The sequence below is a fragment of the Oreochromis aureus genome, linkage group 5 (assembly GCF_013358895.1).
Source record: "Oreochromis aureus strain Israel breed Guangdong linkage group 5, ZZ_aureus, whole genome shotgun sequence".
NCBI classification, from domain to species: Eukaryota; Metazoa; Chordata; class Actinopteri; order Cichliformes; family Cichlidae; genus Oreochromis; species Oreochromis aureus.
Genome location: NC_052946.1, coordinates 38,431,207 through 38,564,405, shown reverse-complemented (window position 1 = coordinate 38,564,405; position 133,199 = coordinate 38,431,207). Strand labels below are relative to the sequence as shown.

At 41.5% G+C, this 133,199-nt stretch overlaps 2 protein-coding genes and 2 pseudogenes across 2 annotated transcripts; 2 read left to right on the top strand and 2 right to left on the bottom strand.

The window, feature by feature from the left end:
• Positions 1-32,936: 32,936 nt before the first annotated feature.
• Positions 32,937-59,139, bottom strand: LOC120440286 (annotated as a pseudogene).
• Positions 52,562-94,241, top strand: LOC120440348 (matrilin-2-like). The gene is made up of 11 exons (XM_039612679.1): positions 52,562-52,695; positions 81,936-82,076; positions 84,032-84,207; positions 84,337-84,495; positions 85,313-85,544; positions 86,581-86,703; positions 88,245-88,367; positions 90,211-90,333; positions 92,545-92,667; positions 92,991-93,113; positions 94,084-94,241. The coding sequence occupies exons 2-11, from the start codon at positions 82,004-82,006 to the stop codon at positions 94,239-94,241; spliced, it is 1,413 nt and encodes a 470-aa protein (XP_039468613.1). The 5' UTR covers positions 52,562-52,695; positions 81,936-82,003.
• On the bottom strand, positions 89,070-89,858 carry LOC120440299 (actin-related protein 2/3 complex subunit 3-A-like). Its single transcript, XM_039612624.1, has one exon. The coding sequence runs from the start codon at positions 89,794-89,796 to the stop codon at positions 89,260-89,262; it is 537 nt and encodes a 178-aa protein (XP_039468558.1). The 5' UTR covers positions 89,797-89,858; the 3' UTR covers positions 89,070-89,259.
• Positions 94,242-103,586: 9,345 nt separating the features above from the next.
• LOC120440347 overlaps positions 103,587-133,199 on the top strand; it is an 82,113-nt pseudogene continuing 52,500 nt past the window's right edge.

The window sequence follows — 133,199 nt, the reverse complement described above, 5'->3', positions numbered from 1 at the left end:
AGGAGTAAAATGCAAACTTGTGTTATTACATGTTTACATCACATAATTTCATTTCTGTGTGGACTCCACTGATCTGATGATTAAATGTCAGTGGCTGTTAAAGTTCTGTGTAAATGAAGCTGAGTGAAGTCATTAAGTTCAAATATATGAGGAGTTGTTTTACATTTAGTTGTGGTGCTGACAGAGTCTGAGGTGGGCTGTGCGGTGCTAGATGCCAGGCTATATTTGTACATGGTTTCAAATATTTAAACTAGCTGAGGTCTGATTTCTTGGACACTTCTGAAAAGTAAAATCTAACATTTTTCATTTCTGAATCACTGAAAAGCAGCTTTGTCTTTATAGAAACACACAGCAAACAGATACGGAGACTGAACATGTTACAAGAGGTTTAAGGTGAAAATCTGAAGTTCTATTTGAAGAGATTTACTGTAGATGCTTTATTTTAAAAGAGCTCTTATAAATATTAAACATCCACCAGTAATGAATAAAAGAAAGGAAAATCAAAACTGCTCATGTTAAAGGAAGAACAGTGGTTGGAGATGAAATCACAACCAGAATTATTGTGCAATAAACTTGCAGTTTTGTTGCCTTTGACATGTTTGCTTCAAACACAGGAGCAGGTGTGACTTTGGTCGGCAACAAAGCAATAATAATACTACAACTAATAATAATAACAATATAAATAAGTACATCAGGTATGAATCTGCTACCAATTTGTAACTGAATGGGTCAAGATGACAGTTACATGTAGTCTGTTTGTACTGCTTTGCAGAAATCAGAAATCTACATAGACATGAATTTAACATTAAATACACATTCATACATAAACTACTTACACTAGTCGTGTCAGAACCTCACAGATCTGAAACAGGAAGTCAGACATTCCTCGACATTTAGTGATGTCGTTTTTGCAGGACAAAGTTGCTCGGCAACTTTATTCTTATAAAAAAATAAAACCATCAGTTCTATTTCTGTATAACAACCAGTGGAGTTGAGTCCCTGTTGCAAAGAGACGCGTCGCAGACGAGCTGCACTCACTGACACAGACTCAGACTGATTGCATCATGTTGACATCTGTCTGCATTTATTTTATTAGTTGGTAATTATTTTAACCTTTGTGATTGTTTGTAAACAGGTTGTTTTTCCATGTCAGCAAAGGCAACATATCAAAGGTGGATGTAGACTTCTGAAAAGTGAAGCCAACACAGAAGCGCCCTAAACATGAATTCTCTAGCAGACCAGCAGGGGGCGACTCCTCTAGAGTCTGACTGTCTAGAAGTTGAGAAAATGACCCTACTTGGACTGTGACCTCATTAAACAGCTTCCTGATGTTTACGGTCTCATTCTCAAGTTTGAGTTCTTATTAAAAACAACATGTTATATCCCTGGGAGAGCGCTTAGATCAGCAGGCCAAATGCTCCTGGTGCGACCGAGATCTCGGCTCAAGACCAGAGGTGGCCGTGCATTCGCCGCTGTCGCACCCTACCTCTGGAATAACCTCCCCCTAGCTATTCGGGCGTCTGATTCAATTCAATCTTTTAAATCTCGATTAAAAACTTATTTGTTTAGCCTTGCCTTCCCCAGCTCTTAGAGCCCACATCCTTAGTGTATTGGAACTTATTTTTATTACTTGTTAATGATTATAATGTTTTAACCTTCAGCTTTTCGGGTTGTGCCTACTATGCCTGGTGTATTATTGGTTAGTTATGTCACCTGCCTGTTAGTATATTTTATGTGTATTTTGTATTTTATGTTTTATATTTGTATTATTATTGCTCTTAACTCATTCTGTGAAGCACTTTGGCATGCCTGTGGTTTTTAAATGTGCTATATAAATAAAATTGTATTGTATTGTATGTTGTTCATTTTGTAAATTACGGTCCCATCAGAGTGAAATACAGGACATGCTTCACTGTGGCTTACCTAATTGGCCATATGAGCCTCAGTTTGTCCTTCAGCTCCACCCTGTGATCGTTACATCTGGCTGCAGTGTCAAGAAACCACAAAATCACAATCTTTGGGAAGTATTATAAACAAAAAATTAATAATGCAGTTAGCTTTTTTCATTATCCTTATGCAATTTCTCGTTCTGTCTGACAGACAAATATGACCACAGCAGAAAAGATCCATAAATGTTTGTGTATAAATTCCTTCTCTCACCCTAACCGATGGTGGCAGATGGCCCCGCCCCTCCCTGAGCCTGGTTCTGCTGGAGGTTTCTTCCTGTTAAAAGGGAGTTTTTCCTTCCCACTGTTGCCAAAGTGCTTGCTCATAGGGGGTCATATGATTGTTGGGTTTTTCTCTGTATGTATTATTGTAGGGTCGACCTTACAATATAAAGCGCCTTGAGGTGACTGTTGTTGTGATTTGGCGCTGTATAAATGAAATTGAATGGAACTGAATTAAATAAGCAGCTGATTTCTTACAGTATATTATTATTTGTTATGTTGAGCACTTTTCTCCCTGCTGAAAATAATTGGACAACATCAGACACTGCGGGTTAAAAACGTTCACAAAGCTGCGGCATTATCAGCCTGACATGGGGCCAAACGAGTTCACTTTAATTTCATTCACAAAATACAGCAAAACCACACAGCACAATAAAAACAGCAGCAGTTTTGAATTTAAACCCAGTGAGAGAATCAACAGTCTCAGGTCAGCTGGCTCTGCAGTTACAGCCTGGTATGAGCTCGTACCCTCCACACAGGCGCCTCCTGGCAGCCCTTTCTCAGTCCGAGCCCTCTGCTGGCCTCTGTGCTCCTGCTTTGCTCTGCACTGCCTACTCCTCAACTCCTCTCCGGTCCAACACCCGTCAGCCTCCTGTGCTGCTCCTTATCTTATCACCAGTGAAGTTCCCTCAGTCCTTCATGTCTTCTCATTTGATCCATATGTATGCATGGTTACCAAAACAGTTATCTTCAGCATGCAGCAGGATGATTAATGTAAATACCTGCTGCATATTTTTAAAATGTAAAGCATGCTTCACTTTATTAGATTAAATGAAAACAATTCATATGCAGTAACAAAGAAAGAAAGTCTCACAGTAGTGACTGCTGTCAGTGTCAGTGATGGTCTGTCAGAGCTGAGGAGGAGAGTAAAGGAGACACAGCAACTATGAATATCTCTGTCAAGATAAAAACCAAGGAGCACATCTCCAATGCACTGAATGGAAAAAAACAAACTGTTGGTTTGTTTAGGCTGAGACCACAGTTTGTGTTAAAATAAATAATTTAATAAAGTTAAAGGACTTTATCATTAGAATTACAATAAAAAGCAAATAGTGAATATGAAAATAGTATATATCGTAATAGTTCAAAGAAATGACTTTGACACCGATTTAAAATAGGGAAACAAAGAAAGTTTAAGTTTCTTCTTCTCCAATCTCTCATTTTTGTGGCTAACAAAGACGCCATCACTAAGACACAAATATGTCTTTAAATGACAGATTCAGTTTCCTGTGACCACCAGAGGTCACCTGACAAGTTAACACAGTCTGAACAAAAGAGTTTAAGACACACGAACAGCAGCAGCATGTGTGTGAAGTGACTTTGGCCCTGTGTGTGTGTGTGTGTGTGTGTGTGTGTGTGTGTGTGCATGTGTGTGCGTGTGTGTGTGTGTGTGTGTGTGTGTGATTAACCTTCCCGGGCAGTATCCCTGTGGGTCGATGCTTCCTGACAGGAAACGGGTTCACTTTCAGGATCAACAGTCCTGCTTGAACACATCTATACCTCCACACTGCTGACCTGAAGCCCTGACATACATCCCAGTGTCGACCGCATCCTCATTATAAAAGCAGACCTTCTGCTTAATCCTATCCCCAATGGGCATAAAATTTACTCTCTTAAAAGACACTGATGGTGGGGGATGATTATGATCATTATCAATTCATCTTTTCATTAAGTCACTAAACACCGCTGTAAGAAAATCACTGACTAAATAAAAATGAAATTAAACGGATTCAGAGCATCAGGACCCTGTGTGTGTGTGTGCGTGTGTGTGTGTGCGTGTGTGTTCGAGTTCTTACTATACTGGTGGGAACCAGCAGCCGTCGTTTAGGGTAAGCGGCTGGGGAAAGCATTTTGTCAATAGAATGTTCCCACAAGGATAGTAAACTAGACGTGTGTGTGTGTGTGTGTGTGTGTGTGTGTGTGTGTGTGTGTGTGTGTGTGTGTGTGTGTGTGTGTGTGTGTGTGTGTCTAGGATTAACTCTGCTTTACAGTACCTGTACCTAGGAGGGGGTGTGCCCACCTGTTCCTCGTTACCTGCACTTTGTGTCCCCGGCTCTGCTCGTCGCTGGTCAGTGCAGTCGAACAGTTCAGGCCAGAGTTTCTAAAAACTCGCTGTATTATCAGAACCTGCTGAACGTGTCCAGCTCCGTCCTCCAGTGAGTCTTTTGTACGGTAGTTGTTAGTTTTGTTGTTTTGTTTTGTTTTTGCATCCTGTTGTTGTTTTCAGATTTGACTGATGACGTCTTAATGCAGTTTTAACCAGGCTACAAAATAACTCCACATATAGGTGGAGATGGCTGAGTGGACTTCATTTCACTTTGAGTTCGCTCTGTGAGTTTTTCCCCAGTTATTATTTTTATTCTTTCAGCTTTTTGGTTTTTTGTGTTTTTGCTTCTTTAAAAGTATTTTTTCCAGTATTAGTTTAGATTTTCTCTGGTTTGATTTTGGTTGACCTCAGTAAAATTTGGGGTCATTAAGCAAAACAAGACAAACAAAATATGATGAAAATGTTCTTCCTTACACAGTACTGCTGAGCTTTGTCTTGATCATTCTGTTTATTCATCCAAACGTCTCAGTTTTCCAACTTAGATATAAATGTTCCTGTGACATCTGTTTGCCAGATGACATTTTGCACCTTCTGCACCCGAGAGGCAAACAGACCTGGCACTAACAGGAGTCTCCTCTTGATAGATGTTCATTTTTAAATCTTTCAGTCCTGTTGGCTGTTTGTAAAAGAGCAACTCTGAGAGTTAAAGGTATCAATAAAAAGATGCACATGATCTCAGTGATCAACAGTAACTGTTCATCCAAAGCTTTACATCTGACCCTCCCCCAAACCAGCTGTTATGTAACAATGGCAGAAGTCACTCTCACCATCAGCGAGCTGTTGTATGCTTGGATAACACTCTCAGTGGGTATTTCCACATCCTGGGGATTTTCAGAATCGCAGCAGTTTGAGACTTGTTTGACTGTTTGATGATGATGATGGATTATATTCGTCGTGAGCTCGTAAAGCATTTTTCACAACACGGCACGAGGCGTTTAATGTCTCCAGAGGCTCGTAAATACTTTCAGCTCAGAGTCTCGCTCTGCACACGACCCCAGACAGTCTGGGTACCTGAGGTAACTTCCTCTGATATGCACACAGTTACTCAAACACATAAACACATGCAGTTATACTCTATGTACACATGACAAGGACCAACTTCCAGAGCTGGAAGATTAAGCCAAACCGGAAGTGCACAAAATGACAGGAGCCTAATGGGGATGGCTTCAAAAGCAGGTCAGTCCCCAGACTCCCATTTTAAAAGTTAAAGTTAGGAGGTGAATGCTGTATCCTTAACCTTTGGGGGCATTTTTATGGAGTTAACTGACAAATAATATGGCTTTCTATGAGATACAGGCCATCCAATAAAGTTTGTCCTCCAGTTTTAGTGAGTGAAACTTTATTTGTACATGTACAGACTGCACTATTGTTTCACCTGTTCATGCTGTTGGGAAACTGATCTGCTGAAAAATCAGGGTGGTAGAGGTAGTTTATTTGCTGAAATATAAAAAATTATTATTGTGGTGAAATTAAAATCGTAGGATGCTTTAATAAGGTGTTGAAGGAGCGTACATATATACATACATACTGGTCATTTTAGCCTGTGGCTAGGTGGTTGCTAGATGACATGATGACATCATAAAGCAGGTCACCAACCAGACCTACCTGCCTTGGGTGATATTTAGCATTCCTCTTTGGTTAGCTTCCTCCAGACAGATTCCAAAAGACGGACTAAAGCTGTGTGAAATCTCATTTTGGGGCAAAATCAGACAACTTTTTAACCATTTTAACATTTTTAATGTGACTGCTTATTCTACACATGCAGTTTTGTGTGTCCTGGTGATGATTTAAATTACACATTATTTAGATTATCTTGACACGCTTCAGAATAACTGAATAAAAAAAGTGACTGGAGGCATTACCAATATGGCTGCAAAGTGGAGAGACGTGTCTTTGGAAGGACCTTCCTTCTCTGACACAAACTGACACTGATTCACATCTGTTCACCTTTTCCATGGATATTAAACTACATCCCAAACTGAACTGTTAAACCTAACCTCATCCTCCAACTAAATGATGGATGTGTTTGTCCTCAAAAGGATGTTGAATCTCCACAGAATGACAGATTAATGTTCTGACAACATCAGCTGTACATGTAGACACACGGGAGCGATGTCACCCTCTGATGCTGTTGGACAAACACACATATCACAGCTAAATGGCTCGACTGTCTCTGAAACACCAAATAAAGCTTTTCATTATATAACCGAGACGACACAGAGACATTTCCCCTCGTGGCAGTGAACAGGAGGAATGCACATCTGTATTTGTTCTTGTCAGATCTGCACTGAAGCTTGTTTGTATGTCAGATGTTCAGGCTGACCCACATGAACAGAAACTATGTGGAAAGAAAAGGACAAGACAAATGATCCCCGGTCACCTCTGGTTTGTCCCAAAAGGAATTTTATTACAGCTGAAAAATATTTAAACTGATCAAATACTTACTTAATGACTCTCCAGTCATTCACAGAAAACACAGGTGCTCTGAAAACACACAGCTATCCTATCATCTGTACTAAATCCAGGAAACGATGGACACGCCCCTCACGGGTGTAATCTCTATTAACCATCATTAGCATTCCTCCAATATTTCCCATGCTCTGTTAGCTTCAAGCAATTAGCATTCTGCTCATATTTCTCCAATTGCTGTTCCAGGAGGATTTCTCACTGACAGCTGCTTTCACCAGGAGCAGCTGAACAAATGTGAGGACACACTGATAGGGTCTCTCTTATTCGCTGGACAATGAGCATCATCTGGTATCTTTGCTTGTCTTTTATGTCCTCTTGTATTTTGATATGAGCCTGTCTTCTCTTTCCATATCATCTCTCTGCACGTTTTTTCACCGTGCTGCCTGTCAATCACAGTGATGTGGAGGTGATGACATACAGGAAGAGGAGTGTACTAAAGCAGAGTGAAACTAGACAGTGGCTCCTTTATCCCACTGTAATACACAAACAGGGGATACGGGTCTCTTGGCTACAGCGTGAAGGATATGAATGCTGAAACTGGGAGAAGGTCCAGGAGCCTCTATAATGCTGCTGCTGTAGCCACGTGTTTTCCTGTTGGGGATTCAAACCTTTCCACTAATCCTGTTTCTCTGACCTTTCACCTTTAAATGAATGTGTACATTAAACACTCTGAACTCAGCCATAAAACTTAGTCTAATCCTAACCCCTTTACTTACTGACTTAATGTCTTAAAGCGACTTTGGATCATTTCTTTTTGAGGTTTCTGTTGTGAAGTTCATAAATTTGAATGTTCTTTAGAACCTCAGTTCTCAAACATAAGGAAATCAGTCTGGAAATGCACTGATAAAAACAGTTCAAGTTCTGCACTTGTTCCTCCTGGTCGTCCTCGCCCAGCACGTTGGTCCAGACTGAAACAGCTGAGCTGGGAGATTCGTCACATTGGCTGCTGTGAAGCATCAAGCTGAGTGTTTTCATCTTGGTGTTTTGATTCTACTTCATGCTCATAGGCTGTCAATCAAACCCTGTTTGTCCTCTATGACTGCAATGATTTACAAAACAAACTGCGTGTGTGAGCCCTGTGATTGGTTGGCATATTTAAAGCGTAGCCTACTGCTACCCTGTGATGGCAGGGATGGTCTCCAGCCACCCTTGAACCTGAATTAAATAAGCTAAATAAAATACATGTTGCATTCATTAAGATTTGAAACTAGTGATTGAGCTCCTAGTCTTATTTGCTGGGCTCATGAAAGCAGCTCAGGAACGTTTTCTTGTACATCTTCATGTCTGTGAAGATTCTCAGTCATCCAGGTCATCGTAGTCAAAGGAGTTTGCAAAGAAAAGCGTCTGGACTTCTTTGAGTTGCTTGAAGACGCCACCTCTCATCCGAGAAGCTTCTTCAGTTCTAAGGTCAAATGGCCGAGTCCCAGATTTAAACCCAGTGGGAGTATCCCCCAAAGAGGACAAAGGACCCCCTGGTGATCCTCTAATCACATGCGACAAGGTGTGAAAGCGGGTGTGGTACCTAATCAGCCAGGGTTTGGGTGAGCTCATTGTGAAACCTGGCCCCACCCTATCATGTGATTTCCTGAGGTCAGATGGCCCAGGATGTGAGTGGGCGTTAAGGCGTCTGGGAGGGAACTCAAAACTGGATTATAGATGGCAGACAGTTGGTGTCGTAAACCACCGCCTCTGTTCAAAGATGGACGCTCACAGTGGACATAGATGGCCTCTTTCACTCCTCTTTCAAACCATCTGTCCTCTCTGTCCAAAATGTGAACATTGGCATCCTCGAAAAGAGTGACCTTTATCCTTAAGATGCAGATGGACTGCTGAGTCTTGTCCTGTGGAGGTGGCTCTTCTATGTTGTGCCATGCGCCAGTGAAGTGGCTGTTTGGTCTCTCCAATGTAGAGGTCCGGGCATTCCTCACTGCACTGTACAGCATACACCACGTTGTTCAGTCTGTGTTTTGGAGTTTTGTCTTTCGGGTGAACCAGTTTGTGTCTGAGTGTGTTGCTGGGTCTGAAGTACACTGGGATGTCGTGCTTGGAGAAAACTCTCCTGAGTTTCTCTGATACACCGCTACATAGGGATGACAATGTTGTTGCGTCTGTCTTTCTTATCCTCCCTCGCTGGTGTCTGATCATCTTCAGAAGATTTAGTGACCTCCTTTCTTATCCTCCTCGCTGGTGTCTGATCATCTTCAGAAGATCAGACACCAGCGAGGGAGGATAAGAAAGACAGACGCAACAACATTGTCATCCCCTATGTAGCCGGTGTATCAGAGAAACTCAGGAGAGTTTTCTCCAAGCACGACATCCCAGTGTACTTCAGACCCAGCAACACACTCAGACACAAACTGGTTCACCCGAAAGACAAAACTCCAAAACACAGACTGAACAACGTGGTGTATGCTGTACAGTGCAGTGAGGAATGCCCAGACCTCTACATTGGAGAGACCAAACAGCCACTTCACAAGCGCATGGCACAACATAGAAGAGCCACCTCCACAGGACAAGACTCAGCAGTCCACCTGCATCTTAAGGATAAAGGTCACTCTTTCGAGGATGCCAATGTTCACATTTTGGACAGAGAGGACAGATGGTTTGAAAGAGGAGTGAAAGAGGCCATCTATGTCCACTGTGAGCGTCCATCTTTGAACAGAGGCGGTGGTTTACGACACCAACTGTCTGCCATCTATAATCCAGTTTTGAGTTCCCTCCCAGACGCCTTTAACGCCCACTCACATCCTGGGCCATCTGACCTCAGGAAATCACATGATAGGGTGGGGCCAGGTTTCACAATGAGCTCACCCGAAACCCTGGCTGATTAGGTACCACACCCGCTTTCACACCTTGTCGCATGTGATTAGAGGATCACCAGGGGTCCTTTGTCCCTCTTTGGGGATACTCCCACTGGGTTTAAATCTGGGACTCTCGGCCATTTGACCTTAGAACTGAAGAAGCTTCTCGGATGAGAGGTGAAACGTCTTCAAGCAACTCAAAGAAGTCCAGACGCTTTTCTTTGCAAACTCCTTTGACCTTGTACATCTTCGTGTCTTTCTGTAACCAGAGGAGTTACCTGAGCTGTCTGTGGGCTGTTAGTAATAATAGAAAGAAAGTAACTGTTTAGACCTACAAGTTCTGTCCATCACTGATTTACAGTCTTTGACAGACTGAATTGACAATTGGTTTCTACACTCATGGAGCTCAGATGACAAACTTTTATTTTATGATCAAAAACCTGCAGAACTACAGAAATTCACATCATTTTAGCACTTATGTAAAAATGTTATTATGCACACGTACTACCATGTTAGCATAGGCAAACTGTCAAATATTGAACTATTTTTTTTCAAACATAAATCTCCAAAGTTGCATAGAAAGTGTAATATATCATTAGTAACTTATTTAGAAGTCAGTCCCTGTAACAAAGCTGAAGCCCAGCCCTGCGTGGCTGCGATCTGTGGCCACTGCATTACAAACGGATGTGTTCCTGTGAAATCACACAATGAGCTGAGGAACAAATGATGTCAGTGAACAAAGTTTGTTGTTGAACAAATACAAATGGAAAGACACACAAACACCACTGCCCACTGTGGGTGTGAGCTCATTTAAGGAGGACTTTAAGTGACATTTTTCTACTGACGCTTAAGTGGGAAACTGTTTGTTCTGATCCATCCATCCATTTTCTGACAGTTACCGGGTTTGGGTCACGGGGGCAGAAGTGTGAGCAGAGAAGCCCAGACTTCCCTCACCCCACGGGGACCATGCATCTTGTTATTGGCACACACTGGTAACTTGCATATCTGCCATTGTGTGCCTCTGATAATGAATCAGCCAACAGGGAGCAACATGTACACTACCATCCAGATGACTTCTGTGTCTTATTTCAGCAATGCATTCTGCATGTGTGCCATCAGTATTGACTCAAGTCCAGCTGCTAAAGTGACCGACAGGCTGATCATTCTGTCACTAATTGAAGGAGTTTGACACAAAAACAAAGGCTTTCTTTTCTTTTGTCCTACTGCTTAATTATACTTTAAAAAAGAGCAACGATTTTATTTTATATTATGACAGGCTGTCTTTTTGCTTCATTCAGTGTTAAAGTTTAAGGTCACTGAACTTTATATAACAGAGGAGGTTGAGGCATTGAATGAAGAATAAAGGTGCTCTTGTAGATGGGAACTCATAGAATGGGCTCTTTCATATAGTCTCCAGTTCATCAGGATGGAGGGAAAGTGTGGTGGGCGTCACTGTTTCGGGCACGTGAATCTCTCAGTTTGAAGTTTCTCCCACATGACTGAGACTAGGAGCCAGTGACCATGTGGTCTTGTGTTTCTGCCCGTTTCCTTCCGTCGTTCTCTCACACATATTTGTGTTGTTAATGATGAGGAAGAGGAGGAGAGGAAGGGGAAAAGAGTGCAGGATGAAAGACACGTTCTGTTTCCCTGCAGAACATCAGACACGTGAGGCGTGAAGGTGAAGGCTGCCTGACGCTCGCCTGGCTGGTTGAATTAAAAAATGGCTTCTGTACAATGATGCACATGAATGCTCTTTGAAGGGAGACTCAAAGTGTGCACTGCACATGATGCCCTGTGAAGACAACACAGCCTGTCGGCATGACTAGCAGCAGAACTACAACTACAGCCAGATCAACAATGACTGAACAATGAAAAAAGTATAAAATAGGTTCACATGACAAATGCATATGTCTCGAGCTTGGATTCTGAGGTATTACTGAACATAAAAATGATTTTAAGGCAAAAATATCCAGTTATTAGATAACATGAACTGTGAAAAGCTTCAAATAATGGAGTGATGTTAAAATGAGTCCCAGCATTTTATACACTAGTGTCAAACATAAGGCCCGGGGACCAGAATCAGCCTGGAAAATACTCTGATCTCACTGGACAGCTTTAAATGTGAAGGCATGCATAGATTTTGGTCTTCTTAACTAAACTGAAGTTTTACAGTTTTTCCCACAGATAAAGACCCACACCCACCCACTGCCATCCATACTACACCAAATTCTCTGTGAATATGTGTATATTGTATATATTGTATATTTTAAATTATATTTTATATTTTATTATAAATATATTTATTTATAGTCTGAGCAATGGACTACCAGAATCTTTTGTGTAACTCTACACGTTTGTCTTGTATTTTCACTGGTCCAGCCCACTCCACATCAAAGTGGGCTGTGTGTCCCACCATGTTAATGACTTTAACATCCCTGCAATAAGTTTTTATGATTAGTAAAAGTGTAACTAAGATTATTTCCTATGTGACGTCTTTGATTCCAATTCCAATTGAAATAAATGAGAATATTATGCGATAAAGTTTTGTGAGGTTTGGCATGAAAATCATTCAAAAACAATAAATTAATTTGTTTATTTGTTTTTAATTCCTGCCTGTAGTGCAGGGAGACATTTACAGTGAACTATAAGGGGAACATATAAGGTGATTATTAGTATAACAACAGTTTTTTAAGCGGAATATGATGTAGGAGCAGTCTGCCTTGTGATTGGCCGGTTGGTACTGTCCCTCTCTTCACATCTTGTTTTTGTGGAGCTCTCTCTCTCACACACGTTGTTGCTGAGTTCCTCTCAGGTCATCAGATTAATATCTGCCTGCTGTTCTTCAGAACAGGTGCAGTGAAGTCACATTTTCACTCAGATAAAAAGAAAATGCAGGGAGGGAGAAATCACTGCAGCAATGCAGCTTTAACAAATATGAATAAGCTCCAGCTTATCTCCCTTCCACGCATATTAAATCAGGTGACTTGTGTTTTCTGGATTGTTGCTTGATCTCAGTGAAGAATGAGCTTCCACAGATAACGCCCGAACTCAGGAGAAGTCGCCGTGTTAAGAATGAGAAGTATGCGAAGGCTGAAAAGAATGAACTTTGGGGTTTACAATAGAGCGATACGGCGATACGGGAGGTCCTGCCATGCCTCTGTGATGATCCCCTGCTTCACTTGGTGGGAACAAAAGAGCTTTTGGTTGTTTTTTTCAGCCCACATTTAATTACTTGTAATTTTACTTCCAAGAATCAAACATGCAGCAGGAACAAAGTGTAGAAACAAGTCAAGTGAAATCAGATTTGCTGGTTTGGTGACTTCAGTCGTAACCAGACACCTTGATTAACTCGATTAACAAAATAAGAATGAAGATTAAAGTGTGAGGGAGGCTGTCATAACTGTGCTGCTTACATCCTCTCTAATGTGTGGCGCAACAGAAGATCACACACAGTTCAAACTACAAAAGGGAACACATAAACCCATCTACCCCTGAAAAACAGTCTAATTCCAGTCTGTTTTCTTCTGCTTATCCACGTCAGGGTCGTGGGGGGGCTGGAACCTATACCCGGCTGAGACACTGCAGACAGGCTGTCGCTGGGCCAACACAGACAGACAAACATTCACACTTACAGTCAGTCTGGAGTCACCGGTTAACCTTACCCCATCTGTGTGATTGGAGGTGGAGTACCTGGAGAGTTTACAGAGAAAAGCCCCAGACTGGATCAGAATCAGTAAAACTAAATGATGAGTGTGTGATGAATGTCCACTTAGTGTCTATTATTAACTTTTCTTCTTCTTTTGCTGTTGGGATCACCGCGACAGATCATCTGCCTCCATCTGACCCGACCCTTAGCATGCTCCTCCTTTTCTACCTTCATGAATCTTCTCTCTGTTCTTCCTCTTCTCCTCCTGCCTGGCAGCTCCATCTCCAGCGTGTTTAGTCCAGTGTATCCACCCTCCCTCCTCTGCACATGTCCAAATCATCTCAGCCTGGCCTCTAACTTTGGCTCCAAACTACTCGACCTGAGGTGAAGGACTTCTAATTCTGCTCACTCCCAGTGAACATCTGAACATCTCCAGCTGTTTCACAGCACCGTTAACTCTGGATGTTTCTGATCCAATATGGAAATGTCATATTTAATAATCCACATGTTTGATTTCTCAATGATTTTGCACCTATGCATTACAATATAAGACTACCATTTTTACATTAAGTGATACAATTCATTATTGAAATGCATATTATTCTGTATATGTTACACCACTCCAGGACAACTTGGTGTAGACAGCAAACCGAGTTTATTTGGGTACTCCAGAACCGTGGCTTTCACATACATACAGAACCCAAGAATACTCTCTTCTTCTTTTTTCTTTTTTTAACAGAACATTGTTTTTTTTCCTTTTTGCCGTGACTGCCCTCTACTGGTGGAAAACATGTAGCAGCCAAAACCCAAACATATAGCTGAATAACACAAATACTAACAGATTTATGCAATGTTTTAGACATATTTTAGCTTTACACTTTACCAAGTGCTACATTCCTCCCCTGCTAAATAAATGTTGTCCCAACCAAGGTTATTATCGTTAACGAAAACTAACGAAATAACGAAAACTAGAAGTGAAAAAACATTTTCGTTAACGGAAATAAAAATAAAAAACAAAAAAGGAAAACTAACTAAAACTGTAATGAGTGTTCACAAAACTAACTAAAATTAACTGAATTTATAGCAAAATGCGTTTAGTTTTCGCTGATGTGTGCGTGTCATACAATAGTCAAGGGTGAAAATTAAGTTTAGTTTCCAGGTTTTTTTCTTGCTGTGTCTCATTATGCCAGCAGGTGGCAGTACGTTAGTCAAGTCGCCTGTGTTGGTGCTCCGTCCCACGCCAGAAATCATGTCAGGAAAAGTCTGGAGAAAGCACCAGCTTCCAATTTGGGATTACTTTGAATATGACTGTGTTTTGGATAAAGCAAGTGTCTTGTAGTGGAAAGAGACAAATTATGAGGGACATTTCTAAAAGGAAAAAATCCCACAAACCTTAAAGTGCACTTGAAAAGCTCGCACAAGAAGGCTAACCTAGCTTACCTGGAGAAGGTAAGGGAGCACGCCCAACCCTCATCCCCAGAAACAGAAGCTAACCCCAGGCAAGGCAGCGTGATGCATCCCGAGACAACAGGACTGGGATATCTACATAACTGTGTGAGTCAATTGCCTTAACACCCGGTGCTGCAAGAGTTAATAGTCTCATTGGGGCCAAGATATACATTTTATAGTTGCCTGGTATCAATGGTTGTTCATCTGCCTTTATTTATTTATTTAAAGAACCCATAGGTGGGAACGTGAGTTGTCTGTCTCTGCGTGTTAACCCTGCGACAGACAGGCGACCTGTCCAGGGTGCAGGGTATGGTAGCTGGAATAGCAACATACCCAAGGATAAGCAGAAGAGCATGACTGATATGATGAAACTGGGATTTTGTTACACTTAATTATTGCAAACACAACTAAAACTATAACTGAAACTAATCAAAACTAAACTGAAACTAAGGATTTTCCAAAAAATAAAAACTAAACTAAACTAGCAAACAAATGGTTAAAACTAATTAAAACTAATATAAAATTGAAAATCTGAAGTCAAAACGAAATAAAAATAAAAACTAATGAAAATTGCAAAACTATTAAAATCCTGGTCCCAACATTGACAAAACATGACAATAAGAAACAAAAATAAGCAAATATACTTCTTTTTTTCTTGTGACAATGTGGAGATGGCGTAAGTTGGGATAGGGTATAGCAGTGTTTAAGATCACTTTCACGATGCACTATTGAACCTCAGGTGACAGAATCACATGTTACTCTCTTACCAGATAAGCATAGGCTTATAACAATGCTGAGTGTGTTCCAATAATCCACATAGAAATATTACCCTCTAAGACATTACTATCACTTTATCACGTGCTCCGGAGCTTGTCAACTTAGATAGTAACCATTTAATCACAATTAACCTCATTTAACATAAAACAATCCAATGTCTTACGCTACCATCTCAAAAGCATCAAATACTTGTGTCACCATACTGGTAAGACCTTGTAAGTACTCATACATTTTTGAAAAAAACAACACCATTTAAATTCAGAAAAGCTCTTTCACAGTGTGGAATTACAGGGATTATTTTACATAACCATCATCTTATCATTGCATAAATTATCATTTCATCAAAGTGTTTATTGAAGCTGCTGGCATTATGTTATAATTTATATTATAGGGGTTATCATAATCAAATATTAACATTTTTATTACAGGTGCAGTTATAACTACTTTAAAATGATTGAGTTAAATATATATGTATCATAACTCATATGCTGAGTATATTGGTATAGTGAAATAGTAGCTGAGCAAAGGCCTGAATGTATTCAGCTTCTTGTGGTATTTGAGTTTGCCTAGTTACAGGTGACGGAAGGATGTCCAGTCCAGGGTGACCTCAAAGGCCTTAGGTCATCACCATATTCGGAAGAGTATGCCACAAGGAGGAACCTCTATGTTGCATTTAATTCTTAAAATACATGAATGTTCTGTACATGCAAATTATGTGCTTGTAAACGCAAGAAGGGGCGTTACAATACCCTGATGTTATAAAACCAATCTAGAGTGTATTTTGGGTAGAGATGTACAACTGTTTTGCAGTTTGCACCTCTCCACGCTGCGTGCATTAAAATCAATTGTTTGAACGACCTCTTCTGGACTATCATTGTTTTACTCTCATCCTCAATTTCGAACCCGTAACAACAGTTCAATAATAACTAACTGGTACATAAGCTGGACAGTAAGGCATTTGTAGAGCTGCCCAAGGTACTCCAAACTGTTCATAGAATGGAGATGCTGTTGCACTGGCATACAATGGGTTAACACTGTGACCAATTACTCTTTGAACTGGTTGGCCAAATGCATCATAAGTCAATATTTTCCATGGACATCTCTCCCTTTGAGATGTTCTCGGCTGCGGTTCCAACAGTTCTGGGTTCATTTCACTGGGCTGATCTGGCGAAGCAACAGTGTCTGATGATGCTGAGATGTCATGTTCAGTGTTATCCTGTCCATTCACCATATCTGCTTGAAACTCTTCAGCGTCCACTCTAACCTCCGTGCTCTTTCGCTGAAGGTCCTGGTCAGGGTCAGTAGCAGGTGCAGACACCATTGAATCCCCTGACAGTGGTGGTGCCTCACTCCCTGAGACCAATACTGCTCCTCATCATCTGAACTCTCTATATGGTTCAATGCATCTTGTGGGTCTCTTTGTTTTTGTGTCTGCTTTGTTCAGTTCTTGTTATTTTGGGAAGCGGTAATGCATTACAGGGCATTAACATGTTGCGGTGGAGAATACGACCTCGTCCAGTACCACGCTCCGGCTTGACCTCATAAACAGGGCTATTTTCCCCCTTTTGGGAGATCACTATGTGAACTTGATCCTCCCAATAGGAGCGTAACTTTCCCGGGCCTCCCCTCTATGACATGTTCCTGACAAGTACCCTGTCCCCAGGTGAGAGTACAGCACTTTGTCTCTTCTGGTCATAATGTGATTTTCCTCTCGCCAGAGTCTTTTTAATGTTTCTGGATGCAATGTCATATGCTTCTTTCATCTGTTGTTGCCATTTGTGAGCATAATCCTCATGTGATTTGCATTTGTTTGTCTCACTCAGTCCAAAAATTGCATGGATGTGGATGACGTGGATGTCTACCAAAGAGTAAATAAAAGGGTGAGTAGCCTGTCGAGTCACTAGTTGTGCAATTATAGGCATGCACAACTTTGTTTACATAGTCACTCCAGTTTTCTTTCTTTTCCTCATCCAGGGTCCGCAGCATTGACAGCAAGGTGCGATTAAACCTTTCCACTGGGTTCCCCTGTGGATGGTAGGGTGTAGTCTTTGAATTGGCCATTCCTGTGTACTTCTGCAGCTGTTTGAATAAATGGTTTTCAAATTCTCTGCCTTGATCATGATGTAATTTACCAGGAAAACCAAATTTCAAGGAAAAGTCATTAAAAATTTTATCTGCTGCTGTTTTGCCAGATTTGTTGCGTGTAGGGTAGGCTTGAGCAAACTTGGTGAAGTTGTCCTGTAACACTAAAATATACTCATACCCTCCCCTGCTCTTTTCGAGATGGACATAGTCTATTGAAACCATTTCAAAGGGTGCAGTAGCCGGCACGTGACACATGGGGGCCCCTACGCTGAACTGTAGGTTTTTTCTGAATATTACATTTGCACACCTGTGTGATGAAAACTCAATATCTTTGTACATATTCGCCAATAAAACCTACTCCTTGCCAAATTCATCACACGGTCCACCCCAAGTGGCCCATTTCGCAGTGAAGGTGTTTGTACACCAGTTCTTTGTAAGAGTCTGGAATCACAATCTGAGTATAAGTCACAGTCTTTCGTATCAGCAACCCATCATCTGAAATAAACAGCTTTTTCCACTCATGTAGTAGCTGTTTTACTCTAGGAGTTTTGGTCGCTGATGTGTTGTCAAAGCTTGCACCTGTACTCTTTAAGTTGAGAACATAAGCTATGGCAGAGTCCTGCTTTTGAGCTTGTAATAGCTCCTGTGTTGTGATTCTCACATCTGGCTGATTTTCTGTAAGTATTTTATTTACTTCTGGATTGCACGTTATAGCTGATATCCAATCCAGTTGTTTTTCTTCCTGTGTTTCAATGGCATTCAGTACTGCGCTTAGCACTTCAGGCAAACACAGCTCAGTGCATTCTGACATGTATGAGTCCATACTAGAAGGTGTTCTGGACAAAAAGTCTGCATCCACGTTACTTTTTCCGGGTCGGTATTTCAATGTTATGTTAAAATCAGCCAGCTCGGAAACCCATTTGTGTCCTGTCGCATTCAGTTTAGCTGTGCCTAAAACATAGGTTAAAGGGTTGTTGTCACTGTATACTGTCACTGAGGGAGCATAGAACAAATAGTCTCTAAAGCGCTCAGTCACAGCCCATTTTAGTGCCAAAACTCAAGTTTCCCTGAGTGCCACCTGTAGTTCTTCTCAGCCTGTGTTAATGTTCTTGATCCATATCCAATTACTCTTAATTTACTGTCCTGCCTCTGGTACAAAACTGCACCAAGGCCTTCTTCCGATGCATCGATGTGCAGAATGAAGGGTTCCTCAAACTTAGGATAAGCCATCACGGGTGGATTAGTCAAAACATCCACCAAATAGTCTAGTGCTTTTTGGTGGCTGTCAGTCCATATGATTTTTGGTGGGTGCAGCATGCCCGCCTTGGCTGACCGTGCTGGTGTTTGGGTGTGGTCAACTGAGAGTAAATCATATAGGCACTTTGCATGTCTTGAAAAATCTTGTACATAGCTTCGGTAGTATCCTAAAAATCCCAAAAGCTTTCTCAGCTCTTTGATGTTTGTTGGTGGGTTGTCCTTCAAAGCTCGTACTGCTTGTACCTCTTTTCCATCCATTCTGTAACCGTCAGCTGAAATGATTTTGCCCACATAGCGGACCTCATTTTTAAACAAGTCACATTTATCAGGTCTTAGTTTTACTCCCCAAGCCTGCTGACGTTTGAGAACTGATCTCAAATCTTCAATATGCTGCTCAAATGTTTGACTGTACACTAAAACATCATCTAAATATGGAGTGCATATTTTGTCCCTCAAGCCTTCTAAACTTTCCTCCATGCTACGTTGGAAAGCTGCAGGTGCATTGGTGAGTCCAAATGGAATTCTATTCCATTCATACAGCCCCCATGGTGTTGTGAAGGCGGTATATTTTTTCGAGTCTTCGCTGATTTCACCTTGATAGTACGCTTTGCCACCTAGTCCAAGTCCATCAAGGATTTCCTGTATTCTTGGAATAGGGTGTCTGTCTGGAATGGTCTTTTTATTGAGGCCCCTATAATCGACACACAGTCTCAGGCCTCCATTCCGCCTCCTCACACACAGTATTGGAGAGGCATATGGTGAGGTTGATTTGCGAATAAAGTCTTTTTTTAACAAGTCCTGAATGTGACTTTTTACTTCATCATAGAGAGCACGTGGGACCGCATTATAGGATTTGGCTACAGGAATCTGATCAGTGAGTTTGATATCCATTTTTAGATTTTTTATGTAACCAACTTCCTCTTTGTGTTTAGCAAATGCACCTGACTCCTCCCTTAACATTTCCATGACAGCTGCCTGTTGTTCTGCGTTAAGGTGGCCCAAATTGACAGGTGGTTCCCAAGGCTCTTCTAGTAAGCTAGGTGAGTTCTGATTGTCTTTTTCTACAACCGAACCTATCTGAGCTTCTTTGAGATTCACAGGATAACTGTGTGTTACCCTCTCTATGTTACCTAGAAGGGTTTTACGTGGCAAAACAATGTCATGTTTGGTAACATTAGTAACATAGATATTGACTTTGCGGGTACTGCCTGATACAAACAGCAACTGGCAGTTAGATTTCAGACCCTCATCTAAAGACAGGTTTTCATCTGGCTCAAAAAGCATTTCACTTTTTACCTTTAAGTCTGTTTTGATGGAACAACTAACGCCGTACATTTGTCCACTCGGTACGACAATAGCTTTGCGTCCTGATCTGACAGGATAAGTAACTATCTCGCTACTGGCGGTGTGGATAAGGTTCAACAGTGCTTCTGCTTTGCTTGATCCTACTCTTAGAGAGTTTCTGAGTAAAAACAAGCTTTCACTGGACTGAGTAGTGTCTTTTTTTATCAGTTCCTCAATAGCATTAAACCCTATTATTGGTTTCTGCATCACATCCTGACTTACTAGGATGGGAACCCGAACCTCATTCTGAGCTACAGCTTTTCTTCTCGGATCACAAAGGCTGAGGCTAACTTCTACCCAACCCTGGAAAGGGACTTCAGATCCATTTACGGCTCTCAAGTCTAAAAGTTCATCCTTACTTAGTAAATCACTGATGGGGTGAACTTCTAAGTGAGGTAAGTTGTCTGATTTCCAGCATGCACTCATTATTGAAACTTGGGCTCCCGTGTCCCACAGCGCCTGTGTTTTGCAGTTGTTCATTCTACACCATACTAGACACTTTTTTGCCCACGAGCTGTGCTACTTTTCTTTTTGGTACTCAGATTGAACACGCTTGGGGTTGGTTCCTAATTTTAGGATTTCCTGAGTCAGTTGGTGATGCCTGGGATAAGTTTTGGGCCTTGGGAATGTTATCACATTGGGACATTGGTGCTGAAGCTGTGGCTTGTCCCGCAGTCACAGCCCCACCCAGTTTCCCTGCTTCTGAGCTCCCCTTACTTTACATCCTTTTGCCCAGTGAGAGTCACTGCCACATTTGAAACAATGGTCACAGTCCCTGTTTTCTTGTTGACATGCAGAGCATCGCCTTTTTGGTCTCTGAGCTGACTTTCTGTACACCCTGGCTTGCCTATCACCGTCACCACTTCTATCCCGTTGGAAAGTTTGTACTAGTGAAGCTACCTGTCCTGTAAGTTCCCTGATTGCTGAGTTACTTTCCTCAATTTTTGCAAATAAGGAGTTATCTTTGAGGGGTTTAGCTGGTTTTGTATCAGGCTGGCTTGTGCAGGGATCAGTAAGCGCTACATTCTGCTCAACTACATTTAGTCCTGTTCTAAATGACCTGTGGGCTTTTGCCTTTAACGCCTCTCGCTTTCATTGTACTGGGCTGTTTGCATTTTCATTAATAAGAGTTCATCGCTACAGTTTTCATCCTGCAAATATACTCTCATTTCTGCTCTGACATTGTCATTTAGAAGACCCGTTCTAATGGACTGAAAACATTGACTTTGAACAAGTTCTTTGTTGTACTTTAGGCTAGACTGAGCGCTCAGATGCAAAAAAATTTTTTTGACGCAAATCCAGCACTCTAATCAGGAACTCGAGTGGTGTTTCATTTGCCCCTGTGTAGCCTTGGTTAATTGCTGATACAGTACTGTTGCATCCGTTTCTGCATAATGGGCTTTTAGAACTTGTCTCAGGCTGGTCAATGTGAGATCTTCTTTCCCTTCCAAATAGCTCCTTAGTTTTAAACCAGGACTGATGGCACCAGTGGCGGTCCTAGCCTGTTTGGCGCCCCGGGCGAACACGCCCTCTGGCGGCCCCCCCCCCCACACACACACACACACACACACACACACATACAGTTAAGCCCATAATTATTCATACCCCTGGCAAATTTTGACTTAAAGTTACTTTTACTCAACTAGCAAGTTATTTTTGACTGGAAATGACACAGGCGTCTCACAAAAGATAATAAGATGATGTACAAGACGCATCATTGTGGAAAAAAATATTTCTCAGCTTTTATTTACATTTGAGCAAAAAGTATCATGTCCAGAATGATTCATACCCTTTACAAACTGTCACAGTCTCTGGGAAAATCCACAGTTCCATACCATTCCAAATAGTCAAAGCTGTTCTAAAGCATCCTAATTACCCTGATTAATTGGGAATAGCTGTTTTGATCAACTCAACAGGTGAAAAACAGCAGCTCTCTGCAGGTGGTCTGTGGACATTCATGGCTAAGACAAAGGAACTCAGTGAGGACCTGCAGCTGTGCATTGTGGCTGCTCACAAGTGAGGAATGGGCTACAAGGCCATATCCAAATGTTTTCAAGTTCCAGTGGCTACAGTGCAAAGTATTATTAAAAAATACAAGATGTTCCGCACTGTGGAAAATCTCAGAGGACGTTGTCGGAAGCCAAAAGTGAAACCTGTGTTGGCCAGGAGAATAGTGAGAGAGGTGAAAAAAGAATCCAAGGATCACCACCAAGGCCATTCTGGTGAATCTGGGCTCTGCTGGTGGCAATGTCTCAAGGCAGACAGTCCAACGGACACTGTTGGGTTCCACGGATGCAGACCAAGGAAAACGCCACTTCTCCAGGCACTTCTAAGGCATGCCAAAGCTCATTTGGCCTTTGCAAATGCTCATCTGGACAAAGAAGAAGGTTTCTGGTCTTCAGTGTTATGGTCAGATGAAACAAAATTGAATTATTTGGTCACAATGATGTTGCCTTCATTTGGCATAAAATGGAGAAGCCTTCAACCCAAAGAACACCATCCCCACTGTCAAACATGGTGGTGGGAACCTAATGCTTTGGGGTGTGTTTTTAGCCAACGGACCAGGGAACCTAATCACAGTAAACAGCACCATGAAAAAAAGAGCAATACATGAAGATTCTCAACAACAACATCAGGCAGTCTGCAGAAAAAAACTTGGCCTTGGGAACCAGTGGACATTTTAGCACGACAATGACCCAAAACATACAGCAAACGTGGTGAAGAAATGGTTAGCAGACAACAACATTAACGTTTTGCAGTGGCTCAGCCAGAGTCCTGACTTGAATCCAATTGAGAATCTGTGGAGGGAGCTAAAGATGAGGGTGATGGCAAGAAGACCCTCCAACCTGAAAGATTTGGAGCTCATTGCTAAAGATGAATGGGCAAAATGCCTGTGGAGACATGCAAAAGCTGGTCTGCAATTATAGGAAGCGTTTGATTGCTGTAATAGCCAATAAAGGCTTTTTTCTATTGATTATTGAGAAGGGTATGAATAATTCTGGACATGATACTTTTGCTAAAATATAAATAAAACCTGAGAAATATTTTTTTCCACAATGATGCCTCTTGTACATCGTCTTATTATCTTTGGGGAGACACCTGTGTCATTTCTGCTCAAAAAGAACTTGCTTGTTGAACAAAAGTAACTTTAAGTCAAAATTCGGCAGGGGTATGAATAATTATGGGCTTAACTGTATATGACCCTATATATGAAGAGAGAGAGAGTATGCATAGTATGCAAACGGCTACCAAACAGACATCATAATTAAGTCATATAATGGGAACAGGACAAATCAACAATTGACACTGACTAATTAATATTATATTATTGTATATATTGTTTGGAATTTAGTCTCTTACTGTTACTATTTTTTACCATTTCTTCTTGGAGGAACTGTAACCCACATAATTTCCTTAGGGATTAAGAAAGTATTCTGATTCTTCATGTTTTAGGATACATGACCTGCCATTATCCAATGACACATCTGCTTACCTGTATCTTTTGCTCGTTTCTCCTTGTAGGAGCCATAATTAAATGTATTGAATTTTAATGATCACTGGGTTTTCATTTGTTTGGCTATGGTGATGTGTAACGAGAGTCACGTGGGACATTAAGAGGGCGTTGTCAGTCTGTCTTTCACTGGTTTGATTTTGACAGAGAGCAGGGCTGGGTAGCTGTAGTTTTTGTTGAACGCAGCACAACGAGTTTCCCTTGTTGCATTAGAGCTGTGATGTTTTAAGAGTTTGAATCATGAGCTGATCACATTGCTCTCTAAACTTTTCAAGCACTTTAATAAACAAGCAAGCAATTCCACCTCTCGCATTATTGCGTACAGTTGACAGCGCATCAGGCAAATAGGCAGGCTCAGTCCCCGGCCTCTAGCGACTGTGGAAGTCGCTACACCCTCCTCTTCTTTTCTTTTTTTAAACTTTAAAAACGGGTTGTGTGTGAGACTTTAAATCAACAAAATATAAAATATACATTTTAAATTGTTATTGATCCCTTTACCCCGAGTCCTAAAGTGTATATTTATTTTCTTACTCTTCTTATATTTATTGTTTGTTTACTTGCACTGCTGTAACTGGAGCCTCGTCGTCACGTCTCTCTATATACTGGACTGTATGTAGCGGAGATGACAATAAAGTTTACTTTGACTTCAGCAGCGAGCAGGCGCACCGAGGGCTCTCGCGCTCACTTTTCGCCTATAGAATTTCGAAAAAACATCGGTGCAAATTATAAGTCTGTATCATAATGTCTGCTGTTTTCGTGTTGTTGGTTTGTTTTTATTTTGTTTTGTTTTGCGAGTTGGTTATTAGATGCTGCTCCAGCCAGCCAGAGAATCCCCCGCCGCCCCGACCTCTCCTCCCTGTGCCGCAAGCAGCAGGCGCACCTCGCAAACGGAGGGCGCCCTTACTCCCAGCAAATGGGCGATAGAAAACCGATCGGTGTCTATGCCATTCCCAATATGCGCTGGCATGATGTCGGGGCAGCATGAGTACGAGCAATTTTTTTTTTTTGCCGATGCCCGTGATGCCGCCCCCCACCACGATGCCGCCCCGGGCAACCGCCCGTGTCGCCCGTATCTAAAACCGCTACTGGATGGCACGTATGACAGCCTCCACGATCTCAGCTTCAGAGTAGCCCGTTTTTAAGCCGTTTTCCATCTGGTGCTCTAAGTGTAACATATGTGTTAAATACTTGTGAATTTCACCCAAAACACCTTCTTTTGGATTAAATATGTCATTTTGCATCTCACTCTCCTACCTGTGGGATCTGAGTCTGTGTGCGCTGCGTAGTGACGTAGGCGCGTGCATGTGTGCCCCGGTCACAGCTCCTTTCAGCATGGCCGGAGGTAAGTCACTGCCACGTTGCTCTCTGCTAATTAAAGTTTGTTCAGACCCCAAGCTGCAATGTAAATATAGCCGAACCGCCGCGTTTTTGTTTGCCGTTACGAGACTCGTTCGGGATAAGTTTTGTGGAGGGCGGAGTTTGGTAATATACTTTTTTAATGAGTTTTAGCCTAGAACGCAGCTGAAATGCTAGCATACTAAGTTAGCCTGATCGCTAGCGGCTTGTGAGCGTACTCGCGGCAGTTTTTTTTTAACAGCGTGTACTCTTTTTTTTCCTTCGGCAGGAGAGGTGTACTGGCAGACACATGACACTCACAGATCAGACTATTTCTGTGTTCCAGGTATGGAGATGTTCTTATGTTTTAGAGATGCAGTCTTTCATTCATTGTTTTTATGGTACAGTGTTGTATTGCCTGTTGGATGGCGGTTATTAATATGATTGTACTGAAGTGTAATGTTTGAATTATAAGCATTAGAATATTGGGTCCTGGTTATTGAATTGTATTTATCTGACTGTTTATTTGTTTTTGAATTATTTTGTTTATTGTTCTTTTAAGTTGTTTTTGATGATTTTTCAGTGACATATTATTTATTTTGTGCTTTTTGTTTTTGAGAGCTTACGTTAAGGTTTTAAAATAATTTGTTGTATTTGATTTATTATATTATTGTAGTATTAATGAAGCTGCCCGGTCACAGCTCCTTTCAGCATGGCCGGAGGAGAGGTGTACTGGCAGACACATGACACACACAGATCAGACTATTTCTGTGTTGCAGATGTGCAGTAAAGAGCCAAAGACCCAGTACTGTCTCCTGCCTCTTACTTTCACGCCAGAACACAACGCAACAGCAACAACAGGCGTAACACTTGAAGGGGTTACATAAGCTACTGAAACTCAGCGTGTCTTTAGCTGTTGACTCACCCACATGTCCACTTATCCTGAAGTCTTTTCTGAATCCACCTGATGAAACATTACAGCAGCTGTTGCCAATGCAGTCTCTCCCCCTGCGCTGTGTTTCGCCGTCCTCATGGCCACCTGCCGCTCCGCTGATGTCCCTTGAGCCGCCTGATGCTCCAGCGATGTCATCGTCCCTGTCTGCCGCTCCGGAGGTGCCCGCGTCGCTGCGAGTTGCCCCTCGTGCACAGCCTCCGCCGTCATCCCCGCTCTGTCTGAAGATGAAGACCGGGCCGCCGCTGACCGCGCCTCCACCAGCAAAACCAGCACATCATTTAGCTCCAGAAGCACCGACATGCCTTCATCCTCTCAAGTAAAAATTCTTCTCGCTCACAGAACTGGCTAATAAGCTTAACGAGAGCTCATGCGAGATTTGCTTTGTATTTCTTCGCTGTCCTTTTCGGTAATATTACATAGTTCACATACTCTGAGCAGTTCTTCCACAGAAAGTCCACATAACTTCTGCTCCAACTCCAACAAAAATCTTCACGGTTCTCAGACATGCTTGAGAGATAACTAAGGCGAGTGAAGCTCTCTCAGTGTATCTGACCGGAGGAAACACAGTTTATGTCAGATTAGCTAGACTGTTGCAACCGTTAGCATTAGCCCCTTTGCTCTGTCACGCCCTTTACCGTGTTCCTCTGTGTGAAGTAGTCCCAAAATGATCTCGTGGGACCTCCAAATGTTACACCACCCAGGACAACTTGGTGTAGACAGCAAACCGAGTTTATTTGGGTACTCCAGAACCGTGGCTTTCACATACATACAGAACCCAAGAATACTCTTCTTCTTTTTTCTTTTTTTAACAGAACATTGTTTTTTTTTTTCCTTTTTGCCGTGACTGCCCTCTACTGGTGGAAAACATGTAGCAGCAAAAAACCCAAACATATAGCTGAATAACACAAATACTAACAGATTTATGCAATGTTTTAGACATATTTTAGCTTTACACTTTACCAAGTGCTACATATAACTTTTTCCTCGAGTTATTTGAAATACATTTTAATGCTAAACAACTTGAAATAATACTGGTAATGGTAAATGTACCAAATGATTTCTTGTCTAATATTCTGATTTCCTGTGTGTCTCCACTCTCCTCCACCGTGGTCTTAGTCCCGTTTGTGCTGCTCTATTGGGAATAAAATGCTGGAAATATCACTAGTGTGTGACATGTAACACAGAATAATATTTTCACAAAATTTAATATTTCTAAAACAAACGGGCCTTGTTTGACAACAGGTTTTATTGTTTTGACTTTTCTACATTCAGATATTTCTTGAGTCCATCACTCACCGGAGCAGCGCCTCTGCTGACACTTTGATAACTTGAACTGTAATTCTTCCCGTGGGTTTAATATATTAACATTAACGTTCACACGTCACGGAAGTGACAGGGTAAGGTAAGCGACCCATGTTGTAGGTGACGTCAGACGCCGGAGATTTGGCGGGAAAAAAAACGAATGGTAGCCTAGAATTTAACAAAGTTTCTTTAATCTTCAGTATTGCCAAATAAACTAACCAACTATCATATAACTAACAACATATGTCCTATCATCTCTAACACCCTGGAGGACAACGAGGAGAGTTTAGACGCTCTCCAAGAATACATCGACCGGTGCTTCGAAGATTTAGTAATGAAGAAGGCCCAGAGCATGTCTTCCCCGGCCAAAACTGAGACGCCGTCATCTAAAAGATATCGCCCGGCAGACTCCGCCTGCCGGCAAAGATATAGTCGACATCCTGGAGTCAATCGATAAGCAATTGTCCAGTTTTGATGCGAGGCTGTCCCTGGTAGAGATCTTACACCGGGAATTTCAATCTCTAAAAGAATCCCTGGAGTTCAGCCAGAAGCAGGTGGAAACACTTGCTGCAGAAAACGCAACGCTACGGGACTCGGTCAAATCTCTAACCGAAAATGTGACCCAATTGAACATAGAAAATAAAAAAATAAAAGAGACCGTTATGGATTTACCAGCCCGTAGCATGAGAGATAATCTTGTGTTTTCTGGTATTCCAGAGTCTGCCGGAGACTTCTTCTCCTACACCACTGCAATCTGGAAATATAAAATATTTAGGTATTAATGTCTCTCCTAAGCTTTCAGAATTAACTAAATTAAACCACATCCCGCTTTTAAAGACAGTAGAAAGCGATCTGGCTAGATGGAAATCTTTACCCATATCACTCATGGAAGGGTCGCCACTATAAAAATGATGGTCTTGCCAAAATAAACTATTTGTTTTCAATGATCCCAAATAAGCCATCACAAGATTGGTTCAGATCTCTAGATTCATGTATTTCTAAATTCCTTTGGAAAGACAAACCCCACGTATCAGCTTAAAAACATTACAAAGGACCAAGGATAAAGGAGGATTAGATCTGCCTAACTTGAATCACTATTTTTTAGCCAACAGGCTTCAGTTCATCTCTAGATGGTTTAAACACACCTTAGATGAGCCCTGGCTAGATGTAGAACAGGCACTATGTAATAATCTAGAAATTTCAGACCTACTATTTATCAGCTCAAACATCAAAAGACATGAATGCTTTAAAAGCATCAACATCAGCTCTTCTCTGACAGCATGGTGGGAGTTTCTAAAAATGACAGCGTCCTCATTAATCCCATGCAAACATACACCTATCTCGAATAACCCTGACATATTACAAAACAATAATATGATTAATTTTCCAGATTGGAGTTGTAAAGGAATTAAATACTTAGAACATATATTAGAGGGAACAGAATTTATTCCATTTGACAGACTAGTTACACAATATGGGATCAACAAGAAAAGATTTTTAGAATATCAACAAATTAAATCCATAGTAAAAAAGAAATTTTACCTCAGTCAAGCTGAATTACAAACACCACCAAGTGCGGTACACTTTCTTAATCTTAAATCCCCCAAATTATTATCTAAAATATACAGAACACTTTCTAAAATAGATGAATCAATATCCCTTCCTATTGCAAAGTGGGAAGCAGATTTATCAGTAAGCTTAGACCAAAACTTCTGGTCTCAGATTTGCTTAAAAACCTTTAAATTGATTAAAAATCCCAGTCTGCAATTAATACAATACAAATTACTACATAGAGTGCACTATACTGGTCATCGGATGTTCAAGATGGGCTTTACATCTTCCAACAACTGCTCACACTGTCAAGGCAATACACCAGACAATTACATCCACGCTCTTTGGTTCTGTCCACCAGTGCAGAAGTTTTGGCGTGAGATATGTGAAGACTTATCAAAGTGTCTGAAATGTAACATTCCAGCCTCCCTTTAGTGTGTTTGTTGGGCAGCTTGATGAGGTCACTGCAGAAATAAACACAGCCCACATTGTTTTTACAGCCCCATGCATTGCCAAGAAAATGGTCCTCCTTAACTGGAAAAATAAAAGAATCTTAATTCTAATCAATATAAAAACCATCTAATAGATCACATTAGTCTTGATACAGCCTCTGCCACCACATTTGATCAATCCTTTGGGCTCCTTTGATCGGCTTCATCACCTAGTGGGGTGGGGGTCATGGTTTGGTCCTGCCTTCGCTATTGTGGTTGATGTGGAGGTTGGGACGGGCTTAGGGGCCAGGAGAACCCCTAGAGACGTTATCCCTGGAGGGCTCAACCCGGGGTTGTGGTCATAACCTGGTTAGTGGCTCTGGTCGCTCTTAGAGGGTGTTCTCCTCGTGGCTGCGTGCAGCGGGGCTGGGGATGGTCTGTACTGGCGGACGTGACGTTACTGGCCTGGTAGCCTGGCTGCCCCTGAGTGGATCCGGGGCAGGCGTGGGGCTTGGGGTTCGGGGTGCTTCGCCTCCGTGATGGGGCTCTGGCTGGGCCTTGGGCTTCGGGTCCTCGCCGGTGTGTCGCCGAGGTTGTGGGCGGTGGTGGGCACGGGGCTCAGCCCTGGCGCAGGGGCCTCTGGTGCATCAGCCCAACTGGGGGCTCTTCAACTGGCAGGAGGTTGTTCCATCCTTGCAGAAGTCCACTCTGCAGGTGGGGGAGAGACATAGGAGAGGTGGAGAATAAACCCAACCTTGGTGTCTGTTGTCTTGTGTAGTCTGGAGATGATTGAATGTTGGGGTGGGTACAGTTTCCTCTGCGGTGGGGTAGGGTGGGCTTCCCCAGGTCCTGTGGGGCTTGGCGGTGCTGCTGCCATAGGCCCCGGGTCTGATGGGCCTGGGCCCCTTGCCTTGATGGGTGCCAGAGGACAGGGGTGCCTACTGGGGTCAGCGGGGAGTTGGTTCCCAAGGAGGGCATCTTGCCCTCCCTTCTTTCCCTCCCCATCCCCGGCTGCCTCCCTCTTCCCGCTCCACCACACCCACCCACACAGGTAGGGCCTTGGGGTGGGGTGTGTCACCAGGGTGCAGGGGAGGCATTCCCCCTCTGTCCCCTTCTGGCCACCTGTGCCTCAATTTTATTCCACAACTTAGACATCCACATTATTCACACTCTCATAACACACACATATATATAGGGCCTTGAGGGTGACCACGTTAACGCGCCCAGTGGACGGTCTGTGTATTCAACCCTACCTCTGGCGCCGGTGCCCACCTCTCAAATTTAAATCCATGTAGACATTGAGGGTTCTCGGAGGGGCCGTGCTAACACCTGCTGCTCTCTGGCAGCAGCACCATGCCCTCCTTGTTTTAAATGCACTTTAGAACAACACGCAGCAACACTACACATGAGCGGGAGGAGGGAGGTATGGGGTCTTCACACACCCCGCTCTCTACTAGCCATCGGGCGGGGGACTGGGAGGAGGTGTTGGCTGTCCGATTGGCCTCCCTGCTGCTGCGGAGCCTGGGGCGGTCTGTTTGCCTCCACCCCGGGGAAAAGGTCACATCTCTTGGGTCTCGGTGCCGCTTCCCTCTGGGGGCGAGGGTACCTTGACCCGGGGTATAGAGTATGTTTGGGGAGTATGATTGTGTGTACAGGTCCATGTATGTCTATCCCTCACGCTGGGTGAGTGCTGAGTGTTTGTAGATGTGTGCATGGGGTGGGAAAGCATGTTTGTGTCTGTGTGTGCCTGTTTGTCTGTGTCTATATGTCAGGACGAGTCTTAGACTCCACCTCCCTGGGAACTCCCAGGCCCTCCAAAGTGTGGAGGCCTATCTCCCTCACCACACTTCCTGCCGGTGACTGATGCCTCAGGGGTTGGTGCATTGGTGGTTCTTGGTGTCCGGGCTGGGCGCCAGGTATGCACCAGCTCACTCCCGTGGCTACTTGGCGGGCCTGGTGCCTGTCGCCGGTCAGGCCTCTTCCGGGCAAAGGGGCCCTCGGCCTCGGCCTCGGGCCTGCGACTCGGTTCACTCTGGCACACCTGGCTGCCGGCAGAGCCGGCGGGCACGCCGGTGCAGCCCCTCTGGCTTCTGCTCCGTGGCTACTGGGTGACCCCTCGCCTGGGGATCTCCTCAGCCCTTCCCAGGAGGGTGGCACGGATGCCCCTCCGTGGTACTCCTTGGGCTCTCGCACTCTGGGGCCTCTGGATGTCTGGAGCCTGGATCTCCTCCATGCCTGCTTCATGCCCTGGGGACGGGGCTATGGCCCTCCACACCCTCTAGCAGACCGTTACATGGAGAAACCTTTTGTATACAAGCGTTGATCCACACAGGTGTGCACACGGGTGTTCACTGTTCGTAGACATAAACTACACCTTTCTTAGCTGCTACTTCAAAGCACATTGTGCGCTGTCTGTCCTCGTGCTGCACAACAACATTCAATATTTAGTATTTACTGCTGTTCACACTTAGCTAGATTAACGTGATGGTGTTGTGTTTAGTATGTTGCTTTGTTTTGTTTTTTTGCTTGTTTTCTTCTTTTTCTCTCAACAGGTGATCCAGGAGATTTTTTTTTCTTTGTCTTTGTAAGTGCCCTTTCTCACTGTCCCTTTTCCTTCTGTTTTTCTTTTCCTTCCTCTTTCTTTTCCCTTTCCTATCCCCAGTCATGTCTGTCCCATCTGTAACAACTGAAAATAAAATAAATAATAACAACAAAGTTTGATCAAATGGACCAATACGGCAATGCCATGATGATCCATTTGGCAAAATAAATCCATTTGGTATCCTTGTTGGTCTTCAGACAACAATTCTGACGGCTAAAGAACCAAATGGGACAGACAAAAAAAAAAACAACAACAACAAAAAAAACAAAACAAAACAAAAAAAACATTAACGTTCACACACATCCAGTGAGAGACTGACACCCATACTGTTTGTCACAGAATATTGGGTTCAAAAACTTTCCCTCAGTGGGCAAAATGGGAAGTACATCGTTTTACTTTGCTCTCAACTCACATCCATTAGATAAACACACCCTCCCCTTCACTGTGATCCTTTCTAATGCATTTTTTCTTCTTCTTTTCATTTTTGAATCATATTGAAGGTTTTACTGCCACAGAGACCCTGAACACATCATACAGGACACACAGTGTTTCTCTGGTGGCTGCAAAAATCAGTGATAACTCACAGTGTGTTTGCTCACACTCAGCACTCATTTGTACTTCAAACACTTCGAACACTGAATTTAGAGATTAAATTTTTAAGGAACAAGGATAAAGTGATATTTAATGTTCAGTGTCCTTCGTAAACTCTGTGCTAATAGTCTCTTTATTAGCCTGCCTTCAACGAGGTCAAAGGTTATGGTCAAGCTTCACTAGCACCTGATTTTAGAAAGCAGATGTTTTGTTTAATCCAACAAACCACAAAGTCATCCTACAGTCTCTGTCTGAACCTGCCAGATGTTTGGGCAGCTGCTGCTAATCTTCTTTAAATGATCACATGAAAATATTCAGATGTGATGAAAGCTCAGGTTTTATCTGTTCTTATTTTGCATAGCTGCCTTTATTACCTAAGAAAAATATTTAAAAAACAAATTTTCCTTAAACTCACATATGCAAGGATGTAGTGATTTATTTTTATTAATGCCAACACTTCTTCCTGCCAGTGTGTTTTCATCAAACTGATGATCGACTGAGATCAACACAGCTGTACATCCAAGTCTGTGCTTCGGTTTTGGTGTTGAAAAGTCTCTTTTTTATTAGTCTCTCACTAATTAGCAGGTAAGCAGATTAACAGATGTGATCACATCTGGCTCCAAAATAATAGTGAGGCTGAGGTCGAACTGCTTACGTGGAAGCTTCAACAGAGAGACATCAGTGACATCAGGGGGCGTCAGCCATTCTTTTTTTTCCATTTCATCTCCTGTTTCCTGTTAACACTTGTCTAAAGTTATTAAAGGCTTTTTCATTCGCGTGGACTCGTACCCATGTAAAGATAAGATTTTGCTTTCTTACTGAGCTTGAAGAAAACACTTTAATGTGCAGAGCAGATGGAAGGAAGATAATTATGATGTCACACCTGTCTCCAGTTCAGCTATTTGTACACTTTATGTTTTCTGTGATTCCTGGAAACAAACGAGTTAACTCTGCATGAAGAGGTGAAAATTGGCTCTGGTGAACTCCTGATGGATGGTCTCCAACAGGATGTCATCGTCTTGTCCTCCACCCATCCCTCCTTCTCTTTTCCCTCCTGCTGTCATTCGGGCCGACGGGGGCGGCTGGAGCTCAGGCGTGTAGGTGAAACTGTAGGAGGTGCGATAAATCAGTCCATCCAATCGGACGAGAGACAGAGGGACGGTGATGACGCGCCGCAGACAGCGCCAGCCGTCGCTGAAAACCGAAACATCAGGAACGACGCAGAGCAGAGATTTGGGAGACCTGAGAGGAAAAACAAGGACATGAAAGTCGGAGCTGTGGTCTGGAAAATAAATGAGAAGACAAACTTGGAAAGTTGCCGACTGCTGTAAACATGTAAGGAGCAGGACGTCACTGGAAGCACCAAAAATGAACCAAAACAAATGATCTGATCTTATTCAAATGTAAAAAAAAGATAAAGTGAAGACCTTTAAAGAGTTTTTAAAGACATTAAACTTAAAATGTAACCCATCTGTATAAACTGTGTTATAGAAAGATGCAAAAAGAAAAAAAATACAGTAAAAGGTATAAAAATGTGACACATACAAAGAAAAAGAAAAAAATGCAAATGTGACATTTTTCTATACCTAATACTTCTTCAGTTTCTCCTTTCTGAGAATTTGAAAGAAGCTGTTTAAGTTAATGTGCATAAACTAAACATAAATGTGTGGCTGATACGAGGTCTGAGCACACAGCAGACACTGTGAATGCCCTTTTATAAAATATTTTATTTGAACCTATATTGCGCCTCTGGCTGGCCTGGCAGGGAGGGATCATGTTTCTAATTGACTGCAGCTTCTTGCACAAACAGCACATTGTGAACGGCTGTTATTCAAACACGCCACTGCAGAGCTGCGGGGGTGTTTGCAGAGTCTCGCTTCCTCTCACTGAGACCCTGACTTACGATGCCTCAGCACTTCAGGTGTGGGATCTGAGGTGGATCCTGACGTCAGAGGCCCGTTTTACTTCGGTTTGCGTCACATGAGATTCTGTGAGAGCACGGCTGGATGTCAAGTTTCTGTGGTGCCCGTCTGTAAATTACAGATGCCCACATAAGAGTTAGAGGGAGGATTGTTCCCTGTGAGCCAAGCTGAGTTCCTCCTACTGATGTTTGGTTATAACATAAACCTCTTCATACATCGCTCTGGTCCAGGCTTGGCTCGGACTATCAGAGCGGATGAAGACGGTAAAGTGGAGAGTTTTTTATATCGATGATGCTCATCATATTTTCCCAGACTCCTGAATTTTATTCTTGAAAAAAATATGGAGCATTTTTTTTATTTTCCAACAACAAATAATGAACAAAACAAACTGTGAAAAGTCCCTCCGGCTGTGAGCACAGAAGCTCCGCCCCCTGCAGGGTTTCAGGCTATATAAATTTAACAGGTTAAGTTTTTAGGTAAAAGGCGCCCTGTAACACTATTCTCCAGCTTTATATTTCTATCCTGCTGAAGCAGCTTTCCATGATTCAAAGTCAAAGTCGACTTGTGATTGCTCGCTCACTTGTACATGGTCTCTGCTTCGCCGTTGCCAAACCAGACTTTGAGATGAGGAGTGAAGTTTTCTCCGTGAATTTCCAGCATGGCGACGTGTCCGCCACCGTTCACCTGCAGGAAGAAAAAAGGATCTCTGGATCTCCTTGTTTTGACTGAGTGGTTTGCTCCATTTCTAGCTGACAGCACATTTTTCTCTTTTTTAAATAAAAAAGTAGAAAACACATGAGAACCACACAATGTGAAGGTTTGTCTTGGCACTTCACCTCTAACCCAGTGACAACAGGAAACGGGCTAACTGGTGTCGTGATACAAGCCAGTCCCTGATTGAAGGTGAACTCTACGACTTCCACCCCGATGATGGTCCAACAGGACCCGTCATTCAGCACCACTTTGCTGGGATCTCTGACGCTGAACGGGGCCTGAAGGGAAGAAAAAGATGGAGGAGATGGTTAAAAGGAAGAAACACGCCAACAGGACAAGAATGAAGGTGTCAACTGGAAGAAATAAACAAAGGCAGGTGGAGGACGAATCGAAAACAAAGACTGGGAAAGAGACGAAGAAGAGTACCTGGTACTGTATGATGGCGTCGTTGGTTAGACACAGATAGGCGTGAGGGTTGTCCCTGAACTGAAAGGCGCACTTGTGGAGCTGAGAAACGGGCTCGTCCACATCTAAGATGGCGTGCTGCTTGTTGACCTTTCGGATCACCTGAAGGCGAAGATGAAGAACTTTAGCTCAGACAGTTTTGAATAATTAAAGTATTTTCCTCAATAATAACAACTTAACTGTTAGAAAAAAAAAAGGAGCTATCAGGCATGAGATGGAGGGTCACTGTCAGTGTTGGGCAAGTCACTTTGAAAAAGTAATTAATTAGTTACTAGTTACTTCTTCAAAAAATTAACTGAGTTAGTAACTGAGTTACAAGATCCTAAAAGTAATTAGTTACTTGAAGAATAACTATTGCGTTACTTTAAAAAAAATGTTTAACCCTCTGGGGTCCAGGGTATAATTGGCCATTTTAACTACTTTTGATTTTCTCTCCACATTTCACCTTTAAAAACTGTTTATTTGCCTTGTTTGGTATCATTGTTTTCAGCACAACCTCACGTGTTTAAATTTACAGTTATGTTTTCATTTTGACAAACTGTATTAACACAATTGATCTAAAATCAGACAAAAAACATAAAATCCGAGTAGACAAACTTATATTTTTTACTGTAACAACCACAAACATGTTTATTGAATCATATTTCATAAGTTTAAATGCAAATATTCTTGCTGCTGTTACACCCAAATTTCCCCTCGTGGGACAATTAAAGGATTATTTTATTCTTTTCTCTTCTATTCTAAATATAAATTGTCAATTTTAAAATCATATGCACAAGTTTTGCAAACAACAAAGTTATTTGCATCCATTTACCTTTTACCCCTTTTATTTATAACCATTTCAAACTATTTAAAGAACAATCAGCGGCATAAATAATTTGTGTGGCATCTTATTGAAGAACACAATAAGATGCCACACAAATTATTTGTGCCACTCCAAAAAAAATAATTTCTGTCCACTATAAAGGAGAACATCACAGCCTGATACCTGCAGGTCTGACAGCAGCAGGTGTATCACTCCTGTTTCTACCTGGAGACAACAGTCGCCTCATTGTTCGGACACACAACACAAAACTATCCACAACACTACACACTAACTACACAAGACAACACATTAACTACACACCCCAAACACGCTAAACGTCACAAATCTCTCACGCCTCAAAACTCTCTCTCTCTCACTCACACCCTAAAACTTCCCCTCTTCCTAAACAACCAAATGTCATGTTGCCATATCATTTTTTGATTGGTCGACATGGTACATTTTTCCACCAACAAGAAAGGGCAGTTTTTTGTTTTGATTTTTTATTTTTTGCTCATAAGCAGAGAGTGCTCGCTAGCGCTGTCCTTAGACAGTAAACGTGACAAAACTATTGAGGAAAACATGCGTATATATTGTTTATCATGACTCTGGTTTTACGTGGCCTATCAACACCATTTATAAACTGGTATATATCACCTTGTTGCTTTGTCATCTTAAAGTGGTCATGTAATTGGCTTACCACGACTACTTTATTCTTCCTCAGTCAAACAGCAGCACTCATGCGATTGTTTTGCCCCCTGAGCTCCAGGTGTTGTGGCAAAAAGTGATCGTGATTACCGTCCGCGGGAGCGCGCGCAGCTGCTTAAAGCTGTAGCGCTCAGATTACTTACAGCTACTTCCGTGCAACTGATATAAGATGCGGTAAGCTGAACACAGCTTTAACCGCCTGTTTGTTGAAAATAGTAACGCCGACCGCGTTTTTTGTTAGTAACTGTAACGGCGTTGTAACGATAGAAATAGTAATTAGTTAGATTACTCGTTACTGAAAAAAAGTAACGCCGTTAGTAACAGCGCGTTACTTGTAACGCCATGACTGGTCACTTTGTATCTGTTCTAGCAGCTCTTTGAGGCTAATGTGCTAATGTGCCTGCAATGACAGTCGGAGGGCAGGACTGTAAAATAAACACTGAGCAGCTGTCTGAGATAACACAACAAGCAGAAACTGAGCGATTCGGGTTTTAAAAGATGTACAAACATCAGCCAGGTGTATGTGTGGAGGTTGCACACTGAATTAACTGGTGTTTTCTGGCGCTGAGTCCAAACCTCAGCATTAAAACACTTAAATGTACCCTAAACTGCACCACACACACAATCTGAAACACTTTGTTCTCATGTTTAAATCTGCTGAGCGTTTTGTCTTTACATTCATCTTCACCTCTCGGGTGCTGAACGCTGACCACGACCACCAGAGCCCAAGGCTTTGTCACGCCAACACCCGCTTTCTCTGTCTTTAAACAAACCGGCTGCAATAGGCCTCAACTACAAAAACATATAGAGGTGTAGTGTGTGGCTATACCCTCACCAATTACCAGCAGGCCAGCAGCTCAGGGTGTTATGACAGCAGTTTAGGAAGTACAGGGAAAGGGCGTACTCAGCGAAATGTGACCGACTGCAGTGCAGACGTTTGTCTAAGAACAGCTCAAACTGGAAGGATATCTTTGGGATTAGCAGCTTATGTAACACCTGCACAGACACACATCTGGAAGTCATTCAGTATTGAGCAGCGATTATACCTTAATTGATTTTATGGTCAAATAATTACCTAAACTGCAGAGCGCACCCATTTTCCCCACTAATTTCCAACTATAGATGGTTATAAAGAGCTCCTTTTGTTGATAAGATGTTGAAAAGTCAACATTGATTAATCCAACTTACTTCCAGGTATCTGGTGTCTCGCTAACAAACACTTCAGCAGCGTGTGTGCTTTGGGATTTAAAGATTCTTAGTAAACTAGCAGGATTTTCCCAAATCTCGTGGTTATTGTTTTAATATCCTGAGATGAGCTCAGAGAATTTCAGCCAAGACTTCTGAATTTACAGGGTTATTTAATCTCAGTGGTCGATTGTTTCATGTATATCAGCCAAACCAGAAACTAGATTTAGAAACATAAACTGTGGCTAATCTGGAAAACACTCCATGTGTTTCCCCCAGAAAAAACAATTTACTGCCCCAAATTTGCAACTAATGACACCAGTGGCTGTGGGAGGGGCTATTCCTAGAAATTTCCTAATGTTTTACAGACGCAGACCTGAGATCCAGTCTGACACAATTTTCTTTTCACAGAATTAAAAAAAAATCATTTGATTCTCCAGTCTGTAGAAATGTGGCATGGTTGGATAAAAGGAACTGAAAGGTATCTGGTATTTCTATCATGTTTTCTACAAGGTTTTTGGTGTCATTATTTACAGTCTTTTGTTTCTATCATCTCACTGTGTCGTCCTCTGCAGCTGTTTGACGGCACTGACTACAGCAGAGGTTTTTAAAGCTTTGGCTCAGTGCAGATAAAATTCACCAGAATACCAGTGAAAGCACATATGGTGGACAATACAAGGTATGTACTATTTACATACGCTCTGTGTGTGTGTGTGTGTGTGTGTGTGTGTGTGTGTGTGTGTGTGTGTGTGTGTGTTACCATGGGTGGCAGAGCTGCTCCAGACTCGGTGCACACTAATTGGACCACACAGCCGTAACAGATGAAGCCTTCGCTCAGCACAAAGCCCCCTTGATCAGCACACTGGTCATCCACTACACATACACACACACACATACACATACACACACACACATACACATACACAACTATGCATGAATATTCATATTCCTTCCACTGCAGCACACACACACTGACTGTGAATGTCTGCACTTGAAGTCATTTTCAGCTTTATTACATTTTTTCCTTTTACATGACTTTTCTGCTAACAGAGGACAAACAGACCGTCGGTGTGCGTGATCGAAGAGAGGACCAAGTGCTGATGGATGAATGACTGAGGTTTGGGTTTTGGTGGTGGGAGGTCCGTGCACACAGGGCACTGTGTTAAATAAATAACCTCACAGATCTTTAAACGGACTCTTCTAGACTTTACTGAGGACTTTACTGTGAATAACCACTCGCACAGTGACTGTATTTATGCAGGATGGCTGCAGGGCGAGAAGACACGTCTGCTGACTGGACGATACAAGTTTGACACCATCACAGACAAATCAGAGCCTGTTTTCATAGATGAACCTCAGCAGAGTGTGTAGTGTCATTTGATTTCTCACACACATGACACCGCACGAATCCTTCCACATGCTGTGTTCCTACTTCTCTGTTTGGTTTAGGTGAGGACGCTGGATGAATAAAGCATCCAAAAGACACCATGAGGACCATGGGGGTAGGTTCTGTTTGGGGACCCAGAAACCAGCAGAAACACTTCCTGCCTATTTAATTTGTATACAACAACTTCTACCTTACCTGCATCGATTTATGGAGGAGAAATTGGTAAAATAACGCAGTAAGAGCTCTTAAGTATTCTGTGTTGCTTAACCATAATTGTTCTCCACATAATTGTTCATTCAATGCAATCATTTTACTGAGTGTGACTAAGAACAAGAAGCTCAGGCAGTATAACTGTGCTAACATCCTTCATATTACATTTACAGTTTGAGGGTAAATGGCAGTTTTATGGGATGTCTGTGTTCTACATCTATGTTTTTCAGTTAAAGTCAAACAGTTAAATCATAAACTGACAACATTATGACCTTCCCTGTATCCAAAGCATGTGTTTGCGTGTGAATATAAAGCTTTGAATCTACTGTACTGTTTGCACACAAGCCGTGACACATGCTGACACGCACACACACTTACCCATGGTGATGGTGAAGGCCGTCCAGTGTCTGGCGCTCGCTATGAAAGCGCCTCTGTCCACCGAGAGGTAACGAGTGCTGACGGTCTGAGAGCGTAAACGGTTAAACAAAGCCACCCTGGAGCAGGATGAGATGCACACTGGAAACACACACACACACACACACACACACACACACACACTGTTAGTGGGATTTAAAAGATGTTTGCGTGGGACATGTTACTATCGCTGAGAGGCAGTCTGAAATGTAATGATATTGAACATAAGAAATAAATACACACAAGCTCTGAGCGTGGCTCGGTGACAGTCATGTGATGGAAACTGATTTTAATCAAACACGTTTTAAAAACTAGCTTGGTCAATAAATATAAAATAAACTTTGTTCTTATGAAGCAGTCTTGGAGCGCTCCCTTATTTCACATATTTAAAGTCTTAACTATTATCTTGTATCTCATCTTTTCTGTTTTCCAGTGTCTTCTAAATCATGTTTGGGTTTCAGTTGGGATGCGTTCATAGAGCCACATATCTCTCTCTGAGCATCGTGTTTCCTGTGAGCCTTTTATTAAAATAGAGCACGTAAAATGATAGGAAATTGTTTCAGTGTGTGGGATGAAGGACAAGTGATGAAAATTTAGTGCGGTTCCACATAAAGTGAGCCACCTGGAAACCTGTGAGGCACAAATATGCACACATGTGTGTTTCCATCACACGTGTGCTCAGGCTTCACAGCAGCTCAGCACTGTGGCATCACAGCAAGAGGATTCCTGATTTGGTCCTTCAGTGAGGAGTTTGCATGTTCTCCCTGCGTCTCTGCATGTTCTGGTTTTCAGGTTAACTCCTCTCTATCTGCACAGGCTGAACTAAGTCACATGAAACCAGAGACCACTGAGACTATCCGTGTTAAACTTAGTCATTCTGTTTGTCCTCACATGAGCTGACAGAGACAGTTTAAACAACACATTTTTCCCTCTTTTGTTTCTGAATGAAATCATTTTCCATGATTTTACTCAATGTCAGTTTATTTTGGCTATTTTTTGTTTTTGCTCATTTGTGTTTTTCTTTTTTACTGTATTTGTTACCAAGGAGACCAAAATAGTAAAAATCATACTAATGTCTAATTGCTAAAGAAATTATAACAGACCTCAAAAGAAAAACAAACACAAATATCCAACAAAGATGATGTAAGACCTTTTCAAATGTTCATTTCTGCCATTTGTCCTCAGTTTAAAAATAAATGGAAATCCCTGATGTGTTGGATTGAAAAGTGGAATAAACTCACGATCAGCGTTCTTCATGGACTGTCTCTTCTGGGAGGGTTTGGAGATGACTTTGATCATCCGGCTCTGAAAGAACCCACTTCCTGTCTGTTGCCCAAGAAGAGGCGCAGCAGCAAGCAGAAATGCTTCCTCTTGTCCTGATCAGAGATGAACAGCGACTTGGCGCAGGCGAACATCTGCTGACGAGACACAGACAGCATGAGTGTGAGACTTCTTACACTTCACATAATCAGACGCAGGAGAGGAAAACTCTTCAGGAATGTTGTTTTTCATAAATAACTTTAATTGAAAGAAACTTTTTCTGGTTATTTTTGTTCTGCTTTTCTCAGCATTTAAAACTTGGCTGAAGGATTGTACAGTAAAGACGAAGCACGTCTGTTTCTCCATCAGTCAGTAAATAAGCGAAAGGCCGGCGCACGAGCAGCGTGTTTGCAGCCGTGCAGTTTTTCTGTCAGACGCGACTGTTTGTTGAGTCAACAATGGCCTGAAATAAAAGGTTGAATGCTCGTGGCCGAGTAAACACACACAGAGCTCAAACACAACAGTTCATACATCATCATTCACTTATCTGCTCACTGTCAGACAACCGGCCTGAATGAAACTCATTCTAAGGACTCTTTTTACTCTTGTCACAGTGTAATATAAATGTCATGCGTCATATGTCGTAAGAAAATTGCAGACTTTACCTTTAATATGAGGTAGTTACAAAAAAACCCACAAAGAAAAACAAAAGTATACGACGTGTACAGCTCGCTGTGAAAACACTGGTCGGTTGTTTAACGAGTGTAACAGACGATGTTTATGACAGCGACGTTAATAACTGTGTGTAAAACCTCAGAACTCTTAACAAAGCCAAGGTTTCATCACTACTGCTTCTTTTCAGCCAAACCAACGTGGTGACAAAGAAACTTCAGATGTGTGGTTATGGTTGTGAAAGGACTCATTTTAAACCAGTTCATGACTATTTTTGTTCCTATTTTTGTAGTTTTGGTGCCTAAAACTAACCAAACAGCCACTGAAAACACAAAAAGATTAAATAAAAGAAAGAATTTCTCAAACACATTAGACATTAACACCAGTTTCCTCTGCGCCCTGTGTTTGATCCTGACCTCCACTCTTTATCTTGTGGCAGATGAAAACTTAAACTGTTGTGTTTCTGATTGCTGCTTGTAGACTGAGTGCTGGTCACTAATCATGTCTGGCAGTTTTTATGCACTTCATCTGTTTGGTGATGCACTCTGGGTAATTTGGGCTAAATGTCACATATTCCTGTGTGTGGATTGTAGAAATGAGAACCAGAAGTGCAGAATGCAGGAAGCAGATTTCATTTAAAAGTGAGTTTTAGTGCAAACACAAGGAAAGACAATGGCACAAAGGACAGAGGAAAACCAGCATTACACACAGACACACACAGTGGAGACAGGTGGGGAATGAGCTGAAAAGCAGCTATCAAGACGTTCACAAGAGAAGGAAGTAAAACTTCATTCAACAAACAAGAGACCACAAACTAACAAAGTAAAACAGGAAATGACAGAAGAACACAACTATACAAAGGCAAAAAAAAAAAACAAAACAACACAAGTAAATTCATACTTAAAGAAACTCAGAATGTCGTTTGGCGCTCTGAGCGTTACAGATGATCACAGTGTTGCTCTGTGATGCTGTCACTTCAACACTCTTATTCCACTGAGGGGCAACAAAGACACTCAGTGTACTTTGTATCAAAAAAGGATTTAACATTGACTCGATGTGCAGGGAGCTGTCAGGTATATTCTGATTTTTTACACTATTATCACGTTTCAGAGCCGTCATGTTACCAAACTTCACTTCCCATCGATCAAAATTTTAGTTAGATATCAAAGTAATGATCATTTGTGATATGTAAGACTGGAAATGTAATAGCAATAATTTTGGTCAAATTACTCTGTAACTTTGCATAATTAATTAAACTTTTGCATATGGGTATTACTGACTTTGTATTAATATTTCAGTTTAAACATCAGGGTCATTATAGCATCTCTAATCAATTATGTCTGAAAATAATAAACTAATAAATTTTGCAAATCTTCAGAAAACTGTTCAGGACAAAGACATGGATGGATGCAGATGGCTCTCTGGTGCCACCTCAGCCCCCATCAGTGAACACCTGGAGATGAATTTAGAGGATAATTAACGGGACAAAGGGAGCGTAAATCTCAGAAAATTAGTGTCACAAAAGGAATTTTCTTTTTTTTTTTTTTTTTTTTTTTTTTTATTGTTTATTTTATTTTGACTTGCTGAATACGGGACAGACTTGACTGGTGGAAAGAAAGGGGAGAAAGAAAGAGGAAAGAAAAACAGCTGAGAAGAGGGACGGGGAGAAGGGCAAAACCAAAACCAACAGAATAAGCAGACAAAAATACATATATCGATCACCTGGATCACCTGTTGAGAAAGAAAAAAAGAAAGCAAGCAGAAGAAAACGAGAGTAATAAACAACATCACAATGATATATGGGAATATGACAGTAAATACTAAATATTAAACATTATTGTGCAGCACGATCGACAGCGCACAGTGTGCTTTGAGGTAGGAGCCAAAAAAGGGTGTAGTTTGTGTGATCACCCGTGTGTGCACCTGTGAGCATGAACGCGCTTGTTTTTAAAAGGTTCCTTCATGTAATGATCTGCTAGAGGGTGTGGGGGCCACTGCCCCGTCCTCCAGGGCATGAAGCAGGTATGGAGGAGATCAAACTCCAGACATCCAGAGGCCCCCAGAACACAAGAGACCAAGGAAGACCAACAGAGGGGCAGCAGCCACCACTATCCCAGAAAGAGCTGAGGAGAGTCCCAGATGAGGGGTCACTCAGCAGCCGCGAGCAGAAGCCGGGGGTTGCAGTGACGTGCCCGTGAGCTCCGCCGGCAGCCAGCTGTGCCTGAGTGACCGAGCCCCGGGCTGAGAGGCCGAGGGCACCCCATCCCCGGTGGCCCGAGCGAGCCCCAGGCTCCAGGCCCTGATAAGCAGCCGCCAAGGAGTGAGCCGGTGGGTACCTGGGCGCCCACCCCGGACACAAAGAACCACCAACGCACCGATGTCTGAGGGCGCCTGCCACCGGCAGGGGAAGTGGTGGGGGAGATGGGCCTCAAACCTTGGAGTGCCTGAGATGTCCCCAGAGAGGTGGCGCCTGATACCCAACCTGACATAAAGACACAGACAAACAGGCACACACAGATACAAACATCTATTCCCACCCTCATGCTCTCATATACAATTACTCAACACTCACCCAACGTGGAGACGGACATAAAGAGACGCTGTACACACAATCACACTCCCCAAGCGTATTTAAGCCCCGGGTCTAGGTACCCTTGCCCCTGGAGGGGAAACTGCGCCCAGACCCAGGTGGTGTTACCCTTTTCCCTGCGGTGGGAGAAGCAGACCGCCCGACTCCGCAGCAGCAGGGAGGCCCCACATTCCAGACCCCAGTCGGACGGCCAACTCTCCTCCTAGCCCCCGCCCAGCAGGCCGCAGAGAACGGGGGTGTAGGAAGACTCAAACCTCCTCCACCCGCTCTTATGTAGTGTTGATGTATGTGTGTTCTAAGGTGCATTTAAAACCCAGGAGGGCATGGAGCTACCTGCCAGAGCAGCAGGTAAGCGTATAGCCCCTCCTGCTAGCCCTCAATGTCTACGTGTATTTAAAATTGAGAGGTGGGCAACGACGCCAGGGGTGAGGTGTACACCCTGATGGTAATTTGGAATCCGTGTAGCGTGCCCACCCCCAAGATCCTATATGTATGTGTAATGAGAGTGTGAGTAATGTGAATGTCTAAGTTGTGGGATAAAATTGAGGCAGAGGCAGCCAGAAGGGGACAGAGGGGGGGGATGTCTCCTCTGCACCCTGGTGACACACCCCTACCCCAAGGCCCTGCATGTGTGGGTGATTGTGGTGGAGCGGGAAGAGGGAGGCAGCTGGAGATGGGGAGGGAAGGAAGGGAGGGGCAAGTGACCCCTCCCTGGGGCCAGCTCCCCCGCTGACCCCAGTAGGCACCCCCATACTCTGCAACCCGCCAGGGAAAGGGGGGCCCAGGCCCATCCGGACCGGGGCCCAGTGCAGCAACGCCGCCCAGCCCCACAGAGCCCGGGACAGTCCACCCGACCCCACCACAGAGAAAACTGCACCCACCCCATCATCCACTCATCTTCCAGACTACACAAGACAATAGACGCCCAGGCTGAGATCTTCCTCCACCTCTCCTGTAGCTCCCCTCCTGCAGAGAGAGAGTCCTGAAGAGAGGAAATCTCCTGCAGGATTTGACAACCTCCCCCACCAGTTGAAGAGCCCCCCAGGTGGTTCGATGCACAGGCGGCACCCTGCGCCAGGACTGGGCCCCCATACACCCACCCGCCCACAACCCCGGCAACACACCAACCAGGACCCAAGCCCCTGAGGCTAACCGCGAACGACTGTCGACAAAAACAGACAGCACAAAGGTTTGTTCACGGCCACCGGAGAGTTCTCACCCTGGAGTTTGGCTGTTCATCGAACACCAGTTTGAATGCGTCTGCCTGTGACTGACTGGAGCTGTCCAGGCACATGTAACCACACACTCGATTCACAGAGTCGCCATAACCGGCCGCTGGATGGAAAAGACAATGAGAAGGAAAAACAGCAGTGAGTGGAAGAATGTAGACATAATATTCGCCCAAATTTTAATGTAAAGTTGACTATAATCATCTTTATTTACCTTTTAAATGGTCCTGCATGACTTTCCATCCATGGCCAGTGATGTAAACACAAGGAGGAGGGCAGAAGAACCTGTAGGTGATGCAGAAACAGTCATTGAAACAGCAGATTTTATCCAACTAAACCAGTTCACATGCTTGATTTTACTAATCTCTACATTAACTCAAGATTTTCTTCATCTGTTCATTAATCTGTTAAAATCAGGTGAGTCTCATGTGTATTACAGGTATTACAAACGCATGTTGTGCTCAACATAAAGCCCCAATAAGTAATTAGAAGAAGCTTGTTTGGTCACAACTCTAATTGTCGTGCATAATAATAAACTCTGGTTAAAGAAGGTGAACATGCCAACAATTCACATCAGCCTTTTTCAGCTGCCTGAATATGACAGCTCAGGGCAGTTACAGGACATACAGGAGAACAAATTACATCATGAATAATAATCTTCAAAAGCATATTGCAGGACAGAATATGACCTTAGAAAATTAAATAATAAAGGAGTTTTGATCACATGAATTATCCTTAACATACAGCCTGGCTTTCATGAAACTGGCTGCACATAAAAAACTGCAAATAAACTTTGCAGTTTCTCAAAAACTCAAAAAATATATTCACCTTCCTGCGTCTACTTCAATTCCTAAATCTCAGCTTTAATTTTAGTTTCGTGTGCCAGTAGCTGGCTGTAGCTAGAGGTGAAATTACTGGTTTGTTATTAAGTTTCCACCAAATTTCAAATATGTTGCAGATTTCTTATTAATGTCCTGCTTTCTGTGACTTCATGTGTAAGTAAACAGGATTTCTTTGGGGTTTGGGTCCAAAAGAAATTGTCTGTTGTAACTCGAGGAAATCATTTTATCACTGTTTTCTGTGTAGATGTTAAAGTAACTAAGAAAAAACTTGGAAATCTGAACCTGTCCCTCAGATCTTGTAAAGCTGAAACAGTCAGACGAATCCGTTCGTTAGAAAAAGATTTGTGTGTTGGGTTTAATAAAATGTGTTAATGCTGCAAGTTTATTTGTGTAATGTCTTGATGCATGCTCAATCATCATTGATCAGTGGTTGTTGACATTATAATTTGCATATTAATGATCATAAACTGACCTCACAGCTCATTGTTCATGCAGTGGTGCTGGTTTCAGTTATTGTGCAAATGTACTGTTTATAAGGTTGTGGAAACCTGCAGTCAGCTGAGACTGAAGAAGTCACCTGGATGAGTGACGAAATGTTTCTCTCACTGAAAACGCTACGTCCAGATGAACAGAATCAACTTTTTTTGGATTATTTGTGTAACCTATTTTATTTCTATAAAATCATCACCAAACCTTTTCTCATTGCCAGAGGGACTTCTGAGCGACCTTGGCGTGCAGGATGGTGACACTCTGGTCTGCGTGGGCTTCTCGTCCTAGATCTGCTGATGCTCCCAGTAACTGGCAGCCTTGAAACCCCGAGTTCAGTCTCCTGATTGGACGACAAGGATGTTTGTCACAAAGAAAAGCAAAAAAAACAACACATAGTGTGTTTATGGGGAAAGCCAAGATTCTGATGGTGCTCAACAGAAAAATATGTACAAAAGATCCTAAAGTTTTGATGGAGGTGCGAATATTTGGGGCAAACTTTATGACAATAGAATATCTCAGCAGCTGATGGTTTATCTACAAGTGTGAACATTGATGGAGCACTTCAGGAAAAACCAGGGGTCACAAATATTCATAATACAGGAATGACCAGTGCTCCAAAACATCTTCCATCACCATCATGACCTGACTTAAAATCAGGTCAGTTTCTAAACTCTGTGTGATGTCTGCAGCATCTCAGCCCAGTTTGGTGTTTTTCACAGAAACTAAATGTGTGCAATAAGACTCCGTTTCAGGCAGACAGCTCACTGCCATCATAAACGAACACATGGACGTGGTTAAAGTGGTGAAAACCTGCTCGTTTCCTTAAAAAACAATGCTGAGTGACACATGAATGAAGCAGACTAGAGTTTTACCATGTTATCAAGAAACAAATCCAACTGTAGTTTGACTTACAGTTTTTTTCATGTTCCCACAAAGTAGCTCAGACTAAGCACACAATTACCATCAGCAGACACTCCATCCATCTTTAGAAGAGACTCAACAGCAGCAGATATAAATACAGGCAAGCTAAAGATGGGATAACAGTGTTGTTAGAGACTCATTAAAACATGGAACAATTCTTTTTATAGCTGGAAAACATTCGCCTGTTTCCACCAGCACAGAAAGAAAAGACAGGAGACGCAGTAATTTTCACAAATTTAAATGCATAAGTTAGTTTCAGATACAGACTCAGGACCAAATGAAAGCAAAATAATCCTGTCTGATCAGAGCTTGTTAACTCACTGGTTACTTGTACAAAGATAACATGTTAATACACATATGCTGATGCAAATACATGCAGTTTATTATTCAATGCATGCTACTTTATATGTAGTTTAAATTTACAGTTTAGATCTATCTTTGTTGATCACATGACTTCTGTCTTTATGCTTATTGCATTTCTTTTCTAAGCCTCTGGTTTCTCTTGTTTCATTTTGTTCCACAGAGCATCTTTGCTCATGTCTGGATTCATATTCATTATTTTAGTAGATTTACATGTTCACAGTTCAAAATAGTCAAAAAGATAAACTTTTAGAGCAGGTTGGACTCCTTGTACCTACACTGACCTCACTATTCGAAACGTGGGCCATGTTTAATATCAACATACACCAAAGGAGATATATGAATGCATATGCATGTTTGTTTTTCTTGCAAATAAAGAGAAACATGATTCAAATGTAGGCAGAACTTAAAAGCTATTGTTTAATCACATTATTTATTTCATGTATTGTTCATTTTCTCCTCTGATTGACACTTAATTAAAAAAAACCTTCAAAGTCTTATTTCCAGTCATTAAATTTTAGATATTTCATGTTTTGACAGCAGTAAAGTGAACAGCAGGTAAGTGAACAGCAGGTGAGCCACTGCCAGAACAAAACTAGACTAAGTGGGACAAAAGATTCCTGAAGCACAAACACAGACTTGGGTTTTCTGAATGGACATTTAGTATTTGATATTATGTTTCCACTTGCTGGATTTTTTGTAATTACAAGGCAACAAAGCAGTGCTCTAATCAAATAAAGGCTTCACACTTAGATTTTATTGCTTTTTCTATTCATTTAATCCTGAGTTTGAGCAGGTCATTTACAACGTTTTTACTTTTTAAAGTGTTCATTACTTCTGTTAACGCGGCCTCCTTCTGTGTGATTAGATTTTAAATGCTGAGCTGAACAGCAGGCAAAAGGCTGAAAGAACAAGCTGACTGACCCCGTGTAGCTCTGTAACAATAGCGCCTGTCACATTAGCTGTGTTTTCTCCCTGCTGTAGCGATGTAATGAGGAGCCAGACACAGAGTTACGACCCCGGGGCCTGGAGTCTGGAATGCTACTCCTAATGAAGACTGTCGACACGAGAGGAGGAGAGGAGGAGAGGAGAGGAGGAAGGCGAGGGAATAAGGAAGGACTCAAAAGACAGCTGAATTATGTAAGTGGTGAAAAATCAACCTGCAACCATTTCCTGTGGCAGCAACCAAGTTCTCACACAAATTTAAGGTAAGAGCGCATACTTTCATTCACAACTATTATCTGAATATTAGGATATTAAGATGTGGAGAAACTGAGAAGGACTAAAGTCCCAAACATAGATGGCACAGTGGATGCTTTGAGCTTCACATGCAGACTTTTCAGTCAAGAAACATGACTTCACTTTTCAAGCTTTGCATAGAAAGAAATTCACGTTTGAACAACTCATAAGAAACTTTTTCCAATCATATTATGGCAGACAACAAACTATAATCTCAGTTCTATTACAATAAATCTAACACCACGAAAAAGGGGAAAAAATCAAGTATCACTTCTTTCTTATAGTTTATATTATTTTTGAAGCCCTAAACTGTTACTGAGCAGAAAAACCATGTAGCAACTATATTATTTGTGCACCTGGAAAAGTCACTAAATATACAAGTCCTTCTATGATCTCTACCCTGATGATGATACATGTATTCAGACCAGCCTGGTCCCATAAGGGCGAGCGGCTGCTTGGCCAGCTGTACTGAACATCAGATCCTACTAACACCTCTCTCCACGGGTCAGGGTTCAGACTTGAATGGCTGTGTGTGTCTTCACCAGTTTGTAGTTTAAATTAGACCTTCAAATTTTCACAGGTCAAAGGGCAAAGTGTCAGGAGCGCGGGGCTCCTGGTATTTCACACCAGGAACACAGAATGAACTGAAGAAGGACGGGGGAGGGGTGGACAGAAATACACTCGCATCTACATCCAGATGTTGTTCTAGTACACAAGTATTTGAAGGTTAAAATGACTACAATTATTGGGTTTGTTAGTATGATGAACTTAACATGTGTCTGGGTCCTAAAATCCACAAGTGGAAGAAAAGTTTATAAATTAGAAGTTTTAAAACCTTCAGTAAATTTACATCCAAGCTGGTGATGAGCCGGAGGTTGATTAAGAAAAAAGTGTATTTCTCGACCGGTTGTGAGTGGCTGCTGGAGTTTCGAGCTTGCAGCTATTGTTTGGTGAGACTGGTCACATAGAAAGGACTGCACCTAAAACCTCTTTCTGATTGCTGGTGTTTCCAACAGATTGCCCAGGTCAGTTATAGTTTGCATGGAAGCGTCGACTTGTCTGCAAAAACTCAACATTTACTCTGTGAGCTCTAGTAAAACCTAAAAAAGTGGGACGCAAACTGAAAACAGAAAACATTAAAGTGAAACTTTTACTTTGAAGGCATTGAATGGCATGTTTTAGTTACACTAACGCTTGACTAGTAGGTTGCGAGTGTTTGCAGCCAAGTTATGGTCTTCCATGCAAAGCAGTAGGAGATTTTTGGTACATCATGTGAAACCATTTTGTGACCAGTTTTATTCTAGCGACTGCCAGCAACCTCCTACAACCATGTGCCAACTGGTTGCAGAATACATGTTTTCCTAGCAACCCGTCTCTAGGTCTGCATGGGGCTTTAGCAATCAGTTTCACAACTGCCAGAAACCTTCAGCAACCACCTGCAACTGTTTGGGATAATACTCATTTTTCCCTTATGACCAGTGGCTGCCAGATGGTCGCCTGTGTGAGTGGGGCCTTTCTGAACTACTGGTAATGATCGGTTGCTCTAGTTTGGACACCAGTGTGTGTTTAGTGGGCTGACTGGTCTAGGATACGATTATGGGATGTTGCTTCAGCCACAACAGAAGTGTAGCTCCATGTCATAGACAGTATATAAAAGATGGCTGTAGCTTTTAAGTCTGAAGCCTGACAGTGATGTGGAAATACCTTACATAGCAGCTTTATTTCTGATGACCAGCAGGGGGCGACCATTCTGTTTGCAAAATAAAGTCCAGTTGTATAGGGGTTTATTTACAAATGCTCCCTGCAACTCCAAAATAAAAAATGACAATGAATGCTTCAGGAAAGACCTACCTCAGTACTGAGGACTGTGCTGTTTGCCTCCATATCTACCTGTAATCTGCTCCTCACTCATCACATCTGGGTTCACAAAACCAAGACAGAAACAGCTTAAATGCACAGCTGGAGGCTTTAAAACTGGACCTCAGTAACTAAGCCGTGATGCCAAGTTGGATACATTCATCTTTTATATACAGTCTATGTTCCAGTCTTTTTCAAACTAGATTTAACTTTTTATAGCTAAAGGCCAGAAAGACAATAACACCCAACCTGATTATATTTTCAGGTCACATGACTTATTCATAAAAACAAATATCATATCACGTGTAAGAATTTAACACAAATATCATAATTCAAACTGTTTTGGTTTGTCTGACATGAACATCGACATCTCTGAACATTTCCTGCCACATTTCCTGGGACTCGTTTTCTTTGGCATAAAAACTGTTAATGTAATCACATTACTTTAGCAATGACATTACAGTTACAAAATTGAACATGAGAGAGTTACTTATCAGTCACAAATTAGCTGTAAAACCATGTAAAACACTTGATGAACTTTATGAAGCAGAAGCATTTGTGCGCTCGTGCGTCGCAGCAGGTCTCACCTCTCCAAACTTCTGCGCGCGCTCAACATTGTCCGGATTTCAAAGGGCGGGGGGCGGGGTCTCTACCTCCCCAAATACTTCTCTTGGCAGTTTTATACCTCCTCACCATCACTGCACCACTTCATTCCAACAGTGAGTAAAACCGAGGGAAGGTCAGCGCGGCAGAAACACGAAGCTGACCTGAAACTTTTAAACGTCCGCGCGCTCATTCCTCACCTCCTCTCAGAGACTTTGGGATAAACTTCAGCAAACCGTGACCTCACCTTTCCCGACCGGGACACCCTGCGTGCGTGTGTTTCGGGACTTTTGTCGCGGAGGTCTGAGCACCCGGCTGGTTCTCCGTCTTACCTGTCCCATCCACCCGTCCTCGCTGCATCGTGTCCGGACGGCAGCGTCCCCAGGTGAGTCAGCGGGCTGATTGGGTCCGGGGACAGAGGAGGTGGGTATAACAGAGCGGTGTCCGCCTCAGGGAAGCCCGGTCGGTGCAGCAGTGATTCTGAGAGGAAACGAAGTGTTAGACTGATTTCACAGTGATACTGTTCAAAGCAGAGACTATCATGATGGGAACGGGGTCATATCACAGTTGACGCATCATTTAAACTTCATTTAACCGAATGAAATAGGAGGAGATGTGTGCAGGACAATGCGGTGCTTTGCAGCCTGGTTCAAGAGCAAAGGTATGCACAAAGCAGAAATCATGGAGTTCATCGTGTGATATGGTCACGTGTGATATGTGTGCATGTAAGTTTTATTGGTTGATTATAACTGAACGGACTTAATTTAATATCTGATTAATAATTTCAACCACCTTTTAAGTAATCCAGTCAAACAGACTGGAGTTTAAAATGCAACAATTCGCTGTTTTTCTCGATTTAAGTAAAAATCTTTAAATTTTAAACTAAAAAAATGGGCTCAGCTTCTGGGAGGAAAATTAAACTCAAAACTGGGTTATTCTGTGGCATTCAGAGAAAACAGTTAAGTTATTATTCACTGAAATGATCTGTGGATAAACTGTTAATGAAAATAATTGTTAGTCAAATGCCAACACAAGCAGTTTGTGACTTCAAAAAGAGTTTCCAAAGAGGCCTTCAGACTTTAAGGAGCTTGAAAAAGCCTCTGAAAGTTTTATGCTGGATAAGGTCCGGTTTGGCTCGGATGAACTTAAGGACACCATTGATCTTTGGAAAAAGTATTGATCATGATAATAATGCACTACTAAAGAAATGTTCTCACTGATTTTATTTTGATTTTTGCACAGTTTTTGCTGCAGTAACTGTTTTACATTGAAGTGAAACAAATGATGAGTAAGTGAAATGAAGTGGAACGATATAATATGCTGACAGATGTTCATGTTTTGATTTTTAAGAAACATCACATTTGAAAATAGATGTGAGTGTAAGAGAGAGTGAAAGAGGCTTTGGGTTCACACTGGTTGCCTGGAGGTGATGCTTCAGGCAGTCAAAGCCACCATTCAGGGAGAGTCTACTGGAGCACAGAGACGGGTCAGGGCTCATGTGGTTAAGTCAACACAGTCAGTCAGAGAGAAGGTTAATTATACAGCCATACAGGCAGGTGGACAGACTGGAGGTGACAGAGTCATGATACAGGCGGATGATCAGCGATGCCGTGTCTCTGGGAAACTTTAAACGGGTCAGCAGTGCAGGCGTGACTAAAGAGGGGCTCGTGGGCTATCAGTGCAGCCATGGGTGCAAATTACTGGGTGCAAGGGGTCCACACCTCCTTTTTCTAGGGAAAAAAAAAGTGAGTCTTCATGAATAATAATGCAGTGCTCACTCTGGAGCTCATTCAGCCAATCATTGCATGAATAGCTGCAGTTTTTCTTTATTTTTTCTTTTGCTTTTTACATTTTTGAGAACTACTCGAGTGAACCAAAACAGAAATGCAATGAACTACAAATATATCCAGATATTTTTGTGAAAGAGTGGAAAAATGTTGTTAGTGAAACAGCTGTTGATGTTACTTGTTGTCTCACATGCTGACGAAATGAGAAAATGAATTTCTCTTTTGCATTAAATGCATAAAACAAAACGTTGGTTAGTTTTTGTTTGTCCAAAGGTTTACGACACAGACTCAAATTAGACCTACTCCTAAGTTTGTTTGTGTTTTAAATAAAAAGGAAAGCTGGGACTGATGAGCTACCTCTCCTGCACAGCCACATTCAGACTTTCAGTCCTTTTCTATAACTGTATTATTAGCTGCATGCGATGCATTTAGAGGACACATACACTGAATAGACTGTCTAAACAGGCTCTGTACTCCTAATAATATTGATGATGATAATTTACCCACCTGAGCCACAGTCTATATATAACTGGGCTCAGATCCTTTTACATATGCGGGCAGATGATAATAAAAGGCGGTGGAGGAAGTCGGGGTGTAATTCAAAGACGGGCAGGCAGGTAGTGAAACTGCTCGCAGTAGCGGACTTGACATCTGGTTCTAATCTAAATCTAACAACAAGAAGTGCTGTGTTCATCTCAGTATGGTCTCCAGCTGCCACTCAAACCTCAAACCGCCTACAGAACAACCGCAGCCTCTCCGCCCGTCTCACTGTATACATCCAAACTGCTCTCTCTGATCTCCACCTTTTCTACATCCTTTCTTTCCCCTCACGCTCACTCCGGGTCTCTGTATGTTATACAAACATATGACCTCCGTCTCTGTCCAGCTTTCTAATCTCTGAAGCTCAGAGCTGACGTGTTTTCTTCTCAGTGTGAGTCCAGCCTGTCAGTCAAACTGTGCGTTCTGACCTTTCTGTTTTTCCACATCTCGCTCTTTCACCTGCTGATTTAATCTCAGTGGTTCAGTCATATTCAATCACACTGAAAGAACACAAAGTCGGTAGAGAACACTGCCATCCATTGATGTGTCTAAAAAGCAGATATTTAATAAAAGTCTGTGTAGCAGGAATGTTTTTTAAACCCTTTATTTTTTAACTGATGTGCCTCCTCAAATTTATCAAGTTTGTTTTTGTTCCTGGTCTATAAAATCTTGCAGTTTTTTTCCAAGCTGCTGGTGTGTCTCAGTTATGTACCAGATGTTTTTTGGCTGCTTTACACGACAATGATAGTGAGACGAGGCTGTTTTTTAATGTGTAGCATTACTGTTGTGAAAGGATGCAGTTTAGCCCACAGCACAAAGATAACCACATAACCACAGTTTATTAACACAGCTGTGGACGTTTAAGTTTCATTGTACTGAATGATGCATGCCTAATTCTATATATCTGCACAGGACTGTGCCATAGCCTTGAGGCTTCCCTCATTTCTTTATATTTTGCTTTCAAAGGAGATTTTCTTGTATTTTTTTAGGCTGTCTGCAGCAAAAGCTTTCTTTAAGTCTGACAAAGTTTTTCTTTGGACATTCCCTGTTTTTTCATTCGTTTTCAGTCCAGTCCTTGTACCTGACCATTTTCAGAGGAATGTTTTTGTTTGTTAAGCTACTTAAATCTGACTTATGAATCATTCAAGCATAGAAAGGCTCCTATTTAAAAAAAAAAACAGTGCTGTGTCCTGTTTTGTTCACTTTTTTTATCTCTACATTTTTAATCTATTTTTTATTTATAAAAGAAAACGTAAAAATGTGTTTTTGCACTAACAAGGTGATTCCCAAAGAGCTATTAGCCAGTAACTTGGTATATCTCATCATGGTGTTCAGTGTATGCCTAAAAAACTGTGGAAACAGGACAAGTGTAGGAGAAACAAAGAAGTGCCAGGCCTAAAACTGCTTCAGATGAACAGTGTCTGAAGTCATGTCCTTAAGAAACGGGAACAGAACCCAGCAAAGACCCAACAGAGAACCTGAGAAATGCATCTGGATCTTTATTTGACCCATCTGCTGCTCACTGAAGCTTCAGCAGAAATGTTATCAGTGGAAAGACGGCTGAAGCCATTCTGAGCGAGGTGTGCCAGATTATATCAGAACATCTGCTCATAAATCGCTGCACCTACTTCCAGTGTTAATGAAATGGAGGTGACTCTAGATTACTGCACAGTGCTCTATAATCTGAGGTGTGTATTTGTGACAAGTCTTGGAAACAAACTTACAAATGACCCAATCAGATGTAGAGACATGAGCCAGTATAGCACCATCATGATGTAGGAGATGACCTCAAATCCAGCTGTTTAAATAAGAAATATTTGTGCCTCTAGAAGATTAATCATTCTTAATTGACAGATAAGGTAAAAATGACATTTTAATAATGTCTGCTCATAAACTGAATGTAAAATTCAAATCAGTGCAAATTGTTCTTCAGAGGAATAATTATCAGATACAGGAATCTATCAGGGCAGCTATGTGTAAGGCTTTGGAGGGTTTTCCAGTCTTAGACCATCAACTTTTTCTCCCAAATGAGACGTTCAGTTTTCTTTCTTTGAAAGTGTTTTCTGGCAGTTGAGCTTGACATGTCATTGTGCCATTTTTCAACAAGCAGGGTTGCTGTTGGACTGTTATTTGTTCATAGAGGTTTGATGGCGTTAGTACGGTTTAGTAGCAAGTAAAGAGAAACAGAGAATGAAAGGAGATTAAACAGCATCTAGTATTCACACAGCCTCCCTTAATAATCACATGAACAAGAACTGATTCACTTTCACTTTGAGCTCTAACACTTCAAACCTGTAAATTAAGTCTTTCTTTGCTTGTTTCGTCTGACTGCTGATAAACTGAGACTCAGAAACTTTCTAAACGGATGTTTGAAAGGTAAGATTATCTGTCATCTGTCACCAGTTTAACCTCGGGTCATGACCCCAGGGGGGCTGGGCGGGATCATTATCAGAGGCCGTAAATCAGATAATCGATAGAACGTGGACGAGGGTAAATAAGACGTATTCACATGTCAGGCATTCGTTTATAACAGCACTCCTCAGTTCATGTCATCATTGACTGGTCTTTTGAAACTTCACTTATCAAATTGAATCCTAGTTTCCAGATGTTTTTTTCCTCTTTTCACAACATATGATGATATTTTTTGACTTTCTTTTTTTCGCACTTAAAAAATTTAAATTATGGTCTGATGACCATAATAAGATCAGAACAGTTTTATGTCAAAATTCAGGTTTCTGTCTTTTTGTTAAAATTTGTGAAAATTGCTGAGTCCTGAGATGCTTCATGTCACATGTACACATGTACTGTTCGTCACGGGCACTGCTGAGCATAGAAATCTTAATTTGGCCAGTTGATTTTTTTGGTTTTTGGTTTCTTTACTAATTTTAGTGGAGATGTATGTTAAAAGGTGATGTGATTAGTTCTGTCTGTTTGGTTTCACGACCACATCAATTTTATAGATGAATTGACATAAAAATCTTCAGAGGTTTGGCCCAGTGTAGACATTCAGATCGGGAACTACAATTCTCTGTAAGGATTCTTTACCATACAGATAGTACAAAATGCAAGAGTTATTCTTTCCAAATACCCATCATAATGAAATAAGTAAAATTGGGAGACATCATCTTGATGTTCTCAAGAAATAATTTCAACTAACTAATCTGAATAATTTCTATATCCAGGGATATAATTCTGAGTCACAGCCTCTGAGGCTGAAAATGATTTATGTCATGTAACTGGAAATATCCAAGAACTCTGTGCTTTAGTTTGGGTGAGTAAAACCCTAATCTGGTCTAGTCTGCTGCTGCACACATGTTAGCAGTTGTTATTCTGATTGCTGTGCATTTGATTCATGCAGCTTGCTAATTAGCCTTGTTAGCTTTAGCTAGTAAGTTGGTACTTGACTTTCTTGTCCAAATAACAGTGAGAACATCTGGCTCCAAAAATTAAACAGGACTACAGCCAACATGCTAACGTTAAGGCTTCAAACTGTGAAGTCATGGTGGCTTCATCTTTCATATACAGTCTATGCTCGAGTCATACTCGGTGTGGAGGACATGTTGAGCTCAGGTCGAGGTATGTACCCTCTTTATCACTGTTCAGTTACAGTAGCCAATGCCACGATATGTAGAACACAACTGCATTTCGTTTGTTACATTTTCCTAATATTTCATACTCAACAGAACTACAGAAGTATTCACGCTGTATTCAGGTTTGGCCAGCAGAGGGGGCTCCAGCCACCGTAACACCACTGAAAAAAGTGCTTTCCAATAAGTTTGTTTTATTTATTTATAGGATTACAAAATAATACTACTAACCTTTCCTGCCATCTTCCCCGACATCCAGTTCCTCCATGATGGGCGTGGCCTCTGCTGAATTTAGGATGGGGTGTTCCTCGGGTCCATGGTCACCCTTCTTTTCTAGAAAAGTTCAGGTTTGACAGAGAAAGAGTTCTTTGTGCACGGAAGTGATGTAAACCAACAAATGCACACCTAGCAGATATTTTTAAGGGGGAATAGAACAATGACTTCACTGTCCAGTACTGAGTCCAAGAGCTGTGTAATTCTATTCAGGCAGCTCTCTACTAAACATTAGGTTGGCTTTGTGTTGCAGTTTGATGGTCCACTGAAATCAGATGTTTCTGTGCTGCTGGGTTCACTATCTGTGTAAAAGCATCCGAAATGCTGACGGGCGACAACATACGCGGCTTTGAAAGACTTACAGGGTGAAAAACAAACCATGAGAACTTCAGCATCAGCTAAAAAAACAGCACCAAGTAATTACATCACGTTATGGTCTTAATGTTAGCTGACCTGAAATCAGACTGTTGTCCCGCAGCTTTCTGGTTTAGATGCTCCTGTTGTTGTTTGTATTCTGGCCTAAAGTCTGAAAAAAATTTGTTCTGTAGATTCAGTTTCTGCCCATCACGACTGCAGCGTAGTTCAAATGTCCAGCAATCAGTTCAATGATCAGTCAGCACAGAGCAGAGCTTCCACGACACCTTACAGTCACGCTACAGTAAGAGGGGCTCTGGTGTATCTGCGCGTGTTCATGTTTGCACTTCATCCCGGACCTGTTATCAGGCCATGCTGTGTGTGTGTGTGTGTGTGTGTGTGTGTGTGTGTGTGTGTGTGTGTGTGTGTGTGTGTGTGTGTGTGTGTGTGTGTGTGTGTGTGTGTGTGTGTACTTGTTTTCGTGACATCTGAGGACAATTTTATGATAACACACTCACAAAATGAGGACGCCGGAAAATGAGGACATTTTTGAGGTCCTCATTTTCCGAGCCTTCTAAAGTGTTCTAGAGGCCCCAACATGCTCCCAAACCAAAAATCTCGAATGTCCTGAAATATCACAATTTTATGAAAAGTGTGTTTAAGTGTGTTTAGCGTTTTTGCTCACTTTCAGTTTCGCCGCCTACTGGCCAGTTTTGGAACAAAACACACTTTTAACACACTTTCAGTGACGTCACTCTGTGAGTCCTCATTTTGTAGGTGTGTCAGACACAATAACACATTTGACCCAGGTTATAGTGGCGTCACTCTGCGAGTCCTCATTTTGTAGGTGTGTCAGACACAATAACACATTTGACCCAGGTTATACCCTTCTTGGGGCTTAAGCAAGGGTAACAACAGTTAAATCAGGCAAATCTTGACAAAAATGAAGGTCTTTAGATTCAGTTATTAGTGCCTGCACATCTTGGGGTTTTTGTTGTTGACAAAATGTCTCAAAATATAAAGTTTCAACATTTGTGTAATTATATTACTGTTATTTAATGAGTCTTACTTCTCAAAATCAATGCACAAATTGTCTGACCTTCACTAAGCAGAATGATGTGTGTGCAGATTTTGACCCTTGAAGAGTTTATATTAATCTGCATTAATATAATTGCATCTGCAATCTGCAGTTGAACTTAGAGATTCCTGCCGCTGTCATGTGATTCAGTATGATCATCAGGCTCAGTCTCGACTCTGAATTCCAAGAGGGCAGCAGCATGTCTCCTTGTTGAATGTCTGCTTTGAATTTTGGGTTGTTTTTTTTTTTTTGTTTTGGTTTTTCTCCTCTGCTACTACCAGAAGTTGTCTGCACCACACCAGGGCCTGTGCTGCTAGCATAAACCAACTGAGCCTCAACCAGGGCCTGTGCTGTTTTCTGAGGCCATCTGCACCGCACCAGGGCCTAGCTAGACCCATAGGCACCACACCAGGGCCTTTACTGCTGTGTAATCAATTACTGTAAATGTACATGTTATCAGGAAATGATCAGACGGCAGAGGGTTTTCAGGAAACACTGTTAAATGTTCAGTTTCTATTTCATATGTTAAAACAAGATCTAGAGTGTGATAAAAGTGGTGGGTGGGTTCTTTTACATTTTGAGAGAAGCCAATTGAGTCTAATAACAGATTAAATGCCATGTTGAGGCTGTCATTTTTAGCATCTACATGGATGTTAAAATCACCCACAATAATTATTTTATCTGAGCTGAGCACTAAATCAGATAAAAAGTCTGAGAAATCAGACAGAAACTCTGTAAGGCCCAGGTGGACGATAGATGATAACAAGTAAGACTGGTTTCTGAGTTTTACAGCTGGGGTGGACGAGGCTAAGCATCAGGCTTTCAAATGAATTAAAAGTCTGTCTTGGTCTTTCGTTAATTAATAGGCTGGTGTGAAAAATTGCTGCCACACCGCCCCTCCGCCTGTGCTTTGCGATTTCTGGTAGTTAGAATTACTCGGGGTGTTGATTCATTTTAACTAACATAATCATCCGACTGCAACCAGGTTTCTGTAAGGCAGAGTAAATCGATTTGTTGATCAATTATTAAGTCATGTACTAACAGACTTGGAGGAGAGCGCCCTAATATTTAATAATCCACAATGTTTTACTCTTTGGTTCAGATGTGGATACTGTATTGTTCTTTCTTTTTGATTTTTTTATGTTTAAATTGTTTTTGCTGGTTTTAGTTTGTTTTGTCTGTTTGGGAGCTGACACGGTCTCAGTGGAGATGGGTTTTGGGGGGTAGCAGGAGGAGAGAAGCTGCAGAGAGGCGTGTAAGACTGCAACTCTGCTTCTTGGTCCCAACTCTGGATAGTCATATTTTGGGGCTTTAATAAATTTGTCCATATTTCTAGAAATGAGAGCTGCTCCATCCAAAGTGGGATGGATGCCGTCTCTCCTAACAAGACCAGGTTTCCTCCAGAAGCTTTGCCAATTATCTATGAAGCCGACATCATTTCTGGGACAACACAGACAGCAATTTAAGGAGAAATGCAGCTAAACAGGTCACTCCTGGTCTGATTGGGGAGGGACCAGAGAAAACTACAGAGTCAACATTGTTTTGGCAAAGTTACACACTGATTCGATATTGATTTCAGTGACCTCCGATTGGCGTAACTGGGTGTCATTACTGCCGATGTGAATTATGATTTTACTGAATTTACGTTTACCCTTATGTGGTGGCGCGAATGAGGAATAACCGGGACGGTAACTAAGATGTTGACAACGCCACCTGGGGAGGGAGTTACACCCAGGAAAGATATCTCTAGCCAATGTAAGTGTTACACTGGCAACCAAAGCCCACAGACTTGTTATTAACGGCAAAGGTGAGGCAGGTGAATTTTACAAATCAAGGTTTATTAAGAAGAACTACTAAAACATAGAATTATAAAATCAAAGAGGCACCTAAGGTAGCAGGGTTGAGACGGCAAAATAGTTAATTAAAACGACCAGACTCCCTACCACGATGCTACCCTAAAAACAATCACAACATGATAAAAGAGCAACTAAACAAAATGGTGGAGACCGGCCACTTGAGGAGGCAACCTACAGGAGGAGTGCCCAAGGGTGCCACCAATTACTCACCCATGTGATTTCACTGCAGACCTCACTCACACTAAGCGGTGCAATCTACCTATGCCCGGTGTGTACACTCGCATGCATCGGGAGGATTCCACCTCACGTGCCTAGCCCCTCAACAAGCAGCCACACCTCCACTAAAGCAATAAAAGAAAGCATAAAACATTAAACAGATTAGTAAAAGATCTACATAAAACAAATACACCCCAAATTACTGTTTGTTATAAAAGCATTGCGTAACAAACAAAACAGCATATGACAAGACAGCAGTAGTATAGTGCAAGCCTGCAACAAAAGAGAGGAAACAGTTGTCAAAGTCCACCCTACTATGCCACGTTATGATGAACACAAGAGTCCCACTTACCACTCTCTAAAGGGCAATACTAAACTGAGTAACTTTCCTGGAGAGATCTGCAGCGCTTAACTGCCTAATGCTCGCAGCCACCTTGGATGGACAAGACTACCAAATGACTCCTTCTGGTAGTGAAGCGCAGCTGTTTCTTATAAGCCTGCTAATTGTCAACTGGGAAGGTGTGGATGTTAGTGGTGCGTTTGTGGACATCATGTAAAATCCTACCCCAGAATCTACTTCACTACACTTAGCCAGCAGTTTTAAATTTCCTTCAATGTCGCCTGCTCTGGCCCCTGGAAGACAATTAACTATGGTTGCGGTGTCTCTAGCTTCACATGTCTGAGAACAGAATCACCAATTACCAGAGTTTGACCCCGACGGTGTGTCGCCAGTGGGGAAAAAACAGTTAGACACATGTATGAATTTGAGGAATGGACCCAAAATGCAGACACAAAGGAACGTGAAAGAAAATTTTAATATTAACAGAAAGCAAGCTGTTTATTAAGGCTGGTAAAATAGGCAGAACCAGCTTCCAGTTTGGATTCGGAGACAGACACTATCTCTACTTTTAAGATTAGGCTTCAAACTTTCCTTTTGCTAAAGCATATAGTTAGGGCAGGATCAGGTGACCCTGAATCCTCCCTTAGTTGTGCTGCAGTGAACGTGAGCTGCCGGGATTCCCATGATGCACTGAGTTTTTCCTTTCCAGTCACCTTTCTCACTCACTATGTGTTAATAGACCTCTCTGCACTGAATCATACTTGTTATTAATCCACAGCATGTCTTTATCCTGTCTTCCTTCTCTCACCCCAACCAATCACAGCAGATGGCCCCGCCCTCCCTGAGCCTGGTTCTGCTGGAGGTTTCTTCCTGTTAAAGGGAGTTTTTCCTTCGCACTGTCGCCAAAGTTCTTGCTCATAGGTGGTCGTATGATTGTTGGGTTTTTCCTCTGTATCTATTATTGTGCGATCTACTGTACAATATAAAGCGCCTTGAGGCGATTGTTGTTGTGATTTGGTGCTATATAAATAAAATTGAATTTAATTGAATTAAAAGATTACAAAACAAAAGGCAGAAGTGAAGCTAAACAATAACCTAACCTGGGGACAAACCATGAAACCTGACATGGATACAAACATACCTGGAACATGGAAACGTGGCACCAAAGACAACAGATGACCTGACACTGAACAAATGAGGACAGGACTTACAGTGGCTTGCAAAAGTATTCGGCCCCTTGAACTTTTCCACATTTTGTCACATTACTGCCACAAACATGAATCAATTTTATTGGACTCGCATTGAAAGACCAATACAAAGTGGTCTACACGTGAGAAGTGGAATGAAAATCATACATGATTCCAAACATTTTTACAAATAAATAACTGAAAAGGGGTGTGTGTAATTATTCAGCCCCTGAGTCAATACTTTGTAGAACCACCTTTTGCTGAAATTGGATTCCATTAAAATTGATTCATGTTTGTGGCAGTAATGTGACAAAATGTGGAAAAGGGGGACGAATACTTTTGCAAGCCCTTGTAAGTACACAGAGAGACAATGAGGGGATGAGGAACAGCTGGGACAAATCAGACCTAACAAGACAAGGGGAAACAAAACTAGACTCACTGCATATAGGACAAGGACTTTCACAATAAAACAGACATCACAAGGGTAATCTAATAAACAAATGAACTTAGCTAACCTAAAGAACTTATAAATAAACATCGACATCCAAACAAACTAAAACTTAAAATGCTGGGTCAACAAACCCAGGAAAGTGACAGTAAAATCATTTATTATACACATTATACTTATTTTCTTAAATTGCTTATCTATTATCTGTATTTTCACTTGAGGGTCTAGGGGTACTGCTCTTCTTTTCATGACAAATTAGGACATGTTTATGATAACACACTGACAATATCAGGCCAATTTTGGCATTACTCCATCAGTGAACAGCATGCCCATGCTAACTTAAACTAGACCAGCAAGCTAACCACATGTGTATTTAAGTGTTACTTAAGAATAGGAACCAAACAAATTAACGGAACGAAATTAACTGTAACAGCAGTTTGCAAAACACTGTGACACTTCTCAAGTGTTCCTACCTCAAATACAGCGAGTGTTGCTGTGTTTTGTTGTTAAATGGACGAGGAGAGCCCGTGGCTGGTGAGAGGATGCGGCATTTCGTCAGTGGAGCATAGAACGACGTCTGTGATTGGACAACAAGTGAGTAACGCTGCATCTGATTGTTCGAAAGCCTCAACCAAAGAGCTGCTGGTCACGGCAAGATACAAACTCGCCGGAGCTCTGAGTGAACTGCACATCCGGGACCTTCAGCACTCAGCAGAGATTTGTCTTGACGTATGTATTTACCTTTGATATCCATGACTCGACGCACATTTAGCAAGGTAAAGTTGTATGTTTAACAAGCTAATTAACGCTAGTTAAACGGAACTAAAACAATACACAATCGATTTGAACAAACTGTGTGATGAATGATGATAAATGCTAAAAAATTACTTAAGATTTATCTTCAACAATAGATATTAGAAGTTTAATTTAACTGTTTTTAAATTCCCACTGGAGTTAAAGGGACCTGTGGCCTTGCACGTGCTCTGCATCTTCAACTGCACAGACAGTCAGTCTAAGCTCTTTTAAGTGTAGCTAACTGCAACACACATTTTTTTTTCAACACAAGATATGTTTGGGGGATTTAAATGTTAATAATAATGTTTTCGTATTTAGCACAAACCAATAGGGTCTGGGTCTCTGGCCCAGCGTTTCTGACGTTATTCTAAGGTTTTGAGTTTCTTATGTTTAGTGGCGGGTTAGTTGAGTTTGGCTTAACGTTATTAACATTGTTTTAAGGAGTTTATGTTAGGGTTGTATATTACAACGTTTGTATTTTCATGCCATTTTCCTGTTTTATTTTGAAAGAGTCTGTTGTGTTCAGTTCATTAATCTCACTGACCTGTTGTGTCAATAGAATCATTTGTGCCAGCTACTTCCCTGCTCTCCTTCCATCCTGTCTCAACCTCCAACAGGAAAGTAGAAGTCCTCATATGGTAGGACCAGTGATTGTAGTGTGTGTGTTACACTGTCCTCATATTGTTTTAAGCTGTGAAGGACATGAGTGTGTTTCAGTTGCCTTCCTCATGTGGTTGGATCAACAACTCTAGTGTGTGTTACACTGTCCTCATATTGTGGGTAGCAGAACTGTACAGTGTTAAGTTTCTTTAGAATCTGGTATAAGGAAGTCGGATCCTTCTGTAATAATGTTCACTGATACAAATATGATCTGTAGTTAATTATCTAGTCGGGATTTATACTAGAGAATGTTTCTGACGTTATATTGTTGTCTTTTGTTGCAGACACCAAGTGCTGAGGTCCTGTCTCAGCCTCATACTTACCACTTCATTCTTCCAACAGGTTACACATCATATTTTTTTGTATTTGGTATCAAGTATATGTGTCAGATGGGCCTAGTGCATAAATGAAATGCACTTTAATTGTATTAAAACAATCAGTTTCAGTCAAAGTTAACCAAAATCAACATTAGCATTAGGAGAAAGTAATTGTCTATACCATTTGTTAGTCCAAACTTTCCGTAAAGCATCAGCGTGATCTTTATTCTGACTACATTTGATATTTTGTCCTTTTACACATGTTTTTGTCCATTTAACCTCCGCTGATCAGTTTACATGATTTAATTTCTGGGGAAATAGATGCCTTTAAATCAGTGTTGGGTTTGGAGCTTTTATTGACAACAGCAGAAGAAGTTAGAAGTCAGGAACATGAACTCTACATGTGTTCAGTCGTCATGTCCTCATATTGTTTTAAGCTGTGAAGGACATGAGTGTGTTTAAGAAGAAGTCCTCATATGGTAGGACCAGTGATTGTAGTGTGTGTTACACTGTCCTCATATTGTTTTAAGCTGTGAAGGACATGAGTGTGTTTCAGTTGCCTTCCTCATGTGGTTGGACCAACAACTCTAGTGTGTGTTACACTGTCCTCATATTGTTGGTAGCAGAACTGTACAGTGTTAAGTTTCTTTAGAATCTGGTATAAGGAAGTCGGATCCTTCTGTAATAATGTTCACTGCTACAAATATGATCTGTAGTTGATCATCTAGTCGGGATTTATACTAGAGAATGTTTCTGACGTTATATTGTTGTCTTTTGTTGCAGACACCAAGTGCTGAGGTCCTGTCTCAGCCTCATACAGACCAATCGGTGAGTGACATACCCACTTCATTCTTCCAACAGGTTACACATCATGTTTTTGTATTTGGTATCAAGTATATGTGTCAGATGGGCCTAGTGCATAAATGAAATGCACTTTAATTGTATTAAAACAATCAGTTTCAGTCAAAGTTAACCAAAATCAACATTAGCATTAGGAGAAAGTAATTGTCTATACCATTTGTTAGTCCAAACTTTCCCTTTAAGCATCAGCTTGATCTTTATTCTGACTACATTTGATATTTTTGTCCTTTTACACATGTTTTGTCCATTTAACCTCCCGCTGATCAGTTTACATGATTTAATTTCTGGGGAAATAGATGGCTTTACATCAGTGTTGGGTTTAGAGCTTTTATTGACAACAGCAGGAGAAGTTAGAAGTCAGGAACATGAACTCTACATGTGTTCAGTCGTCATGTCCTCATATTGTTTTAAGCTGTGAAGGACATGAGTGTGTTTCAGTTGCCTTCTTCATGTGGTTGGACCAACAACTCTAGTGTGTGTTACACTGTCCTCATATTGTGTGTAGCAGAACTGTACAGTGTTAAGTTTCTATAGAATCTGGTATAAGGAAGTCAGATCCTTCTGTGAATAATGTTCACTGCTACAAATATGATCTGTAGTTGATCATCTAGTCGGGATTTATACTAGAGAATGTTTCTGACGTTATATTGTCTTTTGTTGCAGACACCAAGTGCTGAGGTCCTGTCTCAGCCTCATACAGACCAATCGGTGAGTGACTTACCCACTTCATTCTTCCAACAGGTTACACATCATGTTTTTGTATTTGGTATCAAGTATATGTGTCAGATGGGCCTAGTGCATAAATGAAATGCACTTTAATTGTATTAAAACAATCAGTTTCAGTCAAAGTTAACCAAAATCAACATTAGCATTAGGAGAAAGTAATTGTCTATACCATTTGTTAGTCCAAACTTTCCCTTTAAGCATCAACTTGATCTTTATTCTGACTACATTTGATATTTTTGTCCTTTTACACATGTTTTTGTCCATTTAACCTCCTGCTGATCAGTTTACATGATTTAATTTCTGGGGAAATAGATGGCTTTACATCAGTGTTGGGTTTAGAGCTTTTATTGACAACAGCAGGAGAAGTTAGAAGTCAGGAACATGAACTCTACATGTGTTCAGTCGTCATGTCCTCATATTGTTTTAAGCTGTGAAGGACATGAGTGTGTTTCAGTTGCCTTCTTCATGTGGTTGGACCAACAACTCTAGTGTGTGTTACACTGTCCTCATATTGTTGGTAGCAGAACTGTACAGTGTTAAGTTTCTTTAGAATCTGGTATAAGGAAGTCGGATCCTTCTGTAATAATGTTCACTGCTACAAATATGATCTGTAGTTAATTATCTAGTCGGGATTTATCCTAGAGAATGTTTCTGACGTTATATTGTTGTCTTTTGTTGCAGACACCAAGTGCTGAGGTCCTGTCTCAGCCTCATACAGACCAATCGGTGAGTGACTTACCCACTTCATTCTTCCAACAGGTTACACATCATATTTTTGTATTTGGTATCAAGTATATGTGTCAGATGGGCCTAGTGCATAAATGAAATGCACTTTAATTGTATTAAAACAATCAGTTTCAGTCAAAGTTAACCAAAATCAACATTAGCATTAGGAGAAAGTAATTGTCTATACCATTTGTTAGTCCAAACTTTCCTTAAAGCATCAGCGTGATCTTTATTCTGACTACATTTGATATTTTGTCCTTTTACACATGTTTTTGTCCATTTAACCTCCCGCTGATCAGTTTACATGATTTAATTTCTGGGGAAATAGATGCCTTTAAATCAGTGTTGGGTTTGGAGCTTTTATTGACAACAGCAGAAGAAGTTAGAAGTCAGGAACATGAACTCTACATGTGTTCAGTCGTCATGTCCTCATATTGTTTTAAGCTGTGAAGGACATGAGTGTGTTTAAGAAGAAGTCCTCATATGGTAGGACCAGTGATTGTAGTGTGTGTTACACTGTCCTCATATTGTTTTAAGCTGTGAAGGACATGAGTGTGTTTCAGTTGCCTTCCTCATGTGGTTGGACCAACAACTCTAGTGTGTGTTACACTGTCCTCATATTGTTGGTAGCAGAACTGTACAGTGTTAAGTTTCTTTAGAATCTGGTATAAGGAAGTCGGATCCTTCTGTAATAATGTTCACTGCTACAAATATGATCTGTAGTTAATTATCTAGTCGGGATTTATACTAGAGAATGTTTCTGACGTTATATTGTTGTCTTTTGTTGCAGACACCAAGTGCTGAGGTCCTGTCTCAGCCTCATACAGACCAATCGGTGAGTGACTTACCCACTTCATTCTTCCAACAGGTTACACATCATGTTTTTGTATTTGGTATCAAGTATATGTGTCAGATGGGCCTAGTGCATAAATTAAATGCACTTTAATTGTATTAAAACAATCAGTTTCAGTCAAAGTTAACCAAAATCAACATTAGCATTAGGAGAAAGTAATTGTCTATACCATTTGTTAGTCCAAACTTTCCTTTTAAGCATCAGCGTGATCTTTATTCTGACTACATTTGATATTTTTGTCCTTTTACACATGTTTTGTCCATTTAACCTCCTTCTGATCAGTTTACATGATTTAATTTCTGGGGAAATAGATGGCTTTACATCAGTGTTGGGTTTAGAGCTTTTATTGACAACAGCAGGAGAAGTTAGAAGTCAGGAACATGAACTCTACATGTGTTCAGTCGTCATGTCCTCATATTGTTTTAAGCTGTGAAGGACATGAGTGTGTTTCAGTTGCCTTCTTCATGTGGTTGGACCAACAACTCTAGTGTGTGTTACACTGTCCTCATATTGTGTGTAGCAGAACTGTACAGTGTTAAGTTTCTATAGAATCTGGTATAAGGAAGTCAGATCCTTCTGTGAATAATGTTCACTGCTACAAATATGATCTGTAGTTGATCATCTAGTCGGGATTTATACTAGAGAATGTTTCTGACGTTATATTGTCTTTTGTTGCAGACACCAAGTGCTGAGGTCCTGTCTCAGCCTCATACAGACCAATCGGTGAGTGACTTACCCACTTCATTCTTCCAACAGGTTACACATCATGTTTTTGTATTTGGTATCAAGTATATGTGTCAGATGGGCCTAGTGCATAAATGAAATGCACTTTAATTGTATTAAAACAATCAGTTTCAGTCAAAGTTAACCAAAATCAACATTAGCATTAGGAGAAAGTAATTGTCTATACCATTTGTTGGTCCAAACTTTCCCTTTAAGCATCAGCTTGATCTTTATTCTGACTACATTTGATATTTTTGTCCTTTTACACATGTTTTTGTCCATTTAACCTCCTGCTGATCAGTTTACATGATTTAATTTCTGGGGAAATAGATGGCTTTACATCAGTGTTGGGTTTAGAGCTTTTATTGACAACAGCAGGAGAAGTTAGAAGTCAGGAACATGAACTCTACATGTGTTCAGTCGTCATGTCCTCATATTGTTTTAAGCTGTGAAGGACATGAGTGTGTTTCAGTTGCCTTCTTCATGTGGTTGGACCAACAACTCTAGTGTGTGTTACACTGTCCTCATATTGTTGGTAGCAGAACTGTACAGTGTTAAGTTTCTTTAGAATCTGGTATAAGGAAGTCGGATCCTTCTGTAATAATGTTCACTGCTACAAATATGATCTGTAGTTAATTATCTAGTCGGGATTTATCCTAGAGAATGTTTCTGACGTTATATTGTTGTCTTTTGTTGCAGACACCAAGTGCTGAGGTCCTGTCTCAGCCTCATACAGACCAATTGGTGAGTGACATACCCACTTCATTCTTCCAACAGGTTACACATCATGTTTTTGTATTTGGTATCAAGTATATGTGCCAGTTGGGCCTAGTGCATAAATGAAATGCACTTTGATTGTATTAAAACAATCAGTTTCAGTCAAAGTTAACCAAAATCAACATTAGCATTAGGAGAAAGTAATTGTCTATACCATTTGTTAGTCCAAACTTTCCCTTAAAGCATCAGCGTGATCTTTATTCTGACTACATTTGATATTTTTGTCCTTTACACATGTTTTTGTCCATTTAACCTCCCGCTGATCAGTTTACATGATTTAATTTCTGGGGAAATAGATGGCTTTACATCAGTGTTGGGTTTAGAGCTTTTATTGACAACAGCAGGAGAAGTTAGAAGTCAGGAACATGAACTCTACATGTGTTCAGTCGTCATGTCCTCATATTGTTTTAAGCTGTGAAGGACATGAGTGTGTTTAAGTAGAAGTCCTCATATGGTAGGACCAGTGATTGTAGTGTGTGTTACACTGTCCTCATATTGTTTTAAGCTGTGAAGGACATGAGTGTGTTTCAGTTGCCTTCTTCATGTGGTTGGACCAACAACTCTAGTGTGTGTTACACTGTCCTCATATTGTTGGTAGCAGAACTGTACAGTGTTAAGTTTCTTTAGAATCTGGTATAAGGAAGTCGGATCCTTCTGTAATAATGTTCACTGCTACAAATATGATCTGTAGTTGATCATCTAGTTGGGATTTATACTAGAGAATGTTTCTGACGTTATATTGTTGTCTTTTGTTGCAGACACCAAGTGCTGAGGTCCTGTCTCAGCCTCATACAGACCAATCGGTGAGTGACTTACCCACTTCATTCTTCCAACAGGTTACACATCATATTTTTGTATTTGGTATCAAGTATATGTGTCAGATGGGCCTAGTGCATAAATGAAATGCACTTTAATTGTATTAAAACAATCAGTTTCAGTCAAAGTTAACCAAAATCAACATTAGCATTAGGAGAAAGTAATTGTCTATACCATTTGTTAGTCCAAACTTTCCCTTTAAGCATCAACTTGATCTTTATTCTGACTACATTTGATATTTTGTCCTTTTACGTTTTTGTCCATTTAACCTCCCGCTGATCAGTTTACATGATTTAATTTCTGGGGAAATAGATGGCTTTACATCAGTGTTGGGTTTAGAGCTTTTATTGACAACAGCAGGAGAAGTTAGAAGTCAGGAACATGAACTCTACATGTGTTCAGTCGTCATGTCCTCATATTGTTTTAAGCTGTGAAGGACATGAGTGTGTTTAAGTAGAAGTCCTCATATGGTAGGACCAGTGATTGTAGTGTGTGTGTTACACTGTCCTCATATTGTTGGTAGCAGAACTGTACAGTGTTAAGTTTCTTTAGAATCTGGTATAAGGAAGTCGGATCCTTCTGTAATAATGTTCACTGCTACAAATATGATCTGTAGTTAATTATCTAGTCGGGTTTATCCTAGAGAATGTTTCTGACGTTATATTGTTGTCTTTTGTTGCAGACACCAAGTGCTGAGGTCCTGTCTCAGCCTCATACAGACCAATCGGTGAGTGACATACCCACTTCATTCTTCCAACAGGTTACACATCATGTTTTTGTATTTGGTATCAAGTATATGTGCCAGTTGGGCCTAGTGCATAAATGAAATGCACTTTGATTGTTTTAATACAATCAGTTTGAGGAAAAGTTTCCCAAAATCAACATTAGTATTAGGAGAAAGCAATTGTCTATACCATTTGTTAGTCCAAACTTTCCCTTAAAGCATCAGCTTGATCTTTATTCTGACTACATTTGATATTTTGTCCTTTTACGTTTTGTCCATTTAACCTCCCGCCGATCAGTTTACATGATTTAATTTCTGGGGAAATAGATGGCTTTACATCAGTGTTGGGTTTAGAGCTTTTATTGACAACAGCAGGAGAAGTTAGAAGTCAGGAACATGAACTCTACATGTGTTCAGTCGTCATGTCCTCATATTGTTTTAAGCTGTGAAGGACATGAGTGTGTTTAAGAAGAAGTCCTCATATGGTAGGACCAGTGATTGTAGTGTGTGTTACAATGTCCTCATATTGTTTTAAGCTGTGAAGGACATGAGTGTGTTTAAGTAGAAGTCCTCATATGGTAGGACCAGTGATTGTAGTGTGTGTTACACTGTCCTCATATTGTTTTAAGCTGTGAAGGACATGAGTGTGTTTCAGTTGCCTTCTTCATGTGGTTGGATCAACAACTCTAGTGTGTGTTACACTGTCCTCATATTGTTGGTAGCAGAACTGTACAGTGTTAAGTTTCTTTAGAATCTGGTATAAGGAAGTCGGATCCTTCTGTAATAATGTTCACTGCTACAAATATGATCTGTAGTTGATCATCTAGTCGGGTTTATACTAGAGAATGTTTCTGACGTTATATTGTTGTCTTTTGTTGCAGACACCAAGTGCTGAGGTCCTGTCTCAGCCTCATACAGACCAATCGGTGAGTGACTTACCCACTTCATTCTTCCAACAGGTTACACATCATATTTTTGTATTTGGTATCAAGTATATGTGTCAGATGGGCCTAGTGCATAAATGAAATGTACTTTAATTGTATTAAAACAATCAGTTTCAGTCAAAGTTAACCAAAATCAACATTAGCATTAGGAGAAAGTAATTGTCTATACCAGGGTGCCCAATCCCAGTCCTCGAGAGCTACTGTCCTGCAGCTTTTAGATGCATCCCTACTCCAACACAGCTGAATCAAATAGTTGGATTACCAATTCGGCATGCCATCAAGTCTGGCAAAGGCCTGATAACGAGCCATTCATTTGATTCAGGTGTGCTCAAACAAGGACGCATCTAAAAGCTGCAGGGCAGTAGCTCTCGAGACTGGGATTGGGCACCCTGGTCTATACCATTTGTTAGTCCAAACTTACCCTTAAAGCATCAGCTTGATCTTTATTCTGACTACATTTGATATTTTTGTCCTTTTACACATGTTTTTGTCCATTTAACCTCCCGCTGATCAGTTTACATGATTTAATTTCTGGGGAAATAGATGGCTTTACATCAGTGTTGGGTTTAGAGCTTTTATTGACAACAGCAGGAGAAGTTAGAAGTCAGGAACATGAACTCTACATGTGTTCAGTCGTCATGTCCTCATATTGTTTTAAGCTGTGAAGGACATGAGTGTGTTTAAGTAGAAGTCCTCATGTGGTAGGACCAGTGATTGTAGTGTGTGTGTTACACTGTCCTCATATTGTTTTAAGCTGTGAAGGACATGAGTGTGTTTAAGAAGAAGTCCTCATATGGTAGGACCAGTGATTGTAGTGTGTGTTACAATGTCCTCATATTGTTTTAAGCTGTGAAGGACATGAGTGTGTTTCAGTTGCCTTCCTCATGTGGTTGGACCAACAACTCTAGTGTGTGTTACACTGTCCTCATATTGTTGGTAGCAGAACTGTACAGTGTTAAGTTTCTATAGAATCTTGTATAAGGAAGTCGGATCCTTCTGTGAATAATGTTCACTGCTACAAATATGATCTGTAGTTGATCATCTAGTCGGGATTTATACTAGAGAATGTTTCTGACGTTATATTGTTGTCTTTTGTTGCAGACACCAAGTGCTGAGGTCCTGTCTCAGCCTCATACAGACCAATTGGTGAGTGACATACCCACTTCATTCTTCCAACAGGTTACACATCATGTTTTTGTATTTAGTAATCAAGTTTATGTGTCAGTTGGGCCTAGTGCATAAATTAAATGCACTTTGATTGTATTAAAACAATCAGTTTGAGTCAAAGTTTCCCAAAATCAACATTAGCTTTACTTCTTTGTGAAGATCTTAGGAGAAAGAAATTGGCGTACCATTTGTTAGTTCTAACTTTCCCTTTAAAGCATCAGCTTGATATTTATTCCTACTAAATTTGATATTTTTGTGTTTTTGTGTTACATTGTCCTCATATTGTTTTAAGCTGTGAAGGACATGAATGTGTTTTTGTAGCCTTTCTCAATTGGTAGAACCAACAACTCTAGTTTGTGTTACATTGCTCCTTTAAAGTGCTCCAGTAGAAAGCAAGGTTTAAGAACATTTTGTATTCACATTATAAACTATAAACTAGAATATTTTCTATCTTTTCTTGCATTCACATTAAGATATTTTCTTTTGTTTCCATTTATGACAGCTGGGAAGGTGAGAAGCAAGTGGACAAATGATGAAGTAAAGGTTGCTGCAAAGTACCAGGTAAAAGGAATGTGACTGCTGCTTCCAAGCAGAGCCGGCAGCTCGTAAAGGCAGAGACTGGGTTGCCATAAAGTACTACATCCACAACAGGATCATTGCATTAAAAGAAAGATGCAAGGAAAAAAAGAAACAACCAAGAGAGATACTTTGTTGCTTCCACAGTTATGTCAATATTGTAGTTTTCTGTATTGCATTGTTCTTACTCATAAATCTGTGGTTTATGCTGGGTGCTTTTTCAATTAAATGATAAGAAAGGCAGATAATGTTCCACGTTTTTATTGACATGAACATTCACTACAAAATGAATTAATGCATTACAATATTAAGACTTAAAAAGTAGACTGACCACATTTGACCTATGTCTTTTTTTAAGTCTCTACACAGCTCATATTTACTGTTTTATTAACACATAAATGTCTGATATTTCTGTCAGAAGTTACCCGACTGGTGAGCATTACTATTGTGCATCCATGCCTATTATATTGTAATCTCAAAAGGAGCCAAGCTTAAAAATACAGAACCTACCCTTACCTGGTCCTTATAAGTCATATATACTTGAAAATTATGTGTTTCCATGGGCTTCACAATTCACCTAAACATGAAATATCAGTGTGTGACCTTATGGTACTCATAAGTCACATAAACCTGACAGTGTCCTCACAAGTAGCATTAAATTCAGGTTTGACCAAAATTTCACCCTAGCCAAAATCTCAACAGATGGGCGTGTTCCTGGAAGCATGGGTCAAACTTTGTGTGATTCCCATGCCTCTAGGACCTTCAGAAAGGCACGTTCCCATTTGTCACATTTTTGTCATAGGTCCTGATATTTCACGAAAACACGTATGTGTGTGTGTGTGTGTGTGTGTGTGTGTGTGGATAAGGAGATAATCACCTGTTACCAAACTGCAGGTTTCTCATACACACCTTTCTCTTCAGCAAACACTGCAGGTACATGCAGGCTGATTTTTTTTTACATTTATCTAACATCAGGTTTTCATTAATTCATTCAGTTAGTCAAAAATGCAAACTGCTTTTTCTTCGCTCTTATTTATACTTTAACATGTGGGGAAGAAGGTTTTCAGTCAGAAAAAAGCACCAAACATTAAAAGAGTCATATATAAAAAGGAAAACCCCTCAGGAAGTTCTTTTTAGAAACAAAGACACAACAACGAGCGATTTTCAAGGTAACATTGCCTCAATTTATTTGAGGAACATGAAAGTCATTGAGAAGGGTTGTTATCTACAATCTGTAAATCAGCCGTGCTGGCAGTACAAGAAACTGTATCACCTTCATAACATGAGAAAAACACCCTCTGTTAATGAGTGAGCATTTGTAGCAGCAGATCATTTTTAAGGAAACTGTGAACAGAAGAAATCCACAAAACCTTTCATTTTTCATCAAATAGCATTTAGCTTTAGGATTCTTCTCTCTCCAGCACACACCTCCACCTCTCCAGGCTCTCCTCCACCTGCTCCCTACTCTCACTACAAATCACTGTGTCATCTGCAAACATCATCATCCACAGAGAGTCCTGCCTGACCTCATCTGTCAGCCTGTCCATCACCACTGCAAATAAAAACGAGCTCAGAGCAGCTCCCTGATATAATCCCACCCCCACCTTAAACCCATCTGCCACTGCTATCATACACCTCATGTCCTCATACGAGTCCTCCCCAAGTCCTCCTGACATTCTACAACAAGATACAATATTTAAATCGTCAACCTTTAGAGAGCGTGTGCAGTCTTTCATGCAAAGCTTACCATGTACTGACTTCATGTCCTCACACAGATTTGAGTGCTATCAATCTTTTAATAAAAATCCCAACTCATTTCCAATTTGTTTACCTACCTTTATTATAACAGGATGAATAAGCAAATCTGTGTTTTGGGTTTGTACCCTCAGAGTTGTAGAAATTCATGTTTACATGTAAATACCTTCATGTGTGAGTCTGACGTTTCGTGCAGCGTCTCTGTGTTTCACAATCAGTGATAACGTCTGCAAAGAACATTAAAGACCAACAAAAACAAACAACAGGAGTCAACAAGATGCCTGTGCTTTCCATCTGTCAGCAGTGACCGGACCAAAAACACATGCTACAGCTCCTATGATTTACTGCCAGCTCTGACCAATGCTGAAACTGCCAGCTTTGTAAAAATCCTGTGAAAGGGCTTTGTGCTGGTTGGTGATGTGAGATGCCAGATGAACAGTTTGAAGTCACATTTGTCAGCCTCAGTTGAGCAGCGAGGGACAGATGGAGAAGAATGGATCCAAAACAAGATGAAAAATATTCAGTGTTTTGACTGAAATGTGCTGGGATCCTGCTCATTCTGTCTTGGCTCTGCGTGCACACGGACATGGCCAGCCTAGGTCCACTGTCCAAATCTATTATTCTTATGTTTTATAAAACTTGTTTTACCAAATATTAAATTCTTCAAAAATGATGCAAAAATATTCTGAGAGGCAGAGAAAAGGAACCTTTTCCCACAAGTCTGAAACTCTGAGTACAGCTCATGGATGAGATTTTTATTTCAGTTTACTCTTATTTAAAGATAAAGTCACTTTATTTGGGTTAAAAAACTGGAGATGAGTTTTAATCAAGGCAGATAAACAACAGCCAAAAAGAAACTGCTTCTCAGTTAAACGATTAGTCAGTTAATCAAAAAATGAATTAATTCAGAAAATAATCAGTTTAGCCAATAATTGATTTGTTACAAGGCTTTCCTTCAGTAACGTGATAATTCTGATCACCACCAGGCCTAATGCAGCTTAAGCTTCCTGTAAATGTGTTCTGCAGATGCTGAAGCAATGCTCGTGTCAGGTGAGAGTTCCTTCTGTCCACTGCCTTCAGTGTGAGTGGACATCAGGGAAGAGTGCAGGGAAAGCAGGAAAATGCATCAACATGTTCGTCTCCCAGAGGGAGCAGCACTAACAGGAAACCCAGGCCTGATAATGTGCTGTTGTCTAAGTGTGTCTGTGATCGTCTGTGCTTTGACTTTGTTCGGTAACAGCACAGACGTGTCCATGGCGTCAGACGAGCTGATGGGAAGCTAAGAAATCTGCAAAAATGTGGAAATGGAGCCTCAGACATAAAACTGATTCTTTAGACAGTAGCAGTGAAAATTATGTAAGTACTTTGGTGTTTACCGGTGTAGTGGAGGTTACATCACTACAATCACAGATAATTAGACATTATATTCCACAGCATTCATCTGATGATGACACGACTCATTATGGATTTACTAATCAATTTACAGAATTTACTGAAAGCAATGGCAACAATAATGTGTTTGTATGTAACAGGATCGATAGAGCTGAGCTTTAATTTTAGCTATTTGAGGTTTTTCACTGATGGATGTAGACCGTAGAAAGAAAATAGTCCCCACATGAAGAATGTGTAACAAGGGTTGTAATGGGATCATACTTTTTGAAAGTGTTTTTTAAATGTGTTATTGGAGTTTTAACCATCATGAGGTGAATGCTATCTGGTTCCCTCAGATTCAAAACAACGCAAACGTCCTCTCCACTGAAATCTCCAAACCAGAGAAACCCAAACTTAAATAGTGCAGATGATTTGGAGATGGACTGTCCTTAAACACAGCTGACGATCATATTATGACATTTATGAGTTTGACCTTTTACCCTCTTAAATATCAGCCTTAAAAATGACACGTGGATAAATCCAGAGGTTTATTTTTACTGCCTGAGCTTGAAAAGAACTTTAAAGAAACAGTTTGTGTTTCATCTCTCGTGGTAATCTCACCTTCACGCCAACATCAACAGTATCTCTGCTCTCTGACTGCCTCGTTACAAGTAGCTGAGTAAACTGCACGGTTGATTTACTCTCCAGTATGTGGCATCAAACTGCTCCTCACAAGCATCTAGCTGCCTTTCTAAATGTGATTTTGTATTTAAAGCCCATTCAAATAAATTACACTGTCATGCTGTAGTTGCACAATATAATGTGCTGTTCATAAAACTGATATCATGGTGGACAGTTAAGATATTGTAGTGAATAAATTTCCAAGAGTGGTTGGCGAGCAGACCATTTAAGTTTGTTTACTGTGCTAATGGAAGGAAACAGGAGCTCGAAGTAAGACTCACACACTGTTAGCAGCCTCGCAGTCACAGCGAGCGGCAGCCTTCACCACCAACCCATCAATGAAATGTTTAACGAGAAAATATTGGCTCTGAGCTGAAAGATTCTCTTTGTGGATAATTATAGAACATATGCTGCTCTGTGACCCAGGCTGAGGCGGAGCTGTGATACGTGTGTGTGTCTGCAGCGCGCACGCTGAGCGGCGGCAGGATCCAGTAGATTGTTGTTTAGTGGGGAGACAGGAAAAGGGAGGTGGGGGGCTGGTTGCTGCCCTGTAGGTACAGAAAGCTGTACTGAGAAGTCTTTGTGCAACACACACAAACACATGTCGGGTATTCATATCTTGTGGGGACATCCCATTGACATGATGCTTTCCCTAGCCCCTTACCCTAACCCTAACCATGAAAAATTAATGCCTAATCCTACCGTAACCATAACTTAATTGTAACCCTGTCACTAAAACCACATTTTGAGTCTAGAAAATGCCTTCAAACTTATGGGGACCAGGATTTTGGTCCCCATAAGAACTATTAGTCCTCACAAGTATAGTAATCTTCCAATTTTGGTCCCCACAAAGATATGAATACACAGTCACAGACACACACACACTTACAGACCCTGAAATCAGTTCATACCTTAAAAATCTTCAAACTTTGGTGCTTCAGTGGAACTTGGGCAGGTGTGTGCTGTTACAGTGTTACATGCTTCAATTACACATGAGCCAAAGTTCAGGCTTCAGACTGAAACTCAGGGTTTCTGACAGTTTGTTCTACTCTTGGATCTGTATGATGTCACAGGAAGCAGTTATCTCTAATATAGTCACATCAGACACACAGTCGTAGAAACCCCGCCCACCTGCTGTTCACATGTTCTGTTTGTGAAGGACAGCCAATTAGAAGAGTACTGGATTATTGGCCTTAGAGCCCCTTTAAACCTGACCTACAACGCGTCGTGAGCGGCACTGTACAGCAAAGTTGACGTCTCACCTGATGTCCTGTTACTGCAGGTTGAGCAACTAGTTTTTTGTTATCTGGCGCCTTGTGCTGCACAGTTTCTGCTGCTGTTTTATTGGCGCATCAGTAAAGAAGCTCAGAGACTCAGAGTATACACGGGGAGATGTTGGAGCAGTTTGAAAATGAAAGACTTACTGAAAAAAAACCCCTGCAGTTCCTTTGAGCACAAATACAAGCGGCTCTGAGATGACATTACTGGTGGCAGGTGAAGCGACCAGTACAGCGGGTATACTGGGGCCTTTAAAGGGAGAGAAACTGAGGCCACCCAGGGGGAGTATAAGCTAATAAAGTATGAAATATGGAGGTGGAAATTAACATAATAGGTCCCTTTACATAAAAACCATAAAAAAACACATTTTCTTGAAACATTTTCCTACATGAACTCAATCACGTCACAGTAGAGACTGCCCTATGTGACTTGAGTAGTGCACATTTGTCACACTCACTAAAATTACTACCAGCACACTGATTAGGATTTCACCATGTCAGGAGTTGGATCTAATATTGTGTAAGTGGGAACAATCTGACTGTAGTCTGACACAGCCTGAACTTCAAACTCAATAACAACCACATTCATTTTATTCACACACTTGTAACAATGGACTGAATACTATTTTTCAGTAATTAGAAAAATAACATTGCTTTTGATCATCTTTGTTTGAAGGTAGGAGGAATTGAGATCTGTGTAATACGAGGGACTGAAGCTAAGGTGATTGATGCGTTCTGCACAGGTCAGTGACAAAATGATAAAGACATAACCACCAGCTAACCTTGAAAACATTAAAGCAAGAAAAATGTGCTCCAAATGTTTGGCTGAACTTTCGCTGCAGAGACGCTCGTGAAAATATGTGGACGAGAGTGAAAGAGACGAGAGAAAGTGGGCGAGGAGACGGAGGGAAAGGCAACGAGACAAACAGAGACACAAACTGAAAAAAGAGCCTTTGTGCTCGGCTACGTCTGTTGACTCATTACTCTGATCTGAGCCAGTGATGACCGCAGTCTCTGGCTGCCAGTCAGACAGCGATAAACCCCCGAAGGACCCCTCTCTGTGGGCCTAAATGAAAGAGAGGTGGCTTTCATGCTGCCTGTTTGAATTGACCCAGTGCCTCAAACATAAACACGTCCCAGACTTTATCATTATCCCCCTGCTGCTGCTGGAGCTGCTCGCCTGCAGGCACATTAGGCTCTGTGTGTCTGCCTGCAGCCTTCGATTAGCAGGTATTGCTGTGCACCTCATCCAGGTGTGTTACGCTGAGTGTTTTATGAAGGGGCAGGACTGGAATGTTTCACTGCCATTATTATCACTTTACAGAGTCTCTAATCACTCTGATGAGCTTCAAGAGATTAAACATTTTTCAGTTGTGTGAGTGGAGAATACGTTGCAAAATATAAGGTATAAGACAGCTGCTGTGTTCTTAATGAAAACACTGAAGATGCCAATGATTTTTTTTTGTTGCTTTTGTCCTCAGACCCCCAGAAAATCTTCCATTTTAAAGCTCCATCCAAGTACGCATCATGGCAGTGGTTCAGAAATAATCTCCCTCATCATTAGAACCCCTGAAAACACATTCCTGTTGTGTATGTATTCAGTAATAGTGTAATGAAATCCAGAACGTATCTACATGACCAACAGCTGCTAATACAAGTAACATGATGAGCCACACAGGTGGAGCTGGTTTTTAATTTAGACATCCATTCACAATTAAATTCACATTATATTCAAAAATCTGTCACAGTCATCGTCATACAGAGTCGTCAGGCCTGAATCGCAGCACAGAAGTTATGCGTTTGGTATTAATGAGGACAAAGCTTAAAGGACAAAGCACTTCAGTTGCTCAAGAATGATTAAGTGTGTCTGATGTGATCTAGGAATGTCTTCCAGAGGTAATTTCTAATTTGTGTGTGTTTAGGCACACATATTACACACAAATAACTTTGAAGGATTAGATAAGAATCGAGGTATGTGCTGTGGGCTGTGTGCTCGGTGGTGGTTGATGAGGCTCGTGCCTGTTTGAGGATCGTCAGCATGGGAAAGAAGGAAAGAGTGATCTCCTGTGTCCAAGTTTGATGTCTCGCAGACTAATCTGTCCATCCTAACCTCTTCCATCTGCAGACATTAAAGCTTTATGACAACATTGCATTGCAGTATGTGACTATGTCTCAAAGTGGGCACTATCTTGCTCGTCTTTTCTTCACAGTTTGATCCTGTTCCAATTTATCTGAGCCCAGCTGCGAGCGACCCATCTGCTAGATCGATATCATTTGGATGAAGATGAGACAACTGAGTGCATTCATCCTGTTGACCCTGGCTGTCCTCGCAACAGCCAGACCAAAAACAGGTCAGTGTGCAGATACTGTGAGAATCACTGAAAATTATTTTAAAAATAAATAAAAATGTTTCTCTTCTTAAACAGGGTATGTAAATGAGGGCATAGTTTAATTTTAAGAAAATAAATGAAAGAAAAGGATGTCTGGAAAAATGAGAGATAAATGTTTAATGATGAGCATTTGGATGGTGAAAAGAACTGGGAGCTAATGTGGGTTTGGATCACAGTGGAAACACAGAGTCAGTATAACCAGGCTAAATAATGCTAAGCTATGATTTATGGGGAGATTTTAAATCAGGTGCTTCAAGTGGATTGCAGCGAGTCGCTAACTATAAACCATGGTTTAAACAACCATTTGATAGCACAATTACACCTTTACCAGCACTGTATTTTTTTTTACTTTTAGGGTGGCTTTGCATGATTAACAGCTCAAATTAATCCTTGGTGGCGTCCTTGTTGAGCTTTTGGCTCACAGGGATGCACCCACATTTACACAGAGTCTTTGTTATTTAAGCTTTCGACATGTTTGATATTAACATGTAAATGTGTCCTCAGGAAAACATAATCATTTAAATTTAAACTGTCTAATATTCTGTGTTGGTGATGACTGAAATCATGTTAGCTAACTATGAACACACAGTGACGTGCGTGTGGCTCTTTTTCTTTCAAAACTGTTTTTATCGTTAACTTTTAGAGTCACGGTTTAATTTAATTGACCAAATTAGGACTAAGAAACAGTAGAGACCCAAATTTAGATAGAAAATGTAAAAAAGAAGGGTTGGGGACTTTTTTAGAAAAAGAAAAATCAGCAGCAGTTAGAAGCTGTAAATGTTGCCACTGCAGGTCACTGAATAGGACTCTTTATACAAGCGTGTGAATTATGACTTCTGTGAAAGGCACGAATGTTTCAGGACGTATCACTGACACCTATACATTACATCTGCGGCTGACCTGATTTATGTGACCAGACAATGCAGTGGACGTGTTTATAAGGCGTTAAAAATTGGCCACTGCTGACGTCTATTTGAACCTAAAGATGGATTCCAGCCGTCCCACACGTCTGCTTACTCTGACACTGAGTCTCGTCTGTTCTGACTTTCACTTTGTGTGAAGAAATTCTGGATGGGCATTAATCAAACAGTTTCTTTCCAACTCGTAAAGCCACACCACAAACACAAGCCCACCTCATACCTCATTCATGACGGCAGCGTTTTTGAACCTAGATGATGTTACAACATGGGAGCGCGTCCGAAAAAAATAAAGACAAAAACAGGTGTCCTGTGGCAGCTAACGCCACCGAGAAGCGGTGCTCAGGTGGTAAATAATGTGAACGCTGTACCGATGTTTGAGGAAGGCCTCTGTGGCTGCTGTGCTTCAGAAAGAGAGTAAAATCCACACAATTTAAAAAGAAAGTCAAAAAAAGAGAGAAGCAGCCTTTTCTCCCACTGATCAGTCACAACACGAAAATGGTTTCGGTTTTCCTCAGAGCACCGAAACAGCCCTGATCCCTTCACACGAGACACGACACCTTCTCATGTGAACATTAGCAGTCGACTGTTTGGGGCCTGTGAGTCGCCTCCATGCATTAACATCTTGCAGAGGCCACGTCTGTGGTTCATGCAAAAGATGTGTCGAAATCACATTTTACTACTACAGCTCCTGAAAGTGAAACAGCCCACTGAAATTCATTAAACACAGATTACAAATATATTTAAAAAGGCTCAGCAGCTTCCTGAGCTGGACACTGTGGTAAACATCACTCAGATAGGAGTGATGGATTTGTTGAGGGAATAATTTGAATAATATATTACGACACAATAAAAATCCCATTTTCATGTTTTCTGGGATCTCACCAAATTTAAATTTGGAGCTTCTGAGGTCTGAGGATTGCTGACCTCTCTTTGAACTCTTTTTCCATTATTGAAACATCCAGTTTGAACAGATTCTGCTTTTGTTCTTTCTTCCAGAACCTGCGCAGAAATGTAAGACCGGTCCGGTGGATCTAGTCTTCCTCATAGACAGCTCCCGCAGCGTTAGGCCACATGAGTTTGAGACCATGAGGAAGTTTATGATTGACATCATTAACACCCTGGATATTGGACTAAATGCCACCAGAGTGGGAGTTGTTCAATATTCCAGTCAGGTAGAGTAACCAGACAGGACCCAGACCTCCTGTCATGTTGTACTCCTTCATCTTGACAGCTAACACTTCTCATCACTACCTGGTCTTAAGATGATGTTTTAATCTTTGATTGCACTTCACTGCTTTCAGGTCCGCACTGAGTTCACTCTGAAGACTCACAGCAGGCTGAGCAACATAGTGAAAGCCATCAATCAGATCATCCCCCTCGCTCAGGGTACCATGACCGGACTCGCCATCAGATACATGATGAATGAAGCTTTTACTGCTGAGGCTGGAGACAGGCCAAAGGTACGTACTGGATGTCTTATACCCAATGAACCATTTTGTAACCAGTAACCAGTTTCCTTTAGTTGTGCTGGTGGTTTCAGGCATTTTAAATCTTTACTTTCCTTTTTAACTGTCTGTATTTAAATCATCACAGAAATAAATATCATTCAACAAAACCTCTTTTATGCGCAAAAAGTCAAATGTTCACATGGTTGAAAACTCTGTAACTGAGCCTGTGATTTGATACCATCACACAAGCTTTCAGCTTCACCTTTGCTCTGATCCTGAGCCCCGCCCCTTCACAAGGAAACAAGGAGTGGCCAACCAGTGGTAAAGCTAGTTAGGGGCTGTGCATATGCGTATCTCATCCAGTAACTACTGTTCTGTAGAACTTTGTTATAGCCGAACGTTTAGCAGAACTATCCATACATACAGACATTTCTATCTGGGTCATGGGAGCAGCAGTTTAAACCCAGGGTTACCCCTTCCAGGTCCTCTGGGGGGACACCAAAGCATTCCCAAGTCAGCCAAGAGATATAATCTCTCCATTGTGTCCTGGGCCTCCTGGGAGGACATGCCAAGGACACAAAAGACATTAAGGAATAAAAAAAGTGTAGATGAACTGCTGTAAGGGTCTAGTGCAGTGTGGATTGGACAGCAGTCAATAGCTGAGGCCCTGGCAGGCCAAACTCTACCTGATGAAGTTAGCTCTTAGGATAATAAAAATATAAAAAAAATAATTAAAACAATAAAATGTTTCTGAATTTATGGGCTAAAAAACAAAGATGGAGGGACATCAATAACAGCTGTCTGTGGTTGGTTCTGCCAATGCCTTCAGGTTCCAAATGTGGCCGTGATCGTGACAGACGGACGTCCTCAGGACCGCGTGGCTGAGGTGGCAGCTGAGGCAAGAGAAAAAGGCATTGAGATCTATGCTGTGGGCGTGGCCAGGGCAGATATGACATCACTGAGGGCCATGGCATCACCGCCCTTCGAGGACCACGTCTTCCTGGTTGAGTCCTTTGATCTCATTCACCAGTTTGGCATCCAGTTCCAGGATAAGCTCTGCGGTAAGACTGCAGGACTGGAAATACAAAACCTTAAAGTATACAAACAACTTCTATTACTACATTTGGTGCTTTTTATTTTTATTATTATTTCTAATACTTGTGCTATATTGTGTAATTTATTTAGATTCTGCATTTTCCTGTTACCACTTATATATCATACTGTGTTTTTATTTCAATATAAGATTTCATTGTACCTGAGAAGAATGACGATTATGAGATTATTCAAAAAAAAAATTCAGCTTTTAATCAGCAAAAAAATAACATTTGCCCTGAGCTGGACTCAGTTAAGATGAGTTGTGTAACTAGTAAGTTTTGAGATTCGTGTGAGTCTAAAATCTTACTGGAATGTAAAAACTCTCCAGTCTTTAAGGATTTGGAACTTGTGTTTCTATAAAATCTCCATCTAAAAGATTTTGTATTACAAATGGATCACTTTTATTTAAAGTCATCTTAATGTAAGACCAGTAAAAACTTCAGTTAAATCTTTGGGATTGAAATTTCATGACATTGGCTTCATCTGGGGCAACATAGATTTTTATGTAATTAAAAACACAACGTCTAGCTCGAGTTAAAATAAAAATAAAAATGCCCGTCTGACCGCACATAACCTAATACTTTTTCATAACAACCTCTGCAAATCCCTTAAGTGCTCGATATTTCCTCATGCTGCTATTATTCAACACTGGACTACAGCTAAAAAAAACCAGTCTGGTATCCTGTGGTGGGAGATGCAAAATGCAGACGAATAAAATAAATACAAAAAGTAAACCAATGAAATAAAATAGGCTCTCAGTGAAAATGATGAGTCCTGTAGCTAAGAGGTGACAGCAGGGGCTAAAACCACTTCTTTGATTCATTTTGGTTCTCAGAGCTTTTCGTTTTACAGTTTTCCTTCAGGGGCACCGATGATTCCTTTCTACAGGGAAAAACATTGTGAACAGTAACAAAGTTGTTGGAAATATGATTTTGATTTTGTGATAATGACCTTTAAGTTAAATATATTGAAGCTGATTTTGTGAATGCTGATCTGACACAGGCGTGGATCTGTGTCTGGAGTCAGACCACGGCTGTGAGCACATCTGTGAGAGCACTCCTGGATCCTACCACTGCCTCTGTCTGCCCGGATACACTGTGAACGATGACGGGAAGACATGCAGAGGTAATTTGCAGTTTGCTCCCCACTATACTGAACTATATACAGCGACCAGCAAAATCAAAAGGAAAACTGATATGAAACTGATATTAAAATGACAAATTGATAATTGAACAGTCTTTCCTTTTTGAACTCTATTTTTTATTTTTGTCTTCTACTAGAGGAGAAGTAGTAGAAATTCTGCAGGCAGGTGGTATAATCAGAATCTTTATTGTCATTGTGCTTTTGAACAATGAAAATTGTATCAAAACCATTCAGTACAAGTGAAAAAGGGCACTTTTAAGAGAAAGAAGTATATATGTATAATAAATTTTAAACAAAGAAAGAAAGAATAAAAGAAAATAACTCTTTTTATTGGGTGAATGTCAAAATCTCAGAACAAAGTTCAAAAAAGTTTCAGGGAAAACAAAAAGAGCACAGACAGTTTAACAAAGGACAGAGAACAGTCAGGCCCCACAGAGTGATTAATGATGGGAAACAGGAGGGAGAGGAACACAGGTGAACACACTTAATGACAGGTAAGAATAATCAAAAACTAAAAGCACTGGACTAACACCAAAATAGGGATGGGTATCGTTTAGGTTTTATCCGATACCAGTACCAAACCGGTACTTTTGAAATGTGCCGGTGCTTAAAGAATGGAGAACACAAACTTTGTCCAAAAACCTCTCATGTTTAGCTGTTTCCCACTTTTTCTTTGGTCATTTTAGCCTTTTTGGCCAGGGTGAAGGGAGTATCTGCCATCAAACAAGAAGACAGCTGCATGTAACTACGATGGTGTTTGCTAGTTCACCTTACATGCATTATTTTAATAACGTGGTTAGCCTACTCAACGTAAATTACACACGAACAATATTAAGCTACTCACGCAGAGAAGAACAGCTGCTGCTGCCATCATCATCCTCATCATTTCTGCTACACTGGCAGGGCTAGGGGCCAGGACTCTCCTCTTCGGGTTCTTGGGGGATGTTGCTAACTCCGGGTCCGATAACAGGCACCACACCTGCAGTAGTGCTCGGTGTGAGGTCTCGCAGCAAGCTATTAAATACGGTGCATTTCTCGGCTTTTAAAAAAACGTTATGCATCACCAGGTGTTTCATCAGATTTGAGGAGTTACCTCCTTTGACAGTATCACAGTATCAGCTTAAAGCACTTGTTGCAGGCTGCTGAGTTTGCATCATTTGCTGTGAAGTACAGCCAGACTTTTGACGGCTTCGTCTTGGGCATTTTTAATCTGTAGCTCTGCTCTAAAAGAACGTACGTACCTGGGCCCGCCTACTACGCTTGCAAAGGTAAAATGATTGGCTAGAATGCAAAGTGTATGACATCTCAGGAAAAAAAAGCACCGCTGTCACATGTGTGACAGAAAAAAACAGAATAAAAGAAAAGAAAAAGTCAGTTTTAGACCAGAAAATCAAACAAACACTGGAGAGTGCTTTTAAAAAGTAATATCATTCGTGTGTGTGTGTGTGTGTGTGTGTGTGTGTGTGTGTGTGTGTGTGTGTGTGTGTGTGTGTGTGTGTGTGTGTGTGTGTGTGTGTGTTTAGCCATAGATCTGTGTGCTGAGAGAAAACATAACTGTGAACAAATCTGCGTCAGCTCCCCGGGCTCCTTCACCTGTGACTGCAACAAAGGATACAAACTGAACAACGACCAGAGGACCTGCTCAAGTTAGTCACACACACACACACACACACACACACACACACGTGCAAATTCACACATCTCATATCGATCACCTTTATGTTATTGATTGAAATGTGTTCTGCTGTCATTGATTCTGCTGCTTGGTGAGTGTGGGTTTGCATTTTGTTCCTCCGTCTCCAGTTTGTACAATAAAACATTTGGTCGTAGATCTGCTTTGAAACTTTCCTCACACTGCAGGAAGTAACATACAACTCCATGTACGCCCACCTTAACTGCACACAGTCAGGACACATGAGGCTGATTTATGAGAAGCATTTAAATGAAAATCTCTAAAACACAAGTTAACAAGCATAAATTCTCAAACAGTACAGTATGTTTACACTAGAGCCTTAATTTCAATGCATTCTATTCATGCTGTGTTTCATAAGCCAGGACATCGAGTCCCACACTCCTAATTAGCATGAGGCTGAGGTTTAAGCTAGTTTATGGAAACTGGAACATCTGGTATGATGTGTTTCTTCTGAAAACCTTTGACAATCGTTGTTGTTTATCTAAGATACACAGACTCAGTCTGCTGATTTTCTCGCCTCAAATGTTTCAGAAGACATTTCACTGGACTGTTCATCAAAGTATGAGAAAGTTTCCGTGTGAGCCAGCACGTCAGTTATGGTTTGAAATCCTGGGACAGAAAGCGAGTACGAGCTTTTCACATAATCAGTTACAGCTCTTCTTTTTTTTTTCGTCTCCATAATTGCTTTATTGAATTAAGCACCAGCTCAATATAATCAGCATCCATACAAGTGAAGACATGCTTGAACATAAACTGTATAAAATCTTAACACAAAAGCAGACTCTCCTTTACCACCCCACCCAAAAATCCATCTTGCAAGTGTAGAAAACTGCAGTCCTAGTTGCTCACTGTCCAGGGGCTGACAGGCTTTTGTTCATGAACTGCTTCTTGACGAAGCAAACCCACCACTTGCTGGGTTTATCTGTCTGGGGGTCAAACACACGATCACATAGCCTCAAGCCAGTCTCCTGTCGGAGCTGCTGGAGGTAGGCCCTCATAGTCTCTTCCTCTTGCTTGTTTGCAGACTTGACATACATAGCATTAAGGGGGAAGCCAGGTTCTCCAGGAATGGGAAAGTTTGTGATGCCCAGAGTGTACATCTCCTTTTCTCCCTGGCTCCTGGAGCTGCACTTCTGTAGCTTCTTTAGGCATTCAGAAATATAGAGTGTGACATAGATCAGTGTCCTGTCTGCCTCATTCTTGATTTCATAGTTCTTAAAGAAAACATTGGCCTTGAAGTAGTAGATAGCCTCGTCAATAATATCAGAATCTACGCCGTCTCCTCTGGCTGGTCCTTTAAACTGAGTTTTGACGGGGAGCAAAGCCATGTTCCCCACCAGCCTGGTTTCGGGGGCCATCAGGTTTGAGTGATACGCCGGCATGTTGAATGATAAATATCAGTCCAACTGCTCAGCGACTGAAATATTCCAACACTTGCAAGATACTGCTTCCGTTACAGCTCAGTGTTTGCATGATTGTGGCATTCACTAAGAGATGGAGAGCACCTGTCAGTCACCGATAGCATCACCGCCTCGCGGCTCACCTTTTAAGCAACAGTGTGAACCCTCGCAGTAGAAAACCCATGTAGAGATATATAGTTAGAAATGATCATTTCATTGTATTTGTATATCAGCTTATTGCAGTAAGACTTATTCACAAATAAGGTTCATATTTGCGACAGAGCTAGCAGGTAAAAGTCGAGACTAACTGAGAGACAAGGGGAACATAAATGCAACCCACACATGTGGCTGCTGTCCTCTCTGCTGCTTATGGCCTCGCTGCTTTCCTCCCCTCAGTGATCGACTACTGTTCGTTTGGGAACCACAGTTGCGATCACGAGTGTGTGAGCGTGCTCAATGGCTATCGCTGTCGCTGTAACGAGGGATACAGGCTGCTGGAGGACGGCAAGACCTGCCAGGGTAAGCAGAGCGAACATGGAAGAAAAATCATAAATGGTTAATAACACAGCCACGATGTCCACTGCTGTTATGACGGAGGTGAGGATCTGATTTCTTTACACTGAAACCGGCCTGACCCAACTGCTAATGCATGATTTAGAACATTAACGTTTCCCAAATGTATCTCTGGATTTGGTTACTAGCTAATCATGACATTATGCAGAGCGCTGGAAGAAATCCACACTACTAAATTATCATTTTTTGAGGTCACCACAAGATGATGAAAAACACTTTAATGATCGCTTTTTTTTAAACAATCGAATCAAGACCTGAGAGATGGTGCCAGAGTAAAGCAGCATGACTAATATGCAGTAGCTGTTTTTCAGTCCCCACTCAAACTTTATAGAATTCCTCAAGATACGGGAATAATTCAAGGAGTGTTTCAGCATGGAAAAATTAGCACAGGTACAGTAGAGAGCATGCGAAGGCCTAAAATACCAATGTTTGGTGTTCTTAGCACACTTCTGCTACAACAGCAATGTGGCAGAAAGCAGAGCATTCGATTCCTAGCATGACCAGTGGGGTAGCATGTGATTATTAAAGAAGCCCTATTCTGCTTATTTCCACCTCCATCTTTGAGGCTTTGCATGATTCAAAATAATCCATCTTATACTGAAACTCCATGCAGGCCTTCAGTTCAAATTCTGTCTGAAACAAGCTGTGTTCGCTCCCAAGAGTTTCACATCCAGAGCTTTGTATTAGGTATATCCCTCTGTGACATCATAGATCCAAAAGTAGAAAAAAGCTGTCTGAAACCTGACGTGTTCAGAGTCGTCTGATGCCTGAAATGAGTGCTTGCTTCACAGCGACTACTGGTGAATATTATTTACACATGACTAATTTTAAAGACTAGAACTATTTAACATTTACTACAATACATGCTGCGCCCAGTGCATCAGGAAGCATGTCATGTGTCTTTACAGCTGAGGCACCTTTTCTGAACAAAGTTACAAACAACATAAAAATGAATAAACTGCTTTGAAGTTATTCAGCACCGACTTAAAGAAGCTGACTTTAAGGATGAAACAGCAAAGAGAAAATGTCATTTAAAGTTTTAAAGAAGAAAATAAGTTTGCTTGTAGGATCTCAGGAAGTTGTTACACAAAATAGACAGAGTCCCGATCGGTCTGCAGAATGAATCCATCACTGAGGTGCTGTCAGTTCCTACTTTTGATGCATTTCCATGCTCTTTAACATAAAAATAAATCTAGTGGACCTTGGGCCCAACTTTGGAAGGACTGACATCAGAGGTTATGAGAGAGGCTACAAAATTACCAATGACTGGCTGATGGAGTCCTCATTTTCTTCCCATTTAAATAACGCCAACTTCTACATCTGTGGCCTGCTTCTGTGAATTTCCTGACATTAGTCGTTCTGACTTTCAGCCTCAAAGTGTTGAGTTTTCTGTTGTCAGCCTTTTGGCTTTGGGACCAGTCTTATGTTTGTTAGCAATGCTTAGCTTAAAAGCAGCTCTACATCAGACACCAGGACCTCAGAAACTGAGTTTATTTGTTACTTATAGCATGTTTAAAAAACTCAGTTGAGCACGAGCACATTGTGTTGTGGTAGAAAAAAGGCAGGAAGCGTTTACTGAGGACCTCATGTAAGGTGTCAGACTCATGTAGTGACAATTACCCAACAACAGCTGCAGCAGAGCACCTCTTCATCAGGAACCTTTAAAATTAAGACCATTTACAACCTTTGGGGGAGCAAAGACTTCCTGTTCTCCTGAAGCTGTACACATCTTCACAGCATGAGTAAGACACAGTGTAACTGTAGTTCTTCGCAAAAAGGAGACATTTTTAAATAATTTGCAGTCGCCTTTGAATACACAGTTTATAAGACATAAGTGTGACTCACAGTGAATTATGATTTTGATTCAAAGATTCAAACTTATCATTTAAAGGAGTCCAGATGAATAAAACAGGATAGCGTGCTTATATTTGAATAAATCCTGTCATCTCAGAGTTTGGGGTTATTGCATGATGTCTACCATTTCCAGAAATTAATATCTGGCATTTAGTCCATCTATCTGAGCACTTACTGGAAAACTCTGAGAGCAAAATCCAAAGCAGATGTAAGAAGTATATTTGTTTGGCTCAGACGCTGATAAATGTTTAGAAAAAAACATCTTAATCACAATTACACACTTTAACTCGATGTGTTGTTCAGCCATTGACCTGTGCGCTGAGGGGAAGCACGACTGTGAACAGATCTGCATCAGCACGCCGGGCATCTACACCTGCGACTGCAACAATGGATACACGCTCAATGAGGACGAGAAGACCTGCACACGTTAGTCAAGCCCTCCTGCAAATACACACAGGTGTACACACACCTGCAGAAACACACTCAAGTCAGAGAAAAGACTGCTCTTTCTCCTGTTCGGTCTATGAGTTATTAATATGAAATAGTTGTTGTTTCCAGCTCCTTTAAAGTAAGGACTGAAAATTGACTCCATCTGGGTCTCTGAACAGTTTGGAAACATCACTTTTATTTAACACATTTCATCATAGACACATAGAGTCACATTCACTCACTATAATGTTATAAATTGGGAATAATGTGTGTGTGTGTGTGTGTGTGTGTGTGTGTGTGTGTGTGTGTGTGTTACTCAGCCATTGACCTGTGTGCTGAGGGAAAGCACGACTGTGAGCAGATCTGTGTCAGCGCTCCGGGCGTCTTCACCTGCGACTGTAACAAAGGATTCAAACTCAACAAGGACAAGAAGACCTGCACAAGTCAGTGAATCTCACATGAAAACCCTGCGTTAAATTTGTTTTGCTGTTTGCTTCCAACCACTATCATTTTGAAAAAAAGCAGGGAGTGGTCACTAAAAGATGTCACTGAGCTGTTGATTCACTCCGTCAGGCCTCCCAAAGGTGCTGTGGAAACCGCGATGAGTTCAGGTCTTCATTGAAGGATGGATGTAAATTCTAGATACATTTCTTATGGAATTACTTATTATCCAAGAAAAGTTATGAGCACACTTTAATGAGGACTGGCATATTCATTTAGTTTGTAGAGAGATTCTTTTGTAATATCATCCTCTAGATAAGTGAAATAAACAGGCAGAAACCGGCTGTTGGAGCTCCGCTTCTTAACGGCCATGGTGTCGATTCCCAGGTTGACACCATGTGTGAAGGCTGCTAGATTAATCACATTTTTTATTTCAGAAAACAAAATGGTTGTGAAAAAACATTTTTTTTCTCATAGGTCAGCTTTTATTTATTTTATAAATCTTGTGCATTTGTTCCTTTTACGTTGGTGCCCATTAGAGCTCCTCTAAAACCCAAACTCACACAGCTCTGCTGGAGCCTTTCGATGAACAGCATCAGTTCTTCAAAAGGTTTGTGTAGCTGAACTTGTGGAAGGATTAATGAGTCTTTCTCTGCCCGGCCATCTTATTGGGGGTTCAATAAGACACATTTTTTAAAATTCAGTAAATCTATGATGTTGCTAAATAATGATGCTGTTATTAAATAATGTGTTTTTTTGGAGGTGGTTTTCACCATAATCTTGACTAGAACAGCAGCAAGAATAAGTGTTGACCTCCCCGAGGTTTTGTGGAGGTCCAACTCTTCCACACCTGTTCACTAAACCTTTAGTTGTTGTGCATTACTTGCAGGTGAACAGGTTTATTGAGGTCTGGCTGGCATGTGTCTCTCTCTGCTATGGTGTAATATGTGCTTTCTGTCTGTGTGTTGTCAGACATGAACATGTGTAACACAGTGGAGCACGGCTGTGAGTACCAGTGTGTGAGCACTCCAGGCTCTTATCACTGCATCTGCCCCGAGGGACAGCTGCTACAGGACGACGGCAAGAGCTGCGGCAGTAAGTCATCATCTGTGCAAATGCAAATCGTCTGACCTGTTTCAGCAGCCCCGAGTTAGTTTAAAGAAACTCAGCACTCTGTGCAGAGAGAGCTGCTTCAGGATTAAGATGCTGTGGCTCCTGTGTGAAACAGCAGAAACGCTGCTGAAAAAATGCAGGATTTTTATTAAATCAGTCTAAGACAACAAAGCTCAAAGATAAACTATTAACCTGCACTGCTGAGCTTCACTATATTTTAAGCCAAAGCATAAGAAATCTATTACAGAGGAGGATTCAGATTCAGGGCTTTTCAGTGGCAGCTGGACGTTGATCAGGTGACTCTCACCGAAAGGAAAAAACATTCAGACCCCGAGCAGAGGTTATGTCTCAGGAAAGGAAATAAAGATGTACAATGATCTCAAACTGATGTTAAAAGCAGCTCAGTGATGTCTGGATGAAACGAGCTGGACAAAGACGAAGATCTTTGGATTTTTTTATTCCTCCTGGGAGGGCGAGCGAATACCAGCGTGCCTGCCAGTAAGCTTCACATCACATTCTGGGGCAGAGAGAGAGTCTCATTTATCATCGCTTCAAGAGCTACGCCCTGAAGCGAGATCGGTCAACTGTAGACCAGACAACAAACGACGGAGGCCCAGAAAAGTACAATCAAACGATGAGTTTATTGACAACGGAGAACAACCGTCAGCATATGGCTTATTTGCTCTGACAAAAATACACTGAGTTCTGGTTTTATAGCATAGAGGATCACACCCCCACATACACGTCAATACAGGTCAAAAATACATTATGTCCAGTCATTGTTTACAGACAAGGGTACATCTTGTACATCTCTAATAACTATAAACAGACATATAACTTCTCTCTTTGATAACACCTTCCTTTTAAGGTAATAACTTCAAGCTTCAGGGCCTCTAAGGGCTAATAATGGACCCTCGTCCTCAATCTCTAAGTAGACTGAATTGGCGCAGGTCTCAAATAAGAAGCAGAAGACACTTGGGCCTTCGCTCAGGCCTGCTACTAGATTTATGTGTATTGTAAGCATGCATGCAATTAACCTGCTATGTTCTCATCTTCCCTCAACATGTATCACCTGGACACTCTCACCAGTGAAGCTTAAAACCCTCTTGGATAGAACATCAACTCTAAACAAGCACAGTTATGCATTGTGTATAGAATGAACTAAACCTGTAAATAGAATGAATGTGATGACAAACATATTCAATGCCATATGAACCCTGTAAACAATATTACTGATAAAATAATACTGTAGAACATGTTATTAATGCATTTATCATAAGGCAGAGTATATGGCAGCAATAAAGAATCTCTAAATCCCAACATTCCCTCTTTTGACATTCCATCAAGGAATGTCACCACACCTCATGTTGTATCACTCCCTGCCCCACTCTATGGGTTCTAAGTTCATCTGGTAGATGCCTCAACCCAGCCAGGGTTAGGAACCCTCGCCATTACTTTTACCAACAATCCTCTGACACAAGGAATGATACAACAACTAGCGATGACCAGTATTCCCAAAAGTACAGTCAAAGAAAACATCACTGACATAGCCACACCTTTCCATTGTCCAAACACAGATGTCATCCAGGACGCCAGCAGATTTTCGATACCTGAGTGTTCATGCCTAGTTTTAGACAATTCGATTTTGCTCTCCGTCAGTGAACTCGGACCCAATTGTTCTGCGAACCCCATCATGGCGTCCCTGGTTTGGTTAGAGAGTCTCAGCAGATTCCAATGAACATAGTTACTTTCAAATTCTACCACTATCAGATTTACCAGCTTGTACTCATCTGGAACTCTCCTGGGCACTCCAATAGAGTCTATCCAGGTCGGAGAGTTTAACCTAGGGTCATATGCATGTGTACCCTGGGTCCCTCTTCGCCAAAATATGTCTCTTACCTCTGGCGGCTAAGGTACGTGTGTTGTGTTGTGGAATAGCCTTTACCTGGTTCCCAATAAGCATGAGCGGAGCTCCCAATCGCACCATCACACATGTCCCTACGCTTCCCATAGGAACACGAGTATTTTCCCCACAGTAATAATAGAGCCCACTTTTTGCCCATGTTCCAATTATCATGCTAGGGTCGCTTACATTGTTTGTGGTTCGTCCCGTGAGTGTGACAGCACACCAAGTTGGGTCGATCTCTCCCACCTTGTACTTTTCATTATCTGTAGAAAACTTAAAACATGTGAAGTTATCTTGTTTTGGCATAAATGGTCCCACTGCTGTCTGCTTTGAAACGGCAGGGAAAAGTCTGGACAGCAAAGTACAGTTTCCAGTAGTCACTGCACTTCTAGTTAACTGTAACATACAATCCTAGCCCCACTCATCCTCTAATGCAACGGTGCGGGCTCTATAAACAACCGTGGCCTAGCTGACTACAGGCAACACAGTCAGATACATGTTGTTCTCTAGCATTTTGAGCCACCCAATCAAGCCAGAGGTTACTGTCCTTGAAACCGGTGGCACGCTTTATCAAATCCTTAGGCTTCAGTCTAAAGTAATCTGTTGTCAGAAGTACTCTCCCTTTTGGTTCCTGTTCCTTTTGAGCTACTGTTCCCGAAGTTACCATCTGATCAGTCAGAATGGTGATTAAGCTTTCTCTGAGCGGCTTAGACTTTGCATCAACTAAATTTACCCTAAGCATATCATGGGGTCATTGCAGACCCGTACATCATACGCTCTCCAGCTACTACTAGCTCCTGTACACTTAATAACGTCACACAAATCAAATGTGAATGAGCTGGTAGACCCTTTACCATAATTCAACTCTATGCCATTGTTCATGCTGAGACACTCATCACCTTTACCTGACACCTCGCGCTTTTGTGTTTTTTACCGATCCCGTTTTAGCAACTACAGTCTCAGGAAGTGCTGGGCTGGACTGGCCTCCGTGTTCAGACAAGTGGTCCAGAGTGCCCTGCAAAATATAGACAATAAACAACACAGCCATAGTTAATATCATTGCATACAATAAACATGTAGTTGTAAGGAACATTCTAATCAGTTTTCTCATTACGTGTCTCTGACTCGTGTGTTTGCATCATGTTATATAAACTTTATATCCTGGAATGAAACTCCCTGCTTTTGTGGAGTCCTCAACTTGTCACCGCTCCTTTCTGCTGGCGTGGCGACCTTCTGCGCTGCTCCTCTTCTCTCTTCGGCCTCCCAGGTAGACTACTGGTTGGCCCGTTGCACAGGTGAGAGGATTTATTTTGCCTCTGCTCGTTATCGTTGACACCTGTGTTAGTTAAAGACGAGTTTTCCTCTAGCAAGCTCTCATGTGCTGGCGCACACTGCGACCAATGATACCAGGCATCGCCTTTCCCTTTAGTTGACCTGCTATAGTTGTTCTGGCAACGACCTCATAAGGACCAGTCCAGCGTGGCTCCTTCCACTGCTGGAGCTCCTCGTGGGCTCAAATTCAGTTCCTTGTTTGCAGACTCAGTCTCTGTTGTGCTAATGATGTCATAGTGAACGCCTGCGAGTTCACATATGCCACCACACTATGTGTAATCAGAACTTTTAGTGAGTGTTCTCTCACTACATGTGCTGTTTTCACATTATTTTGGCAACCCCTGCTGCATGCTGTGCGCATGTAGGGTGCCTTGCTTCTGTTGGACTCCACCTTATGCTGACATACATAAGTACCTGTCTTTCTTTATTCAATCATCTTCTGGGGTGAGAGACCTCTGCACAGCTCAGACGCCAGTTGCAAGAGCTCTCTAACATTAGAATCATCAGCTGTGACTTATATGGTGTTATTTCGGTACTTTACACGTCACACAGGCTTGAACGTTGTTTATATGGGGAGTTCCTCTTTTTGTGTCTATATCTATTAATATGCCTTGTGCACTAAAACTTCCTGTTTTCAGTCTGGCTGAGCTCTTGTTTGTAAGTCAAAGGTGGCCTTGCTCTATAAGCCTTCATTATTAAAGTACATAAAACAGGATAATGAGCAGGTACACATTAAAAATATTTCTTTTATTCCTAACACCAGTCCCCTTTTCATTTCTCACTTGAGAAATGAACTAATTCCTAATTTATCACATTAAGTTTACTTCAATACAATTCAATTGAATTTTATTTATATAGCGCTAAATCACAACAAAAATTGGCTCCAGGCGCTTCATAGATACAGAGAAAACCCAACAATCTTGTGACCCCTATGAGCAAGCACTTTGGCAACAGTGGGAAGGAAAAACTCCCTTTTAACAGGAAGAAACCTCCAGCAGAACCAGGCTCAGGTACGGGCAGCCATCTGCTGCGACCGCTCGGCGTGAGCCAACAGAGGCTTTGAAGAGAGAGACCTAATATTTAATAATCCACATTTCACTGTTTTATTCTTCGGTTCAGATGTGGATTCTGTATTGTTCTTGCTTTGTTACTATTGATGTTTAAGTTGTTTTATTGCTAGATTTGGTTTGTTGCTGTCTGTTTGGGAGCTGACATAGTCTCTATGGATAAGGGTCTTTGGCGGGGTAGCATCAGGAGAGAAGCTCCAGAGAGGCATGTTCCCTGTTAAAGCTAAAATATAACAAAAGAAATTATGCTAAACAAACAAAACCTTTCAATTCCCCAACCCTATCTGTCTCCTCAACGGGTTGTATGTTTTCAATGTTTAAAATAAATCAAACAAATAACTTAAGCTGTGTGGCGGCACCTTGCGTTTACGCCAGGCTGTGAGCTGCCCTAAATCTACTTGCTACACCCCTTTTCACCTAGTTTAATTTTTTTTCAATCCTAATTTAAACTATTCCTGACTTCCCTCAGTGCACACTGTAAAGTGTAAAAGATACAATTAGCTTTCTCCTGGTAAAGGTCCTACATTATTTTCTCGACCTTTGGAAACATCCTCTATCGAGTTAACCCATTTCATTTTTCAAACTTAGGCCTGATTTCTTCGCCCCTTTAACGGGTAGCGCATATCCGGTCTGAACACTGTGTTTGGGCAATTTACTTAATTGTTGCAGGATTTCTATGTTATGTAAAGTTCCTCTCATCCCTTTTATGCTTCCATTATAACCTGTGTCTAACAAGCTTTTGATCTTCTTTGTAATATAAACAACTAGGTGTATTTGTGCTCTGTTTCTCTCCTTTCTCTGGTTGGTTCCGTTCGATCTCAGGCTTCCAGGATTCTTGCCACCCCTGTGGTCGCTGTGGTCCTGAACTCTTCTCCTGTAAAGGATAGAAAACAAACAGCCTCTCTCTGCTACACCTCACTAATCTACTGTGTTCATCTAAGGTTCCTTTAATCATTCAAAGTTGTTTCACCATATCATGTTCTGGGCTCTGTCCTTTATATTAACTTTACTTAATCTCCATGCCCTTCATGTGTGTGAGCAACACTTTTAGTTTTATTAAACACGCCCAGGGTAAGGTATAAACCATCACCATCTGAGCATAGAAACAGATCAAAAGAACCAAAAACAATTTCTATATCTAAATTATCAAAAACCCCAAACGTCATAAAAGCGATCCTAAAACCCATTTCAAATTAAACCTTAAATCCTATAACTCCCCTTTTGTGACACATCTTATGTGTTACAAACTCAAAATCCTTCACTCGAGCTTAGGAGATTAAAAGAAAACGTTAGTCATATCATATTAGATATTCATGCTCCGGCCCTTCAGACCTGTGTTTAAGGAATGAAATCAAATTAATCATTATGTCAAATCTTTTCTTGGCTCCATCCCCAGCCTGCATCCTTGGAACTTCCTAGAAACAAAAACCTGTGTGTTAACCAGAACTTCACATTTCATACTCAGTTTTTCCCCACTTATGATCCAACCTGTGTTATAAGAAAGAAAACTTAAAACAGAAAAGTTATCAGTCATGTGTCTAACCTTAGTCCAGTCTTTATCTCAGTGTCCAGTCGGTCCAACCTATGGTCTGCCTCGTCCGTCCAGTCACCATCCATTTACACACATTCACTCACATGCATTAACATCAGGTATTGCTGACAGTGGAGACTATCTCGCAAATATTCAGTCTTCACTCTCAGCAACATCAACTCATTTATTTGTTTTACTTTGTTTTTAAGAAAATAGTTCTTTCTGCTTTTAGACTGGATTGGCTCATGGCAATCCTTTTTAGACAGAGACTTAGCCTTCTCCTCTGCCCATTGTAATCTGGAGAAGGTCACCGAGAATTTTCAGCGCTGTTATCCACTCTTTTGCAGGCCTGCTTAGAACAAAAATGAGAAGAAGAGAGCTGATTATTAGCTCATCAAAGTACCAAACAAAATCACCTGACAGGTTTTTCTAAGTGCACTGTTACAAAATGATGGACCCCTTAGACATGTGCATGTTTGATAAAACTCCTCTATTAAAATAAGAAAACAACACAAATCTAACCGATAGAAGTAACCCATCACTACAACAACAACCTCAACAATCTTAAACACAGAACATTTTGCCACAAGTTCTTCAAGGTCCTGACTCTCTCAGGTCAACTTAACATAATTTCACCTGCTCAAAACACAGAAAATCTCGTTAAACACCACACAACTTGCACACCATCAACACTAAATTCTAAATTTTCTCTTCTGAAAACTTACTACGCACTAAGCGAGTTGGACAACATGATAAACAGACTCCTATGCTAAACCTGCTATCTGATCTTCATGAGCTCTTTTGTATTCTAAGGTTAACGCATTTTCTATTTGTGTGTGTGATTGTGTATATGTTTCTTTTCGTGGTTTTTTCAGACTCCTCACAAGGTTCCACTTAAACAGTCAGTTTTTCTCTTTCCCAAATTTGATCTCCTCCTTAAATAACAACATTCCTTGTCCTCAGCCAGAAGTTAAAGCTTGATTTTCAGGTTCAGGGAACAATTCACCCTGAAAGACAGTGAGTGTCTCCCTCTTTGGCTCATCACTCGTCATTGTTAATGACGTTTCCCCTCTGCCCCAGCGGCTTTACCCTTGAAGCCCGTCTCCACCAGTGAGTCCAAGCTCACTTAGGGACCTAGGTTCAAGCAATCGTGACTGCGCCTTGCCTTAGGTTGTCCCAGGGTTTCGAGGTGGGATCTTACCCGTCATGGGCTGTCCAGCCTTCCATGCTTCGCCTGATACGGGGGCCAAGTGGGCACGGGTGCTATGAGGGAGGGACACACTGACTCTGGAAATCAAAGGAGTGTAAGCTGCTTTCTTCATTTCATCAGTATATTAAGCTATCTCACTTCTTGATTATTCCCAACATTTCACCTGTAACAATTTGTGTACGTGTGTTTTCTATTCATTAATGTAATTGTTAGTTCATGTATTTATTTTCTCAGTCTTTCTTTTTCTAAAACATGTAATTAATATATTTTATTACTTTTCTTAAGACATTCAGTCTCTAATTGCTCTCTTTTCATGCTGCAACGTCTCTCCCAGCTATAATCAGACTTCCTGTTTGACGCACACACACTCTCTCAGGCCTCCTCTATTCATGCACTCTCCTATGAGTTATTATTACTTATTTATTATTTTGTACAAATCACACAGAATCATTCAAATCAAGTACTCACAACATTCACACACTTAGAAGCACTCAAAATACGCTTTCCTAAGAGTATTTTATCAAACATGCTTGCTTAGAATCAGAAAGAGCAAGTAGACAACACTCAGTGCGTCTGTCCTCTTAAAAGAAGAGAAATAAACACATATGGGACAATTCTCCCCATCTTAGACAAAATGTGACCTTAAATGTCCGTTTGCAAGTCATGTTCTTCTCTACACGACTCTTGGACTCCAGGGCATAAAACTTTAAACCTAAGTTTTACTTTTACCAGAACTAGTACTTTACCAGAACCCTCATATGTCCAATAAGACTGCTATATGTGCAATTCTTTCTTTGACAAAGTTGTATCTTGTATTTTCTTACTCAGCTGTATATAGTATTGGTATTCTATTTTATTCTATTCTACTTTATTTTATTGCATTCCAGTGTTTTCTAATTTCTGCTGCATAACTTTGCACTTTTGCTTTAACAAAACAAATTTCCCAGCTGTGGGACTAGTAAAGGTCATCTTTATCTTTAACTAGCCCTAACCTAAATCCTGTCTCATCCACTGCTGAAATTCTAGTTCAATGAACACGTGTTGCAGTTTAAAATTAAAAGAGGAAGTAACTCACACCCAAGAACTGTGTGTGTGTGTGTTAATGTCTGTGTCCCTTTAAATGAAAAAGGTGAACACATGTGGTGAGTTTTCCTCAATTTACACAAAATATGACATTAAATATCCTTTTCTAATTCCTGTTCTTCTTTAAACACCATGAATGACCTCCAGGTCATAACCTTTGGACTTATAACTCTGATATAAGTCCACACAGCGCACCAAGCACAGAGAAAATTCAACCTCAGTGCTTCAGAATTCTCCTCAAAATTCAGAGACTGTTTCTGTCATTTATCTGCCCAAGAACTTCATCATATGGACCTCGCCGGGTCCAGTAATCTTCAGCACACGTATCTCACTGCAGCCAGTGAAGATTTAAAAACAGTTTATTGTCTCAGTTTACCCAGTATTAACTTATCAGGTGGACCGCAGCCGATCCATACATCTCACACAATCGTGTGTCCACATTTACACAACTTATTCTTCACCTATCAGAATTACTTCAACATGGTGAACATTAATTTTCCTTTAGAATCAACTTACCATTAGAACTCAAGATCACAGCTGACTCGATTCTCTGAAATCCTGAGTCAGTTAAAACACCTTGCTCAACTCACGGTGTTCTTTTCTCGGACCCTTCGTCCGAGCTCACTCTTTACCCCGGCATCTCCCCAGATTGTTACGAGATCTTCATAAACCCAAAAGTAAGCATATTATTTCCCTAATCAAAAGTGAAGCCGTTCCTCACACAGTAATTCTTCATCCAACAGCCTTTGTGTTTTGAAACCAAAAGAGAGAAAGAACAGCGCCCAATTTTAAACTGTGCATGTTGTCACTGAACAACACACACACACAGACACAGACCCAGGGCAATTCTTCCTGGATCATTTATCAACGTTCGAACAAACACAGTCCGCATTGATTATTTTCTGGACCTCAGCAGATCCACCAAAATTCATATAAATATATCAGCCATTAACCAATTTATTTCTTTTCCTCAGACCGCGCCGGATCTGTTACTTCAGCACAATAAACACTGATTTTCCTTCAAAATCAGTTTACCAAGAGCCACAAAACCATTTCTGACTCGATTTTCTGAACTTCTGTGTCACTTAAACATCCTGACAGCACCAGGTGTTTTCTGTCGGACTTCCTCGTCCGAACTTAATCCTTTACTTACAAATAAGCGTCTCCCAAAATGATCCTCTTGATCATTAGCTATTCACCGAGCCCAAAACTCTCGGCAACACCACCTGACATATGCCCATCGCCGAGCTCCTCTTTGAAGTCTCAAAGAGGTACAGGAGTTTGACACTTATTAAACCATAAGCTGACCAATAACTCTTATACTTTTCTTTATTCTTAAACATGCATTGGTCTCTTTTTCTCTTTTACCATGAAATACCATATAACCTTTTAACTCAGTACTGTCTGTTCCTCAAAGTTTCATTATCCTTGCTTCAAAGCTTCTCATTACTTCAAAGTTACTTATTCATTACTTCGATGTTTTACTTTATTCTCGAGAATTCAGTTTTACCACTACTGCGCCAATTTAATAGTTAAGATCATCTACTCAGCGAACAGATAATTTAGAATTCAGCCAATTTGCACAAATTTGCTTATTGAACAGGTTTGTGCGTACCTTTTAATCTTTTTAGACCGGTCCTCTGTTAGCCTCATATCAGATCCAACCTTCGCCACATTAGTTCTCTCTGATCTAATCTAGAAACTTCACGTTCTGCCATACACAGAATCTCTTTTCCCTTTTCTTTAACAAGAGATACTCAAAAATTCTGCAAATTCTCTCCACTCAGGAGGCTCACAGCTTTATTTCTTACTCTGTTTCTGGTTGGATTAAAATAACTCTTATATTAGAATCACCCTGTCCAGTGATACTGTATTTCAAAATCACCAAAGGCACGCTCACAAAACAGGAAAATGCTTCAGCAGCCTTAATGGGATCCCCGTGGGCCTCTCACTGTCTATTTCCAAGCACCTATAATGAAACAACGGCACAATGAGCATGTCCTTTATCCACCCCTCATTTAATCAATGTATCTATTCTTTGTTAAAATTAAAAGGGGAAGTGACCGCACCCAAATTTTAACTGCGCACTTTTCCCCAGGAAAAAGAACGGAAAAAGAGACTTTTACAGCCCCTTTCCACACAGCCTGCAGCCGGCTGGCACTTAAATCATTTCAGACAGTTTCTTACGTCACGGTTTCCAGCTGTATGAGTGAGTCCCCACAACCCGGATATACAGACCGCTGCTCGTCTTTAAGAGACGTCAACAGGTCTGCAAATTCTCCAGATATATCAACAAAACACAGCTTTTCTCGGCCCACGGTGGTCCACAAATTTTTCACTGACCACAGCGGGTCCACAAATGCATAGGTAATACTTTTTAATCGTCTCTCATAGCTCACAGTATTTATTCTCAGAGTTACTTCAACACAACAGACCTTAGTTTCACTTTACTGCTCGGCTGGCTTTACTGCAAAACCTCAAGCTTACGGCTGGCCTGAGTTTCTCTTAAATCATATATCAACTTCCTCGGACTCTTGCGTCCAGTATTTTACTCTTTTTCTCACAATTAAGTGTCTCCCTAACAATGATCCTCTGCGATCACCAGGGCTATATCTGAGGCCACAAAATCTCAGTGGGGCCCTTCCCCAGTTTAATACCCAGGAAACGTCTTTCCCGGGGTGGAGTCCTCCGGCTCGTGACTTTTAAACACTTATAATTTCTTTATTCCTCAATCACAGCTCAATCTCTCTCTCTCTATTTTCTTAACACAACGTCTCAAATTACTTTTAGCTCAGTACTGCTTTTTCTGAGCGACCGTGAACACAACACTACTCTTAAGTTTCACTTTCGTTGCAACAAAGGTTTTCGTTTCAAACAAAACTCAAAACAGAGATCAACGGATGACCACTTGACTACATATTCTAGAATTATAATCCACTACAGCACAATTTCAGTTTAAGAGGTTTGTGCCTTACCTTTTCGGGCCCAATAGTCAAGCGATCACCGTGGCGTCTGCCGTTCGATCACCTGATCTGGCCGACCTCCGCCTCGACAACAAACACCTGTACCTCTTACTGCTGATCTTTAGTTGCCCTGCATCCTCCACCAAATGAAGCGAGATCGATCAACTGTAGACCAGACAACAAACGATTTGAGGCCCAGAAAAGTACAATCAAACGATGAGTTTATTGACAACGGAGAACAACCATCAGCATATGGCCTGTTTTGCTCTGACAAAAATACACTGAGTTCTGGTTTTATAGCATAGAGGATCACACCCCACATACACGTCAATACAGGTCAAAATACATTATGTCCAGTCATTGTTTACAGACAAGGGTACATCTTGTACATCTTAATAACTATAAACAGACATATAACTTCTCTCTTTGATAACACCTTCCTTTTAAGGTAATAACTTCAAGCTTCAGGGTCTCTAAGGGCTAATAATTGACCCTCGTCCTCAATCTCTAAGTAGACTGAATTGGCGCAGGTCTCAAATAAGAAGCAGAAGACACTTGGGCCTTCGCTCAGGCCTGCTACTAGATTTATGTGTATTGTAAGCATGCATGCAATTAACCTGCTATGTTCTCATCTTCCCTCAACATGTGTCACCTGGACACTCTCACCAGTGAAGCTTAAAACCCTCTTGGATAGAACATCAACTCTAAGCAAGCACAGTTATGCATTGTGTATAGAATGAACTCAACCTGTGAATAGAATGAATGTGATGACAAACATATTCAATGCAATATGAACCCTGTAAACAATATTACTGATAAAATAATACTGTAGAACATGTTATTAATGCATTTATCATAAGGCAGAGTATATGGCAGCAATAAAAGAATCTCTAAATCCCAACAAAGGTAAATGGATGCAAATAAATTTGTTGTTTGCAAAACTTGTGAATATGATTTTAAAATTGACGATTAATATTTGCATTTGAAGTTATGAAATATGATTCATTAAACATGTTTATGGTTGTTACAGTAAAAATATAACTTTTTCTACTCTGATTTTATGGTTTTGTCTGATTTTAGATCAATTCTGGTTATACAGTATGACAAAATGAGAACATAACTGTAAATTCAGGCACGCGAGGTTGTGCTAAAAGAATGATACCAAACAAGGCAAATAAACAGTTTTTTAAAGGTAAAATGTGGAGGGAAAATCAAGAGTAGTAAAAAATGGCCAATTATACCCTGGGCGCCAGAGGTCAAACGTTCTTTGTTTTTTTTTTTAAAGTAACGCAATAGTTACTTTTCCAAGTAATTAATTACTTTTAGAATATTGTAACTCAGTTACTAACTCAGTTACTTTTTTGAAGAAGTAACTAGTAACTATAATTGAATTACTTTTTCAAAGTAACTTGCCCAACACTGCCTGGAAGGGACCGGTCCCATCCAACTACCAGCCAATAACCTGCCTGATACCACACACACATAAATATGAGGGAAGAACACGCTGTCTTCTCTTGTTCCTTCTTCCCTACATAACATATAAACAAATAAAATGTTCTTATTTTGTCCATTATATCATTGTCTTCTTCCTTGAATGACACTCTGACTGAATGAAAAAAACAACCAGCAATAATATTTAAAGAAAAAAAAAAAACAGGATTTAGGGCTGAATATAAAACCCATATCTCACTCTTTCTTTGTGCCTCCTCACCCCCACATCTTCCACTAAGTCGCAGTGTCCCACTGTTTGAGGAGAAATACATATTTATTGTCTTTTGTTGTGTTTGTTTGGCCCACGGTGTCTCTGGGGGATTAGAATAAATTGTTCCGTTTAAAGAGCCAGACGCAGTGTGTGTCTGTGTCGTAGGGATTTGTGGGTCCTCGTTGTTGTTTGCATATTACCTTACACTATTAGCAATAACCTCAGAGTCTTATCATATGTGTGTGTGGGGGAGGGGTAATCTGCTGAGTAATAAAGACTATATGAGGAACAATATTCTATAATGAGATACTGTATTTACCAGAAAACACATTCAGCCTGTAAGTCGGGCCGTTTATGTTAATGATGAAGTTCAGTCAGAGAATTTCTAACGATTGGTGTGTGAACACATCGTCAGCCAACAGCTCATGTTTGAGATGATTTATTACAGCAGCAGAAAATAGTTTTAGTTTGTCATCAAGGCTCTGAACTCATCACTTCACACAAATATGGCAGAAATTCAGGAGCGTTGAGTAAATCGAGCGTACAGGTGGATGCAGAGCACCGGCACGTTGTTAGACCCGTGAACTGGGAGGGCATGTTTGATGTGTGACGTGAACGTTGGCTGTAGATGATGTAGCTCAATGTGTCATCCTGATCAGACTCGCAGGTTTCACTCCATGCACTCAGACATTTAGTTGGACTTAAAGGAAATAAGATCATGTAAAAACTCCTGATTTGCAGTGGAATTTGCATTTTTTGAGTTTGAGTTTATATTATGATTTATGTTCTACTCTACTCTAGGTAAATCTACTCTGTGATTTACCTCGTAATGTAATCACTTCACTTCCCTGCACAGTCAGCTGCTATCAGTAGCATTTCGAACCTGGACATGATCAGTAATCAGGATCTGAGCATTGCTCACCTCAGTGTTTTGAAGCAGGTGCGTCTGAAGCCGAGCTCTTCAGCAGACCCTTATTATCACCCCGGCAGAGAAGTTTCCCGATGTAAAGGCCATTGTCTCTGCCACCTCACTACGTGTGCTGAACACTGATGCAGGACTGCAAATATTCTGCTAGTGCAGCTCAGAGAGAGACGGACTCACTGAGAATCGCTGCTTTCATTTTTCTCTGTTGTCTAAAGAAAAGGAACCAGGAATGGAGGCAACGTATTAAACAGGGAAGGAGTTTTTATTTAACAATGCTAACTAAGTGATGGCTTCAGTTGCAAAACCAATACAATGAGAGTACATAATACTCTAACGCACTGTTTCATAAACCATTTTGCCCAGCACCGACTGTCAGAGCGTTTTCTCAGCTCAGTCTTGTCCAAAAGAACGAGGAACACTTTCTCCGTCGCTCTTCTACTTCTTACACTTATTAATTTGCGGGAAACTTTTGTCCTATGCATCGTAAAACTGAGGTACAAACCGAACTTGAGCAGATAAAGGAATAGACAGAGAAAATCAGGCCCTCGCTGCTCCATCTTTCATGCCCATAAGTCTGTAGGTGCATGAAGCAAATGGGAAATACAGAGAAGTGCAGCTGATGGTGATGGAGAGATGGAGAGATGAAGGGCTCATTAGGTGGGTAAGTGCTCTCAGAAGTGGCAGCTGCTCAAGCAGTTTTTGAAGGCAGAAGAAAAAGGATTTCGCTGACTGAACCGAGTTCAGAAACTCCACCAGGAGAAGATTGTGGATCGAGATTTTCTGGCTGGCAGTCAAAGAGCCCGACAGTTTTGTTGGAGGCATCCAGACTCAGACTTTTCTGGTGTGCTGTAAAAATATAAGAAGGTAAAATCTAACCTTGGTCACACTCGTTTATCATGTGCTTAAAGAGGCATGACTGTGGTAGGAATATGTTGACTCATATCTAATTATCTAACATCCTTTTAAATAACCCTCAGTGCATTACAGAGTCTAGGACTGTTCACGAAGCTCATAAGATAACACTGTTTCCTTGTTTCTGTCATAAAGATACTCTTACGACTGTGGATCATCTTATTAAACATGGCCGAACTTTCATTAATGAGGACCAGCGCTGTACAAATAATCCCTGTGAGCCAAACCCTCAGACTTCAGTTTGTGCTAAACACTCGGTTTCGGCTGAATATCCCTGTCAGCTAATATTTGTATATTGATATTGTCGATTGATATTGAAATATCATTCCCGATCTGGATTCCCGTTTTGTGCCTCCATATCTCGATTTTCTGGCATCTGCCCTGAAGCGACCTCGCGTGATGTAAGACCTGCCTGCTTTAAGACTGACGGGCATCAAAAGTAACATGACAGTAAGTCAGCGAGTATCAGTGGATTTATGTGTGCGGCTCACTCCTGTCAGACTTACTTATGATTCGAGAAATCTTCTAACATGTCTGAGGCCCGACGTGGCTGAACAAAGGCCCGTCAGCTCCGTCACGTTTCCCTGGATAAATATGGGTTAAAGGAACAGAGTCGCTGACACCAGCAGACAATACTTTGCTGTTCCCTGAAGCGAAAAAGGCTGAGACATGCTGCTTTAGAGTTTCCTCACTGCTGGTACTCCCGGGGAAGAGGCTTGAGCAGAAATCCAAAAGAATTTTTATCTCTTTCAGAAACCCCTCGAGGAGACGGAGAGAGGGCGCCGGGGTAAATTGCCAGCGGTTAGAGCTTCTCAACCTCAGGCTCGAGCAGCGTGTGCAGTTGACATCTGGCTGATATGATGAACATTTAAACAAAAATAGAAGTTTTTAAGTTTTATTCACAGACTCTGCCAGCTGGCTTTGTCTGTTAATAAAAACAAACAGTTGTTGCATCAGTGGAGTGAGACGCCACACACTCTCTTTCCTTCATCCTCTTTTCTCAGGTCTTATATCAGCAATAAAGCAGCACACGGTCAGAGGCGGTGACAATCAGATCTCACTCAAAGAAATCGTTTTTACTAAAACTAACAAAAGTGGCTGTTGATTGTGTTTTTTCAGTGAGAAGTTCATGGTGAGACTGAACAAGAACGGAGGTCCAAAGAATCCAGAGAAGGTGGACCGGCTGTGTGCCCTCTTCACGGTAACACCAGCACACACACACACACACACACACACACACACACACGTTTAATGAAACCTGTGCTGCAGTGATGGTGTTTGGTGTAATTTAAGAAGGGAACAGCTGAAAAACGGAGGATCTAAAAGTGAGGAAGCATTGCCCCCTGTTGCTCTGCAGCAGAATCAGTCTGGAGATCGTTTGATTATGTATTTTTCCTGCACTAAAGCTCCCAAAGTTCGCTGATGCAGTTATTTGAATTCTTCAGTAATTACAAAAACTCAATTTAAGTCAGTATTATATGGTTGAATGCATTATTTAAAAGTAAGTCACACGGGGGAGATGATGCTACACCAGACGTGCTTAAATGAATTAAACTGGTTAAATCTGAGCGTTCTTCTTTCAACCTGAGCTGGAATCAGTCCATATATGTCTAAATTACACACATATTTATAAGATTACTAAAACAATGCACTGATGCAGCAGTCTAAGCAGAGCTTCTCAGTCCTCCTGTCTCCCTGGGCCACCTCCTCCAGCTCTTCCAGGGCCTTTCCAAACCCAGCAAACCCAGGACAAGCTGATCTTTACAGCTTGTCCTGAGCCCTCGTGTTTCCTGACATACCTGAACAACTGGCTAATTTTCATGAAGCTCCTCAAACTAAATATCTCTAAAGCTGAGCCCAGTCATCCTTCAGAAGAAGCTAATTTCCTCTCAAGTCTTATTCTTAGCTCGTGAGCCATAAGTGAGAAACATAGACCGACCAATAACAACCTACCCGCTCAGTGAGTGGTACAGCATCCACATCAGTCTGCCTCTCAGTCTCCCGCTCAATCTTCCTCAACTCATGAACAAGATCCAGAGAAACATGAACTCCTTAACTTGGGGCAGGAAATCATTCCTCTCCCGGAGTGTTAGAAACCACGATTTTCCTGCTGAGAAGCAGTGCCTCAAGGTGGAAGTGTTAATTATCATTCCAACTGTGTTGCATTTGGCTGCAAAACCTCCCCAGCTGGAGCTGGAGATCACCTCTGACTGGAGCCAGCAGCACCACCATCTGCAAAAAAAAGCAAAAGATGTGATTCAGAGGCGCCCATCCAGGAGCTCCTGGCTCCACATTGGAATTCTGTCCATAAAAGTTATGAACAGAAACTCAGAGCACAAACGCTGAAGCAGGTGGATGATGAGAACTTATTTTGAATTCAAAAATTACTTTTTTCTTTTTCTCACAGGATCTGAGTAACAAAGACATGAAGAGAGATCTCTATATTGTCTCACAAGTTATCAGGACAGGTAAGTTATGTTATGTAGGTGGAAACAATTCCTGCAGAAATGCCTGAAATAACAGAATAACTTTGTCAAGTTTATAATGTGCACCTTTATTAACCCGAAATACCATTCAGACTAAAAAAGAAAGAAATGAATGGAATCAGAATGTGTGAGATGAATGTCCTTGCAGCAAACCAACATTGTCTAGTTTTATTATTTGCTGCTGGATGATGGAACTGGAGCTTTTCTCATTGTGTGACGCACACGCTTCTGGTTGCAGGTCGAATGCTGCTGAATGACAGTAAGAAGGGTCCTCCGCACGTTCAGTACCGTCGACCGTATGGCTGTGCAGTCCTGGCCATGAGCGACGTGCTGCAGACCATCTCAGAGCTCAAAGAGGAGAAAGATTTTGTCCTTAAAGTGTACACGTAAGTGTCTGCACGCGCAGATAACAAGGCAAGAGAAAATACTGAGGGTTCGACCTGTGGTGAAGCAGTGACACAGATATGAGTCGCTGGTGTTGATCGATGATGTGACAGGAGACATAAGCAGCCATATGAATCCAGATGAAGTGTACAGATCTCAGGTTTAGTTGCTGGCGCTTCATTGGACAGGTGGACAATGACCCAACAAAACAAACTGCAAATGCAACCCAGGGGTTTAGGAAGGTAAAGAAGGGCCAATCAGCTGATCTCAAACCTGCCAGCATTTCATTTACAGAGGAGAAAACTAAAGGCAGGAAGAACCAACAGCTGAACACAGCTGCAGTAAGAAGCTGGCAGAGTTACAAAGGACGAAACAGACTCACTCGTAATGAGTTTGGACTTGAGAAGGTCGGCACCTGTAAGGGATTGTTAACAAAATATTTTAAAAGTTAACTAAAATGCTTTAAAATATTTGTGTTACGATTATGCTGATTTGTTCAGGTACATGTGACCCTTGAAATAAGTGGACTGTTTTTTTTTTTTGGTAAAGTCCTGATATTAAAGCTAAAAGTCTTTGTTTTAAATCCATATTTATCATGTTACTCTATGTTTGAGTGAACTAAAATAACAAAAGTGCCCAAAAATATCAGCTTACAGCACACACACACCCAGAGCTCAGAGATAATATCCTCTTTTTGGAAAATCATATTGTCCTACACTAAATATTTCTGGGCTGACAGAAAAGGTCAGAGAGAGAAAGAGGAGAAGGTTAAAGATAAGCGAGCTGGAGAGACAATGCCATATATTTTTATTATAGCTTTACTTCTGTTCTTATCTCTCTGTCACCACCAGCCTCTTCTTTTTTTCTCTCTCTGATGTTGTGCTGTGTAAAGGAAGAGAGAACGAGAGTGGCTGCACACAGCCTCCTCACTGTCAGTGCAGTCTGTAACATCAGCAGCTATTCTTTCACTCACATGCAAAGTCGATGGTCGGCATTAGGGACTACCCCTCGGCTGAGACCTCTAAAAACGTGCCTGCAGGATGTGTGTGTGTGTGTGTGTGTGTGTGTGTGTGTGTGTGTGTGTGTGTGTGTTTTATGCTTCAGTCTTAGCTGAACTCCTCCGGTCGGTTCACGGGTGGTTAGACATCTTCTTTTCAGGCTTTGTGTTCCAGCATCGTGTGACGTTAATGGGACTGAAAACATCAGTTTGTTAGAATCACCCGAGGAAAATGTAGATCTACACGTTCACTCTGAAGAAAGACGAGTAAATTAAGAGTGGAATGAGCGAGTTGTTTTAGTGGATGGGGCTATTTTATGTTAATACAAAAATCCAGCTAGAGATTCTGCTTGACACAGCGCAGCTCATCCACTGTATTATCTGCAAATAGGTCTGCTAGTTACTGCTGTCTGTTTCTTTTTTCTTCCTGTTGTTTCCTTGATTAAGCGTTCGATCTGTAAAACTGTGAAAATGCTATTTCCTGTCCTCTAAATGGCTCAAAGATGCCATTAAAGGTTGTTTAATCCGACCTTTGGTCTAATCTAAAAACTGTTTTCCCTTTATGAAACAAAAAAAATGAAAACAAAATGTATGATTTGGCCGAGAGCAGCAGTCTCTAGTGCACAGAAGTGTGCAGTACAAACAGAGATGTTACATTTTCCAACAAAACAGAAGAAAAGATGCATTTCCACAAACATGTGGCAGGTCGACATGGAGAGTGGGTTTGTCAAGATATCAGCGGTGAAGTCCAGGTGAAGATGAACAGCACACAGACAGATGTTTTGTTGCATGGTTGGAGAAGCAGCAGGAGTGAAAGGGAAACCTACAGGACCTACTGTCATGTATCGTTTGGAAATGGTGACACCGACAAAAAGACCGGAGGCCAGGCTGAAGATATTAAGATCTTTACTGGGAATGAGCAGGATGGATGGATTTGAAATGAATATGATGAAGTTGGAGTTCCCACGCAGAAGAAGAGAGGATTCGTGGACATGAAGATTCAGTGGACAGATGTTTGGTGTGGCAGAGGAACATACAACAGAGAGGGTGAGATGGAGACAGCTGATTTGCTGTAGAGACTGTTAAGGTTCAAATATTGAGAGAGGAATCCATAAATAACCACAGATCCAGGCGTGTGCAATTAGACGGCATTTTAATGAACACATGTGTGAGTTCAACAACCCAATCAGTGTTGAACTGTCTTTCTCATATTCAGACAACTGTTTTATGGGGTTAAGAATTGTACAGCCCCCTTTTCTGTTACTAGGCAGATTTACGTCACACCAAAACCACAATGACTTTTAACATAGAACATCATCTTCGTGTCGACGGCTGATGCTTCCTGTTAGCCCGCCTTCGCTGTCGCTTATCTCCCTGGAACATCAAGTGCACTTCCTGTAGAAAATGTCACTAATACAGGCACAACTTCTGCATTTCTGCCCTACCAAAATAGATTTACCATGGTGTGTATGTGTGTGTGTGTGCGTGCGCATGCGGGCGCGTGCATGCTGTGTACTGCGACGTGTCATGACCTCTCACTATTTGTCTGTCTGTGCGTGCAGAGTTTGCATCTGCTTTCTGAACCTTAGTTGACCTCAACTTAAGCAACTTGAACTTTCCCCTATCAGTGATCCCTATATGTGTACTCTACTGAATTAATGTTTTGATCAAAAGCCTCTACTAAAAGCTTAAATCAAAGATAAATGCATACTAACTCTTTGGCTCTTTGGCTTTCACTCGCTCTGCTTTCGGTTTCACTTCTGCAAAACATGCTCTGCAGACGCATTTCCTGTCAGCCTGCAACTCAGTTTTCTCACCCACTGAAGACTATGTGTAAGAATATAAAACATTCAAAAACCTTTAAATTATAGATTCAACTGATTATAACTGAACCTGTAATAAAGACTAATATAATACCAATATATTTTGAACATCTGAGTGCATCTGAATGCAACATCACATGAAATGGTAATGATGATTATAAAATAACAGCAAATAATAGCAATAAAATATTTCTATTCCCCACACTCCCACTCTCGACCTCTGGACCACCAGAGGTCGCCATACATTATGTTGGGTCACTCCTTGGCCCATTCAACTGCTTCCCTGTCCACCCCTGACGTCATGGACATTTAGGATCACTGTTCTTAGCTCTGACCCTCTCTTGGCATCCTGTGACTTAACCAATCAGACAACCTCATGTCATCTAGGTGGTCTTAGTTATAAAATGCCCGCTCCCACTTGAGAACACTTCATGCTTAAGTGGTCTCTGCTCCTCTTCTGGGTCCCACTCTAGTGGAACTCTGGCCACCTGCAAAGGAAACAAAACACTTTCTCCCTAGTACGGCTTCCCTGCCTTATGTCCCTCAGTTGTCTTCTTTATTCAAACCTAATGTTACTCAACCTAATGTTACTCAAAACATGAACCTAATTTTGTATTTGGTTTTGACTTTGATTTTATATCTCATTCAACCGTACTCAGCATTTGTAAAACTCTCACAGCACTGCCTTTAAGAGAATCGGAGGAAGCACGTCTCTGCATGTGCTTCCTCTTTGCTCCTTATCTGATCATCAACATCCTGTACACAAAACGGTCACTGCTGCAAGGGCCTGCCTCTCATCTAAAGTCACCTTTCACAAGAAAAATCATCATAAAATCATTATAAGGGCTTATTCTACTAAAAGGATCAAAGAAAAAACAACCACTTTAATCACTAAGTGTAAGCACCTAGTTAATTGCTCCTAGATAAACTTCATCATAGCTAAAAGCTGAACTCTAACTGTATTTTGAACTCCCATTTCCTGGGGATAACCTGTTTGAATCTATCATTTTATTTCATTTTGCTGCTTTTAATGTAATGACTCCTTCTAACTTAAACTTTGTCAGACTTAACCAACATATATAAGCTTTCTCCCTTTGCTTCTGTTTTGCTTCAACAAGTATTTGTTATTCTGTATCTGCTTTTTATATAAGAGGACTAAGTTAGAGCTGCATGTGTTATCTCAATATTTTATATGTCACTCAGTTTAGTTACAAGCAAAACTCCTATTCAGTTCCTCTTTCTGTCATTTGTTATTGGGCCAACTCAAATTCAGTTAAAAGCTAAAGGAATTTCAGGCCCTAGGCCTCACCTATGTTTAAACCATATGTGTTTGTAAGCGTGAATGCTGTTTATCCTTCTGTTGCTCCAAGTCCCCTACAATATATCGACTGAGACATAACGCTCATCGAAGCTTATGACCTTCAACTGGACCGAACCTCAACTCGGTTAATGAGCACGATTGCAATGTGTAAGAAAAAATCATTTCTACATATATAATCTCCAATATTATTCATTTGAGTCAGCGAGACTTTTAACATCCTCATAAAAAGCTCTCCTCTACCCTAGAAATAAATCTATTTACTATCTGTTTCTAAAGCCTACATTATAACAACATTCTAGCATTATGTCACTGTTACAACTTATCCTAAAAATCAAAAAGAAATCCCACATTTTCTACTCATAAAATGTTCACTATTTTCCCCAAAGCCTATCCTTTATTCCCACAGTTTCCCCCCTAAGTTTGATGTACAACTTCTTATTAACCCCAGCAATTTATCTTCTAAACAGAATTCAGTTCATTTTACTCCTTTCTTTTAACAAGTCCTCAGTTTTACTATATCTAGATTATCAAACAACCCCAATCATTATAAAATCCTAGTAAAACCCCTTTCACATTAAACAAATTAAATCTTAAATCCCTCTCTTTTTTGACACATCTCATGTGGCAAAAACTCAACATGCTCCACCCAAGCTTAACAAATCAAAAGGAAAAAAGGTTAGTCATTTCATTTCTCAGAACAGCTCAGCAATTCTCCTCTCCGGTGTTTTGCTCCAGCCCTGAAAACCTGTGTTTAAGGAACAAAATCAATTTAATCATCATGTCAAATCTCCTCCAACTCGTTGCTCCATGCAAAGTCTGGATCCTTGGAACTTCCTGGAAACAAAACCTGTACTTTACATATCATACTCTCCCTTTATGATCCAATCTGTGTCATGACACAAAATGAACTTAAACAGAACAGTTATTAATCATGTGTTACCTCAGTTAATGGTAACTTAAGTTACATCAATGTTTTCCCTTTTAGCATTTTATAATGTAATAACATGGTCTAACCCAAATCAATAAAACAGAAATTCACTCAAAGGAACATCAGCATCCCCAGATTTAAGTCTCCCACTTGTCCTGCTTATGGCAAAAGCAAAACAAAGCATCCCTTTCTTTTCCTCACATGATAAATCTGTCCACATTTATTCATTCCCACCTTAGTCCAGTCACTCACATTCACTCACATGCATTCACATGATATTTTTTGCTGATCTGCAGCCTTCCACGCACGTCATCAGATGCTCCACATCAGCAAAATGAGCTCAATCATTTGTTGTTTTATTTCCTTTTCCTTTTCAGGAAAATAGTTCTCTATACTTTTGACTGGAATGAATCGATACAATCCATTTTAGACAGAGACTTGCCGCCAATCAGTCTCTGATTGTAATCAATTATAATTCTGTAAAGCCCACCTGATTTTCGTACTTGGTAATTTTGTCAGCGCCGTCCGTTCACTCTCTTCCAGGCCTGCTTAGAACAAAATGAAAAAGAGAGCTGATTATTAGCTCATCAAAGTACAAAACAAAATCACCTGACAGGTTTTTTCCTGAGTGCACTACTAAAAATTTTTGGGGCCCCTCTCAGACAGATCCATGTCTTAATTAAACACCCTCTCTGGAAATAGAAACAACAGCCTCAAAAATCTAAAACAATCTTAAATTTCACCCGCTCAACACACGAAAACCTCGTCAAAAGATCAAAGACCGTTTGCACAATGTCACCCTTCCTCACTTTACCATGTGTTCATTCAGCACAAGATAAAACCAATTTCAACAACGTATCATCCTGAAATTATAAATTTCCTGTCCAAATCTGCCCTCTGAACAGACCTGACCACCGTAATCAAATATCCTGATACTTTACCATTATATATTTCTCCCAATACTCTTCAACAGCCCCGATCTCTCTTGAACTGAAAGCCTCCGACACACACACACACAGGAAGTGTCTTTGTCACTCACTCACTCCAGCTAATTTGCATAAACCCACAGCTCAACAGCCAACTTAACAAGAGGAATACATGTTTAAACCTTATCACATTATTAAATTATTTTCATTTTCTTTCTATACTAATCACTTACTTTGATAAATCAGTGCGAGAGCACTCCTGAGTCACTCTTATAAACACTTTTCTTTTGTTTTTTCCATCTATTTTAAATCTTTCCATCTATTCTATTAACCATTCACACCATTCTCTCACTCATACAAGCAGCCACCAGATCTTCATTGCATATGCTTATGTTCTTAGCCAGGTTTTAATCAATATCTGTTCATTAATCTTCATGAGCTTGTCTCTGTAAGGTTAGTGCATTTTCTGTTTGTATGTGTGATTTTTATAAATGTTTCTTTATGATCTTTGTGATCTTCTAAATGTTTCTTTTGCAGTGTTCCAAACTCCTTTTGACAGGGTGTGTTTTCTCTCTTTGGCTCATCACTGGTCATTGTTAATGACATTTCCCCTCGCCTGTGCCCAGTGGCCTTACCTGTTAAATCCGTCTCCTCCAGTGACTCCAAGGTCACTCCGGGACTTAGGTTCAAGCAATCGTGACTGCGCCTTGCCTTAGGGTGTCCCAGGGTTTCGAGGTGGGATCTTACCCGTCATGGGCTGTCCAGCCTTCCATGCCCGCCTACTACAGTGGCCAACTGGGCAAGGGTGTTATCAGGCCTAGGGGACACACTGGTTCTGGAAACTAAAGGAGTGTAAACTGCTTTCTTTATTAAACTTTCCAACGATAATTTCACATGGAACAGTTTGTGTACGTCATGTTTTCAATTCATTAATGTAATTGTTAGTTCATGTATTTATTTCTCTCGGTCTGTCTCTTTTCTAAAACCTGTAATTAATATAATTTTATTACTTTATTACTTTTTCTTAAAACATGCATTCGCTTCATCTTCTTAAAATTTAACTCTGTCTATTTCTCTGGGTGCTCCCCTGACATCATCAGTCACACACACCTTCCTCTCACACACACAGCAGCACAGTATTTCCTATTTCTCTTTCCTGTTTCTACAGATTAATCAAACACTTGTTTTTTCATATTTACAGTCTACAAACCCTCTTTAGTTTTACTAAGTCTTGGTCTAAAACAATACACCTTCCTTTCACTCACACACATTTAAATAGAGCTCTTCCACACATCATAACCTCACTCATGCGTTTCTTGAATTAAAAGCACTTTCAAACTTTAGCACATCCTACTTTTCATCACACAAGAAATATATTTCACACTCCTTTATTCCATACACACGTTTAAAGGTTCTAACCTCTTTAGTCATTCAGTAATCGTCTCACACACTGTCTTTTCTTTCAAACTCCCCCTTTTCACTTACTCAGACAAATCACCCAGTCACTCAAATCAAATACTGACAGCATTCACACAGTTAAAATCACACAAAATACGCTTTCATACGAGTATTTTGGACATGCCTTCCATGATCAGAAAGAGCAAGTCAAAAGAAAAAAAAAAAGAAAACTGAAACCTCTCATCGTCTCACACCCCGCTTTTCCCCACACACACATAACTGAAAAAATAAAACACACCAACATTTATGGCTCACGAACTATACATCTATCAAAATTCAGTCATTTTCTAATCATTTTCTATACATCCACACTAATATATTCACACTGTATTCACACTCTCATAATAAGCAAAACCAACCTCTTATATACAGGCATTTAGCAAAAAGCTCAATTCTGTCGACATTGAAACCACCCTCTCTGCGCGTCCCCGCTGCTCATTTGCATTTACACACACCATCAGTGCACATCCGGCTGTGCATTACTGGCACAGAGACTGATCTTACTCATAGATCTCATATTTTATATTACAGACGTCTTATTAATTACAACTGCACAGATTCTAGGCCTCTTAGCTCCTACGAATTTCGACAAATTTAATAATAACCGCCCAGCGGAAAACTCCCTGAGTTTTTTGCGACCAATTTAGCCATTATCCCGTCCCCGACGGTGGCCCGATTGCTAGTGCCCTAACTGAATTTAAAAGCGTTAACCAACCCAAACTCTGCCTGAAGCTCTATTTTTTGGGCATTTCACATCCCAGGCTTCCCCGAAGTTTTAAGTTAAAGTTACACGCCCGAAACCGGGTTTCTACTGGCCAAAAAAGCGCAGATACCGTTCCAAACGGTAAAGTGGTCCAACCACTAGCTTATCTCAGGATGCCCTGTACCCCACGGTCAAGCCAAACCGAGCTAATCCTATTCGCCGATAGGTCAACAATGCGCGTCCACATCGAGGAGGGATCGCAACGTCCGGGCTATGCGCTTCTTAGCAGCCCAGCTGCCGTTCTTGAAAAATTTAGAGCAATTTGAACCAACAATCTACATCCAAACCAGGATTAAGATTAAGGACAACCCTCAACAGTTTTAGAGATTCCCCAGTCCTCTTCGGATGTTGCCCGAAACTATCCCTAGTCATCGCTAGGTGAAGGATAAATTTCTCTATCCAGCAGGGAGCGTCACCTCCGAGAAACTTCTTAAAGGTTGCATAACCAATGGGACTTGAACCCACAAAATGACCAAATTCCCTATCATTCTAAAAGTTCACTTAGCAGTCCAACTGCTTTCTCTTTTCATTCCTTTATTCTCATTACTCAGTACTGTCACTTATACTTCATTATCATTACTTCAACCGGTAAACTTCATCAAAATTTCGCCAAACTTAAAAAACAGACATTCACCAGTAATTATCAGTGAGTAGACTTTAATTTGACATGTCCAATCTAGCACATTTTGGAAAATTCAACAGGTATGTGCCTTACCTTTGTTTAAGCCGGCTTGTCTCTCACTTCAGACCACTGACTCCTATCTGCCCATCTAATCACCACAGACCCCGGATCTCTCCGTCTACACCATTCCCCTCTCTCACCGGAACGAGCCCCCAAATGTTACAACGAAGAGATGGAAGAATTTAAAAAAAAAAAGTATTATCCATGGACCTGCTCCAATTTATGGGTGTATTTAAGCTCTAAAATTTCCCCTCCTTTCCTCTGACATGTCAGCGCTGCTGTTCTGCCTTGCTACCTGTCATCCACCTCACCACCCCAGCATCCACCCATAGACCACGCCCCAATTTTATATTTTGTATCATAATTGCAATGATTGATGGCACGTACATCCCAAAATAACTGGCAAAATAACTAGATTTCAAAAGCCTATTATATCCGACTGAAGTTTTGTTGTATAAAACACAAGTTACAAATATATTGTTATCCTTTATAAGACATGATTGTTATTTGTTGTTTTCCAGGTGTAACAATGAGAATGAATGGTACCAGATCCATGAGAACATCATCCATAAGTCCAGCACCAAATACACGGCACCCAGCACCAACTACGGTAGGAGAAACCAAGTGTTTGTGTACCCTGAGTTTGGATGATTGGACCCCAACAAACTGAAGCTCATAGTTACATTTAAGAATAAATAATATGTTAATAGCTAATATCTCAAATAACTGTGTATTCCTTTATGTAACATTATAGACACAACATCTCCACTTTCTTTCACGCATACTTTTCTGGGTCTGAACTCGGACAAGCCCCCAAATAGTTGTTATCCCTGTAACGGGCTACAGCAGTGGTCCCCAACCTTTTTTGCACCACGGACTGGTTTATGTCTGACAATATTTTCACGGAACGGCCTTTAAGGTGTTGTGGATAAACACAACAAAATAAAACCAGTACCAGTACCAAAAAAAGGAAGATTTATTCATAACACGCGAGAAGAAACCCAGGGACATCGAGTTAACGATAAAAATAATGAAAAAATAATGATAAAAACCCTGAAAAACATAAATTTCACACCCGAGCCTCAACTCTCATGGACCAGTACTGGTCTGTGGCCCGGGGGTTGGGACCGCTGGGCTACAGGATGAGGGGAGTAACAGTAGAGTATCCATGTGAAAGAAAAGGTGAAAAAGATTACAAACTCAATCCTGATTTTAATAAAATCTGTAACTTAAAGATTTGGCTTGGCCTCTATGCCCTAAATAATCCAGAAATAAAAGAAAAGCACCAACAAACATATAATGTTAGAAGATTGGAAATAAAATGAAGAATCCGCTACCAACAACACAAAAAGAAGAAAAAACACACTCTGCAAACAGGAGGTCACAGTTACTCACGAGTAGCTTGACATAATTAAAATACAACACATGGCTAAGGCTACTGTATGTTTCACCCTGAGGAGAGGCAGAGCGCGCCCATAGAGAGACTGAGCTGCTCTCCTCCCCAGCTCTTACACTGTAGGGCTGATTGATCGCTGAGTGCAGCCAGCTGTGCCCGCACTCCACTGGAAATGACGGGCAACCCAGCTTTGGTAAGAGAGGAGGCATAAAGGTTAGCAACCAACACCCAAACAACACAGCAGGCTTGCTACAGGTATATCAGAGCACAATTTATTGTCCTAAAAGTATATATTTTTTTATTCTGCGGAATTTTTTGTCCAGGTGAATTATTTTGGCCACAAAAATCAGAAGCAGATAAAATATCCTTGCAGGGTTACCCTGCAACATTAGCAGTGTGGTGGTGTTTTTGTGAACACAGCAGCCGAGGGTGGAGGCAATTTCTAGCACTCAGTTATTGCTTCAGCCCGCTGATGTTCTGTGTGGACCCTTTCTTCCAGTCACTTTATTACTTCTGTCAAAGCACAGAGGGGAGGAGCAGATTTTAGTCCTGCAGCACTTGTGACTCGTTTTATTTCATCGCTGATGAGTCAGCCGGCATTTCAGGAACACTAAACAAACTCACAGAGTTCCCAGGAGCAACTTATTTAGATTAGAGCATCTGACTGACACATGCAAGTCATCACACTGACATCAGCGGGAAAATCATATTGTGTCACTGTCGGGGACTCTGATCCTCCTCTGCCCCAGTGTTAAAGTCTGTGAACTCCCGTGGCCCTGCACAGATATGTGTCTTTTAAAACATAATCCAGCAGGATACTTTTGTTTTCAGGTGAAGAGATGAACCCAGACTCATTTAACAGGCTGAGAGTCTGCTGGAAAAGCAGTTTGGCAACGTTTAGCATGCATTGAAATGTTTGTTCTGATTCTGGGAGATCAAACGAACTCTGCAGCTTCAAAACTCTGTTTAGACTTTAAGTTTATCTGAATTTTATGTGTGGCCTAAAGGCTGTGCTTTTAAATAGGGCACTTTTTCTGTCTTCTTCCTTTGCTTTTTATCCATCTCTCTACCATCTTCTTTTTCTGTCAACCCACTCGTTCCCATTTCTTCCCCTTCACATCCTGCAGGGCTGATCATCTCCCTGCAGCTGCTGCGGGGCGACATGGAGCAGGTCCGCAGAGAAAACCCGCTCATTTTCAGCAGGGGGGTGGCCATCACACGCAAACTGGGATTCCCAGATGTCATCATGCCCGGTGAGTCACGTATCCAGCTTCATGTAGGCCTGCCCATCACAGCGCAGCGGGCTGTCCACCTCAACACTGCTATTCTTAGTTTACGTAACCACACAGCAGAGATGGACTCCATGAATAACACGTAAAATAAATAAAACAACAATTCAGGTTTAAATGACGTAAATGGGTCTGACAGGAATAGAAAAGTGCTGAATGTCTGGGCGGGTTTTTGTATATCTCTACCTTCTGCTTTTGAAGATGCACTCAATGCATCATGGGAATCCCGGCAGCCTAGGTCTATTGCAGCATAACTAAGGGAGGATTCAGGGTCACCTGGTCCAGCCCTAACTATATGCTTTAGCAAAAGGAAAGTTTGAAGCCTAATCTTGAAAGTAGAGATAGTGTCTGTCTCCTGAATCCAAACTGGAAGCTGGTTCCACAGAAGAGGGGCCTGAAAACTGAAGGCTCTGCCTCCCATTCTACTTTTAAATACTCTAGGAACAACAAGTAGGCCTGCAGAGCGAGAGCGAAGTGCTCTAATAGGGTGATATGGTACTACAAGGTCATTAAGATAAGATGGGGCCTGATTATTTAAGACCTTGTATGTCCAGGATCCCTGAAAATAAACAAGTGACTTCAAGGCTGGACAGATGGACAGAACCACAGAAACTGATCTGCGCTCCCTCCTGCCGGGCTGCTGCTTAATTTAGATTCCTACATGGGAGGAACAAAGGAGTGAATCTGGTTTTTCCAGCAGGAACGTCTCCAAAACATTGGTTGAAGTAAACAGAGTTTCCCAGAATTGGACCCGCTTTCTGATATTCCTGCTTCCTTTTCTGAGAGCTATAAATCCATCACAGGGAGACAGAAAGACCGAATCTGTCAATTTGCATCTCTCCACTGACTTCATTTTAATTACAGTGGAGCTTCTCCTCCTGTAATATGTTAAAATGTTTTCTGTGAAGACCTTCAAAGCTGTAAATGTGTTATTATTTAATAACTCAATAAACTGAGTTACAGGCTTGTAGATATTTAAGTCCACAGATGTATTTTTCATAAGTGTGGAAATATCTTTCAGCAGTACTTGGCTTAAGTCACTTTGATTATTTAATGTGTCTTGTTTAACAGCTTCCCAGCTGTTTCTGTCAGCTGTGTCAGTTTGTAAAAGATATTTCAATCTTCTCAACAAGTGCACTGCCTGCTGTCAGAGACATGTTAGGCATACACGCTCATTTATTTATTAGTCTTAGCTCTTATCTGTACCGGTGAAATCATTGTGAGGCCCCAGAGGAGTGACATCATTTATAAGGACTGAAATCAAGCAAAGTTAGCGCCACAATTTCTTGAAGTCCAGCCCCTCTGCAGGAGACTGGAGCTCAAACTGTCTGGTCCTGGGTGAGGAACCAGACAAAGAGTGATTCAAATGATTTGCCATGGGAGACCCTGCCAGAGGTAAATCCCCCCACCCCCACCCTTGAAAACATAAAAACTGAAACCTCCACCACGATAAGGTAGTGATCGTGTTGTTGAACAGAACATGGAAATGTCGACTGTTAATCAGACCTTTAGAAACCTGTGGCGCTCTGTATGAGCAGATGTACACACAGTACAGCAGCTTCTGCAGGAAGTAAGAACCAGGGGCAAAAACTGGCAAAAGAAAATAAAAATGGCAAATGTTTGGTAAATCTTAGAGAAAGCAAAAAAAAAAAAGAAAATATAAAAATATGTACATGCATGTATAATATATCGTGATGTCTAACTGTGAGGGACTCATAGACTCTTCTTTAGACCATGTTGGAGGTTTTCTTGGTGCACTATGGAGTTTAAATATGTGAATTTGTTTCTAACTTCACTTTGAAAAGTAAAATATTATAGTTCCTTAAGTAAAAATTTATTTTTCTGAGTTTTCTCATAAATTTGCAGCTGACACAAAGATTTTACATTTTATGTCTGAGAAAACTTTTATTTCCATATCTGGATTTTAGGTTTTATGCCTCGTTTTTCCAACTGGCTGCGGCCTGATTAAGAAAGCACAAAGATGGACAAGTGTGTGTTTGTGTGTGAATGCTGCATTAATACAGCCTGATATCACATCCAAGCATCAGCTGGATTTACATACAAAAAGCATCTCACTGTTTACTTTTTGTATCCACTGCTTGCAGCTTCAGTCAGTTAAAGAAACCTTACCTGTCCCACATTCATGATTACTTTTTAGATTTAGCAGAAATATCAAACCTGATGCTGCTAAAGCTAAAGTGCTATGATCTCTACAGTCTCCTGTTAGTTCGTTTATGCAGCCTATAAAATATGTGTGTAAAATATGTTTTGTTTTGTTTTTTTTTTTTTTGTTTGTTTGTTTTTTTTTTTTTTTTTTAAACCTGTCCCGCTTTGGTTCTTTTGCCATCAGAATTATTGTCTAAAGGCGAAGAAAGATGCCCAACGGATTTACTTTACAAATGGACCATCCCAGCCTTGCCGTAATGGTCCATTTGATTCAACTTTTTATTGTTTATTTTATTTTCACTTGCTGAATACGGGACAGACTTGACTGGAGGAGAGAACGTGGAGAAAGAAAGAGGGAAAGAAAAAAACCTGAGAAGAGGGACGGGGAAAAAGGGCAAAAAACAAAAACCAACAGAATAAGCAGACAAAAAATACATATATCGATCACCTGGATCACCTGTTGAGAAAGAAAAAAGAAAGCAAGCAGAAGAAAACGAGAGTAATAAACAAGATCACAATGATATATGGGAATATGACAGTAAATACTAAATATTAAACATTATTGTGCAGCACGTGAGATCGACAGCGCACAGTGTGCTTTGAGGTAGAAGCCAAAAAGGGTGTAGTTTGTGTGTGTGATCACCCGTGTGTGCACCTGTGAGCATGAACGCTTGTTTTTTTAAAAGGTTCCTTCATGTAATGATCTGCTAGAGGGTGTGGGGGGCCACTGCCCCGACCTCCAGGGCATGAAGCAGGTATGGAGGAGATCAAGACTCCAGACATCCAGAGGCCCCCAGAACACAAGAGACCAAGGAAGACCAACAGAGGGGCAGCCACGCTATCCCAGAAAGAGCTGAGGAGAGTCCCAGATGAGGGGTCACTCAGCAGCCATGGAGCAGAAGCCAGGGGGGGTTGCAGTGACGTGCCCGTGAGCTCCGCCGGCAGCCAGCTGTGCCTGAGTGGCCGAGCCCCGGGCCGAGAGGCCAAGGGCACCCCATCCCCAAAGTGGCCCGAGCGAGCCCCAGGCTCCAGGCCCCAATAAGCAGCCGCCAAGGAGTGAGCCGGTGGGTACCTGGGCGCCCACCCCCGGAGACAGAGAACCACCAACGCACCGATGTCTGAGGGCGTCCGCCACCGGCAGGGGAAGTGGTGGGGGGAGATGGGCCTCCAAACCTTGGAGGGCCTGAGATGTCCCCAGAGAGGTGGCGTCTGATACCCAACCTGACATATAGACACAGACAAACAGGCACACACAGATACAAACATCTATTCCCACCCTCATGCTCTCATATACAATTGCTCAACACTCACCCAACGTGGAGACAGACATAGAGAGACGCTGTACACACAATCACACTCCCCAAGCGTACTCTAAGCCCCGAGTCTAGGTACCCTTGCCCCTGGAGGGGGAAACTGCACCCAGACTCAGGTGGTGTAACCCTTTTCCCTGCGGTGGGGAGAAGCAGACCGCCCGACTCCGCAGCAGCAGGAGGCCCCATACACCAGACCCCAGTCGGACGGCCAACTCCTCCTCCTAGCCCCCCTGCTCCAGCAGGCCGCAGAGAACGGGGGTGTAGGAAGACTCCAAACCTCCCTCCACCCGCTCATATGTACTGTTGATGTATGTGTGTTCTAAGGTGCATTTAAAACCCAGGAGGGCATGGAGCCACCTGCCAGAGCAGCAGGTAAGCGTATAGCCCCTCCTGCTAGCCCTCAATGTCTACATGTATTTAAAATTGAGAGGTGGGCAATGACGCCAGGGGTGAGGTGTACACCCTGATGGTAGTTTGGAATCCGTGTAGCGTGCCCACCTCCAAGATCCTATATGTATGTGTAATGAGAGTGTGAGTAATGTGAATGTCTAAGTTGTGGGATAAAATTGAGGCAGAGGCAGCCAGAAGGGGACAGAGGGGGGGGATGTCTCCTCTGCACCCTGGTGACACACCCCTACCCCAAGGCCCTGCATGTGGGGTGATTGTGGTGGAGCGGGAAGAGGAGGCCGCTGGAGATGGGGAGGGAAGGAAGGGAGGGCAGTGACCCTCCTGGGGCCAGCTCCCCGCTGACCCCAGTAGGCACCCCCATGCTGTGCAACCCGCCAGGAAAGGGGGCCCAGGCCCATCCGGACCGGGGCCCAGTGCAGCAGCGCCTGGCCCCACAGAGCCCGGGACAATTCACCTGACCCCACCACAGAGAAAACTGCACCCACCCCATCATCCACTCATCTTCCAGACTACACAAGACAATAGACGCCCAGGCTGAGATCTTCCTCCACCTCTCCTGTATCTCCCCTCCTGCAGAGAGAGTTCCTGAAGAGAGAAAGCTCCTGCAAGATGTGACAACCTCCCCACCAGTTGAAGAGCCCCCAGGTGGCTCGATGCACCGCGGCACCCGCGCCAGGGCCGGGCCCCCATACACCCACCCGCCCACAACCTCGGCAACACACCAACCAGGACCCAAGCCCCTGAGGCCCGGCCAGGGCCCCAGCCCAGAGACGGGCGCCCCAGAACCTCACGCCCATCCCGGACCCACCCAGGGGCAGCCAGGCTACCAGGTCAGTAACCCACGTCCGTCAGCACAGACCCTCCCCTAGCCCCGCTGCACGCAGCCACGAGGAAACCGTCACCTAAGAGCCAACAGAGCCCCTAATTGGCCATGACCGCTACCCCGGGTTGAGCCCCCAAGGAAGATGCTCCTGGGAAACCCCCGACGCCCTAAGCCTGTCCCTACCCCACACCAATCACAACAGTGAAGGTGGGACCAAACTATATTTACCCCACTAGGTGATGGAGCTGATCAAAGGAGCCCAGAGCAATTGATCTGATGTGGTGGCAGAGGCTGTATCAAGACTAATGTAATCTAATAGATAATTTCTATATTGGTTAGAATTAAGATTATTTTTATTTTTCCAGTTCATGAGGACTGTTTTCTTGGCCATGCATAGGGCAGTGAAAACCATATGGGCTATATTCTTTTCCGTAGTGACATTATCTAAGCTGCCCAACAAACATACTAAAGGAGAAGTTGGAATGTTACATTTCAGACACTTTGATAAGTCTTCACATATCTCACGCCAAAACTTCTGAACTGGTGGACAGAACCAAAGAGCGTGGATATAATTGTCCGTGAATTGGTTTGGCAGTGTGAGCAGTTGTTGGTAGACGTAAAGCCCATCTTGAACATCCGATGACCTGTATAGTGCACTCTATGTAGTATTTTGTATTGAATTAATTGAAGACTGGGATTTCTAATTAAATGAAAGGTTTTTAAGCAAATCTGAGACCAGAAGTTTTGGTCTAAGTTAACTGATAAATCCGCTTCCCATTTTGCAATAGGAAGTGATATTGATTCATCTGTTTTAGAAAGCATTCTGTATATTTTGGATAGTAATTTGGGGTTTTAAGAGTAAGAAATTGAACCACACTTGGTGGTGTTTGTAGTTCAACTTGACCTGGTTTAAATCTCTTTTTTAGTATGGATTTAATTTGTTGATATTCTAAAAATCTTTTCTTGTTGATCCCAGTGTGTAAAATATGTGACCACAGAAAATATTCAACATCCCACATGTATGTCCTTGACAAGTGAGGCTTTCTTAGAGGCAGAATTTCAGCCCCAAATATGTCTGTGAAGGTTCTCAGTCATCCAGGTCATCGTAGTCAAAGGAGTTTGCAAAGAAAAGCGTCTGGACTTCTTTAAGTTGCTTGAAGACGTTTCACCTCTCATCCGAGAAGCTTCTTCAGTTCTAAGGTCAAATGGCCGAGAGTCCCAGATTTAAACCCAGTGGGAGTATCCCCCCAAAGAGGGACAAAGGACCATCTACAAACGTCTACAAGAAGACAGCTCCTTGGAAGACAGGACCAACTTCACACCCGATCAGATTTGCACACTGTTAGACCTCTGCCTTACCACAACATACTTCAAATACAACGAAGGCTTCTACAGACAAAAACATGGCTGTGCCATGGGCTCCCCCGTGTCACCTATTGTAGCCAACCTTTACATGGAAGAAGTGGAAAGGAAGGCTCTTGGCTCTTTCAAAGGAAGAGTACCCAGCCACTGGTACAGATATGTAGACGACACCTGGGTCAAAATCAAGACACAAGAAGTGGAATCCTTCACTGCGCACATTAACGCTGTGGATGAAAACATCAAGTTCACCAGGGAAGACACAAAGGATAACTGTTTGCCTTTCCTGGACTGCGCTGTGCACATTGAAGAGAATGGCAACCTCAACATTGAAGTTTACCGGAAGCCCACACACACGGACCAGTACCTCCTCTTTGACTCCCATCACCCTCTGGAACCATAGCTGGACTGGCCATCGGGCATACCGGGCATTTGCCGGTGGGCGCTGGCGATTTTTTGTTTTATGGGCCGATGGATTTTTTTTTTTTTTTTTTTTAGGAAGGTATATATAATGAAAGGTTTTGGATTGGCCAATTGGTCATGATCGACTCTGGGCTGGACCAATTACAGCCGAGGAGGCGGATGCACCCTCCCCTTGTTTAGCAATCTTATAGACGAACTAAAGAAAATGGAGAACAAAAAAAGGAAAGGAGGTGTTTATGAAAATATCACTAAATCTGTCATTTATTAATTTTAATATTAATTAATGATCATGTCTCACCTCTAGTGTTCTTGGTCTTAATTTAAGGTTTTTCCTATAGCGATTGACAGATCACGTGACTTTCGTGCATTGCATGCCGGGAACTCGAGGCAAAACAATCCAAGTACCGCATCAAATGCAAGCATTTGCAGCACCGCAAAACGTTCATTCTCCGGTTCCAAAACCTTCTTGGTTTTCTTTGCCGCACAAAAAAGGAATGTACAAAACGAAGGAGAACAATGCCGGTCCGTACAAAGACAGACTCGACGAAAAGGCAAAGAAAGGATACGAGGAAAAAATCAAAGGAGTGAGAGGGTCAGACCCTTACGAGCACACAGAGTGGACAAAAGACGTTAGCGTGCTGCCCAACTTTCACCACGCTCAGATTTATAATTATACGGTTCTTGGAGTGAGTGCATACACTCATGAAGTTTTAGTACCTTCAGGTCACTGCAACAAGCCCAGGTACAGTTTACCGATGGATGGGTACAGGACCTTGAAATGCACCGTAGAACGAAAGACCATCGTACAAACAAAGGTAAGTTTACCAGTCTCACAAATCGTCGTCATAAATACACAATCGTTAACCGTTTATTAATATAACCTTTGAGCTCAACGGTAATTAATTAGTAGTGGAAATAATTTCTGGTACGCATTACAGAAATGTAGCAGTGACAATAATATTGTATGTTGTAATTGCACTGGACAATTAGTGATACAAAACAACTGTTTTATCCTGTGAATAAAAGTATATGTTTTTGTCGATGTACCGTGGTAATAACAGAAGCTTAAACGCAATATTGTGTCAGGACAATTCACTATTTATGCACAATAAATAAAGGAGCATACTGCTTGTAACCTATATCACCAATTATGTTAAGAAAAATGACGTATTAACTACTACAAAACACTGACCTTTGTGGGAATGCTTGGAGCAGACTAACATGTGAGCTGGAGTGTTCTGAGATGTTATATTTGGTATATCCAGACCATCCGTCGGCTCTTACTTGAAACATGGCTTAAAAATTTCTCTTCAACGACGTAATCCGACAAAAAACCCAAAAACGATCTCTTTACCCGTCGGCTTCCCGTGGCTGTCATGCGACCGGCTGTTGCAGTTAATAATACAACAGCTTCTTGCCATTTTTGTGTTTCTTTTATCGCTGTGTGACTGAGTTCAATTGAAAGCCTGCGTGCGCTAGTACCTCTTGCCTCAAGTTCCCATAATCCTTTGCGGTTTTACCCTGAATGACGCCACATTTTCAATCTCTATCCTAGTGGGCCGGTCTCTAGTCAAAATGCCCGGGCCGATTTTTTGTCCCAGTCCAGCCCTGTCTGGAACACAAACTTGGAGTAATTAGGACCTTACACCACCGGGCAGAACATGTTCCCTCTAAGCCTGAAGGGAAAAAAGAAGGAACACACACATGTAAAGGAAGCACTCAAAACATGCGGTTATCCTAACTGGGCGTTTATAAAGTCAGCAAAGAGGCACAGAAAAGAAGATCAGACACCAGCGAGGGAGGATAAGAAGGACAGACGCAACAACGTTGTCATCCCCTATGTAGCCGGTGTATCAGAGAAACTCAGGAGAGTTTTCTCCAAACACGACATCCCAGTGTACTTCAGACCCAGCAACACACTCAGACAGAAACTGGTTCACCTGAAAGACAAAACTCCAAAACACAGACTGAACAACGTGGTGTATGCTGTACAGTGCAGCGAGGAATGCCCAGACCTCTACATTGGAGAGACCAAACAGCCACTTCACAAGCGCATGGCACAACATAGAAGAGCCACCTCCACAGGACAAGACTCAGCAGTCCATCTGCATCTTAAGGATAAAGGTCACTCTTTTGAGGATGCCAATGTTCACATTTTGGACAGAGAGGACAGATGGTTTGAAAGAGGAGTGAAAGAGGCCATCTATGTCCACTGTGAGCGACCATCTTTGAACAGAGGCGGTGGTTTACGACACCAACTGTCTGCCATCTATAATCCAGTTTTGAGATCCTTCCCAGACGCCTTAACGCCCACTCACATCCTGGGCCATCTGACCTCAGGAATTCACATGACAAGGTGGGGCCAGGTTTCACAATGAGCTCACCCGAAACCCTGGCTGATTAGGTCCCACACCCGCTTTCACACCTTGGCGCATGTGATTAGAGGATCACCAGGGGTCCTTTGTCCCTCTTTGGGGGGGATACTCCCACTGGGTTTAAATCTGGGACTCTCGGCCATTTGACCTTAGAACTGAAGAAGCTTCTCGGATGAGAGGTGAAACGTCTTCAAGCAACTTAAAGAAGTCCAGACGCTTTTCTTTGCAAACTCCTTTGACTTCAGCCCCAAATATAATTTCTCCTCTGGTCTGTGGTGCTCTTTGTCCAGTGAGATAGTTATGATGCGAGCTGCCATGTTTTAGAGCTGCAGAAATGTCTGTTGCCCTTCAATAGACAGGGCTGAAAAATGAAGCTAAGGGCCAAAAACTGCAGTTCCTCTAAAAGCAAGTCAGTCCCTCAGACTTCATGTTAACTTTACAGCAGGAAATAAACCTTCTTACAGCCTGCTACAGAAATTATTCAAGGCTTTTACACCGTCATACCAGCTGTCAGGAGTTAATCTTTACATAATTACAAGAAGTGCTTTGAATACATCATCATTATCATAGATTAATCTGTACTACATCAGGTCCTCCTTTTTTAGCAGCCCTGCAAGCCAATCATTTGCTTTGTATTTAACTTTCACCTTTAGAAATAAAGGACACGAGTCGAGCAGCTTCATAATCCAGCTCATGAACCTGCTGTGTTGCTCTCATTGGTGAATACTCTCAATGATGATGAGCTTAACAGGTAAACAAATGAACATTTACATTAAGCTTCCCTCTACAGCAAACAGGAAGAAACCAGCAGGGCTGCACATCCCACAGGCACCAGTGTCTTTCACACCTCTTTCACATACATGAACCACTGCTCCCCTCAGGCAGTGATGGAGGGAGTGTTTAACTCCCATCTTTATACATTAAAGGTGACACCTCCTCTATGAGGACGAGCGGGGAGTGATAAATGAATCCACACATGTCCACACAGGTCATTAGTCTGTGTGTGTGTGTGTCAGCTTGAAAT

Excerpts from the sequence above, each read along its gene's own strand:
- LOC120440299 (XM_039612624.1), bottom strand. The coding sequence starts at position 89,796 with ATGCCGGCGTATCACTCAAACCTGATGGCCCCCGAAACCAGGCTGGTG.
- LOC120440348 (XM_039612679.1), top strand. The coding sequence starts at position 82,004 with ATGAAGATGAGACAACTGAGTGCATTCATCCTGTTGACCCTGGCTGTC. Across the intron at positions 84,208-84,336 it reads TTGTTCAATATTCCAGTCAG|GTCCGCACTGAGTTCACTCT; the intron begins GTAGAGTAACCA and ends CACTGCTTTCAG. Across the intron at positions 93,114-94,083 it reads GGACAAGAAGACCTGCACAA|ACATGAACATGTGTAACACA; the intron begins GTCAGTGAATCT and ends GTGTGTTGTCAG.